Below are 121,896 nucleotides of genomic sequence, written 5' to 3'. Positions count from 1 at the left end.
GAGAACAGGTGTTTCACACAGAAAGGGATTTGATTTAGGGAGGAATTGCAGTGCTGGAGCAACTGGAATCAGGGGTTGCCACTAGAGTTTTGGCTTCACGGTCACACCAGAGCTGCAAAGCAGAGGTTAGGAGACTATTGCTGGCAACACTCACACCTCAGAGCCCACTTCACTCTCATAAGCACTGCAACCATCTGCCTCCTCTCTGTTTTGAAAATCTCACATTAGCGTGTATAATTAGCTAAACCTAATTTACATCCACAAATATAGATTCAAGACAATATTTAATGTCTTTTTTAGATTTCCCACCTCTCCAAATACAAGGATGGTGAAATGAAAATTGAGAGGGAAACTATTTTTTTTTTTTTTTGAGACAAGAGTTTCCCTTTGTTGCCCAGGCTAGAGTGAGTGCCATGGCGTCAGCCTAGCTCACAGCAACCTCAAACTCCTGGGCTCAAACAATCCTCCTGCCTCAGCCTCCTGAGTAGCTGGGACTACAGGCATGTGCCACCATGCCCGGCTAATTTTTTCTATATAATTAGTTGGCCAATTAATTTCTTTATATTTATAGTAGAGACGGAGTCTTGCTCAGGCTGGTTTCGAACTCCTGATCTTGAGCAATCCGCCCGCCTCGGCCTCCCAGAGTGCTAGGATTACAGGCATGAGCCACCCTGCCCAGCCAGAGAAGGAAACTATTACTACATATCCAGCACAGGACACCCTCTCCCGACCAGCTACTCAATATCCACACACTCCCTTGTACATAAAATAAACTTACTATAGCAACAATAACTTATTCACACTAAAACAATGCTATTATATTTTCTATAAACTGAAAAACACTCCCTAAAACAGGAGACCAAAGGTTCCATCAGGCACAGTAGCCATCTCTAAAGGATAATCAGCCAAGTGCCCAGTGGCTCACGCCTGTAAACTCTGGGAGGCCGAGGCGGGAGGATTGCTCAAGGTCAGGAGTTTGAAACCAGCCTGAGCAAGAGCGAGACCCCGTCTGTACTAAAAGTAGAAAGAAATTAATTGGCCAACTAAAAATATATATAAAAAAATTAGCTGGGCATGGTGGCACATGCCTGTAGTCCCAGCTACTCGGGAGGCTGAGGCAGGAGGATCCCTTGAGCCCAGGAGTTTGAGGTTGCTGTGAGCTAGGCTGACACCATGGCACTCTAGCCCGGGCAACAGAGTAAGACTTCTGTCTCAAAAAAAAAAAAAAAAAAAAAAAAAAAGGGATAATCATTCTTCTTCTAGTTCAGATACCATCCCATGTCAATATCCTGTAACCTAAATTAAAACATTACAAAGTTAATCTTATCAAGTGATGTCAATAAAACGTAAAAGGGAGATGAGAAAAGTTTACACACACACAGCTACTAAAATCTTCATTTCTATAATTGGTCATAACACTATAATTGGTGTTTATAACTTCTTTTTTCCACTACCTCCAACCCCCAGCCCTCCAGCCAGGACCTTGGCTGGTCAGAATTCTTTACCTGATGAGTGACCCAAACCGTTATTCCTAACTAGTCTGAATCTTCAGTGGTCGTACCTGGACATGGCATTACTAGGATATGCCCCAGATGATCCCTTGAATTCAAACACAGTACTCCCTAACCCTAGTGTTTAACAGCAATCCTATTTCCTCTTGAGACTCAATGTGAATCATGTGAGCCAGTTCAGTAAGACCCATGGTTTGCCTGTTGATTCAGTGGCCTAAAGAATTTCCAATGGCCAGGTGGCAGTTTTAGCCTGCAATTCAATGAAATCAATATTGCATCCCTTGTGGAAGCATTCCTCTCTTGGGAACAAACACCTCCCAACCAGTAGAAATCACAGTTGTGAGGATTAGAAAAAACACCTCACAGGTGGATTATTAGAAGTTGCTCTGCTGGGCGGGGTGGCTCATGCCTGTAATCCTAGCACTCTGGGAGGCCGAGGCAGGCGGATTGCTCGAGGTCAGGAGTTCGAAACCAGCCTGAGCAAGAGTGAGACCCCCATCTCTACTATAAATAGAAAGAAATTAATTGGCCAACTAATTATATAGAAAAAAATTAGCCGGGCATGGTGGCACATGCCTGTAGTCCCAGCTAGTCTGGAGGCTGGGGCAGGAGGATTGCTTGAGCCCAGGAGTTTGAGGTTGCTGTGAGCTAGGCTGACGCCAGGGCACTCACTCTAGCCTGGGGAACAAAGTGAGACTCAGTCTCAAAAAAAAAAAAAAAAGAAGTTGCTTCTCTCTTGATCCATGGGCCCATGGATTCTGGCTATGCAGAAACAGAACCATATAATGGTCACCTGGGTTTTTTTGTTTGTTTGTTTGTTTATTTTTGAGACAGAGCCTGGCTCTGTTGCCCAGGGGCTAGAGTGCCCTGCTGTCAGCCTAGCTCACAGCAACCTCAAACTCCTGGGCTCAAGCAATCCTTCTGCCTCAGCCTCCTGAGTAGCTGGGACTACAGGCATGCACCACCATTCCCGGCTATTTTTTTCTATATATTTTTAATTGGCCAATTAATTTTATTCTATTTTTAGTAGAGACGGGGGGGGGGGTGTCTCACTCCTGCTCAGGCTGGTTTCGAACTCCTGACCTTAAGGGATCAACCCGCCTCAGCCTCCCAGAGTGCTAGGATTACAGGCGTGAGCCACCATGCCAGGCCTGGTCACTTGTTTAAAATATTTACCTAATCCTGTAAGACAGCACCTCTGCCTTTCAACACATTTTCACCTCACTAGGTTAGTAACTGAGTCTTCAACAGATCCACCATCTTACCATCCTATAGAGACAGGTGCTTCTGAGATACATGGTAAGACTAGTGTAGCTCATAAGCGTAAGCACACTGCCATTTGTCTTTTGCCCTATAATGATTTCCATAGTCAGAAGTGCTGTTATGCTATTGTGAATGTGAATAAGTGGTCCAATAAGTCTGTGCGTGGGAGTGCTAGCAGACATGTAGGTTATAAAAAAGCAAATCCTAAGGGAGGCCAAGGTGGGCAGATTGCTTGAGGTCAGGAGTTCGAAACCAGTCTGAGCAAGAGCGAGACCCCATCTCTACTATAAATAGACAGAAATTAATTGGCCAACTAATATATATATATATAAAATTAGCCGGGCATGGTGGCGTATGCCTGTAGTCCCAGCTACTCGAGAGGCTGAGGCAGGAGGATCGCTTGAGTCCAGGAGTTTGAGGTTGCTGTGAGCTAGGCTGACGCCACCGCACTCACTCTAGCCTGGGCAACAAAGCGAGACTCTGTCTCAAAAAAAAAAAAAAAAAAGAAAGAAAGAAAGAAAAGCAAATCCCTGCCAGGCGCGTTGGCTCACCCCTGTAATCCTAGCACTCTGGGAGGCCGAGGTGGGTGGATTGCTCGAGGTCAAGAGTTCGAAACCAGCCTGAGCAAGAGTGAGACACCGTCTCTACTATAAATAGAAATAAATTAATTGGCCAACTAATATATATATAGAAAAAATAAGCCAGCCATGGTGGCGCATACCTATAGTCCCAGCTACCCGGGAGGCTGAGGCAGTAGGATTGCTTGAGCCTAGGAGATTGAGGTTGCTGTGAGCTAGGCTGACGCCATGGCACTCACTCTAGCCTGGACAACAAAGTGAGACTCTGTCTCAAAAAAAAACCAAATCCCTATACAAAATAAGCACCTATTTGAGTGAGATGGATGTGGTTCAATTTCATCAGTCTTCCACTGGGTAGCTGGCTGGTCCCCTGAGGGAATACTACCATACTGGGTCTCTGCTGTGGGCAGGTTGAGTACTCAGCAGTAGCTGTGGTCATATCAACTTTTTTTTTTTTTTTTTTTGAGACAGAAGTCTCACTTTGTTGCCCAGGCTAGAGTGAGTGCCATGGCGTCAACCTAGCTCACAGCAACCTCAAACTCCTGGGCTCAAGCAATCCTGCTGCCTCAGCCTCCCGAGTAGCTGGGACTACAGGCATGCACCACCCTGCCCAGCTAATTTTTTCTATATATATTAGTTGGCCAATTAATTTCTATTTTTTTTTTTTAGTAGAGATGGGGTCTCGCTCTTGCTCAGGCTAGTTTTGAACTCCTGACCTCAAGCAATCCACCTGCCTCGGCCTCCCAGAGTGCTAGGATTACAGGTGTGAGCCACCGCGCCCCGCCCATATCAACTTTTGCTGGTCTTTGGGAGTCTCACTCATTGTTACTTCTCTTAGCTGTGCTCACATCTCTGTTAAAAAAAAATCCCCTCATTATACTTTCCTTGTTTCATGCCATTGAGTCCACCATTTGCTTCTTTCTGAGACCTTGACCAATATACCTGGACACGGGGAACTCCCTATGACATTATAGATGTGAAATGAAAGTAAGGTTGTTATGTAGCACTAGGGGGCCACAGAGATATGAGACCCACCTGCTCAAGCAACTTTCCTATACCTTCCAGACTTACTCAAGTCTGGTCTCAAATATTCCACTTCCAGTGGATGATCAAGTAGCACCCAATTTATCAGGGACAACTGAAGTTCCTTGGTGCCCCATGGTCAGGCATTCAAATTGCCACAGCCCAGGAGCAAGCCTTCTGTTGATCAAAAGGAAAATACTTCTTTTCTGGTAGAGGGCACAGTTTGCTTCAAACCTCTAGGTGGCTGCTGTATGATTCTCCTATTGAGACTTGCCAGAGGTTCATGTAGTCTCTCGCTCGATATGTCAAAGGCTCTGTGCCTATTGGATCTGCAGGGTCATAAAAGTCAAGTGGCCTGGACTTGTTATAGAGCCTTTTCTTGCCCTAGGTCCCACTGAAAACCTGCAACCCTAGGGATTACTCACTGAATGCATTGGTGTGGCACTCTTAAATGTAGTGTGTGTTGCCTACAAAATCCAAAGAGCCACACCAAATGCTGTACCTCCTTCTGAGTGGTAGGTGTTATGAGGTGCAGCAACTGTTTGAAAGTCCAACATGATTCAGACAATCTAAATACTTCGGCTGGGAGCGGTGGCTCACACTTGTAATCCTAGCACTCAAGGAGACCAAGGTGGATGGATTGCTCGAGGTCAGGACTTTGAAACTAGCCTGAGCAAGAGAAAGACCCTGTCTCTACTATAAATAGAAAGAAATTAATTGGCCAACTAATATATATATAGAAAAAATTAGCCGGGCGTGGTGGTGGCACCTGTAGTCCCAGCTACTTGGGAGGCTGAGGCAGGAGGATTGCTTGAGCCCAGGAGTTTGAGGTTGCTGTGAGCTAGGCTGACACCATGGCACTCTAGACTGAGCAACAGATCTAGCCTGGGCAACAGAATGAGACTTTGTCTCAAAAAAAATAAAAAAATAGGCCGGGCGCGGTGGCTCACGCTTGTAATCCTAGCACTCTGGGAGGCCGAGGCGGGCGGATTGCTCAAGGTCAGGAGTTCAAAACCAGCCTGAGCGAGACCCCGTCTCTACTATAAAAATAGAAAGAAATTAATTGGCCAACTAATATATATATATATATGAAATTAGCCGGGCATGGTGGCTCGTGCCTGTAGTCCCAGCAACTCGGGAGGCTGAGGCAGTAGGATTGCTTGAGCCCAGGAGTTTGAGGTTGCTGTGAGCTAGGCTGACGCCACGGCACTCACTCTAGCCTAGGCAAGAAAGCAAGACTCTGTCTCAAAAAAAATAATAATAATAAAATAAAAAAAAAATAAAAAAATAAAACTTCACTGAGGTTCAGGCTTTTGAATTGGGATTTATCCCCCACCCTCTGGCACACTTATGTCTTAATAAAACATCTGGAAGAGCAGTCCCCAACTTTTTTGGCACCAGGGACTGGTTTCATGAAAGGCAATTTTTCCACAGATGGGAGTGACAAGAGGTGGAGCTCAGGCAGTGAGTAGAAGAAGCTTCTCTCTTTCTCTCTGTCTCTCTCTCCCTCTCCCAGCAAGCCGCTCACCTCCTGCTGTGCATCCCCTGCCTCCACTTTCCACGGACAGGGGTTGGGGGTGAGGGGAGAGGTGGTAGTTGCAGAGCTCTGTGGCCAGGTTCCTAACAGGCCACTGACCAGTATTAGTTTGCAGCCCCAGGGTTGGAGACCAAAGATATAGAATATTTGCTTCCTCTTCATCACCTGGTCCAGTAAGCATAATGTCAGCAGTGCAATGAACCAGCATGATGTTCATGACAAGCAAGTTTCATTCACCCTAGATTCTGACAGTGAGCCAGAGAATACACATAGCCCTGAGGTTGTACTTCTGTTCCTACCAGATGAAAGCAAGCTGCTTCTGATGTTCTCCGCTGACTGGGAAAAAAGAACATTTGTCAGGCTGGGAGCGGTGGCTCATGCCTGTAATCCTAACACTCTGGGAGGCCGAGGCAGGCGGATGGCTCAAGGTCAGGAGTTCGAAACCAGCCTGAGCAAGAGCGAGACCCTCATCTCTACTATAAATAGAAAGAAATTAACTGGCCAACTAATATATATAGAAAAAATTAGCCGGGCATGGTGGCGCATGCCTGTAGTCCCAGCTACTCAGGAGGCTGAGGCAGGAGGATCGCTCAAGCTCAGGAGTTTGAGGTTGCTGTGAGCTAGGCTGACGCCACGGCACTCACTCTAGCCTGGGCAACAAAGTGAGACTCTGTCTCAAAAAAAAAAGAACATTTGTCAGATAAGTAACTGCATACCAGGTGTCAGGGGGCTATGTTGATTTGCTATAGGAAAACAACATCATCTGGAATAGCAACTTAAATTCAAGTCACAACCTGATTAATTTTACAGTTACCCACTATTCATCTCCAGGCTAATCAGGTAGGTTAAATAAAGATGTGATATGAGTAAGCATTCCTGCATCTTTCAGGGTATACTGTTCTCCCTGCCAGATAAATCCAAATTATTCCTTTCAGGAAGACCCATCCTTGCTTCTTGGCACTCCAGCCTGGGGAAAGGAGAGAATTTGAATAACAAGTGGTTTTTGACACGTGGATTCCCTTGTGGCTTCCCCATGTATTATTTATTTAAAATAGGCTTAATTTGGCAGTTCATTAAGTACTATAAATCTTATAACTAGAAGGATTTTTGGAAATAAATTTCCACTATTACAGAAGAGTTTCTATTTCGATTATGTCATGATGAGCAAAGTAGCTATGCATCTAACTTATTTGCTATGAAAAGAAAATTTGAAAAGAAAATTATGGATTATGGACGCACACAGGGAGATATCTACACATATGTATGAAGGCCAATAATGAGGGAAAAGGGCTGCACCTTCCTATATCTCCCACCTCCCATCTACCTCTTGTTCTAATAAATCTATAAAGCATATGAATTAAAGGACTGGAGTGCCATGGTACTGTAAGGCTGGTGGCGGTCCCCCTCCCTTCCCTAGATCAATAAAGAAAAGGCTCAGGAGACCAGAGCCAACAAGGACCTGCCAAGGACGTATGCCCCGCTGAAAACTACCACACCCGGATAAGAAAGTTTTGGCTCCTGGATTTCAAATAATGCCAGGCACTCCTATTTCTCAATGACCACCAAAGGTTGCCCCAGCTCTTCCCACCAAAAGTCCCTAGCCCAGCCCAAACGGTATAAAAGGCCTCACCCCCTTCAAATGGAGGCGACTTCTGGGGCCCCCTCTCTTGGGATCCTAGAATCTCGTCCAGGAGTGCTAAAGCCACGTGGTTTGGCCTCTCTCTCTCTGTTTCTTTCGCTGCCGCCGATGAAAAACCTTACAGGTACCAGTTCAGATAGCTTCTTTTTCCTTATGTAGACATCTATAAAGTGCTTCTTTGAGAGAGAAAGCCATCTAATTTCCATCTGAAATAGGAATTTAACTTTATTATTATCAATAATAGTCTTTCTCACGTCTCATGAGAGAATCCTAACATCACATCCACTATTGTTGTATTTAACCACTTCGGGACTGTGCTCACTGGCTGCAAAGCCTTGCCCACAGCCGGCACTCATAGTCCGCACAATAGTTTGTACTATGCGTGGATGACGAATCTGTTTTACTTTTGTGTGATGAGGAAAGCTTTAAAGCACTGAAAGCTTGTTTTACTTTACAGCTTTACTTGTAATGTAAATCAGAATAGGTAACATATACATATATGTTTTCATTACGTTATTTTTAAATGTTCACAATTTTATTTAGATAAATGAAAAATTAGAAAAGTCATATCATGGCTGTCAGCTAAAGTCGCTGTGCGAGTTCATCTGTGGCTGTCGACTATAGTGACAGTGGTCCCGAAGTGGTTAAAATGGCACAAAATTGTTGTCACAAGTCCAAATCAAAGACTTCTCAAATCATTCTATGAAGCCAATATTACTCTGAAACCAAAACCAGAAAAAGTTAAAAAAAAACTATCAACCAATATACCTCTTGAGTATAGACATAAAAATCCTTAGCAAAATACTAGCAAATAGAATTCACAAATACATAAAAAGAATTACACAATGTGACCAAGTGAGGTTTATCCCAGAGATGCAAGGCTCATTCAATATTTGAAAACCAATCAATTTAAGCCGCTACATTAATAGACAAAAGAAGAAAAGTCACATGATTATATCCAGTTAATCCAGAACAAACATTTGACAGACTCCAAATCCAATTCTTAACAAAAACTCTCAGAAAATTAGGACAAGGATGACTTCCTCCACTTGTTAAAGAACATATACAGGCCGGGCGCGGTGGCTCATGCCCATAATCCTAGCACTCTGGGAGGCCAAGGCGGGCGGATTGCTCGAGGTTAGGAGTTTGAAATCAGCCTGAGCAAGAGTGAGACCCCGTCTCTACTAGAAATAGAAAGAAATTAATTGGCCAATTAATATATATATATAGAAAAAATTAGCCGGGCATAGTGGCGCATGCCTGTAGTCCCAGCTACTTGGGAGGCTGAGGCAGCAGGATTGCTTGAGCCCAGGAGTTTGAGGTTGCTGTGAGCCACGCTGACGCCATGGCACTAACTCCAGCCTGGGCAACAAAGCAAGACTCTGTCTCAAAAAAAATAATAATAAATAAATAAATAAATAAATAAAATAAAGAACATATACAGAATGGCATATACAGGCTCACGCCTGTAATCCTAGCACTCTAGGGGGCCGAGTCGGGCGGATTGCTTGAGGTCAGGAGTTCAAAACCAGCCTGAGCAAGAGTGAGACCCTGTCTCTACTATAAATAGAAATAAATTAATTGACCAACTAAAAATATATATACAAAAAATTATCCGGGCATGGTTAGCCGGGTATGGTGGTGCATGCCTGATGCCTGTAGTCCCAGCTAATCGGGAGGCTGAGGCAGTAGGATTGCTTGAGCCCAGGAGATTGAAGTTGTTGTGAGCTAGGCTGATGCCTCGGCACTCACTCTAGCCTGGGCAACAAAGTGAGACTCTGTCTCAAAAAAAAAAAAAAAAAAAAAAAAAAAGAAAGAAACATATACACAAGACCTGTGGCTGACATCATACTTAATGGTGAAAAACTGGATACTTCCCCCTTACGATTGGGAACAAGGCAAGGATATTCACTTTCACCAATCTAATTCAACATAGTACTAGAAGTTCTATCTAGTGCAATAAGGTGGTAAAAAAAGAGAAAGAAAAGAAACAAAGGCCATATAGATTGTGAAGAAATAGTCTTGATTTGCAGATGACATAATTGTCTTTTTTGTTATTGTTTTGAGACAGAGTCTCGCTCTTTGCACGGGTTAGAGTGCCATGGCATCAGCCTAGCTCACAGCAACATCAAACTCCTGGGCTCAAGCAATCCTTCTGCCTCAGCCTCCCAAGTAGCTGGGACTACAGGCATGCACCACCATGCCCAGCTAATTTTTTGTATGTACTTTTAGTTGGCCAATTAATTTCATTCTATTTTTAGTAGAGACGGGGTCTCACTCTTGCTCAGGCTGATTTCGAACCCCTGACTCCTGCCCTTGAGCAACCCGCCTGCCTCAGCCTCCCAGAGTGCTAGGATTACAGGTGTGAGCCACCATGCCTGGCCGACATAATTGTCTTTATAGAGAATTTCAAGGAATCTACAAAAACAACTCCTATAACTAATAAGTGAGTTTTGCAAGGTTGCTGGATGTAAGACCAACACGTAAATCTCTTTATACAATTTCAAGGTTAATTATAAAGCTACAGTATTCAAGATAGTGTGGTATTAGTGAAAGGACAGACATAGACAAATGGAATGGAATAGAGAGACTAGAAATAGACTCACATAAAACTGGTTTTTGACAAAGGTTCAAAAGCAATTCAGGCCGGGCACGGTGGCTCACGCCTGTAATCCTAGCACTCTGGGAGGCCGAGGCGGGTGGATTGCTCGAGGTCAGGAGTTCAAAACCAGCCTAAGCAAGAGTGAGACCCCGTCTCTACTAAAAATAGAAAGAAATTAATTGGATAACTAAAAATATATATACAAAAAATTAGTCGGGCATGGTGGCACATGCCTGTAGTTCCAGCTACTTGGGAGGCTGAGACAGGAGGATCTCCTGAGCCCAGGAGTTTGAGGTTGCTGTGAGCTAGGTTGACGCCATGGCACTCACTCTAGCCTGGGCAACAAAGTGAGACTCTGTCTCAAAAAAAAAAAAAAAAGCAATTCAGTGGAGGATAGTCTTTTCAACAACTGCAGCAATTGGATGTCCATAGGCAAAACAAAACAAAACATCCTCAACTCAAACCTCACACCTTATATAAAAATTAACTCTAAATAGATACTATATTTAAATGTAAAATGTGAAACTATAAAGCTTTATGAAGACAATATAGAAAACTTTTGGGACCTAGGACCTGGTGATGAGTTCTTAGACATGGCACCTAAAGTACAATCCATAAAAGAAAAAAATCAAGAAATTGGACTTCATCAAAATTAAAACTCTTGGCCGGGCGTGGTGGCTCACCCCTGTAATCCTAGCACTTTGGGAGGCCGAGGCGGGCGGATTGCTCAAGGTCAGGAGTTTGAAACCAGCCTGAGCGAGACCCCGTCTCTACCAAAAATAGAAATAAGCCAGGCCCGGTGGCTCTCGCCTGTAATCCTAGCACTCTGGGAGGCTGAGGCGGGCGGATCGCTCGAGGTCAGGAGTTTGAAACCAGCCTGAGCAAGAGCAAGACCCCGTCTCTACTATAAATAGAAAGAAATTAATTGGCCAACTAATATATATAGAAAATTAGCCGGGCATGGTGGCGCATGCCTGTAGTCCCAGCTACTCGGGAGGCTGAGGCAGCAGGATCGCTCAAGCTCAGGAGTTTGAGGTTGCTGTGAGCTAGGCTGACGCCATGGCACTCACTCTAGCCTGGTCAACAAGCGAGACTCTGTCTCAAAAAAAAAAAATAGAAATAAATTAATTGACCAGCTAAAAATATATATACAAAAAATTAGCCGGGCATGGTGGCGCATGCCTGTAGTCCCAGCTACTCGGGAGGCTGAGGCAGTAGGATCGCTGAGCCCTGGAGATTGAGGTTGCTGTGAGCTAGGCTGACGCCACGGCACTCACTCTAGCCTGGGCAACAAAGTGAGACTCTGTCTCAAAAAAAAAAAAAATTAAAACTCTTGCTCTGCAAAATACCTTGTTCAGAGCATAAAAACAAGCTACAGACTGGGAGAAAGTGTCTGCAAGCCATATACCTAACAAAGGACTCATATCAAGAATATATAAAGAGGCCAGGTATGGTGGCTCACACAACAGTCCTAGCACTGTTGGGGGGGCAAGGCAGATAGATTGTTTGAGCGCAGGAATTCGAGACCAGCCTGAGCAAGAATGAGACCTGTCTCTACTAAAAATAAAAGAGATTAGCTGAACACTAAAAATAAACATAGAAAAAATTAGCCAGGCAGGGTGGTGCATGCCTGTAGTCCTAGCTACTTGGGAGGCTGAGGCAAGAGGATTGCTTGAGCCCAGGAGTTTGAGGTTGCTGTGAGCTAGGCTGACGCCACGGCACTCTAGCCCAGGCAACAGAGTGAGACTCTTTCTCAAAAAAAAAACCAAAAAAAAAAAAAACCCTAATAATCCAATTAGGAAATAGACAAGGCCGGGCATGGTGGCTCGCCTGTAATCCTAGCACTCCGGAAGGCCAAGGCCGGCGGATTGCTCGAGGTCAGGAGTTCGAAACCAGCCTGAGCCAGAGCGAGACCCCATCTCTACTATAAATAGAAAGAAATTAATTGGCCAACTAATATATATAGAAAAAATTAGCCGGGCATGGTGGCGCATGCCTGTAGTCCCAGCTACTCGGGAGGCTGAGGCAGCAGGATTGCTTAAGCCCAGGAGTTTGAGGTTGCTGTGAGCTAGACTGACGCCACGGCACTCTAGCCTGGGCAACAAAGCAAGACTCTGTCTAAAAAAAAAAAAGAAGAAGAAAAGAAAAAGAAAATAGACAAAAGATGAAGAGGCATTTCATGAAGAGGATGTACAGAGGGCAGATAAGCACATCAAAAGATGTTCAACATCATTAGCTATTAGAGAAGTGTGTATTAAAATCACAAGGAGATACCACTACCTACTTATCAGAATGGCTAAAAAAAAAAAAAAATCAGCAGAATTCCCACATTGATTTACTGACCTATGGAATGAGGCCATCATGGTGGAAAGGCCCAAGTGGAAATCCCTAGAGCTTCCCCTTCTCACCAAAGTGTAAATCAAATGAAATGCCACATACTTAGGGGGCAATTTCAGAAATTAGTTCTATCATCACAGACTTGGAAAATACATGGAAGGAAATTCCTATCACACTCCCATTTAATTCATCAGTCTGGCCTGCACAACAGTTGGTTAGGTCTTGGTGAATGTAGCAGTTTTAAACCAGGGCTCCAAAATTCTTTGACACTTTTCCCATTGAAAGGTGGGGCCAATGTTACCTCCCATTGAACCTCAGCAAGCTTGTGACTACTTCAACCATAGAATACACCAGAAGTGATGCTATGAGATTCCAAGGCCAAGTCATAAAAGGGGATGTAGCTTTATGCCTTAGTCACTCTAACACTTGCTTTGGAGCCCTGAGCCACCAAGTATAGAGTCCAAATACTCTAAGGCTGCCATGCTGTAAGGAAGTCTAAACCACATGGAGAGGCCATGTGTAGTAGATGTGCCAGTTCTAGCAGAACCTGACCTTGCAGCCATCTCAATGCAAGCAACAGGAATGTTCATGAAGAGCTTCCCAGAAGATTATAGCTTCCAGCCATCTCATCACTGGTAGTCATCCACTCATCTGAGACAAGGCCTCAGACATTATGGAGCAAATAGAAACCATTCCCATTGTGTGCTGTCTGAATTCCTAATCTGAAGAACCTGTCAGAACAATGAAATGGTTGTTTAATGTCACTAACTTTGGGGATGGTTTGTTGTGCAGCAGTAAAAACAAAAACTTGTGGACATTAAATAATTATGGATTACTGTAAGCTTCATCAGGTGGTTATTTCAATTGCTGCTGCAGTTTCAGATGTGGTCTATTTGCTGTAACAATTTCATACGTTTTCCAACATTTTGCATACAGCTGTTGATCTGGCCAATGATAAAATGACCTGTTGAAAATTCTTCCATGTTGCTAGTTGGGACACAAAACCTTGTGAAGTTGGAGTGCTAGCCTACAGAATTTGGAATAAACTATGAGCCAGAGACTATTAAATAGTGAAGTTTTTCTCATAGGTAGAATATAAAGGGGTCTGGAAAGCAGAGTTGAGGTGGGGAATGACGTATCTCACAGGTGTGCTGAATGGTCTGCCTTTAGAATTTTTGCTTCTCAACCTCGTGATTTTGGACCTGGCCGGTTTAGACTCTAGTACTGAAAAAAAATACATTTCCACTTAGAGACATGAGAATTGCTCCACTAACTTGGAAACTGAGAGCCACTTGGCCATTTCTGGTTCCTTATGCCATTACCCACCCTTGCCTTCTCCAGCCAACTTCTAACTCATTGGCCAGAACTGTGTCACATGGCCACCATAATTGCAAGAGAGACCAGTAAAGGATGTAACAAAGGATCTGACAGGCTTAGAGCAACTATGACTCATCCCCTGTTGCTGGGCACAGTGCTATCCTGAAGAAAGCTGGGGCCTTATTACTAAAGAAGAGGAAAGAGATGGTTATTAGATAGCCAACTAAAAGTGTTTAGCACACATGACTATCAAAACATTTTAAAACCAGTCAAAACCCTATAGGACCCGAGGGCAGGAGAGCATCTATGAGAAGACATAACGTGAAGAGCTTATGATTTTTTTTTTCTTTTGAGACAGTATCACTGTGTTGCCCAGGCTAGAGTGCCGTGGCGTCAGCCTAGCTCACAGCAACCTCAAACTCCTGGGCTCAAGAGATCCTCCTGCCTCAGCCTCCCAAGTAGCTGGGACTACAGGCACGTGCCACCATGCCCAGCTAATTTTTTCTCTATATTTTTAGTTGGCCAATTAATTTCTTTCTATTTTTAGTAGAGACAGGGTCTCATTCTTGCTCAGACTGGTTTCAATCTCCTGACATTGAGTGATCCTACCACCTTGGCCTCCCAGAGTGCTAGGATTACAGGCATCAGCCACCATGCCCCGCCAAGAGCTTATGTTGTTAGGAGCTTTTCTCTTGGATTATAAGAAGACTGTAAGAGAATTTAATGGTGTAACTTTGTGTGGAGTGGTGCTGTGGAAGAGAGAGGTGAAAAAATTTTGAGGCCTATCCTTAATGTCAATGGAAAAAAAGCCAAAGTCTGCAAAATAATTTTAAAGATATTTATTCTGAGCCAAATTTGAGGACCATGACCCAGAGCCACTGCCAAGAGGCCTTGGGCAAGTGGACTCACTGTGGCTGGGTTACAGTTTGGTTTTTATACATTTTAGAGACAAGGGTTATGGGTAAAGCCATCAATCAATGTGTGGGAGGCAGACATTGGTTTGGCCCAAAAAGGAGGGCCATCTCCAAGGGGGGGCTTACAGATTATAGGTGGGTTTAAAGATTCTTTAGATTGTAATTGGCTAAAGACATGAAGCTTTGTCTAAAGACCTGGAATGTTTTAACATAAACTGTTTACCAGAGATAAGCCACCATTTGTTGCAAATTGTGGGCCTACAGGTTTGTCTTGCATACCCTTAGGCCTGTTAATGGGTTACAAAGGAAGTCTCCAAGAAAGGAGGGGGGCATGATAAGGCATGTCTGACCTCCCTCCTCCTGACAGGCAACTTTGCCCTTGAATATTCCTTTGGCCACGAGGGGGTCCATTCAGTCAGCTGGTGGGGAGGGGGTGAGCATTTTAGTTCACATTAATGTTCACTCATCCCGTGCACACATTTATTCTCATTTTTGCACATATTATATCCATTATTTAAACCTGTTCTTTATTGTGTCCAAGAGCCCATAATACCCTTCTAATAATAAGAATCAACTTCTTTTACTTGCAAACAAAGTATTAATATTTCTGCCTGGTATAAGATTTGATACCAGAAGCAAAGTCTTCCATGTAATAAATTCTCAGACAAATGTGAGAATTTTGTTTCTGTTATCTGGCCAGATGTGGTGAAAACAATGTGGTGAAAAATATTCTCGGATGGGAATCTAATAGCCTACAATATATATTAGCAAAATAGCTCCTTAAATTTTTGGCTGTTCTCACCTGAAATCCATTGTCCCTTGCAGCTACAGCTCTGGGATAAGCTTCAGTGTCCAGCCAGGCACCACCTTCACATGAACCTACATTCCAGCATCTATACCAATAACACATCCTGATTTAAAATTATCTTCTTCCCTGTTGGGCCAAGAACCTTCAAATATCATTTACATAAATATTGCCCGTTTACTGGGACATATTTGCAAACTCATACTATTGTTTTCACAAGCAAGCTTACTCCTGCTGCATTTGACTTTGTAAATTGTTCCCTCCAGGCAATGCAGAGGTTAACTGTAGCTAGAGGTTTGGAGGCAGGGTGAGACAGCTGAAGGGATGGGTGTGACTGAGGGGAAATGTGCTTTCTTTCCCCAGCTAATTCCCTCAGGAGAGTAATGGAATCTTCAATCAGACAAAGAATTTGGGGTTGTTAAACAATGGAGGCTAAGTAGGAGTTGGGGATTCTCCTGTTTATTCTGTGAACTAAAATGCTCACCCCCTCCCCACCAGCTGACTGAATGGACCCCCTTGTGGCCAAAGGAATATTCAAGGGCAAAGTTGCCTGTCAGGAGGAGGGAGGTCAGACATGCCTTATCATGCCCCCCTCCTTTCTTGGAGACTTCCTTTGTAACCCATTAACAGGCCTAAGGGTATGCAAGACAAACCTGTAGGCCCACAATTTGCAACAAATGGTGGCTTATCTCTGGTAAACAGTTTATGTTAAAACATTCCAGGTCTTTAGACAAAGCTTCATGTCTTTAGCCAATTACAATCTAAAGAATCTTTAAACCCACCTATAATCTGTAAGCCCCCCCCCCCCTTGGAGATGGCCCTCCTTTTTGGGCCAAACCAATGTCTGCCTCCCACACATTGATTGATGGCTTTACCCATAACCCTTGTCTCTAAAATGTATAAAAACCAAACTGTAGGCCAGGCGAGGTGGCTCGCGCCTGTAATCCTAGCTCTTGGGAGGCCGAGGCGGGCGGATTGCTCAAGGTCAGGAGTTCAAAACCAGCCTGAACAAGAGCGAGACCCCGTCTCTACTATAAATAGAAAGAAATTAATTGGCCAACTGATATATATAAAAAATTAGCCGGGCATGGTGGCTCATGCCTGTAGTCCCAGCTACTCGGGAGGCTGAGGCAGAAGGATCGCTGAAGCCCAGGAGTTTGAGGTTGCTGTGAGCTAGGCTGACGCCATGGCACTCACTCTAGCCTGGACAACAAAGTGAGACTCTGTCTCAAAAAAAAAAAAACAAAACAAAACAAAAAAAAAAAACCAAACTGTAACCCAGCCACAGTGAGTCCACTTGCCCAAGGCCTCTTGGCAGTGGCTCTGGGTCATGGTCCTCAAATTTAGCTCAGAATAAATATCTTTAAAATTATTTTCCAGATTTTGGCTTTTTTCCGTTGACAATTTCCATTTCAAATCTCAGAGTTCTATGCTTTTCTGATCATTGCTCAGGTCTATTGTACTAAGAGACCTGACAAGGCTGTGAATTCACTGACTTTTATAATTTGGGAAGGTGACAGATCAGAATATATATAAAAGTTTCGTTTTGGGTTATCTTATTCTTGTGGCTGTAAGAGATAAGTAATTCCTTAAGCATTGTTATAGAAATTCCCTAGGGTTCTGTACATGGCCTGAACCAAAAATTTAAGGAATCTGATTGTAATTTAAACTATCCAAAATAGCAAGGAGCATCCATCCTATGCCATAATTCTTGAAATCTTGTGCAACCATCACTACAATGTAATTTTAAAAGAAACCCTCTAACCATTAGCAGTCGTTCCCCATATTCATTCCCTTAAACCTCCTAGGAAAGGCAACCACTTACCTGCTTACTCTTTCTAGATTTACCTATTTTGCCTAGTTCATATAAATGGAATCATACAATATGTAGCCTTTTGTGTTTGACTTCTTTCATTTAGCACAATGCTTTCAAGGTTCATCCATGTTGTGCTATGTATCAGTACTTCATTCTTTTTTTATGGCCAAATAATAGTCTATTGTATTGATAGACTGTAGGGCAGAGGAATTTGTAGGACAGAGGAAGGGCAGAGGAATTCTTCTACTTGTCGGGAATTCACTTGGGTGGGGCAATGAGCTAACGGCAAACCTTTGCTTCTGGTCATTGCTTGCTTGCTACACCGCTGTAAGGGGAATTATGGGATGAGGCCATTGAAGCACGGGCAACTGGCCTATCAGGCAATAGAGGGCAACCAACCCACCAATTATTTCAAAAGGCAATAGTGGGCAACCAATCATTTTAAAGGTCAACGCATGATCCATGCGTAGTCGGATTGTGCGCAGCTTGTGCACCGTTGTTCCGGTCGGGGTCCTTGCCTGTGAGAGTGGCCACTGCGTTGGTGCTCTGGGGCTTGGACCCTGGCTAGCCAGAAAATAAACCTCCTCTTGTGTGATTGCATCCTCGATGTCTCTGCTTTTCTGTCCGGTGGGGCTGTGGAAGGTCGGTCCCTAACAAGACCACATTTTGTTTATCCATTCATCTTTTTTTTTTTTAACTTTCCCACTGAAACCTTTTATTCTATTTTTGTTGATGCTTAAGGAAAACAGCTTTGCCTATAACTCACTGTGGCCTGGACTTAAGATACCAACTTGTAGTAGGCCAATTAGGAAAGAGGCCAAACTGCATTCTTCTTAGGCATTCAGTTGATAAATGACACTTAACTGTTGATTTTTTTCATATAATCTTTAACAAGAACTCATAAGTTGCATTGATTATGCCCCAAGAGATGAGGGACGGATGGTAATTCAGATGGGCACCCCTGAAAAGATTTGTCAGTTTCCTGTCCCATTCTAGCCAGATTTTTTTACCTTGGGGAAAGACTGAAATTCCCCACCAATCTGAGACTGTATGTGAGTTTTTACAACATTAACTGGAAAAAACAAGAATCCCAACATGGCACCCAATAGACCTCCACAGATAAAATCGTTGATCAAATTAGCACTGTGAGACATTGCAGTAGGCAGATGCTCATTAATGGGACCTCGAAGGCCAAAAAAAAAAGACATTGCTGAGTCCATTGCGGAAAAGAATGGGCACCAACCCTCGATAATACTCTCTAACTCTAATTCCATGGCATTTTAGTGTCTTGAAAGCCTGATAAGTGTTTGTAAATTTGTCATGATGCTTGTGATCTTGAAGCAATGTCTGAATTATTTCTAATGGAGTGAAAATTGCTTCTGTTGTCCCTGCCAGTACTGCTGCCACGCTGCGGGTTGCAAACTCTGGAGCACTGACATGCTTGCGGAGAAGGCAGGATAAATCCTCATACAGACCAAACATAAGTGCCAGTGTGGTTGTTTTTTGCATTTACCTGGGAAGCATTCCGAGATATAAGTTTCGAAATCCATCCCTCCTCAACTGAAGTATCGCATCCTGGGTTTTGATGCCATATAGCTGTTGCCAAAAAAGGACCTTCTGAACAGGAAATGTGATTGGTACATTGTTGAAAGCTGCACAGCAGCCACACAACTAATGCTTCATTTCACCAACATTTGTAATGTGAGGTGATACATCTTGTTTTGAAGATTTTAGAATTGGTAGCCTCTTTTCATGAGCTTCTGAATCCATTATGTTGCTTAAGATTTTTAATCTTCATGAAGAATCTTTTTTTTTTTTTTTTTTTTTAGACAGAGTCTCGCTTTGTTGCCCAGGCTAGAGTGAGTGCCATGGCGTCAGCCTAGCTCACAGCAACCTCAAACTCCTGGGCTCAAGCAATCCTCCTGCCTCAGCCTCCCAAGTAGCTGGGACTACAGGCATTCGCCACCATGTCCCGCCTAATTTTTTGTATATATATATTAGTTGGCCAATTACTTTCTTTCTATTTATAGTAGAGATGGGGGTCTCGCTCTTGCTCAGGCTGGTTTCGAACTCCTGACCCCGAGCAATCCGCCCGCCTCGGCCTCCCAGAGAGCTAGGATTACAGGCGTGAGCCACCGCGCCCGGCCAAGAATCTTTTTTAACATGTAATACCATCTGGGCTTGGTGTTTTGCTGGATGACAGCTTTTTGATAATTTTCCCAATTTCTTCCATTGTTATTGGTCTGTTAGGTTCTTTCTTCTGGAATCAATATTGATAATTGCATTTCACATCTCACCGGGCATCTTGCAAGACCGGGAGCGAACCAGCCAGCAAGCCTGCACCCGCACAGGCCCAGACCATGACCGATCCCGGTCTTTTTTTTTTTTTTTTTTTTTTTGAGACAGAGTCTCCCTTTGTTGCCCAGGCTAGAGTGAGTGCCGTGGCATCAGCCTAGCTCACAGCAACCTCAAACTCCTGGGCTCAAGCAATCCTCCTGCCTCAGCCTCCTGATTAGCTGGGACTACAGGCATGCGCCACCATGCCCGGCTAATTTTTTCTATATATATTAGTTGGCCAATTAATTTCTATTTTTAGTAGAGATGGGTCTCGCTCAGGCTGGTTTCCAACTCCTGACCTCGAGCAATCTGCCCACCTGGAGCAATCCGCCCACCTCAGCCTCCCAGAGTGCTAGGATTACAGGAGTGAGCCACCGTGCACAGCCATATCCTTTTATCTTTTGATGAACATTTGGGTTATTTCCACTTTTTGGCTATTGTGAATAATACTTCTATGAACATATGTGCACAAGTATTTGTTTAAACACCTGTTTTCAATTCTTTTGAGTCTATACCTAGAGAATTGCTGAGTCATATGGTAACTCTGTTTCACCTTTTGGGGAATTGCCATAATTGTCCTCAGTCCTCAAGTCAGGAAGCACCTGTGGGAATTTCTACAGCTGCCAATTGTGTTTATTCCAATTATAAATTCAAGAACTGGGGAGAGAACCACAGGGTGGCCAACAGTGAGAGAGACGTGGGTTAAAACTTCACTCCTGACCAGTGCACCACAATGATATTCTGTGTCCCCAGGGATTAGCACAGGCTAGTGTAGGTCCCCAGTAAGCAGCCATGGGTCCCAGGGGAAAGTAGAAGGAAGGTTTAAAGTACACACTTGTGGTACCTGGCCTCAACCTTCACAGGTCATCTCACAGACTCTGGCGTGTGGACTGAGTAGGTCTGGGAATTAGATAAGGGATGGGGGTGAGACATGATTTTCTATTGTGGTGATTCAAGGCAGGATGCCCTTAGACCTAGAGTGTTTGCATTTGGGGTTATGCCGATAATGGTCTAGTATATGTGGTCTATTATAGGACACCATGATCAATTCGTCACCACCAGAGATCCTTGGGGAGAAATCAGTTTGGTTCCAGCTTCCAGATCGTTGCCTTTCATGACACCCAGGCCCATACTGTTTCTTTTTTTATTTATTATTTTTTGAGACAGAGTCTCACTTCTATTGCCTAGGCTAGAGTGCCGTGGCATCAGCTTAGCTCACAGCAACCTCAAACTCTTGGGCTCAAGTGATCCTTCTGCCTCAGCTTCCCAAGTAGCTGGGACTACAGGCACGCACCACCATGCTCGGCTAATTTTTTCTATATATTTTTAGTTGGCTAATTAATTTCTTTCTATTTTTAGTAGAGATGGGGTCTCCCTCTTGCTCAGGCTGGTTTCAAACTCCTGACCTTGAGCGATCCTCCCGTCTCAGCCTCCCAGAGTGCTAGGATTACAGGCATGAGTCACCACGCCCGGCCAGGCCCATACTGTTTCTATGAGATTTAGCGCTGCTACATCTTCATGTCTGCCGCTTGACATGAAGCCTGGTCATGGAGTTCAAATTGAGGTGTGGGGTAAGTGTAAAACACACTGGAAAGACTTCGTGCAAAAAATTAACGTAAAATATCCCATTCATAATGTGTTTTGCTCATAATGTTGAAATAACATTTTGGGTACGCTGGGTTAAACAAAAATTATTATTAAAATCAGTTTCACCTTTTTCTTTTCACTCTTCTTCCAGGTGGCTGCTGGAAAATTTAAAAGTCCACAAGTGGCTTGCACTCTAACTGGATAGGAACTCTAACTGCAAGCAACAAAGGCCTTTCAACCTCTGTGCCTCAACGTGTTCATATTTTCAATTGGGACTAATCCGACACCAACCAACCTGAAAGGGTCCGAGTGAGAAAGCAAACAGATACTATTCACGGAGTCCTCAACCCGGTGTTCAGGCGCCAGCACCGGAAGTAACCCCAGAGGTAACCAAGAGACGGCCGAGGCCAAGCCCACAGACCAAGGGGCGCGGGGGCGGGCACCGCTAGAGCTTACAGCTCTGTTCACGAGCTCCAGCTGGGTGAGGCTCGATGCGCACGCGCAGTCGCGCCACCGGCCGAGCCAGCCAATGGGATTGCACGGATAGGCCGGGCGTGCCTCGGGCCCTGCCCCCTACCTGGCCCCGCCCCTCACTGCCTAGGCGTGCCGCACGCACAGGACGGTGCGCGAGTGGGCGGGCTCTAGTGGCGCGGCCTGACTCGACCAGGGCGGCGGAACGCTGCGGTTGTTCCCCTGGTGGTGGCACGGGTGGCACGCACGCCTTGCAGAGTAACATGGCGGATGCGGAAGGTAAGGGCTGCTGGCCGCAGAGCTGTGCTCCTATGTCCAGAGCCTCCTCCAAGGTCTCAAGGAGTCAGGTTGGGGCTATGGGCTATGGCATCGGGGCCCGCCGTAGCCTCCGGTTCCCACTGGAGGGTCGGCCGCTTAGCCGCGGGGCTGTAAGCTGTGCTTGTTTCTCGGCCCTGGCTCCACCGGCGAGGGGACGAGAGTGAGAGGCCCTCGCAGTGACTTGGTTCTGCGGGTCCCGGGTCTCCCTCCAGAAGAGTGCCCCTAGAGCCCGGGTCGCCGTCGAAAGACGTCTGCCGTGCCACCTACCGTGGTGGCGGGAGACCTGGCGGCACCTGTGCTGCCAACAGCCCGGATGCTGCCGTTAGTTCCACGCTACTGAGGGGGACAAGGGTGTGGGAACGAGAAGGGAAGAAAAGGCACTACGGAGTCCAGGAGCGGGGATAGCTTAGAGTTGCAAGAAAGATCTAGAGGTCATAAGCCTGTGGGGACAGTGGAGTGGTCACTTATGGAACTTTCCAGCCCGCGGGCTAGCGCTTCTGTGGGGCGCTTAAGCTCTGCCACAGCCACGTGGTGAACCGGAAGGGAAGCTGACACGTGCAAGCGCCTTCAGTCAGTTACCCAGCCCTGCTACCATGTTTCCCCCAAAATATAGACCTACCCATAAAATAAGCCCTAGCAGGATTTCTAAGCATTTGTGCAATATAAGCCCTACCTCAAAAATAAGACCTAGTAGTGATGTGGTGCCTAGGCAGCATATCTGCACAATGTATGCATTTCGTAGCCAAGCGGCAGCCCCAGGAACAAGGTCAGCTCCCCCTGTCAGGTCCCGGCCATCCTGTGCATGCTGCAAGCTGAGGCTTTGAGGGGAAAATAACACATCCCCTGAAAATAAGCCCTAGGGTGTCTTCTTTTTTTTTGTTTTTTTTTTGAGACAGAGTCTCACTTTGTTGCCCAGGCTAGAGTGAGTGCCATAGCGTCAGCCTAGCTCACAGCAACCTCAGACTCCAGGGCTCAGGCGATCCTACTGCCTCAGCCTCCGGAGTAGCTGGGACTACAGGCATGTGCCACCATGCCCGGCTAGTTTTTCCTATATATATTAGTTGGCCAATTAATTTCCTTCTATTTATAGTAGAGACAGGGTCTTGCTCTTGTTCAGGCTGGTTTCGAACTCCTGACCTCGAGCAATCCGCCCACCTCGGCCTCCCAGAGTGCCAGGATTACAGGCGTGAGTCATCGCGCCCAGATGGTGTCTTGAGGAAAAATAAATATAAGACCCTGTCTTATTTTCAGGGAAACGGGGTACCTATGTGTTAGGCCTTACACATCTTGTTTTTTCCAGTACAGGCATGTGTCACTTAAAGACAGGGATACAGTGCTTCTAAGGCGATTTCTGTCATTGTGTGAAAATCCTAGAGTGTACTTATATAAACCTAGAAGGTATAGTCTATGACACACCTAGGCTATATGGTATAGCCTACTACTCCTAGCCTACAAACCTGTACGGCATGTGACTCTGCTGAATATTGTAGGCAGTTATAACACAGTGTTAAGTATTTGTGTGTCTAAACATAGAGAAGGTAAAGTAAAAATATGGCATAAAAAATTTTTAAAAGTACACCTGTGGGCTGGGCACAGTGGCTCACACCTGTAATCCTAGCACACTGGGAGGCCGAGGCGGGTGGATTGCTTGAGGTCAGGAGTTTGAAACCATCCTGAGCAAGAGCGAGACCCCGTCTCTACTATAAACAGAAATAAATTAATTTTTTTTTTTTTTTTGAGCCAGAGTCTCACTTTGTTGCCCAGGCTAGAGTGAGTGCCGTGGCATCAGCCTGGCTCACAGCAACCTCAATCTCCGGGGCTCAGTGATCCTACTGCCTCAGCCTCCCGAGTAGCTGGGACTACAGGCATGCGCCACCATGCCCAGCTAATTTTTTTTGTATATATATTTTTAGTTGGTCAATTAATTTATTTCTATTTTTGGTAGAGACGGGGTCTCGCTCAGGCTGGTTTCGAACTCCTGACCTTGAGCAATCCGCCCGCCTCGGCCTCCCAAAGTGCTAGGATTACAGGCGTGAGCCACCACGCCTGGCTCAGAAAGAAATTAATTGGCCAACTAATATATATAGAAAAAATTGGCTGGGCATGGTGGCACATGCCTGTAGTCCCAGCTACTTGGGAGGCTGAGGCAGGAAGATTGCTTGAGCCCAGGAGTTTGAGGTTGCTGTGAGCTAGGCTGATGCCAGGGCACTGTAGCCTAGGCAACAGAGTTAGACTGTGTCTCAAAAAAAAAAAAATGTAAACTAAGACACAAATACACATTAACCAAAGCACACACAGGGCCACAATCATCAAGACATCACTAGGCAATAGGAATATTTCAGCTATATTTTTTTTTTTTATTTTTTTATTTTTTTTTTTTTTGGCAGTTGAAAGAACAGGGAATCAGCTATATTTTAATCTTATGGGACTACCATGTTGACCAAAACATTAGGTGGTGAATGACTGTAATTCTAGACCTAAACTCCATTTCCTGCCTGTCCTGATTTCCGTCTTTATTTTAAATTTTGTTTTCATTTATTTTGGGGGAAAATTCCCAAAACCTGTGTGTGTTTTTTTAGTAGTTATTTTGCCAAAGAAGCATAAGAAGAAAAAGGACCGAAAGTCACTACCAGAAGAAGATGTCGCTGTGAGTATGAATGTATTTTAATTTGCTTTGACTAAAGAGAAAGATTACTCAAATAATAAAAGTGTTTTTAAAAGTTTCCAAGGAATGGGCTGGCATTGGGTGATCATCATATAGCACTGAAATGACACAAGCTCAGATGGCCTAATTCCTGTCAGGCATAGTCTACTAAAATGGTGTTGGCCACACAAGCTGCTCTCACCAATTTCTCTTCTTTATCTCACCCACAGATCCACAATCCCCCTTTCTCTTTAAATATTTGAACCCATCTTAGTAGCACTTGACTTCCTCTTCTGAGCCTCTGGCCTATATCTTCTCTCTTTCCCTTGGAGGTTCCAGTGAAGAGACATAGAATGCCTTGTTTTCTTTTTCTTTCTTTTTTTTTTTTTTTTTTTTTTTGAGACAGAGTCTCACTTTGTTGCCCAGGCTAGAGTGAGTGCCGTGGCGTCAGCCTAGCTCACAGCAACCTCAAACTCCTGGGCTCAAGCGATCCTTCTGCCTCAGCCTCCCAAGTAGGTGGGACTACAGGCATGTGCCACCATGCCTGGCTAATTTTTTCTATATATGTATTAGTTGGCCAATTAATTTATTTCTATTTTATAGTAGAGACGGGGTCTCGCTCTTGCTCAGGCTGGTTTCGAACTCCTGACCTCAAGCAATCCGCCCGCCTCGGCCTCCCAGAGTGCTAGGATTACAGGCGTGAGCCACCGCGCCCGGCCTGAATGCCTTGTTTTCTATTTAAAAGATATATACTTCTGGATGGTAATAGAATTGTTCAAAATCATGTGGGAATTTTAATACGTTGTGTTTCTGTCCTATTGAAGGAAATACAACATGCTGAAGAATTTCTTATCAAACCTGAATCCAAAGTTGCTCAGTTGGACACATCTCAGTGGCCCCTGTTGCTAAAGGTACGTGGTTAACATCATGTGTCAGGTGAATGCATGGCTTTTATGTTATTTCCAGGTGTTTAACAGTTGATTAAGAATGCTTACTGGCCGGGGCCGGGCGCGGTGGCTCACGCCTGTAATCCTAGCACTCTGGGAGGCCGAGGTGGGCGGATTGCTCGAGGTCAAGAGTTCGAAACCAGCCTGAGCAAGAGCGAGACCCCCGTCTCTACTATAAATAGAAAGACATTAATTGGCCAACTAATATATAGAGAAAAAATTAGCCGGGCATGGTGGCGCATGCCTGTAGTCCCAGCTACTCGGGAGGCTGAGGCAGGAGAATTGCTTGAGCCCAGGAGTTTGAGGTTGCTGTGAGCTAGGCTGACTCCAGGGCACTCACTCTAGCCTGGGTAACAAAGTGAGACTCTGTCTCAACAAAAAAAAAAAGAATGCTCACTGCTAGTATGAATCAGAATCTGCATATGTATACTGAAAAAGCAAAAAGAAAGAAAAAAAATTAAAAAGATGAAAAGATTTTAAAATTCAAAAAAATTGAAGCCGAGCGTGGTGGCTCACGCCTGTAGTCCTAGCTCTCTGGGAGGCCGAGGCGGGCGGATTGCTTGAGGTCATGAGTTCGAAACCAGCCTGAGCAAGAGCGAGACCCCGTCTCTATTATAAAAATGGAAAGAAATTAATTGGCCAACTAAACATATATACAAAAAATCAGCTGGGCATGGTGGCGCATGTCTGTAGTCCCAGCTACTTGGGAGGCTGAGACAGGAGGATCGCTTGAGCCCAGGAGTTTGAGGTTGCTGTGAGCTAGGCTGATGCCACGGCACTCACTCTAGCCTGGGCAAATCGAGACTCTGTCTCAAAAAAATTAAAATTAAAATTAAAAAAAAAATTTCAAAAAAATTGAAAAAAAAGAATGCTTACTGCTAGCATGCTTGACTATAGGGAATTCTTGATGATACAGTCTAAATAAAGCAGTCTTCCCTTAAGGTATCTGAGATGAAGGACCAGGTGGTTTTTTAAAAATTTCCAATGCACCCACCACTAGTAGAATATAGTGTAAATGTCACAATGTTAAATTGCTATCAAAGTTTGTAAACAATTTTCAGTTTCTGTACTTACTCCATCTTGAAGACCTGGACCAGTTTGAGGGTCACACTTGGAGTAGGACTGCTTTAGTGCTTAAGAGCATGAGCTTTGAAGTCAGACAGTTTGAGTTAGACTGTGTGTGACCTTTGGTCAGTCACTGAACCTCTCTGAGGCTGTTTACTCATGATCTCTTCTCTTAGATGTGCTGAGGGTTATAGGGGGCAATCTATGAAACATGTTTAGCCACAGTTCCTGGCATGTCCTTCAGAAATTATTGGCTAGATTGGGCATGGTGTGGCATGTGCCTGTAGTCCCAGCTACTAGAAGGCTGAGGTGGGAAGATTGCCTTAGCCCAGGAGTTTGAGACCAGTCTTGACAACATAGCAAGACCCTGTATCTATTTTAAGAAAAGAAAAGTTACTGGCTATTATTTTGGGGTTTATTTATTTATTTTTTATTATTTTTTTTCCTTTTTTTCTTTTTTGGGTACAAAGGTTAAGGTTATATTTTGGGGTTTATTTTTTTTTTTTTTTTTGTTTGTTTTTTGAGACAGAGTTTCACTTTCTTGCCTAGGCTAGAGTGAGTGCCGTGGCGTCAGCCTAGCTCACAGCAACCTCAAACTCCTGGGCTTAAGCAATCCTACTGCCTCAGCCTCCCGAGTCGCTGGGACTACAGGCACGAGCCACCATGCCCGGCTAATTTTTTATATATATATGTATTAGTTGGCCAATTAATTTATTTCTATTTTTATAGTAGAGACGGTGTCTCGCTCAGGCTGGTTTTGAACTCCTGACCTTGAGCAATCCGCCCGCCTCGGCCTCCCAGAGTGCTAGGATTACAAGCGTGAGCCACCGCGCCCGGCCGATATTTTGGGGTTTAAATAGAGTAGTTCAGTAGTGAGTTAATTACACTGTGTTTTCATAGATAAATGGGTACCTGCAGTGAAATTAGGAAAAAAAATTAGAGAGTAGAAGTTACTGAGACAACCTTTAAGAAAGAGGTTTTTTTTTTTTTTGAGACAGAGTCTCACTTTGTTGCCCAGGCTAGAGTGCTGTGGCATCAGCCTAGCTCACAGCAACCTCAAACTCCTGGGCTCAAGCAATCCTGCTGCCTCAGTCTCCCGAGTAGCTGGGACTACAGGCATGTGCCACCATGCCCGGCTAATTTTTTCTATATATATTAGTTAGCCAATTAATTTCTTTCTATTTATAGTAGAGGCGGGGGTCTCGTTCTTGCTCAGGCTAGTTTTGAACTCCTGACCTCGAGCAGCCATCCCGCCTCGGCCTTCCAGAGTGCTAGGATTACAGGCGTGAGCCACCGCGCCCGGCCAAGAAAGAGTTTTAATAAACCATTATATATGAGGTGGTAATAGAATGGGATTTGCTTATATAATTCAACACAGTTGGGTTTTTGTTTGGCCAGATATCTGTCATTTAGCATCTGCTTTTCTATCATAGGCCCTGGGGATATGCTAGTGAACAGGGTAGGCAAGGTCCCTACTGTCATGGAACTTAAAATCAAGGGATGTGAGATAGACAGTTAAAAAAGAATTGCTATTTGTAGTAAGTACCGTCATGAAACTAAACTGGTGATTAAAGGTGGGCTTTAGTTGGGGGAGCTCTTTCAGAGTGGTGGTCAAGCCTCAGAAAGGAGGAGACCCAAAAGAACATACATGTGGAGAACAGAGATCTCTCTGCTCTGATATCTGGGGCCATGTTGAAAAATGTTGCCAGTCATCCTCTATTTGGCTATCTTTTGTCCCTGAGAAAATCAAAACTATTTTGTGTTTTATTCATAATCCTACCCAGTGAATCCCAGTATGTTCTGTGCTACCCCCAAGAAATCTCCTCTTTTTAGATCAATGACGTAAACCTATAGGTGCTCAAATTTGTCTTGTTCTTACTAATATGGATAATTTTCCTGGTACGTAAGGAGGCTTAACAGTCTGTCACAGCAGGTAATAGAAATATAGGAGCAAAACATCCAGATTTATGAACCCAAAGGGTTACAATAGCATGGTCGATTGTGGTGCTGACTCTTGTTTTACATGTGTTAATGGTTGGTTATTTACCTGGCATGGGCTCACGCCTGTAATCCTACCACTCTGGGAGGCCGAGGCGGGAGGATCCCTCAAGGTCAGGAGTTCAAGACCAGCCTGAGCAAGAGCAAGACCCCATCTCTACTAAAAATAGAAAGAAATTATCTGGACAGCAAAAAACATATAGAAAAAATTAGCCGGGCATGGTGGTGCATGCCTGTAGTCCCAGCTACGTGGGAGGCTGAGGCAGAAGGAATGCTTGAGCCCAAGACTTTGAGGTTGCTGTGAGATAGGCTGAGGCCACAGCACTCTAGCCTGGGCAACAGAGTGAGACTATCTCAAAATAAATAAATAAATAAATGGTTTGTTATTTTATTTTGTGATTTTAGAATTTCGATAAGCTGAATGTGAGGACAGCGCACTATACACCTCTTCCTTCAGGTTCAAATCCTCTGAAGAGAGAGATTGGGGACTATATCAGGTAAATGTGTTGGAAGCAAGCACTGTTCAAACATCTGTTCTTTTGAAACGGATACTTTCACATCACCTGTTAAAGGAGGTAGTGGCATATTAAAATAGTTTTGCCATGAATATATAACCTGTAACCATGGTGAATTCTTTTTCCTTTTTAGCTCTTCATATTTGTTGTTTTATTAGAGCACAAGAACAGGTGATATTTTTTTTCTTCCATTCTAGGACAGGTTTCATTAATCTTGACAAACCCTCTAACCCCTCTTCCCATGAGGTGGTAGCCTGGATTCGACGAATACTTAGGGTGGAGAAGACAGGACACAGTGGTACTCTGGATCCCAAGGTGACTGGATGTTTAATTGTGTGCATAGAACGAGCCACTCGGTTGGTGAAATCACAACAGAGTGCAGGTATGTGTAAGATGGGGGAAAGGGCTGGCTACTGGCAGATTGGATAGCTTTCTGCATTTTTCTTTTACATTTTGGCTCTTAGAAACTGTTTCTTCATCAGGACAAAGAAAATCCTGAAGCAGAGAAATTCTTTTGATTTCTGGTTACCTTCTGTCCTCTGCCTGCCAGATCCTGGCGGGTCTGCTCTTCTTGGAGTTCCAGATAGTAGACATGTATATATTGAGCTGATGAGATCCACCCTAGCAGTGAGGCAGAACTCTGTCCAAGTCCAGCTCTCAGCTTGTCACTCCAGGCTCCTCTCTGCTGTTGTTTCTGCCTAAAGTGTCCTTCCCTCTTTTTTTTTTCCTTACTTCATTTTCATCTGAGAAAATTGTTATCTTGTAAGATGTTTTCCAGGCAGGCTCTACACTTGATACTGCCAACTGTTCTATCAGTACATTGGACTCCCAGGGAAAGTGTCTTCCTTTCTCACATCATCACCATGAAATCTGCCTTAATGCAGATTTTACAGAAACAGGTCAAATTTCCTGCTTTTCCTGTTATGCAAAATGGGAATGATTGAGGATATAAAAATATAGAAAACAGAAAACTCAGTGGCCACACCTGACTACTCTTTTGTCATTTTTCAGGCAAAGAGTATGTGGGAATTGTCCGGCTGCACAATGCTATTGAAGGGGGTACCCAGCTTTCTAGGGTAAGTCTGCAGTTGTAGGGAGGGCATCCTTTGGTAGCTTGGGTCTCTGGAGACAGGTCAGCTTTCTCGGCTGGCCTCTCCTGTGCCCTTTTCAGTAGGCTGCCCTAGCCCACCTGGTGGGTGACTGCAGATGGCAGGAGAACTTCTAGCCATGTCCCTTGTGATGAGAGGATTTTGGTTTGTGCTTGTTCTTAGGCCCTAGAAACTCTGACTGGTGCCCTGTTCCAGCGACCCCCACTTATTGCTGCAGTAAAGAGGCAGCTTCGAGTGAGAACAATCTACGAGAGCAAAATGATTGAATACGATCCTGAAAGAAGATTAGGTGGGTCATTAGGCCTGTGAGGAACTGAATTGACATAGACCACAAGTGGGTAGGAACACATTCTAGAGAATTCTATCCTGTTGTTAACCCTTTGCACTCGTATGTTGAGCCACACTCGACATGTGGTTTTCACCGTGGGGGGAAGGGAGATTTTTGTCTATTTTTCTAGTATTTTTTCTTCTTTTCATTAGCATGAAAGGACAAATAAAATGTAAATGCAGAGGCAGGGGGCGGTGGCTTATGCCTGTAATCCTAGCTCTCTGGGAGGCCAGGGCGGGCGGATCGCTCGAGGTCAGGAGTTCAAAACCAGCCTGAGCAAGAGCGAGACCCTATCTCTACTATAAATAGAAAGAAATTAATTGGCCAACTAATATATATAGAAAAAATTAGCCGGGCATGGTGGCGCATGCCTGTAGTCCCAGCTACTCGGGAGGCTGAGACAGAAGGATTGCTTGAGCCCAGGAGTTTGAGGTTGCTGTGAGTTAGGCTAACGCCACGGCACTCTCTAGCCTATGTAACACAGCGAGACTCTGTCTCAAAAAAAAAAAAATGTAAATGCAGAGATGGTACACTAACTTCCAGGGGTAGATTATTATCCACTAACTTAGAGCAACGTTTAGATGGAAAGCTCCATGTAATCACACCTCACCCTAACAAAAAACACAAAGATTGTGTTGTTTGTTCTAACAGAAAAGTCAAAGGAGGAAGAAGAGAGACGATTTATATTTGCGAAACATGTGAATGTAAACCAGGTCTTCATGTGAGTGAATGTTTCAAAAAATATCACACCATGAAAAATTATAGAGATTAAAATTACTCTTTGAATGTATCAATAATTTGAAATATAAAAACATCCAAATAAATAAGTTTGTATGAAAAGAAACTCCAGTTTTTTTTTCTACTGCCGGGCTTTGTAAAATCTGGGGTATTTAAAAAATTAAATCCCGAGTAGAATAAAGGAATCGAGAAAAAAAGCAAGCAAGTGCAAAGGTTTAAAAGTATATGCCCTTGAAGTTGATTGAAGCCTATGCGTAAAATGCTACTAATTGTCAAAAAGCAACAATAAACAGTCTGAGTTTCTTTTTTTTTTTTTTTTTTTTATTTTGAGACAGAATCTCACTTTGTTGCCCAGGCTAGAGTGAGTGCTGTGGCGTCAGCCTAGCTCACAGGAACCTCAAACTCCTGGGCCCAAGCAATCCTTCTGCCTCAGCCTCACAAGTAGCTGGGACTACAGGCATGTGCCACCATGCCTGGCTAATTTTTTCTATATATATTAGTTGGCCACTTAATTTCTTTCTATTTTTAGTAGAGACGGGGGTCTCGCTCTTGCTCAGGCTGGTTTCGAACTCCTGACCTTGAGCGATCCGCCCGCCTTAGCCTCCCAGAGTGTTAGGATTACAGGCGTGAGCCACCACGCCCGGCCTCAATTCTTATATTTTTTAAACAGTGGAGATACCCTTAGCATATTGTATAGTCATGGCCTATGTATTTCATTTCTAGTTTTGATGTCCCAGATGAAGAATAACTCTGGGTTTCTCAACTAGTGATGTGTTTACTCTGACAAATAGGTGCTGCTTTTGTTTTGTAGGAATCTTTTGGGTGAGTTGTGAGGCTGGCACCTACATTCGGACATTGTGTGTGCATCTTGGTTTATTATTGGGAGTTGGTGGTCAGATGCAGGAACTTCGGAGAGTTCGTTCTGGAGTCATGAGTGAGAAGGTATGCCATTATGGAGCTAGAAGTTTCAGAGCTAGTTATTAAAATCCCAGACCTTGGTGGAACACCACTTGCTTCACATCCTGGGAAAGGCACTTTCCAACATGTTGAGTTCAGTTCAGGGAAGCTTCCCTGTTGTATTTATTAAACTTTGGGACATTGACATGGGCTAGGGGAGATGACTGGATAGAAATCATTATCCATTTACCTCTTAGTCCTACAAAAATGGCTGCTTAGATCTAACATATCAGCAGTTAAAGATGTCCAGAAGAGAGGTGATTCTGAAGAGGCAGAAGACTCTTGATGAGCTTGTCTAATAACTAGTAGACAAATTACATTCCATTTTAGGAAGTTTGGAGTCTGTTGGGCTATTCGAGATATGAAGGCACTGAATTATTTTCATACATGGCTGTTTTTCAGGACCACATGGTGACGATGCATGACGTGCTTGATGCCCAGTGGCTATACGATAACCACAAGGATGAGAGTTACCTGCGGCGGGTTGTTTACCCTTTGGAAAAGCTGTTGACATCTCATAAAAGGCTGGTTATGAAAGACAGTGCAGTAAGTTCTGAGTCAGGAATCCAGGTTTGGACAGAATGTGAATCCAAAGATGAGACTTGGTCCTTGTTCTGAAAACTTTATTCTGTTTAAAGAAATGAAACATTGACATTGTGAACTTATATTTGGTATTTTCTTTGGGGTTTATTTATTTATTTTTTTTCCTGGCTTTTCATATGTTGGACGCTGGGTTCTTTATTGTTATGGCTAATTTTTTTTCTTAAATCAAAGCTAAGAATACTAATTTATAGTAAAAGTTTAACGGTAGGCCTATTCCCATTTCTAAATGAGGCAAATTAATTAAACATTGACCTTAAGAGGTCTCCAAAAGCAGCTTGTTCAAGTAATAGACTATCAGTGGTACATAAAATTTGCCCTCCTATAGTTCCGCATGAGCCTAAGAAACACTGATTTATTTAAATTACTGTTAGAAAAGGTTTTGATGGGAGAAAAACTTTGGGACTAGAGTGTTTTGGGGCTATAATAACAGTTAATTGTCCTGTAGGAACTTCAATAAAAGTTTTGTTCTATTTAAATCATAATTTGAAGCTATAAAACCCAGACTTCTTTGAGTTTATCAAGCCCTTTTCCTGGCATATTTACTAAATAGCTTTATAATTGACAGTAGTCCTCTTTTTATTTTTATTTTTATTTTTTTTTGAGTCAGAGTCTCACTCTGTTGCCCAGGCTAGAGTGCCGTGACATCAACCTAGCCTCAAACTCCTGGGCTCAAGCGATCCTCCTGCCTCAGTCTCCTGAGTAGCTGGGACTACAGGCACACGCCACCATGCCCGGCTAATTTTTTCTATATATTTTTAGTTGGCCAATTAATTTTTTTCTATTTTTAATAGAGACGGGGTCTCGCTCTTGCTCAGGCTGGTTTCAGAACTCCTGACCTTGAGCGATCCTCCCAACTCGGCCTCCCAGAGCATTAGGATTACAGGTATGAGCTACCACACCAGCCCAATTTTTGTTAAATACTATGTAGTCAAAAAAAATTTTTTTCTCTAATTTGAGGGATAAAAATTTCTGTATGTTTAGTAATTTGAGGTTGATAATTATTCATATTCAAATCTTAAATTGTATAATGTTTGATGCATTTTAATGTTATAGTCCATAATAAAACATAAAAAGAAAAAGTATATTAAAACATGGCATTATAATAATTGAAAAAACTTAATCACATAAAACAGCAAATAGCACAGTCAGCAAAAGAGATCTAGGTGAGTGGAGATGGCATGAGGCAGATGGTGCCATTGAACTCCTGGAGAGGTGTGCTGAACTTGTACCAATTTGGCCTATAAATTCTATACCAAACCTTTTGTGTGACTGGTTCAACAGACCTCTGTAATCTTGTTGGAAATTCTTTGGGAACCTGTTATTGCCTAAGTCTCTAGTAATTCTACTTTTTCCTGATAAGAAATAGAGAGGAGCAACTAAGGAAAGCTAAGGCTGTTCTTTTGTTTAAAATGAAAATGCCTGTAGATTCCATGGGAAAAAGGTAGAGCCTAAAAGCCTGATGGCATAATTTATTGAAGACATCATTGTTCTTTAGTAGCTGAAGTATTATAGACATAGGAGAAATAGATATTTTAGTACTTTTGGATCATGCATGTGAAGTCCTTAGAGGAATGCCTAGCACATAGTAGGTGGCCACTGCTATTCTGAGTCCCTTCATGGCCAGTGGGCTATCACTGTCATTACCCTTGTTTCCCCCCTTTGACCCTCCCCCTTGTTATCCTCCATTATTCTGATATGAAGGTGGGATGGAGGACAGTGGCTAAAACTCTCACACATGACTGCCATCTCTGCAGGTGAATGCTATTTGCTATGGGGCCAAGATCATGCTTCCAGGTGTTCTCCGATATGAGGATGGCATTGAGGTCAATCAGGAGATTGTGGTCATCACCACCAAAGGGGAAGCGATCTGCATGGGTAAGAGGGGATGTTGCCCTCATTACTTCTGAAGTTGGGGCTCCATTTACACATCCTGAGCAAAGGAAACCACCATTAAAGTAGTAGAGCTCAGAATTTTAAATGAGGTTTGTTTATTTATTTATTTTTTTGAGACAGTGTCTCACTGTGTTGCCTGGGCTAGAGTGCCATGGCATCAGCCTAGCTCACAGCAACCTCATATTCCTGGGCTCAAGTGATCCTCCTGCCTTAGCCTCCCAAGTAGCTGGGACTACAGGCATGTGCCACCATGCCTGGCTAATTTTTTCTTATTTCTTTTTTTTTTTTTTCGAGACAGAGTCTCACTTTGTTGCCCAGGCTAGAGTGAGTGCCATGGCGTCAGCCTAGCTCACAACAACCTCAAACTCCTGGACTCAAGCATTCCTGCTGCCTCAGTCTCCCGAGTAGCTGGGACTATAGACATGCGCCACCATGCCCGGCTAATTTTTCCTATATATATTAGTTGGCCAATTAATTTCTTTCTATTTTTAGTAGAGATGGGGTCTTGCCCTTGCTCAGGCTGGTTTCGAACTGCTGACCTCAAGCAATCCGCCCGCCTCAGCCTCCCAGAGTGCTAGGATTACAGGCGTGAGCCACCGCGCCCGGCCTAATTTTTTCTCTATATATTTTTAGATGGCCAATTAATTTCTTTCTATTTTTAGTAGAGATGGGGGTTTTGCTGTTGCTTGGAGTGGTTTCGAACTCCTGACCTTTGAGCGATCCGCCTGCCTCAGCCTCTCAGAGTGCTGGGATTACAGGCATGAGCCATCGCGCTCAGCCAAAATAAGGTTTAAAGTGGGATAAAATGGTGGTATGGGGCTCATCAGTTAGCTCTTTCCCCTTTAAGTCATTCTTTTCTCTCTTAAATGTCTGTAGCTATTGCATTAATGACCACGGCAGTGATCTCTACCTGTGACCATGGTATAGTAGCCAAGATCAAAAGAGTGATCATGGAGAGAGATACTTACCCTCGGAAGTGGGGATTGGGTCCAAAGGTAAGTGGGACTGGGTTGTGTGCCCTGCCAAGTTATTTTGTTTTACGTTGTTGAACACTCAGTCAGCTCTTGGCGTGTCCCCATTGCCAAAGCCTTGTATTGTGCTGGACTCTGGATTGTCAGTGGTGAGTGGAAATACAGGTCCTGACTTGGACCTTAGAAATTTCAGTCTAATAGAGGGAAACAATTGGGCATTACTTGAATAATCACACAGTGGAGTGGTGAATTCACCCATGTTAATGGCTTTCAAGGCATATGGAGAGGTGCCTGGCACCTGGAGAGTCCACAGTGAGGAGTTTGACATGGTCAGGGGGTCTGGGCAAGGTGTCTTCTCTTCTCTGTGTGATGTGTGGGTTAGATGTTAATGAGGTAAAGAGGGGAGGGAAGAGTTCAGGGCAGTGGGACAGCATGTGCAAAAGCGTTTGCACAGGAGTTTGAGGCCTGGCTGAGAATACACAAGGGAGGAAACTTGTGCCATTCTGTGCAATCATAATGTCTGCTTCCTGCGTTGATGCTGTTCTAACGTTAGACCAACATTCCACCAGGCAAGTCAGAAGAGGCTGATGATCAAGCAGGGCCTTCTGGACAAGCATGGCAAACCTACAGACAGCACACCTAACACCTGGAAGCAGGAGTATGTTGATTACAGGTGAGGGCAGGCTGTTACAGAGCCAGGGTGGGTAGAGATAGCATACTTGCTGTCTTAATGTGGGAGTACATCGACAACAGGTGAAGAGAGGAAGGTAGAGACAGCATACTTTCCATTTGGACACAGGAGCACATAGACAACAGGTGAGGATGGGAGATGTAGAGCCCAGGGGAGGGGGTAGCTTAGTTTGGGGCAGACTTGCTAAATGCAGGCCCATAGTAACCAATCAGTGTTGCAGCTCAGTTTTCCTTGTTGGGCTCCGTGAAACCTTGGCTGCCTGGGCCAATTAGGGCTTGGCCTGCACAGCAGTTATCCCTTTCTAGCCTGGCTCCTGGGACTCTAGAGGGAGTCAGTCTGCAACAGTAAGTGGTGAGTTCTGTCCAGCATCAATATTTTGTTTTATTTTTTTTATTTATTTTTTTTTTCTTTTCTTTAGGCCCATTCATGTACTTGTATAGCATCAATATTTTGATGGTGGCTTTAGACTTGCCAGGTGTCAGTGCACAACTGAGGATACATTAATGCTACCCTGGAAAGCCATTCAGTGAATTTGACCTATTGCTGTCTTTCCTCTTTCAGTGATTCTACCAAGAGAGAAGTGGTTGCTGAAGCAGTAAAAGCTCCAATGGTAGTTGCTGAAATGGTAAAAGTCCCACAGGTAGTTGCTGAAGTAGTAAAAGCCCCAAAGGTGAGTGGCATGCTGTGATCTGTTTGGAATGTGCTCCTGAGGATAATTCTAAGAAACACTGGTTTGGGGCTTATGTTGGTGACTGTCTGCAGTGTAATCATATATCCTGGCTTACCTTCATCAGAGCTGCAGCACACACATACATAATGTCATCTCATACTCCTGGGTATCTGTCTGTTGTGCTCTGCACACTCCTCTGATTCATATTCCTTGTCATGTCTACTAGAGGGAGTGTGGGCTGAGGAATCAGACTAGCCTTGGCTTCCCCTGTCAGCTACAGTAACAACACTGGGTATGGTATTCTGGTATTCAACAACACTGGGTATGGTATTCTAGCCCCTATCCTGGGTCAAGTGGTAGCACAGGTATGTTGAAATTAGAGACCATGGCAGGTTGTAGTTGACCCTTGGGGCTGTATAAAACTCAACAGGGAGCAAAATTTGCTCCAAGATAGGCAAAATTCTCTAGCTAGCACCAGCCCAGTGTTTAAAAAGGCAGCTTGGCTTCCCAGGGCTGGGAACCGCCGGCATTAGAGCACAGAATGACATGTCTGCACTCAGAATCATTGGGTGGTACCGAGCATCCTGCAATAAGCTATGTGGGAACAACTTCTGACTTGTCAAACATGAATTCCTGCTTTACCTGCTTTCTTTGAGGACTTAAGGGAGTACTCTTAGAGGTCCTTGTGGTCCACCTTTCATGAAACAGTCAGTTATTCAGGGCCTTTTAATCCCCAAGCCCAGTGCTGCTGCTTTCATGACCCACAGCTTCTTTGACTTTTGTGATGAGCCAAATCCATAGTAAACTATAGCCCTATAGGGGTTTTTAATCAGAAAACTTACTATTGGAGCCAATTGGGATCTTTCTTGGTGCCTCCCTGCCTTTAGATTTACTGAAATTTTCTTGTTTGTCATTGCCCAAGATCTATCTAACTTTTGACCAATTGCTCTCATCTCAGCGGAAGCGAGAAAGTGAGAGTGAAAGCGATGAGACTCCTCCAGCGGCTCCTCAATTGATCAAGAAGGAAAAGAAGAAGAATAAAAAGGACAAGAAGGCCAAAGCTACCCTAGAGAGTGGGGGCGAGCCTGGAGAGGGGGTGAGAATAAATATGTTCAGGCTCCTTGGGTTGGCTTAGTCCTTGGTTCGGGAAGAATTACCCAGGTGGTGCCAGCTTTGTTACCCCTAGAGAGGCTGTGGCCCAAAGGTGGGATGCTACCCTTGCCTCTTGCTAGTCAGTGCCTTTAGTGCTTCCTTATGTTCCTGGAGTACCCTTGCTGACCCCCATAGGATGGACAAATAGAGGCACCTGGCATCTTATAGTGACTGCTCAGAGTTAGAACTCTGTTGATGGTGGATGGGGAGGATGTGTACCTTGGTAATCTGAATGTTCCCAGTTGTAAAAGTAGACCACTTAGGATGTCACTGAAAATTTCACAGAACTTTGTGTTACATGCAAAATTCATTTAATCCAAAATATACTTACGAATCTTGAAAAGGCTGACTTGACTGTGGAACTTAGCAGATTTCCATAATTATTTTGTTAATGGATGCTAGCAGCTTTTTCTCTTTCTGTCTAGGACAGTGACACCATCAAAAAGAAGAAGAAGAAGAAGAAGAAAGCAAAAGGGGTAGAAGTGGTTTCTGAGTAGTGAGGGCCATGTTAAGCATTGTGTCCAACTGGGAGGAGAAATTAAAGCCTTATTGAGAAAACATTGTTCCTTTTGTTGTTGAGGGAATGGAACATAGGTCCTGGGCAGGGTGGAGAGTTCTGGCACATTTTAGCTGCTGTTTGAGACCTTGGTGTTGTGGTCATCCCATCTTGTCCTGTTTTAAGGATATGGGTAACAACAGAGGCATAAAATCTGCCGATGACTTCTCTGCCTGTTCGAGTTGGGAAGCCTCACCTTCAGACCCAGTAACTGTCCACAGCTAAAAACATCATAGTTCTCTCCTAGTTTGCTTTCCTTTTTTTGCCACATATTTTTTAAAAGTTTGTAAAAAATTAAGTCTGCTCAGTGAAATGGTATAGAACCTTCAATAAGTGAAAGAAGAGTATAACTGAATCACATTGTTCACTGGGGAAAATCTTGTCTCCTATGTGCTATGAAGACAGTGGTTTATTCTGGTGTCTGGGGTATAGGCCTGGCAGCCTGGTGGATTTTCATCTTGTTGCTGGCCTAGCAGTCAGTCTTTTATGCACTTCTTAAAAGCCTGTGTGTATGGCAATATTCACCTAAATCCATCTGGCTACTTGTATTTGTGACAGAAGCTAAACCGTTCCTATACCCTTTTGTTTTAGCCCTTTTTTACTTTTAAAATAGTTCATTGCTGGAAGAAGAATGTCATTTTTCCTTATTAAAGTTGACTCATTAAGTTTTTTAAAAGTGTTCCTTGGGTTTTCTAATTCTTAGTGACCTCAAGCTAACAGAGCAAAAAATATAAAATATTTTGATTAAAACTCTGGGGATCTTTATATCTTATTTGAAATTTGGTGCTTTTCCTTTATGCTTGGCTAGTGTTGCATTTCTTCGATTCTGTATCATAAAATATTTACCTTTGGGGCCTATCTGACATGGGAACAAATGTTCTGAGGGGGTGATCATCACAAATCCAGTGATATCTCCAGAGAAGAAAGGTTACATGTGTTATATGTAGTGGGCCTGGGAAGGGTACATAGCTGCAAACATGTCTAAATCAGACTTGGTGGTAGGAAAGTGCCCAAGGAAGCTATCAGTTCTGGTGCTGATGGCAGGATGAGTAGGGAGGAGGAATCTCAAGGCCTTCATGACATAGGTAGTTAGTGGAAGCAAGGTCCTAGGATTGCTTCGAATTTGGTATTACAAATCAAGAACAGAGGAGGAGGAAAAAAATGGTGGAGTAAAGGTAACCCCTCAGGTTCCTGCTCCCAGAGAAAGAGACATAGATCTTGGTCTCCTACACGCTAGTGGATCTCTCCCCCACAAGAACAGCATTGTGAATAAGCAGAGGTTCAGCGTGGGACTCTCAAAAATGGAAAAAACAAGGTGATAGGGAGATAAGATCACATTCTCTGGAGAGTACAAAACAAACAATAGGGCATAGAGCATGGGAGGGCGCTGGCCTGCTGGACCAGGGGGTGAAGTGGGATCAGACCCACTGGAGAACTTATTGCTTCCCATTGACCTTCATACCCACCCAGCCTGGGACCTGCCTGAAGGTGGTGCAAAATCATCGCAGCAGGAGTAGTGGGTGCTGTGGACCCAACCCCCAGCTCCGTGCTAGGATGGCACCAAGTTGGGAGGAACCTGGACTGAGCTGGTAGGGGGTGCAGTTAGACATCTTCCCTCTGGTAACCAGTGGGGCCAGGCCTACAGAGTTGTTCACTAAGTTGGGGACTCTAAGCTGGAACCGAGTCTGGTAAATAGGCCCACCTAGTGTGGGTCAGTAGGAGCGAGAGCTATGGCTGTTCAGCAACGGGGAGGAAGCAAAGGGGTGTCCTGATGACCCAGATCCCTAATCTGGCACCTGCCACCTTCTAAACAGTTGTCCTCAGTGCTGGTGCCCTGCGAGTGGGCAAGTGGTCGCCATTGAGGGGGTCCACAGCCCAGCCACTGTGATGTGATATGGTGTGGCAGGCAGATATCCCCTCCCCCAGCCTGGAGACTCCTGACAAATTCTGCCCTTATACAATCTGCAATTGGCTGGCCAGGCCTGGCTCGATCAATGAACTCTGAACTCTAGTACTGAGGAGGCTAACGCCAAGGGGAGTTACAACCACTGGGGTGCTGGGGGTGCAGGGCAGACTGGGGTCCTACCTCCTCCGCCTAGCCTGCATCTTTAGCACCAAAAGTGGTAGGCTCCACCCCTGGAGGTAGGGTGAGACAAGAAAAGCCACTATCCCCCTGAGCCAGGGTGAGTCTGCTGGGTCTGTGCACAGATCAATAGCTGACAGCCAAATGACTGCTATCCAGACCAGTTTAGGTCACCCAGTTGATCAAAATGCTGGGGCTGGATCTCCTCCCCCAGTCAGCGGCAAGCAGCCAGGGCCGTGGTCAATGAACAAATCCCCAGAAAATGGCCACAATAGGCTCTACAAGTAACCCCTCCCATCAGGGGTAGCCTCCCAAGTGTGGTGGAAGAGCTCCCACCAGTGGGAGATCAAGAAACCATAGAAGAGGACGCCCAGGTTGCCTCCTTTATATACCACCCACAGAAATAGTGCATACACAGAGACTGTTACGTATCATAAAAAAAAAAAACAAAAAACAGCTGATCCAGATGGGGAGGGCTCAGCAAAAGAATTCTGAAACTATGAAGAATCAAACCGAAAACACTCCCCCAAAGAGATACACCAGCTCTCAAGAATGGATATTAACCAAACCCAAAACACTAAAATGACTCCCCCAAAGAGATACACCAGCTGTCAAGAATGGATATTAACCAAACCCAAAACACTAAAATGACAGAAGAATTATTCCAGAATTGAATTGTAAGAAAGCTCAATGATATGCAAGAAAAAATGGATAACCAACACAAACCACACACAAAAAAATCCAGGACTTGGAACAAAAATTCACTAAGGAAATCAAGATCTTAAAGAAAAATCAATCCAATCTCCTGGAAATGAAGAATTTATTCAGGGAAATACAAAACACAGTGGAAAGCCTCAAAAATAGGGTTGACCAAACAGAAGAAAGAATCTTAGAGACTGAAGATAACACCTTTAAATCAAATAAGTTAATCACAGAGATAGAGCAGAAAAATAAGAGACATGAGCAAAGCTTACAAGAATTGTGGGATTATATGAAGAAATATAACCTGAGGCTCTTCTGGATTCCGGAACATGAGGAAGAAAAAACACAAGGGTTGGATAAGCTATTTGAAGATATTATTGAGGAAAATTTCCAAGGTCTCACCAATAAACTAGACATTTAAGTCCAAGAAGCCCAAAGGACCCCTCGGAGATACAATGCAAACAGGAAAACCCCACGAAACGTAGACATCAGACTGACCAAAATATCAACAAAAAAGACCCTTCCACAAGCTATAAGCTGAAAGAAGCAAGTTACATACAAAGGAAAGCCGATTTGAATACTGCCAGACTTCTCAACTGAAACATTACAAGCAAGGAGAGACTGGGGCCCCATTCTCACTCTTCTGAAACAGAATAATGCCCAGCCTAGAATCTTGTACCCTGCAAAACTAAGTTTTATATATGAAGGAGAAATAAAGACATTCTCAGATAAGCAAAAACTGATTGAGGGGATTCACCAAGACAAGACCAGCCCTACAAGAACTACTCAAAACAGTGTTACACACAGATCAGCATAATAAATACTCATAAATGTAAAAACACCCAAAAGCTAAAAATTAAAGGCCAGATATCACAATGGCTCAAGAGAGAAAACAAAGCAACAACGTCCAACTCAACAGAATGAACAGTAATCTGCTCCACCTATCAGTTCTCTCAATAAATGTAAACGGCTTAGACTCCACACTCAAGAGACATAGGCTGGCTGAATGGATAAAAAAATACAAGCTAAGTATCTGCTATCTTCAGGAAACACACCTCACCTGCAAGGATGCATATAGACTAAAAGTCAAGGGGGAGGGGAGGTCAGTATTTCAAGCAAATGGAAGCCAAAAGAAGTCTGGCGTGGCAGTTCTGATTTCAGATAATTTAGTTTTTAAACCAACAAAAGTAGTGAAAGACAAAGAGGGTCATTATATAATGGTGAAGGGTACAGTTCAATAAAAAGACATAATAATTTTAAATATATATTTACCCAACTTAGGTGCACCCAGATTCATAAAACAAACCTTACTGGATCCAAGCAAATTGATTAACAGCAACCCCATAATAACCAGAGATTTCAACATCCCACTGACTGAACAGGACAGATTCTCCAAACAGAAAATTAATAAAGAAATAATAGACTTAAAACTCTAGAATAATTGGGCCTGACTGACATTTACAGGACATTCTACTCCCAATCCACTGAATATATGTTCTCTTTTTTCTTTTTTTTTTCATATGTCACACTTGGGAATGAGCATATGTTCTTATCAGCTCAAGGGACATTCTCTAAGATTGACCATATCCTAGGTGATACAAAGCAAGTCTCAAAAAATTTTTAAAAATTAGAAATCATACCATGTATCTTCTCACATCACAGTGGAATAAAAGTAGAAATCAACCCTAACAGAAACCCACATTTCAGCTGGGCGCGGTGGCTCAGACCTGTAATCCTAGCACTTTGGAAGGCTGAGGCGGGCGGATTACTTGAGGTCAGGAGTTCGAAACCAGCCTGAGCAAGAGCGAGACCCCGTCTCTACTATAAATAGAAAGAAATTAAGTGGCCAACTAATATATATAGAAAAAATTAGCCGGACATGGTGGCGCATGCCTGTAGTCCCAGCTAGTCAGGAGGCTGAGGCAGAAGGATTGCTTGAGCCCAGGAGTTTGAGGTTGCTGTGAGCTAGGCTGACGCCACGGCATTCACTCTAGCCAGGGCAACAAAGTGAGACTCTGTCTCAAAAAAAGAAAAACCCACATTTCTACAAAAAATGTGGAAATTAAACAACCTTCTACTAAATGATCACTTCATAAATGAGGAAATCAAGATGGAAATCAAAAAATTCTTTGAACTTAATGACAATGGAGAGACCAAGTTATCAAATCCTCTGGAACACAGCTAAAGCAGTACTGAGAAGAAAGTTTATTTCCATAAATGCCTATATCCAAAAGTCAAAAAGATCATAAATAGACAATCTAATGAATCAACTCAAAGAGCTGGAAAAAGAACAGACCAACCCCAAACCCAGCAGAAGAAGTGAAATTAAGATTAAATCAGAACTAAATGAAATTGACAACAGGGAAACCCTACGGAAGATTATTAAAACAAAAAGTTGGTTCCTCAAAAAAATAAACAAAATTGACATGCCTTTGGCTAGACTAATGAAAAGCAGAAAAGAGAAATCTCTAATAAGCTCTATCAGGAACAAAAAAGGAGATATCACAACCGATTCCACGGAGATATAAGATATAATCTACGAGTACTACAAAAACCTTTATGCAAACTGGAAAATGAGGAAATGGATAAATTTTTAGAAACACACAGCCTCCCTGGGCTCAACCAGGAAGAAATAGAATTCCTGAACAGATCAATATCAAGAGCTGAAATAGGCTGGGTGCGGTGGCTCATGCCTATAATCCTAGCACTCTGGGAGGCCAAGGCAGGAGGATCGCTCAAGGTCAGGAGTTTGAGACCAGCCTGAGCAAGAGCGAGACCCCGTCTCTACTAAAAATAGAAAGAAATTAATTGGCCAACTAAAAATATATATAGAAAAAATTAACCGGGCATGGTGGTGCATGCCTGTAGTCCCAGCTACTCGGGAGGCTGAGGCAGGAGGATCACTTGAGCCCAGGAGTCTGAGGTTGCTGTGAGCTAGGCTGACACCATGGCACTCTAGCCTGGGACACAGAGTGAGAATCTGTCTCAAAAAAAAAAAAAAAGAGCTGAAACAGAAACAGCAATTAAAAATCTTCCTGAAAAGCCCCGGCCCAGACAGTTTCACATCCAAATTTTACCAAACTTACAAAGAAAAACTGGTGCCTATCTTTCAGAAATTATTCCTCAACATTGAGAAGACTGAGATCCTTCCAGAGTCACTTTACCAAGCCAACATCACCTTGATTCCAAAATCAGGAAAGGATGCAACAAAGAAAGAAAACTACAGACCAATATCACTTATGAATATAGATGCAAAAATTTTCAACAAAAGCCTAGCTAACCGAATGCAGATGCTTATCGAGAAAATAATCCATCACAACCAAGTTGGCTTCATCCCACGGATGCAGGGTTGGTTCAACATACGCAAATCTATAAATGTAACTCACGTCATAAACAGATACAAAAACAAAGACCATATGATCCTTTCAATAGATGCAGAAAAAGTATTTGACAAAAGTCAACACCCGCTCTTTGGTCTCGGCCACAGAAGCGAGATGACGAAGGGGACGTCATCATTTGGTAAGCATCGCAATAAGACGCATACGTTGTGCTGCCGTTGAGGCTCTAAGGCCTACTACCTTCAAAAGTCGACCTGTGGCAAATGTGGCTACCCTGCCAAGCGCAAGAGAAAGTATAATTGGAGTGCCAAGGCTAAAAGAAGAAATACCACCGGGACCGGTTGGATGAGGCACCTAAAAATTGTATACCGCAGATTCAGGCATGGATTCCGTGAAGGAACAACACCTAAACCCAAGAGGGCAGCTGTTGCAGCATCCGGTTCATCTTAAGAATTTCAACAATTAGTCATATAATAAATGTTTCGGTTTTTAAAAATCTAAAAAAAAAAAAAAAAGTCAACACTTAATAAAATAGGCATAGAAGGGGCATGCCTAAAAATGATACATGCCATATATGACAGACCCACAGCCAATATCATACTGAATGGGGAAAAATTGAAAGCATTCCCACTTATTACTGGTACCAGGCAAGGTTGCCCACTATCTCCACTTCCATTCAACATAGTGCTGGAAGTCCTGGCTGTAGAAATCAGGCATGAAAGTCAAATTAAGGCCGGGCGCGGTGGCTCACGCCTCTAATCCTAGCACTCTGGGAGGCCGAGGCGGGTGGATTGCTCAAGGTCAGGAGTTCGAAACCAGCCTGAGCAAGAGCGAGACCCCGTCTCTACTATAAATAGAAAGAAATTAATTGGCCAACTAATATATATAGAAAAAATTAGCCGGGCATGGTGGTGCATGCCTGTAGTCCCAGCTACTTGGGAAGCTGAGGCAGGAGGATTGCTTGAGCACAGGAGTTTGAGGTTGCTTTGAGCTAGGCTGACGCCATGGCACTCACTCTAGCCTGGGCAACAAAGCGAGACTCTGTCTCAAAAAAAAGAAAGTCAAATTAAAGGTATCCAAATGGGGGCAGAGGAGATGAAACTTTCACTATTTGCTGATGATATGATATTATATTTAGAAAATCCCAAGGACTCAACCAAGAGACTTTTGGAATTGATAAATGAATTTAGTAAAGTCTCAGGATACAAAATCAATACACACAAATCAGAGGCATTCATATACGCCAACAACAGTCAAATTGAGAACCAAATGCAAGACTCAATACCCTTCACAATAGCAACAAAGAAAATAAAGTACCTAGGAATATACTTAACTGAGAAGGTAAAAGACCTCTACAGGGAGAACTATGAAACGCTGAGGAAGGAAATAGCAGAGGATGTAAACAGATGGAAATCCATACCATGCTTGTGGGTCGGCAGACTCAACATCATTAAAATGTCTATACTACCCAAACTGATCTACAGATTCAATGCAATACCTATTAAAATCCCAACATCATTTTTCACAGATATAGAAAAAATAATTTTACACTTCTTTTGGAACCAGAGAAGACCCTGTATATCAAAAGCAATTCTAGGCAATAAAAACAAAATGGGAGGTATCAATATGCCAGATATCAAACTATACTACAAAGCTGTAGTAATTAAATCAATTTGGTATTGGCACAAAAATAGGAATATTGACCAGTACTGTGAACCCTGATATAAAACCATCCTCATATAGCCATCTAATCTTTGACAAAGCAGACAAAAACATACATTGGGGAAAAGAATCCCTATTCAATAAATGGTGCTGGGAAAACTGGCTAGCCACTTGTAGAAGACTGAAGCAGGATCCACACCTTTCACCTCTCACAAAATCAACTCATGCTGGATAACAGACTTAAACCTAAGGTATGAAACTATTAGAATTCTAGAGGAAAATGTTGGAAACACTCTCCTAGACATTGGCCTAGGCAAAGAGTTTATGAAGAAGACCCCAAAGGCAATCACAGCAGTGACAAAAATAAATAAATGGGACATGATCAAACTAAAAAGCTTCTGCACAGCCAAAGAAATAGTCATGAAAGAAAACAGACAACCTACAGAATGGGAGAGAATTTTCGCATTCTACACATCTGATAAGGGGCTGATAACTAGAATCTACTTAGAACTTACGAAAATCAAGAAAAAAAATCAAGCAACCCTATCAAAAAGTGGGCAAAAGACATGAACAGAAACTTTTCTAAAGAAGACAGAAGAATGGCTAACAAACATATGAACAAATGCTCAACATCTCTAATCATCAGGGAAATGCAAATCAAAACTGCAATGAGATAACACTTCTCCAGTGAGAATGGCCTTTATCAAAAAGTCCCAAAACAATAGAGAGATAGGAACACTCCTACTCTGTTGGTGGGCCTGCAAACTAGTTCAACCTCTGTGGAAAGCAACATAGAGATACCTTAAAGTGATACAAGTAGATCTACCATTTGATTCAGCAATCCCACTACTGGGCATCTGCCCAAAAGATCAAATGACACTCTACAAAAAAAAACCCTGCACTCGAATGTTTACGGCAGCACAATTCACAATTGCAAAGTTGTGGAAATAACCCAAGAGCCCATCAATACATCAGTGGATTATATAAAATGTGGTATATGTATACTATGGAGTACTATTCAGCTCTAAGAAACAATGGTGATATAGCACATCTTGTATTTTCCTGGATAGAGCTGAAACCCATTCTATTAAGTGAAGTATCCCAAGAATGGAAAAACAAGCACCACATATACTCACCAGCAAATTGGTATTAACTGATCAGCACCTAAGTGGACACATAGGAACTACATTAATGGGGTATCGGACAGGTGGGAGGGGGCGGGTATATACAAACATAATGAGTGAGATGTGCACTGTCTGGGGGATGGTCACGCTTGAAGCTCAGACTTGTAGGGGGAGGGCGGCAAGGGCATTATTTGAAACCTTAAAATATGTACCCCCATAATATGCTGAAATAAAAAGAAAGTATGGCACTAGATTAAAAAAAATAAAAATCAAGAACAAGGAGCAGTGTGTGGGGGTCTTTGCATGCTGTGAAGAGAGGCTCTGAGCTGTAGCTGTGTGATGAGCCTGGTATGCAGAGTTGACCCTGGCGCTGGCTCATCCCAGCACTAATCTGTCGCACCACTAGGTCCCAGGCCAGGTTTTTCTCCTTCTAAATGTGAGTTTTAGCAGGAAGATTAAATGTGCGCCCACAATGGGCTCCCACCCAGATAATACAAACTTAAGGTCCTTTTCTACATGGGTATCAGCTGCTAGAGACCTGTAGTGGGGATATGAAGAATGGGAGTTCTTCAAGGGTAGGAGTGTTTATAATCTTAGTCCCATCTGAACCCAGGAAAGGCATCTTGTGTTGATGCCCTTGTCCAGGAGCTTAATGAAGTCAGCAACATTTCCCTCTCAGAGGTTTGTGGTGCTCATGGAAACGCAGTTACAAGGTCATTGGTATTTTGACACAGCAATATTTTTATTGCTTTTCAGGGACTCCCTAGAGCAAACATCATTCTATTGCGCAGATGTCTCATTTTGGCATTTTAGAAAGTTGAAGGACAGGCTTTAGAGGGACAAGGGCCCATTGCATTTTTGTGCATCATCTTTGATTAGCAGTTATATTTTATTTTTTTATTTTTTTTCTATTTTTAGTTGGCCAATTAACTTTTTTTATTATTATTATTTTTAGTAGAGACAGGGTCTCGCTCTTGCTCAGGCTGGTCTCGAACTCCTGAGCTCAAACGATCTACCCGCCTCGGCCTCCCAGAGTGCTAGGATTACAGGCGTGAGCCACCGCACCTGGCCAGCAGTTATATTTTGATAGTACATTTTACCCCCGATTTCCAGAGATCCTTTTGAAATCCAGATCAATTGGGCCCCATCTATTGGAAAAATCAAATCCCAGCCCTCAAGAAGCCTGAACAAGAAGTCTAAATCCTATTAGCTTAATAAGGATAGTTGCAGAGATCTGGAAGCTGACACAAAACTAGTTGGAGCGGCCCTGCTTGTCTTAAAGCAAGGAGAATGGAGATATAAATGCTGGAAAGGAGCATGTGGGTCCCCCCATTCCGTAAACTTAGTAAACCCAGGAGACAGGCACCCACTGTGGAGAACTGCATGCCTGGTCAAAGGCTTCTTGCAATTTCTTAAGGGTTTCATCAACACCATTATTGACCAGTGAGAGGTCAAAGTAGTGAGCATACTGGCTGCGGATGGCTTCCGAATCCTTCTGCAGTTGCTGCAGGGCTTCTGTCTGCAAAAAAGAAAAAGCCACGTATGAAGCAGGCCACAGTACATCAGCCCAGAGAGGCTAGCAACAGGGTTTTGTTTTGTTTTGTTTTGTTTTTTTTTAAGACAGTCTATCACTCTGTTGCCCAGGCTAGAGTGCCGTGGCGTCAGCCTAGCTCACAGCAACCTCAAACTCCTGGGCTCAAGTGATCCTCCTGCTTCAGCCTCCCATGTAGCTGGGACTACAGGTATGTGCTACCACGCCTGGCTAATTTTTTCTATTTTTGGTTGTCTGGCTAGTTTATTTTCTTTTAGGAGAGACGGAGGTCTCTTGCTGAGGCTGGTCTTGAACTCCTGACCTCAAGCAATCCTTCTGCCTTGGCCTCCCAGAGTGCTAGGATTATAGGCTTGAGCCACCACACCCGGCCCAGAAACTCAGCTCCATATCATTTACTTAAAAACGCAAACTCTGAAGTTGTTGCTTGAGATTGTTAACAGAGTACAGGGAGGCAATCAATGAAGAACATTGTGATTCTCACCCTCTGGGTGACCAATTGCTACCAATAGCATGGATTTCACCATCTCCCAGTTCATGCCCTTTGAACATGGAAGAGCCATTTCAGCAACCACTAGAGCTGGAATCCCAGAACAAATATAAAGGTGATTTATAATCCCACACCTTTCTTTTCTTTTTCTTTCTTTTTTTTGAGACAGAGTCTCACTTCTGTTGCCCTGGCTAGAGTGAGTGCCGTGGCGTCAGCCTAGCTCACAGTAACCTCAAACTCCCGGGCTCAAGCAATCCTCCTGCCTCAGCCTCCCAAGTAGCTGTGACTACAGGCATGCACCACCATGCCCGGCTAACTTTTTGTATATATATATTTTTAGTTGGTCAATTAATTTCTTTCTATTTTTAGTAGAGACAGGGTCTCACTCAGGATGGTTTTGAACTCCCAACCTTGAGCAATTCGCACGCCTCGGCCTCCCAGAGTGCTAGGATTACAGGCGTGAGCCACCGCGCCCGGCCTTTTTTTTTTTTTTTTTGAGACAGAGTCTCACTGTTTGCCTGGTGTAGAGTGCCGTGGCATCAGCCTAGCTCACAGCAACCTCAAACTCCTGGGCTCAAGCAATCCTACTGCCTCAGCCTCCCAAGTAGCTGGGTCTACAGGCATGTGCCACCATGCTCGGCTGATTTTTTATATATATATTAGTTGGCCAATTAATTTCTTTCTATTTATAGTAGAGATGGGGTCTCGCTCTTGCTCAGGCTGGTTTTGAACTCCTGACCTTGAGTGATCCACCCGCCTGGGCCTCCCAGAGTGCTAGGATCACAGGCGTGAGCCACCACACCCAGCCCCTGGGCCTCTTTCTTTGACCCCAAATCAAACAGCAATGAAAAGAATGATCATTTAACTGCATAAAAGTAAAAATGTATGCAAAGCAAAAAAAAAAACAAACAAAAAAAAACCAGCAAAAGACATGCCAAATTAGGGAAAAAATATTTGCAAATGGTATCACAAAGAGCTAATTACCCTAATACAGAGCTCCTAGAAATGTGATAAAGGCTAATAACCCAACAGAAAAATGAGCTAAAGACATGACCAGATAATTTGCACAAAATGCAATATAAATGGCTCATAATGGTATGAAAAGATAGTTTCTTACAGTAAAAGATAAAGCATGAGATACCATTTTTCCCTCTACTAGATTCACAAAAATTGGAAATTTCAACAACATGCAAGCAAAGGGAATGAAGCACTCTCACAGGTAGTTGGAGGGACTGTAAATCAGTGCTAAAGAAACTTAATTTGGGAATCCGTATCCAAATGCCAAGTATACACACTCATGGACCTAGTGATCCTTCTTGGAGTTTCTCTTCTGGATGTGTCTGTATACATGTGACACGCCATATGTACAGGACTATTGGTTGCAGTATTTATAATAGTCAATATATTTTTTTTTTTTTGAGACAGAGTCTCCCTTTGTTGCTCAGGCTAGAGTGAAAATGCCGTGGCGTCAGCCTAGCTCACAGCAACCTCAAACTCCTAGGCTCAAGTAATCCTTCTGCCTCAGCCTCCCGAGTAGCTGGGGCTACAGGCATGCGCCACCATGCCCGGCTAATTTTTATATATATATATTAGCTGGCCAAATTAATTTCTTTGTATTTATAGTAGAGATGGGGTCTCGCTCTTGCTCAGGCTGGTTTCGAACTCCTGACCTTGAGCAATCCGCCAGCCTCGGCCTCCCAGTGTGCTAGGATTATAGGCCTGAGCCACCGCGCCGGGCCTAGTCAGTATTTTAAAACAACCTAAGTGGCCATCAACAAGCAAATGGTTAAATAATTATGATACATACATGCAATAGAAGACCGTGCAGCTATTAAGGAAAAAGGAAGTTCTTTTTTTTTTTTTTTTGAGACAGAGTCTCGCTTTGTTGCCCAGGCTAGAGTGAGTGCCGTGGCATCCTAGCTCACAGCAACCTCAAACTCCTGGGCTCGAGTGATCCTTCTGCCTCAGCCTCCCGGGTAGCTGGGACTACAGGCATGCGCCACCATGCCCGGCTAATTTTTTATATATATATCAGTTGGCCAATTAATTTCTTTCTATTTATAGTAGAGACGGGGTCTCGCTCTTGCTCAGGCTGGTTTTGAACTCCTGGCCTTGAGCAATCCGCCCGCCTCGGCCTCCCAAGAGCTAGGATTACAGGCGTGAGCCACAGCGCCCGGCCAAAAAGGAAGTTCTTTACATGCAAATAGGGAAAGATCTCCATTGTTAAATGAAAAAGCAAGGTACAACAATGTATATGGGTAGGGGTAGGACTGGGTGGAGCAGGTAGGAACTGGGTGGGGGTGCAGGGGAGGCTTTTCAATATATTCCTGGCCTCCTCTCCCCACAGCCATACCACACCCCAGGGTGGGTTCAGCACTGCCGCTATTCATCACAGCTCTCCCAGCTTGCCCTGACTGAGCCTGCAACAAACCAGAGTGTCAGGATTTGCTCAGCTGTCAAACTCTGCCACTGGACCCATGTGCTTCTGGGACAATGACTAGGTCTGGTTTGTTTTGTCCTCCTGTTACCTAGCATGGGCGCTGGCCTAGCTAGTGGTTTAATAACTGTTGAGTGAATAAAATGTGTGTGCCTTTGGCTTCTTGGCCTTGGAGGAAGAAGCCCAGCTGGAGCTGAGCTTCAGCCAGCACTCTGGCTAATGACTGGGACTGATGTCCTAGTTTGGGTAGGCCCAGGGAAAGTGAACTCCCACCCACCCTACACAACCTCCTCCTTCCCACCTGAGTGCCCTGGTCAGTAGGTGCAATGAACACAATGAAAGGTGAAAGTTCTGCTGTCCGAATAATCTTCAGGGTCTAGAAAAGGGAAAGGGAAGAAGGAAGAGAAGGAAAGATAAAAAACATAGCTGTCAACAATGGATTTTTTCTAATAAAAGGCTTTGAGCTTTATCCCAATACTATTTGCCATCCTTCCCAGTACTGCTATTCTTATTCCAGGCTGATCCCATTAAAAGTACTGAAGCAACCCTGAGCCCCCAGAAGATTCCCAGTAACACTGCTTCTCAGCACCTGCTTCTATATCCCTTGTGTGACTTAGCCTGTAACTCTTACCTTTCCATGCCTACCCACCTGGGGCTCGATGTCAAGGATGGCAATCTTGTCCTGCTTATGAATCTGGTGCACTGTTTCAAATTTGGTGCCAAACATGTTGCCCTGGTAGCTGCCAAACTCTAAGAACTCATTGGCAGAGATGTTCCTTGTCATCTCCTCTGTTGATATGAAGTGGTACTCCTTCCCATCTTCCTCGCTTTTCCTTGGCGGCCGTGTTGTATCTGTGTATAAGAACCCAAGTCCCTGATGAACTCTGGGTCCTCACCCTTGCACAAGAGCTTGGACCATGGTCTCTGTATTGAAACCCTAGCTGCATTTGGTGAAGTGTTTCATAGAGGGGTTCCTCCCATGGGCTCCTGAAAGGCTGATGCTAGCTGATGCAGACCAAGAAATCCCCTCATCTGCCCAGAACACATTTAATTTTTAAGGGGCAAAGACAATGTAGAAAATTCCATCATCATTTTTGCTATGTGAAGTTACATCTCTTACCTCTCTCAAACCACCAAATCTAGGAATACTGAAGCTCAGAAATAAACAGATGACAGCTGAAAGTATTTTAAAAACATCTATGGGCTGTAGTCAGGATTTCTTGGAAATGTATTTAAAGTTTCCTTTTCATGACTTGGAAAGAAGAGTACTTTCATTTTGTTTAAACTCATATTGTTAAAAGTTGGAATGTTCTTAAAAATCACATTTTCTATTACTCATATAAATTGTCTAATTAGTAAAATATTCTCCAGATATTGGAGGTTGAAACACAATCCTTCCAACCTCTCTCCTTCTTTCCATCTTCTATTGGACATCTCCTTTGCCTTCTGTATCATCCACTTGTGTCTCAACTGGCTCCTTCCCCTTAATCTATAACCACATATGAATATCTTTCTTTCCATATTATAAAACAACCACTCCCCTTTGATCTGACATTATCTTCATCTATCATCCTTTCTCTAACTCCCTTCACATTCAAATTTACTGAATGAGGAGCCCATACTGGTTATTTCTATTTCCAGACTTCTCCTACTCCTCAAATCAGAGCCATCTGCTTTCTGCTCTCAATGTGCCACTGAAATGACTCTCTCTCTGTCCCTCTTGACAAGGAGACAACTCTCAATGATTGATGTGTAAAAAAGCAAAACAGAGAAACAAAGAATAAAAAAAATACCAATATCAGGTTTTGAATCTGTTTTTTTATTCTGCTTAGCAGAACAGTAATTCCTCACTTAACATGTTAATATGTTCTTCGAAACTGTGACTTTAAGTGTAATAACGTACAACAAAACCAGTTTTTTTCTCATCGATGTTATAATCAAGTTGAATAAAATGATGTCATTCAAGGATCTGCCATCTGTCGTTTTGTTTAAAGTTGCAATTCCCATGAACCTATTGACAATGTTAAGTGAGGACTTACTGTATCTTTCTGGGAATATGCACAACTATTGTATGTGGATTCACTTCCGTGAATGGAAAGGTTATCTAATTCCCCAAATGATCACTATTGCTACTCTTCTCCCTATGGAGGACTGCTACCAAGATTATTTGCACCTTTCTTTTTTTTTTTTTTTTTTTTGAGACAGAGTCTCGCTTTGTTGCCCAGGCTAGAGTGAGTGCCATGGCGTCAGTCTAGCTCACAGCAACCTCAAACTCCTGGGCTCAGGCAATCCTTCTGCCTCAGCCTCCCGAGTAGCTGGGACTACAGGCATGCGCCACCATGCCCGGCTAATTTTTTCCATATATATTAGTTGGCCAATTAATTTCTTTCTATTTATAGTAGACACGGGGTCTCGCTCTTGCTCAGGCTGGTTTTGAACTCCTGACCTTGAGCAATCCGCCCGCCCTGGCCTCCCAGAGTGCTAGGATTACAGGCGTGAGCCACCGCACCTGGCCTATTTGCACCCTTCCTAAGCACTGCTTTATTTAGAAGACATTTCCTGAAAATAAGAGGTAGCCTAAGAGTCAAACAAGATTGGAATAGCTAAGGAAATTACAGTACATCTATTCAATGGACTATAAAATAGTTCTCAAAGTGAATTAGGCAGATAGTATAGGACATAGGAAAATGTTTATAAGGTAAAATGAAAAAAGAAATATGCATAAATTTTAATACTAGCTTAGTAATTTATTAAAGCAAGATAAAAATGTTTACTATAGCTTCTGTTATATAGACAAACAGCATAGAGGAGAACAATGAGAAAACAACATAGTTATTTTGTTAGGTGGAAGAATCGTGGGTACAAATTTTTATCTTTCCATATTTTGTGATAAAATGTGCTACTGATGTTCTATCCTTCAGGCTGCTACTTCCCCTCCAAGAGCTACTTACATGGGGCAGGGTACACAAACTTCTCTGGATTCTGGCTGAGCAGGGCATTCTTAATGTGGCTGCGACCTACCCCACTGGCTCCTGTGTGGAGAGAGAAGAAAGGCTTCCATATTTTTCCCACAAAGACAGAGGAGGGGCTGTGAGTGGGGATAGGATATGGATTTCATCTCTCAGCACTTGAAATTGCCAAAAGGTAAAAATGAGTTGGTGTTGGCCGGGCGTGGTGCCTCACGCCTGTAATCCTAGCACTCTGGGAGGCCGAGGCAGGCAGATTGCTCGAGGTCAGGAGTTCAAAACCAGCCTGAGCAAGAGCGAAACCCCATCTCTACTATAAATAGAAAGAAATTAATTGGACACTAATATATATATAAAAAATTAGCCGAGCATGGTGGCATATGCCTGTAGACCCAGCTACTTGGGAGGCTGAGGCAGTAGGATCGCTTGAGCTCAGGAGTTTGAGGTTGCTGTGAGCCAGGCTGATGCCGTGGTACTCACTCTAGCCTGGGCAACAAAGCAAGACTCTGTCTCAAAAAAAAAAAAAAAAAAGAGTTGGTGTCACATCTGGGCTGGGGTCAGGGCCTTTAAGCCATCAGAAGATTTGGGGCCACCGAGTGGCTTTAGGTCCTTTTGTTCCATTTGGTGAAGAAGGCTCTTTCTAAGGACTAAGGCTTGGGACTCAGAATAAAATTGTCATTTCTACAGAGGAGCTAGCTAATAATGTGAGGTTTTCTGTTTGTTTCCTAAGGCTATGCACTTTTCTGAGCTTTCCAAAATTAATGGAATTGAATCTAAGCCAGTGTTTTTACTGGAAATTTCACCAGAGCCCTAATACACTTCCTCTAAGCAACTAATATTTCAACTCCAAGGACAAGAAGGTGAGCTGCCCACCAGAGCCAAGGCTCATATACCTGGGTTTGGAGCAAGGACTCATTCTGCTTCAGGTCAGAGTGACTGCTTGGGGGAAGGGAGCTTCCAAGGCTAATGTGTGTGACTGAACAGCTCAGGACCCCACTAACAAAGTGCTAACAAAAGCACTCTAACGTGTACTTAAACAAAAAAGCATATATCACTACCAGCCACTTGGATGAACAAAGAGCAAAACCCAGTTTAGGACCTGCCAGCATAAAGCCCAACCTAAAAGAATAGTTTGTAAGGTTTAGTTTCACTTGTGAGGTAAACCCAGATCAGTACTCGAAAGGACCTAGAAAATTCTTTATACCTGTTCCATTTGGAGAACTAAGAGACCACACTCCATTTCTTCCTCACTGCCTTTTTCTGGGGTGGGTTACATAATGAAGGCAGAAAAGTGAGGACAGAAATGTACTCTTTAACTATCACAGTGGCACGGGGGCAATGAGAAGATACCGATCAGCACCAGGGTCTTCCTCTTGAATGCAGGCAGCCGAACAACTTCCTCATAGGAAACAACATCCAGCTGGTCAAAAACTAGAGACAAAGAAAACCAAGCGGTATTCATTCCCAGAGCTGGGAAACAGGGGTTCAGGCCCTGAGGTGGGAAATAGCCTGGTCACATAGTAACAAACAGGGAGGGAGTGACTGGAGATGAGGTCAATGGGAGAAAGGACCTTGGATTGTATTTATTTTTAGTGTTATAAGGGAGTTTTGAGCAAGGGAGTTTAAGTTTTTGGACTTTTCTTCTTCTGTCACTTTGAGCCAACCTTTTTGGTCCCCTATACTTTTTCTCTATAATTTCAGTAACCTGATGGCTATTTCCAATATAGATGCTACCCTCAGCTCCAAGTCCCCTAGACGTACCAGTTGGCTGTCTCATGGGCACTTAGAACTCAACAATGCCAACCTGATCTCTGTACTATGTAAAATAGGCATCCTCAAACTACAGCCCGAGGGCCACATGCCACCCGCCTAGGACATTTATCCGGCCAGCCGGGTGTTTTTGCCGCAGCTGCCTGTCCTGCTTAGCAGCCGACTCGCCCCGGGCCCACAGTGCGCACTTTCCAACGGTCTGAGGGACAGTGAACTGGCCCCCTGTTTAAAAAGTTTGAGGACCCCTGGTGTAAAATGTCCCTTATTTCAGGGAATGGTGCTATCAACCCAGCTACTCAAGACAGAACCTGGGTCTCATCCTGTCTCTCCATCCATCCCACCCCCTGCAACTCCCTGGACTGCCACAATTATTTCCTGCCCTCTTCTGGGGTTCTTCTTTCACTGCTACCAGAAAGACAGAAGCAAATAAAAAGCTGATCACATTAATCCTCTGCTCAAAACCCTTCGCTAGCTCCACAGAGACTATGATACAAAATGTAAAACCGTAGAGAAGGTGGACAAAGCTCCCTGTGACCTGGCTCTGGCCTCTCCCTCTGGCCCACTTCCCTTCTCCCTGGACACACACTCCAGTGACGTCTACTTCTGTGTAGGCCCCTGACATACATTTAATAAATGGTAGTTGAATGGTAGATTATTCATTTGTTATCTGTAACCTGCTTGAACCCATTTATAATTTTAGTAGATTATATGTTCTATCATGGCAGGTAAAAAAACCAGAATTAATTTTCTGGAAAATATATTACTCTCTAGGGTTGCAGTCAGGACGTGCTGAAGGCGTTGACACACTAAGCAAGGTGTGAGCATGGAGAACAGTCTGGAAGGCTGTTCAGTTGGTTACCTGGGGGGTGAGGCAATGAGATGTGGGCAGACCACGAGCCTTCCTTTACATCTACTGACATTGTCTCCCTGACTGCAGTTAGTTTGTGAAGATGAATTTAATAAGTGAAAACCAGAAATGACATGCTTTCTGTATAATGTATGTTCCACTGTACAGTGCGCCACCTCCTCTTCTCTGCTGGTTAAGGAAACTGGAGGGAGAAGGCTCAGAAAGCTTACTTGAGCTGTGCTTGGCCAGGTACTTGTCTTTGTACTTCTTCTTCTTCCCAAAGGGACTACAGCTTGGGGCCTCGCTCGGAGCTGACTGAGCCACACTTGCCACACGCCTGTTAGGAAAAGACAACCCCAGAGTCAGCAGATCCTCAGTCAAGAAGCCTCAGGCTCATTTGCCTATCCTGTGGCAGGACCAGGTGACCCCGTCCTTTCTCCACTAAACCTCGAAACCAATTCACTTCCTTCCCTTTGCACTAGCCACAAAACTTCATGTTGTCCTTGACCCTCCTAGCCACTCATTCTCTAACAGCGCCCCCTGCACTCTCTCTCATCCTCTCCTCTCTCTCAGCCTCTTTGTCTCTATGTTTTTCTTTTGTCTCATAGTCTCTTGGTGTCTCTCTATGCCTTCCCCTACACCTCCGCTTTTCACCTGGGAAGAAAGATGGGCAGCAGGCAGAGGAACTACCTCTTGGAGTCTGTGCCCACCACCTCTCAGAAGATTTCAAATACAACCCACAAACAAATCACTTTCTCTGGTCCTGCGCTTCCCAGACCTTTATGACCCTACCTCACTGTATGAAATAGATTATACATTCAACCCTATATTACACATACATGCATCTATAAAGAAACACACACCGACATACACACCACACATACAACTAAAACAATGGCTTCATTAAAAAAAATTCTACTATTACTATGTGTAATATATTCTAATGTTTCTATTCGCCATCATTTTTTTTTTTTTTTAAAGGAGACAGGTCTTGCTTTGTTGCCCAGGCATGATCATAGCTCACTGTAACCTCAAACTCCCGGGCTCAGGCCATCCTCCTGCCTCAGCCTCCCAAGTAGTTGGGACTACAGGAGCATACCACCACACCCAGCTAACTTTTTAAAATTTTTTTGTAGAGATGGGATCTAACTATGTTGCCCAGTCTGGTCTCAAACTCCTGGCCTCAAGTGATTTTGCTGTCTCGGCCTCCCAAAGTTAAAAAAATGTCATCTTTTAAAAGAAATTCTTAGCCGGGCGCGGTGGCTCACGCCTGTAATCCTAGCACTCTGGGAGGCTGAGGCGGGCGGATTGCTCGAGGTCAGGAGTTCGAAACCAGCCTGAGCAAGAGCGAGACCCCGTCTCTACTATAAATAGAAAGAAATTAATTGGCCAACTAATATATATATAAAATTAGCCGGGCATGGTGGCGCATGCCTGTAGTCCCAGCTACTCGGGAGGCTGAGGCAGCAGGATTGCTTGAGCCCAGGAGTTTGAGGTTGCTGTGAGCTAGGCTGACGCCACGGCACTCACTCTAGCCTGGGCAACAAGTGAGACTCTGTCTCAAAAAAAAAAAAAAAAAAGAAAAAAAAAAAGAAATTCTTGTTGCAACCCCCTAAATAGATTTAATGCCTCATTAATAAATTATGATCCACAGTTTGATCTTGTATTCTGTGGGTCTTCCTCAGCCATCTGCTGCTCCCAATCCTGCAATGTTCTCCATGAGGTGTTAGCTCTGAAAATGGCCTAGAAGCCACAGCCAATACGCTCAGGGCTTTTACCAATATCATCCAGGGTCTGTATTGTATTTCCTTTGTTGCTCTAATGCTAAAAGTTTATTTCTATAAAGCACATCCTGTGGTTTAGTGCCATGTTCGTATCATCACTGGAGACAAGATCAACCAGAATTCTGACTTAAAACTAATAGACTGGTATGTAAAAAAATATGCCGTGAGGTTGTAATCTTTACAGTGGGGTTATTTTGCAGAGGCAGAGGGAGGGTCAGTGTTGGATGTGAAATCAGAACTGTTGTATGTGGATTTTTCTACCACTCCTATGGTATAACCTGGAACTAAGTGAGCAATGTGACTTCAGGACAGGAATTGTTTCTTCTATGGACTAGGAATTTGTAAAAAGGACACATACTTATATGTGACTGTTTTTTGTAGGACTCAGAAGAAATCTGAGAAACAGCATGGGTACTAGCTTAAGAGGCAGGAGACCAAGGAGGGCTCTAGTCCCAGCATTGTCTGTCACTTGCTTAGTAACCATGGGGAAAACCGTGGAGGAAACAAGAAACCCACAAAGGAATGAAGAGCTATTCAGGCTCCCTTGCCTGTAGCAGCTCGTAGTCAACTTACCAACTCAAGGTTGACTCTCCCTTTTGCATTATGCCAGGGAAGCTAGGAGGTCTGTTTGATCAAGAAATAGAAACTATATACCAGATGACAGATTTCTGAAGCTAAGCAATTATTTGTGGCAGGCATGTGGCCCTTCCACCTGCAGATTTCACCTGCATAAAAGCAGCTCACCATTCCTGTAGCTCGGGGGAAGGGATCAATCCTGCTGACTCCTTGGAGGAGCCTTCCACCCGCCCCTGCCACCAATTGCTGTCATCCTTGTTGATGATCTGGATTATGTCCCCAGTAACAAACTTCAGTCCAGCCTCCTTGCAAGGGATCAGATTGTCCTTTTTGGGATCATAATCAAACTGCGCTCTCATGAACATCTGAAAAAGAAGGCAAAGGGAACTGCAGGTGGCAGCTTCAAAAGAAACACCAACATCAGAGCATGTAAGTAGAATAAATAGGGTCAGAAGGAATGAACAACAAGGAGCACCCAAGAGAGAGAAATCAGAACCCTGAAGTAATTGGAGTTGCTTACTGTTGTGTTTGCAGAGGGATCAGAACTAATCCCTTTAACAAGAAGGCATGAAATGCCTTTCTAGGTCAACATGTTTGTAGTTATTGGATCTGATTATCTCAAATATATGTATTTCCTTGAAAAAACTATTTTTACAAGTACGTTAAATAAACTTGGTAGACCTTTTCTAGAAGACAATCTAACAATATGAATGTGCCAAAAGTCTTTTAATACCCCTTGGTCCCACGTTTTACTTCTATGGATTTATCTGATACAAAACAGAACTGTCAGTAACGATGTGTAGATAAGTATGTTTATCACAACAGTATTCATAAGAGTGAAGTATTAGAAACAACGTAATTTTCCAAGAATGGGGAATTAGTTAAGTATGGTCATCTACTGAATATAAATGATAAAAGTCCATTTGTAGAAGGATATGTAATGCCTTTGGAAAATGGTACTGATATGACATTAAATGAGAATATCAAAACAAAAACAATAACTAGTATACTGGAAATAAAAAAATAAATATTTATTATGCATAAAAAAAGACCGGAAGACACTACATGAGAATTTAATATTGGTTATGTATGGTAGTAAGATTGGGGTACAACTCAAAGAAAGAAGGAAATAAATAATAAAGAGAAGAAAGAAACAGAAAATAAACAGAGTTGAGAAGATCAACAGAGACAAAATTAGTTCTTTGAAAAGTTTAAGAAAATAGAAAAGACACAATTTACTAGTAGAAATCAGTAGGGAACTTAGAGATAAAAAAGGTTATATGAGGATATGAACAGTTTCATAGGAATACATTTGACAAATTCCTTGAAAAACACAAGTGACCAAAAGTGACAAAATAAGAAACTGAAAATATAAACACTCATATTTCTATTAAAGAACTTGAATTTATTATTGAAAAATTTCCTCTACCCCTAAAGACACACACACACACACACACACACACACACACACACATCTGATGACTTCTTTGGTAAATTTTCCAAACATCGTTTGAAGAAAGAGGGCTAATCTCAACAAACACAAATTATAGAAAATGATGGCACTTCCCAACTCATAAGTCTAGCATAACCACGACACCAAAATCTGACAAGAATCTTACAATCTCTCTCAGCAACAGTGATGTAAAAATCCTAAACAAAATATTAAGCAAATCAAATAGTTATAAATAAAAAGGATAATAAATCACAGCTGAACAGAATCTATTAATAGTTCAGCAACACAAGAAGGCTTACCACCTGAAGGCAATAAATTCACCACATTAAAAGAAAAATAGAGGCCGGGCGCAGTGGCTCACGCCTGTAATCCTAGCACTTTGGGAGGCCGAGGCGGGCGGATTGCTCAAGGTCAGGAGTTCGAAACCAGCCTGAGCGAGACCCCGTCTCTACCAAAAATAGAAATAAATTAATTGACCAACTAAAACACATATATACAAAAAATTAGCTGGGCATGGTGGCGCATGCCTGTAGTCCCAGCTACTCGGGAGGCTGAGGCAGTAGGATCGCTGAGCCCCAGAGATTGAGGTTGCTGTGAGCCAGGCTGACGTCACGGTACTCACTCTAGCCTGGGCAACAAAGTGAGACTCTGTCTCAAAAAAAAAAAAAAGAAAAAGAAAAATAGAGAAAAATCATATGATCTTCTCAACAGATATACAAAAAACCCTTGATAACGTTTAAAACCCATTCAAGGATTAAAATTCTGGCCAGGCATGGTGGTCCACGCCTGTAATCCTAGCACTCTGGGAGGCCAAGGCAGGAGGAACGCTCAAGGTCAGGAGTTTGAAACCAGCCTGAGCAAGAGCAAGACCCTGTCTCTACTAAAAATAGAAAGAAAGTAATTGGCCAACTAAAAATATATAGAAAAAATTAGCCGGGCATGGTGGCGAATGCCTGTAGCTGCAGTTACTCGGGTCCAGGAGTTTGAGGTTGCTGTGAGCTAGGCTGATGCCACAGCACTCTAGCCCGGGCAACAGAGTGAGACTCTGTCTCAAAAAAAAAAAAAAAAAATTAAAATTCTGAGCAAATTTGGAATAGAAAGGTGCTTCTTTACCTAACCTTAACCTAGCAAAATCCTACAGCCAATATCATACTTTACAGTGAAATATTAAAAGCTTTCCCTTTAACATTGAGAAATTGACAAGGATGTCTGCTATCACTACTTCTATTGGGATATTATGAAGATGTCTATTCTCCCCAAATTGACATGTAGGTTTAACACAGGGGTAAACAAATAGTCCAATGGGAAAGAAGAAAGAGTTATAAAATAGACCTACGCATATTACTTATGACAAAAGTGATGGTGCAGTACAATAGGAATAGGATGCTTATTTCAATAAATGATGCCAGATCAATTGATACCCAAATGGAAAAACTGGACTTGTGATCTTACAATATATACAAAAATCAATTCCAGATGGGTTGAGATCCACATGTGAAAAAGAAAACAAGTAAAGTTTTAGAAGAAAACATAGAGAGAATATCATCTTGACTCTGCAGTAAGCAAAAAACTTTTAAACAGGACATAAAAAGCACTAATCATAAAAGGAAAAAGGTGGTAGATGGTATTTCATTAAAATTAAGAGTTTCTGGCCAGGCACGGTGGCTCATGCCTGTAATCCTTGCACTCTGGGAGGCCGAGGCGGGCGGACTGCTTGAAGTCGGGAATTCGAAACCAGCCTGAGCAAGAGTGAGACCTCATCTCTACTATAAATAGAAAGAAATTAATTGGCCAACTAATATATATAGAAAAAAAAAATTAGCCGGGCATGGTGGCACATGCCTGTAGTCCCGGCTACTTGGGAGGCTGAGGCAGGAGGACTGCTTGAGCCCAGGAGATTGAGGTTGCTGTGAGCTAGGCTGATGCCACGGCACTCACTCTAGCCTGGGCAACAAAGTGAGACTCTGTCTCAAAAAAAAAAAAATTACGAGTTTCTATTTATTAACTGCACCATGAAGAAAATGAGAAGGCATGCCACAGAAGAAGAGAACATACTTGGGATACATATGACAGAGTACTCTTGCCAGAAAATATTTGAACTGATATTTTATAAAAGAGGATATCCAAGTGGGAAAAACATATATAAAAAGGAGTTTGCTCTCATTAGTCATCAGAGAAGTACAAATTAAAATCACAATGTGATACCACCACCAGAATGGTTAAAATGAAAGAAAAAAAAAAGCCAGATGATTCTAAGTGTTGGTGAGGACTTTCTTTAAACTTCTTCCATATGCACTTGTCCAATCTATTGCTCCACCAGCTGAGAACTGGGAATATAGCATTTCTCTTTGTATTACTTCCATGTTCTAGCACAGTAATTTATACATGGTGGACCCTCAATAAATTTTGAATAAGTGCTCAAAAGACTCTACCTTTTCTTTCTTTACTTTGGCACTATAAATCACTGGGCTTTATGATTACTATTTTTTAAAAATATCTGCCAATTTCCTTGGTGAAAATTAGCATCTCATGCATATTTTAATTTGTATTTCCTTAATGACACGTAAGATTGGATGTGTTTTCATTAAGTTCAATGATGATTTGCAGTTTTTCTTCTGTGAATGATCTTTTCATTCTCTTTGTCCGTTCTCCTCTTGGAGTTGTACTGATTCTTTGCCATGTGCAGAATAAGATTACCCTTTCCTCTCTGACCACTCACAAAGGATCACTGTTTTCTGCCTCAATAAAAGGGGAATGAGTGCCTATATTTTAGTTCAGAGAGCAACAGGCAGGGTATAATGGGACCTTGAGCCAAGTAATTACACACTTATGAGATATTTAGAACTTACAGTTAGACTCACATCACTTACAATGGAATCTCTAAGAATACAAGACAACATGGCCTGAATCCTGGCATCATCACAACAGAGAAAATGGCACCACCCACCTGTAGTGCAGGAAGACGACTTTGCTGGTTGGGAATTACTTTTAATGAGATTATTCCTTTTGTTTCTTTCTATTAAAAAAGAAAGGGGAAATAAAATTGTAAGGAAAACTGACTTGGATGATTTGAGGTTTCATAAAATTATTTCCCCCTCAAAGCCCCAGGTTTTTTTTCCCAACAGCCATCTTTACATTTTGAGATTTTATAGAGCAATTTTTCCTTTAATATAAAAGTATATAGCACCCTGGGAGGCCGAGGCAGGCGGATCGCTCAGGGTCAGGAGTCTGAAACCAGCCAGAGCAAGAGCAAGACCCGTCTCTACTAAAAAGAGAAACAAATTAATTGGCCAACTAAAAATATATAGAAAAAATTAGCCGGGCATGGTGGCGCATGCCTGTAGTCCCAGCTACTCGGGAGGCTGAGGCAGGAGGATCGCTTGAGCCCAGGAGATTGAGGTTGCAGTGAGCTAGGCTGATGCCACGGCACTCACTCTAGCCTGGGCAACAGAGCCAGATTCTGTCTCAAAAAAAAAAAAAAAAAGTATACGTGCTGGCCGGGCATGGTGGTTCATGCCTGGAATCCTAGCACTCTGGGAGGCCGAGGCAGGAAGATCCCTTAAGGTCAGGAGTTCGAAACCAGCCTGAGCAAGAACGAGACCCCATCTCTACTAAAAATAGAAAGAAATTTCTGGACAACTAAAAATATATAGAAAAAATTAGCCGAGCATAATAGTGCATGCCTGTAGTCCCAGCTGCTTGGGAGGCTGAGGCAGAAGGATCATTTGAAACCAGGAGTTTGAGGTTGCTGTGAGCTAGGCTCATGCCACAGCACTGTAGCCGGGGCTACAGAGTAAGACTAAAAAAACTCCTTTGCCTTTCATATTCATCCAGATTCCTGTCCAATCTATTTGTATTGTTTATTTCCTTTCTTCTTCTTACTCTGGGTTTCATTTGTTCTTTTTCTAGTTTCTTAAGGTGGAAGCTGAGGACACTGATTTGAGACCTTTCGTATTTTCTAATACAGACATTAAGTGCTGTGAATTCCTCCCTTGGAACTGCTTTAGTGGCATTCCACAAATTCTGAATGTGTTTACATTTATATTCACCTTAAGATGCTTTCTAATTTTCCTTGTAATTTCTTCTGTGACCTGTGGATTATTTAGACATGTTCTCTTTAATTTCCAAATATTTAGGGATTTTCCAGGTATCTTTCTGTTTTTTCCCATCCAAGTACTAACCAGGCCCGACCCTGCTTAGCTTCCGAGATCAGACAAGATCGGGCGCGTTCAGGGTGGTATGGCCGTAGACATATCTTTCTGGTTTTTCTTTCTTTTTTTTTTCTTTTTTTTTTTTTTGAGACAGAGTCTCGCTTTGTTGCCCAGACTAGAGTGAGTGCCGTGGTGTCAGCCTAGCTCACAGCAACCTCAAACTCCTGGGCTCAAGCGATCCTCCTGCCTCAGCCTCCCAAGTAGCTGGGACTACATGCATGTGCCACCATGCCCGGCTAATTTTTTCTATATATATATTAGTTGGCCAATTAATTTCTTTCTATTTATAGTAGAGACGGGGTCTCGCTCTTGCTCAGGCTGGTTTTGATCTCCTGACCTCGAGCAATCCGCCCGCCTCGGCCTCCCAGAGTGCTAGGATTACAGGAGTGATCCCCCGCACCCAGCCTTCTTTTTTGAGACAGTCTCACTCTGTTGCCCGGGCTAGTGTGCCGTGATGTCAGCCTAGCTCACAGCAACCTCAAACTCCTGGGCTCAAGCAATCCTACTGCCTCAGCCTACCGAGTAGCTGGGACTACAGGCATGCGCCACCATGCCCGGCTAATTTTTTCTATATATTTTTAGTTGGCCAATTAATTTGTTTCTATTTTTAGTAGATACGGGGTCTCACTCTTACTCAGGCTGGTCTTGAACTCCTGAGCTCAAAGGATCTGCCCACCTTGGCCTCCCAGAGTGCTAGGATTACAGGCATTTGCCACCAGCCTGGCCTCTGGTTTCGATTTCTAATTTAATTTCATTGTGGTCAGACAACACATTTTGTATGATCTGAATCCTTTTAAATCTGTTGAGACTTGTTCTGTGACCTAGCATGTGGTTTCTCCTGGAGGATATTCCTTGTGTACTCTAGAACCGTGGTCCCCAACCTCTGGTACTGGTCCACGGACTGTTAGGGACTGGCCACAGAGCTCTGTTGCCCTCTCCCCCGCCCCCCCGGAGTCTGTGGAAAAATTGTCTTCCATGAAAATAGGAAAGGGGGCACACATGCCAGGGGAGGACACACAGCAGGAGGTGCTGGCAGGCCAGCAAGGGTATTTACAGCTGTTCCCCATAACTCACATCACCTCCTGAGCCCCTCCTCCCACTGCACACCCCTCCACGGGAAACCAGTCCCTGGTGCCAAAAAGGTTGGGGACTGCTGCTCTAGAAGAATATGTTTTCTGCTGTTGCTGGGTTAAGTGTTCTCAATATGTCTGTTAGGTCAAGTTGGCTGATAGTGTCATTTGAGTCTTGTACATCCTCACTGATGTTCTGGGCGACTTATTCTGCCAATTATTAAGAGAGGGATACTGAAATCTAGAACTTTAATTGTGGATTTTGCTTCTCCTTAAAGTTCTACCAGTTTTTCTTTCAAGTATTTTGTCATTAAGTGCATGAACATTTAGCATTTGGGTTGTTTTAAGAGGCAGGGCAAATCTGGTCCCTGTTATTATATCTTGGTCAGAAGCAGAAGTCTAAATGTGGACTTTTGATTAAAGCAAATCCCAGTTCTATCCTTCAATGGCCATGTGACTGTGGGCAAGTTTCAAAACTCTCCAAGGTTCAGTTTCCTCATCTCTATCTCAAGTAAAAAACCACCTTCTGGTTCAATTAGAGAGTGATGAGTAGATTGTACATAATAGACCTACTTCAATATCCCTTGAATCTTTGAACTACTTCCTCTATTGTATTTCTCAAATTTTAACATTCATACAAATCATCTGAAACTCCTGTTAAAATGCAGATTCTGGGCTGGGCGCGGTGGCTCACGCCTGTAATCCTAGCACTCTGGGATGCCAAGGCGGGCGGATTGCTCGAGGTCAGGAGTTCGAAACCAACCTGAGCAAGAGCGAGACCCCGTCTCTACTATAAATAGAAATAAATTAATTGGCCAACTAATATATATAGAAAAAATTAGCCAGGCATGGTGGCGCATGCCTGAGTCCCAGCTACTCAGGAGGCTGAGGCAGGAGGATTGCTTGAGCCCAGGAGTTGGAGGTTGCTGTGGGCTAGGCTGATTCCACCACACTCACTCTAGCCTGGGCAACAAAGTGAGACTCTGTCTCAAAAAAAAAAAAAAAAATGCAGATTCTGATTCAGGAGATCTAGGGCATAGATCTAAGATTTTTGCATCTCTAACAAACCCTAGGCAATGCTGATGCTGCTGGTCCAGGGATAATATTTTTGTGTAGCAAGACTCAAGCAGTGATTCTCAAAGTGTGGTCCCTGGACCAGCAGCATCAGCACCATCTGGGACTTGTTAAAGATGCAAATTCTTGAGCCCACTAGACTAGATGAATCATACACTCTGGGTGGGAGTGGGAGGCAGGCAGCTGTGGTTTAACAAGCCCTCCAGGTGATTCTTATTCACACTAAAGTTTTTTTGTTTTTGTTTTTTTTTTTTTTTTTTTGAGACAGAGTCTCGCTTTGTTGCCCAGGCTAGAGTGAGTGCCGTGGCGTCAGCCTAGCTCACAGCAACCTCAAACTCCTGGGCTCAAGCAATCCTCCTCTCCTGCCTCAGCCTCCCAAGTAGCTGGGACTACAGGCATGTGCCACCATGCCCGGCTAATTTTTTCTGTATATGTATTAGTTGGCCAATTAATTTCTTTCTATTTATAGTAGAGACAGGGTCTCGCTCTTGCTCAGGCTGGTTTCGAACTCCTGACCTCGAGCAATCCGCCCGCCTCGGCCTCCCAGAGTGCTAGGATTACAGGCGTGAGCCACAGCGCCCGGCCAGTTTTTTGTTTTTTTTGAGACAGAGTCTCACTCTGTTGCCTGGGCTAGAGTGCCGTGGCATCAGCCTAGCTCACAGCAACCTCAAACTCCTGGGCTCAAGCAATCCTACTGCCTCAGCCTCCCGAGTAGCTGGGACTACAGGCATACACCTCTATGCCTGGCTAATTTTTTCTATATATATTTTTAGTTGGCCAATTATTTCCTTTCTATTTTTAGTAGACATGGGGTCTCGCTCTTGCTCAGGCTGGTTTTGAATTCCTGACTTTGAGCCATCCTCCCGCCTTGGCCTCCCAGAGTGCTAGGATTACAGGCGTGAGCCACTGCACCTGGCCCACATTAAAGTTTTGAGAACCACTGCTTTATAGCCTGCTCTGAAATTTCCTAAATCACAACCTCATTTATTGTAGGCCCTCACTGAGTTCTCTGGGGGTAAGAGTGCTGCTTCCACCAGAAAGGAATGTGTCTCCTCAATTGCTATGACCTGACCCTAAAGGACCTGGTAGAATTGCAGATCCAAGTGGTATTAAACCCTATAGCCAGGCCCTGGTGTTGCTCATTAGTCACATCTGCCTGATGTCTATAGGAGATAGATAAAGAATGCCCTTAATGCTGTCCAGAGGCTTTCTGGTTTCTAACCTTGCTCTGAGTTGGGTAGTTAATGCCTCCAATTTGTCCTTTCCTCTCTATTGCTCTATAGGGTCATCAAAAGCAGCTGGCTGGCTGGGTGTGGTGGCTCACAACACAAGATACCATAGAAGAGAACCCAGTGTTTTGAGCATGTTATAAAACAGATTCAGCCAGGCGTGGTGGTTCACACCTATAATCCTACTCTGAGAGGCCGAGGCAGGAGGATCACTCAAGGTCAGGAGTTCAAAACCAGCCTGAGCAAGAGCGAGACCCCATGTCTACTAAAAATAGAAAGGAAATAATTGGCCAACTAAAAATATATAGAAAAAAATTAGCCAGGCATGGTGGCGCGTGCCTGTAGTTCCAGCTACTTGGGAGGCTGAAGCAGGGGGATCACCTGAGCCCAGGAGTTTGAGGTTGTAAGCTAAGCTGATGCCACAACACTCTAGCCTGGGCAAAAGAGTGAGACTCTGTCTCAAAAAAAAAAAAAAAAAGCAGCTGGCCTATACTATAATCATTGTATGCCTCACTGCTGCCATAGTAACCAAGGGCAATAACCACTTGATCTCCCGTCACTTTATCCTCCACTTGTCCTACATCCCATGACACCACAAGTAATAACCCAAGTGGCCACTGCATGCTGTGGCTTACCAGTGTACCATCTCCTCCAGCAAGAAGGTTATTTTCATATGCTCATCTATAAACAGACCAATCTTAGAATACCATTTTTAGGGTCTGTTTTCTGAGGGCATTCCTGGTACTAATTACTCAGGATCCCAGTAAGATATAGATGGCATGTTCAAAAAATGTGTTTGAAGAGAGTTTAATGAAGGAACTAGTCACAACAAGGGATCCAGCAAGGAAGGGTTTGAAACACTCCAGGATCTGCAGCTGGGAGAAGCTATTACCACTACTAGGCCTGAATGGGTGGCCACCAGAACCCACTGAAAACTGTACCTGTAATAGGAGAGGGCCTGGCCTTCAGCAAATAGCTATAATATATATTATTTATCACAATGCCTGGCACCTAATAATAAGTACTTGACAAAATATCAACTGGATCTAAGGAGCACTCCCAACTTTTCATTTATAATATTCCATTCACTCTTAATAAGTCTCTGAGGAAATGAAGACTTAGAGAAGTTAATTTACCTGCTTGAAATCACAGAGTTAAAATAAAGTAAAGCCAGGATTCAGAGCTGCCATTAAAGACCAAGGCCTTCTGACTCCCAGTCCAATGTTCTTTACATCCCACCAGACTGATGTTCTGGGTTATTTGCCCTGCTTTGGAATTTTACTAAATTAAAGCAGAGAATTATCATTTCTTACACAGATAAAAATTAGCAGTGATCAGAGCCGCCTCAATAGGTTACAAATACTTTGACAGATAAATGTGTATTAACACTTCATGGACACAATGGAAGATCTTCAGCTAGCATAGAAAATACCTACCATTGCCTTCTGCAGCTGATCTACTGAATGATTAGTCACATTTGTGCCATTGATCTCTAGGATCTCATCCCCCACGTGAAGTGAGCCTGCCATGAAATGAAAAATCAATCCACAAAAGAATAAAAGTTTACACAAGAGCTGTCAAAGATACCATAGAAGAGAACCCAGTGTTTTGAGCATGTTATAAAACAGATTTATAAATCTGGTCAGGCGTGGTGGCTCACCCCTATAATCCTAGCACTCTGGGAGGCCAAGGCAGGAGGATTGCTTGAGCTCAGGAGTTCGAGACCAGCCTGAGCAGGAGCGAGACCCTGTCTCTACTAAAAAAATAGAAAGAAATTAGCCAAACAACTAAAAATAGAAAAAATTAGCCGGGCATGGTGGCGCGTGCCTGTAGTCCCAACTACTTGGGAGACTGAGGCAGGAGGATCACTTTAGCCCAGGAGTTTGAGGTTGCTGTGAGCTAGGCTGATGCCACGGCACTCTAGCCCTGGGTGACAGAGTGAGACTCTGTCTCAAAAAACAAAAACAAAACAAAAAAAACCAACAGATTGTATAAAGTACGCAGGGTTGAAAACATTCAACCATGAGAGATGGGAATGTCCTTTTGAATCCCTTGATTCAGTTCAAGACTATCTCATCCTCCTTGACCTCCAACAGCACAATAAAAGTGACTCACCCTCAAAGTCCCGGAACTAGAGTGGCTACTGAGTCCAGGAGACTATGACACACATGCACATACTAAAAAGAATAACCAAAGCAAGGCAAAGAACTCAGTACTCCTCATTCACCAGAAAGTGCAATATTTCTTTGTTGTTTAGCTAAAACCTCAACATACTAACACATGGTAAAGTTAATCAATGTTTAGATTCTATGTAAAGAGCGGCTACCAATGTTTGTGTCACCTTGGATAAAAAAAAGTCTTAAACATAAAAAGGGAGGAGTTAATGGAGTAGGAAAATTACTTTCTTTTGAGTAGCCATAACCCCAACACTTGGAAATGTCTCAGGCAGGGTTCAAAGTGTGTGTGAATCAGGTGGCCAAATACAGGCTACCATCACCTGCTAAGAACATGCTGTATTTTAGTGTATTATTCTGTTCTCTCATCACTCTCCAAAGTACGTTTTACTAAATGATGCATCTGAAAATATATGGCAGTTTAACATTAAGGAAATACAATAAATCATAATTATTTGTTTAATGTCTGTTTTCTCAGTTAAACTGTTGGCTCCAGGAGGGTAGATATGGTCTGTTCTCTTCACTGCTGTATATGCAGAGTCTTAACTGGTGGCGTGTAGTAATTGCTCACAGATTAACTAACTAGAATAATGCCAGTATAAATACGTGCAAAAAAGGCTCAGAGGGAGAGAGGGTGGTAGTGGCCAATTTCTATGGAGATCTTATCATGCACAGGGAATAAATACCTGAATATCTAAATTCAGGGAATTAATACCTGAATAAAACATGACCTAGGACCTCCCCCCAGAGTACCTTGTCTATGAATCATGCCACCATGAAGAATTCTGGCCACTGTACAGGACTGTTTTTCATTCAGCTTCAGAGTGATTCCCTGAAATAAAGGCAATGGCACAATAAGTTTTATATTAAGCTCTTTCTGGGGTTACTTTTTAAACACAATTTAAGGTGATTTCTCAGGAAAAAATATTTTTGATCCATACCCACATAGTCCTCAACTAGAACAGGCATGAAGCCTGCTCTGAGGAAGAACTTGAGCAGGGGACACCCACTGACTCTCTGGATAGACAGTAAGTGGTGGGTAACAATATGACAAGGAATTACCATGGGCTCCTCTGTGACCTTCTCAAATTGTATGAGTCGCACTTTCTGCACTTCCTGCCCCTTGGCCTGAGCAGGGCTACCTGGGGCAGCAGAACCATTGGTGTACATGTCCTCAGTTACAGCATTCAACTGGTGTGACACAGCCTGGCAAGTACAAACAAGAGAGCAACATGTGAAATAAGGACCAAAGACCCACAGCCAGTCCATAATCTGTAACTGTAAATTCCAAAAGGCTCCGACAACTTATTTCATAAATTTGGCTTCCAATCTCTTATGAATGGATGTGAAGCGTTTCTAAGCTTTATTCATCCAACATAGACATGCTTATCTAGATTGCTGCAGAAATGTTATGACACAATTTGAAAAATTCTGAATCCTAAAGTATCTCAGGCCCCAAGGGTTTCTGGTAAGTGGTTGTATACCTGTATGGTGCACACACACTACAACAAAGATCCAGGGTGTGTCTAAATTAATTCATGATGAGAGGAGGCATAAGGGGACAACTAACTACAAAGGGAGAAGAAAGCACAGATGACAACAGCCATTCATGTTACAAACAATGAGCACCTCTCTGGTGACAGGCACATTGGTGAGCACAAGACCTCTTCTCCTCTTTACTTCCTCAGGTAATCTGATGCTCTAGGACACATAGCAGTAAAAGTAATTCAGGTTAGCATTAGTTTCTCACAGATTATAAGATGAGCTTGTATCTGGAGAATTAGGCACTTAATACTAGGCCTTGGACCATGATGATAACAATAATATTGGCTGGAACCAAGTGGCCACCTCCAGATGAGATCACTGCTACCCCTCCCACCATCCCAAGACAGCAATGCCACTGTGGCCCCTTCCCCTTATCTCAAACACAGCAAAACTGGATGACTTAAACAATACTAGAGAGCAAGACCTCTTTATGATAAATCTGAAGTAATTTAAGGCACTGTGGCAGTGTAACAGAAAGACCAATATAACAGAACAGAAACTGCAGAAACAGACCCATACATATATGCTCAGCTGATTTATGTTAAAGGTGACCCTGCAGTGCAGTGGGGAAGGTCTGTATAATGAACAGCGCTGGACTGATCAGATAAGCACATGGAAAAAATGAATCTTGACTTCATTTTATATACAAAAACCAATTCCAGATGAATTATAGACCCAAATGTGAAAGGTCTCATAACACAGGGTGTGTTCTTCATAAAATCATACAAAATAACATTTTAACTTTAATTTATTGCATCCTTTCTAAGGGGTCAGTAGAAATTCTGATAAAATGGTGACGCTTGAAGTAGTATTAGTTATTGGATGACCTCAAATGAAGGAAGTAGTGAGAAAGAGAAACTGTCTCATCTAGCAACTAGAACTTCAAAAAAACTCACATGACATCAAGTCACATGGCATTGCTATTATAACAAAATTGTCTAAGATAGGGTTATATTTAGAAAATTGGCTGTTTGTTTTTACCTATGCATATATTATCAGCAAAATGTAGAGAATGAGGAATTCAAGGACCACTGATTAAATGATTGCTATGAAAAAATGATGAACTTGAATCCCAAATTTTGGGCCTCAAGTGTGAGATGAAACTCAGGTGCTGGGCATAGTGGCTCATGCCTATAATCCTAGCACTCTGAGGCTGAGGCAGGAGGATTGCTTGAGCCCAGGAGTTTGAGGTTGCTGTGAGCTAGGCTGATGCCACGGCACTCTAGTCTGGGCAACAGAGTGAGACTCTGTCTCAAAAAAAAAAAAAAAAAGAAACTTGGGACTTCCCTTCACTCTGACTTACAAATCTCTTATTACTAGTAATTGTGGGGTTGAGAAAACTGAAGACCAAACTCAGAAATGAATTCTGTGAGTTTATCAGCATTTATGTGTCTTGGTAACTATAGTAATATAATATGTGGTTATAAAGTCTATAAACATGGATCATATTATTTTATCTTTTGCTGTAATGTACCATCAATGAACCATTTATGATGATTCATCTGTGTTTCCAGGCTTGGTGGACCCCTGCATGTTCTAAAGAATGACAATTAAAGTCATTCCACTGAATACAAAATGACCTTTGAAAGGAAGGGGAAATCTACATGCAATATCATCAAGTGTTCATAGTGTACCTAAAAGAGGAAGATAAACTGGCACATTTACGTCATGTTCTTCTTATTCAGCTTTATTACAATGATTGCTTTTTAACATGTCAGCCTTTATTTTTTTTTATTTTATTTATTTATTTTTTTTTTTTGAGACAGAGTCTCGCTTTGTTGTCCAGGCTAGAGTGAGTGCTGTGGCGTCAGCCTAGCTCACAGCAACCTCAAACTCCTGGGTTCAAGCTATCCTTCTGCCTCAGCCTCCCGAGTAGCTGGGACTACAGGCATGTGCCACCATGCCCGGCTAATTTTTTTTTTATATATATATCAGTTGGCCAATTAATTTGTTTCTATTTATAGTAGAGACGGGGTCTCGCTCTTGCTCAGGCTGGTTTTGAACTCCTGACCTTGAGCAATCCGCCCGCCTCAGCCTCCCAGAGAGCTAGGATTACAGGCGTGAGCCACCGCGCCCGGCCAACATGTCAGCCTTTAAATTAAAGACTCAGCAAAGCTTACTAGAGGCAAAACACATTCCAGCCAGAAAAGTTCAAGAGTTGCTATCCAAAAGATTGGTCGTTCAAATGTGCTTATCCGGCCGGGCGCGGTGGCTCAAGCCTGTAATCCTAGCACTCTGGGAGGCCGAGGCGGGCGGTCAGGAGTTCGAAACCAGCCTGAGCAAGAGCAAGACCCCGTCTCTACTATAAATAGAAAGAAATTAATTGGCCAACTAATATATATATATATAAAATTAGCCGGGCATGGTGGCGCATGCCTGTAGTCCCAGCTACTCGGGAGGCTGAGGCAGCAGGATCGCTTGAGCCCAGGAGTTTGAGGTTGCTGTGAGCTAGGCTGACTCCACGGCACTCACTCTAGCCTGTGCAACAAAGTGAGACTCTGTCTCAAAAAAAAAAAAATGTGCTTATCCATCAAGACTTTCCCCTTTGCAATGACTATGACTAAGAGTCACTATCACACTTATCCAGAAGTTGTAAATGATGACTAAGAAAAACGGAAACCTCCAACGTGGTAACTAAAGAACCAGCTCTCAATAGCAAGGCTTCTAAAAGCAAAGCACAATTTTCTCCACCATGAACTTGTCCCTGAGTCACCCTATCTTCCTGAGATTCTCAGAATGGGAGGGCCAGCTTCTCTGCAACTTCACCTTATAGAAACTCCCTCACTTAGCCCCCGTATCTCCTCATTACAGATATACCATAGGAGCAAGGATATGCAGACATACACTTGTACTTAAGGACACCATGTGACATAAGTAGTGTTGAACAAGTAATGAAGGTCAAAGACACTAGATTCCATTTCACAGAGGTCACTTTACAACGTCCACACTATCCCCTCATCTCCAGTGGACACAGGAGGCCATAGGGCTATGGTGGACATACCCCTTACCAATGACAAGGCAGGGTGGAAGTGTCCTGGTTAAAGATGACCGTAAACACCCACCCACAATTCCATGTCTGGCCTTTGTTCTCCAGACTCTGGCCTTTAATCACACAAAGAGTTGGAGTGGCAATGCCTGCTGCTCTGAAACCCCTTTTGGAGGAAACATCTGCTGCAGGATTCAAAGGGCAGAGGCAGTTACTTGCTCAAAGGAAGTTGGAATTAAAAAAGAGATAAAAAAGAAACTTGGTAGGGGGAGGGTGGTGGTGGAGAATAGAGCAGGGGCAACTAAACAATTAGATTAAGAGTAAGTGACAGTGAATGTGGGAAATAACAAACATTTGTTCAGTCTTCTGTTAGGCTCTTTGCCAAATGCTCCCACACAGAGACTTAGGAAAGGCCCAGTCCAAGAAGGCAAGCTGACACCAAAGACCCAACTGCCCAACAACACTTGCCAGACTGCCCCTGGACCTAGGGGCCCACAAATACTCTTCACATGGGCAATATCCTATTCTACTCTGGGATAGAAACTGTGAGAAAGACAAGAGTATTCCAAGGTATTAGAAAGAGATTAACGCTGTTTAACTACAAATGACAAGAACAAGGGAAAAAGGAAGGCCTAAGAGCCAGGATTTTCAGGCAGATACTGTCTTAAAATCATACATTAACTAGGTGCTTTGTTTCTCAGGCAGTAAATCCCTCTGAGGACACATATATCGATCCAAAGGCCAAGTCTCTAAAGATCCTTTTCTAACATGCTTTATCTACCCAATGCACTCTGGACACACACACAAAGCTTTCTCCTTCCATTGAGGAAAAACAGGAAATGCAAGTAGTACCATTCTACATAGAAGAAACACAGGATTGCAAATCTAGGTACCTGGTGCCGAATCCCTGCACTACCATTAAACCAGTGCCGGGACAGTATGTAAATAATACCAATCATTAAATTAAATTCTTATCCCCATTTTGTGATCAATATTTCAAGGTACAAAATGGTTTAGAGGCTGGGCATGGTGGCTCACATCTGTCATCCTAGCACTTTAGGAGGCCGAGGTGGAAGTGTAGGAGTTTGAGATCAGCCTGGGCAACATAGTGAGACCCCGTCTCTTAAAAAAAAAAAAAGAAAAATTAGCTGGGCATGGTGGTGCACACCTTTAGCCCCAGCTACTTAGGAGGCCGAGGCGGGAGGATCCCTTGAGCTCAAGAGTTTGAGACCAGCCAGAGCAAGGGCGAGACCTCGTCTCTACTAAAAATAGAAAAATTAGCCAGGCTGGTGGCACATGCCTGTAGTCCCAGCTGCTCAGGAGGCTGAGGCAGGAGGATTGCTTGAGCCCAGGAGTTTGAGGTTGCAGTGAGCTATGATGACGTCGCTGTACTTTAGCCTGGGCCATAGAGCGAGACCTTGTCTAAAAAAAAAAAAAAAGAAAGAAAAAAGAAATGGTTTAGAAACCTAGAAACCTATCTGAGCTTAAACGACTAGTAAGTCTCAGATTTCAGAAGTTAAACTATAGTATGGACTTCAGAATTTGTGAGGGTTCAAGGAGAGAATGCAGGTGCAGTGCTTCCCAAAGTGCACAGTACAGAGGTGGCCTTAATGTTAGGATAAAAAGGAGTATCTGGGGATGCAGAGATGTTAACCCAAATTAACTCCATCAACGAAATATGGGAGAAGTGATACCAGTTGAGGGGTGGGCCTGTCGTTAAGTACAGGGCAGTTCTCTACTCCCAAGTTATATCCACACCAAGGGGCCCCCTGCTCACCTTGCACAGGACAGGACCCCCACTGTCCCCACTCTCTACCCCCTTCTTCTGCTTCACTTTACCTCAGAAACTTATCACCCCAACTTTACAGTAAGTAATGACTCATTTATTCTGTCTCCTCCTCTGGAATGTAAATGTCAGGAGAGCTTTTGTTTTGTATTCAGAAAGGTGAAAGTCAGCTGATTCCACAACTTGGACCATCTGAGCTTCCTACCCAAGGTAGAGCTTGACTACCCAAGAGAGCTAGTATTCAACTAATGAAGATTTATGGAGGTGCTTGGGATATAGCAAAGCTGGCACTGTAGTGACAGATACAGCTACTAAACAATACCCATTGGTTAGAATATTCAAAGATGACAATAGGTACTATGGAGGAAAATAAAGCAGAAAAAAAGCCTTGCAAGGGAAGGTAACTTTTGAGCAAAAACCTATTAAGTGTTTTGCTCATAGATACTTCTTTATACAAAGGAAAAAAAATGAAAAATCAGAAAAGAAAACTGCATGTTACTAAAGTTGTATACTGGTTCCCTAATTCAGGGTTTTATTTCTTCTTCTTCATCTCTGGCATCACTTCTCATCCTCCCAGCCAACTTTGGAAATACCGGTATTTATTCTTGCCTTTTTGCCCTCCACACCCAGAGTCCTTTTTTAGCTACACTGAAAAGTTAGAGCAATTCACTGCTTAGGGGAAAAAAAATCTCTGGATCAGTTAAATGTCAACTGATTTCATCTCCCCTCCTGGCAATGTCTCGAGGCATTTGTGATTGTCATAACTGGTGAAAGGACAGTACTTTTCACAACAAACAACTATCATTCCCAAAATGTCCATAGTGCCCTGGAAGAGACACCCTGACTTAAAGTAACTGATCTTTACCTGAAGTATCTGTTCCTGACATTCTACTTTGGTGTCTTGTCTAGAGAGAACAATTAGTTAAAAAGAATAGAACTTACATGACAAAATTCTAATCTATTTAGCTCCCAGTGACCCACAATAAAACCAGATTCCTATCTGCAAAGTATATGAAGTTCTCCTAGTTTTTAAAAAAGGCATGAATTGCCTGGAAGTGAAGGACAGGGGAGGTAGACTGGCTGAGACTACACCACACACTGGAAAAATTGGGGAGAAGACTAAGTAATTTGAAAGTTACACTTTATTTTCGAGTACAGGTTCTGTGAAAAGAAAAGCCTTGAACAGAAGCATTTCCTCCTTAAATGAAACAACCAGATCTAAGTCTGGAGCAAAAGTTCTTCCTTAGGCAAAATCATAAATAATCAGGACTCAACACAGACTCAACACATCCCAGAATGTGCCACATTCAGCACGAACCTTGGTATCTTTGCACAGGCTTTTCCCTCTGCCCGGAGTGCTATTTGTCAATTACACCCCAGACACTGCAAAATGCAGGATACAACAGTACGAGGTGCCCCTCACTGCTTCACAACACTGTCTGTCTGCCTCTATCATAACACCACACAACCAGTGCATGTGTTTATGCCTTTGTGTCCTTCCTGATTTGCTTCTTAGCCCCAGCAGCAGGCCCACAATAGGAGTGACAGTAAATGATCAGCAGTGTAGGGTGATGCTGCATCTAATGGCCTAAGAATCAAAAGTTTTCTTAGTGGAAACTCACGTGGAGCCTGACTGAATTGTTAAGTTATTTTCTGATGTGGGATAGGCCAAGTGAATTTTCAGGGACTCTCAACCTATTGCTTCCGGTCATGAAAAAGTACTGCTTCAAATAGGCCTGAAGAGAGAAGCCATATAAGGAATTTCACAACCAATTTTATGTACGTTAATGGACACTACTGTAAAGAAGAAAGGGCTTATAAAATTAGTTTCTCCAAGGAAGGAGATATACTTAAATATCAGAGACAGGCTACATTTGAACTTATTACAAAATTATCTTTGGATAATACTTTTTCTTTTATTTTTACATTTTTTTTTTGGTTTGAAAGGATAGTATGTTCTCAAAGTTGGTAGAGAGTGGACTGCTCCAATAAATAACAGCCTGGACAATACTTTTTCAATATTAAATGTGGGCCAGGCATGGTGGCTCAGGGCTGTAATCCTAGCTCTGCAGGGGGCCAAGGCAGGAGGGTCCCTTGAGCTCAGGAGTTTGACAGAGGCAGCAGAGTGAGACTCTGTCTCAAAATAAATAAATAAATAAATAAATAAATACATGTAGACTAGGATTTGAAGTGAAATTTTGTGTTTTCAATCTTTAGTACCTTTTCATAAAGTAATACCTTTAAATGAAGTTTTTAGCAAAATAATTTTATGACTTCCATTGAGGCCAATAACTTCCTCACAGGTTTCCTTGCTTCTAATCTTGCCACTATATGAAAACTTTTTAACCGCTACTACTGGGCAGACAGCTCTTAGGGAGATGTTGGGCCATTTCCCTGCATGTCCTAGTGTGATTTGAGGTACTTGTCAAACACTAACTCATGTAAACATCACTACAACCCTCTGAACATGCCAATTTTATAGAGACAAGAAACCTAAAGCACACAGAGCTTCAGCAGCTTGCCCAAGGCCAAACAACACGTGAAAGGCACAGCCTAGTGTTGCAGCAAAGACTGGTGAGAGCCCCAAAGGGAAGGCAAACCTTGAGAAATAAGAATCTGCAGGCTAGTGGGGTCCAGCCACCCTTATCATGTGAAGATTCTCTGTCAGACATTCCGCTCAACAGATCTGAATGCTATTTCATTTAGGGATTTAGCAAGTTTTCTTATTCTATCTTCTTCAAATCCTTTAATAAAACCAAAACAAATTATAATAGCTAACTGATAGATTGTATCCAATATTATGGTATAAACTCACAGCCCCACAAAAACTGCTATTTACTCAGAGGGTGTGCCCACAATATAACTCTGGTAGTGACAGGGCCTCTTTTCAAGTAGGCACATAGTCTTTCCAGCATGCCCATAAGGGAGCAGACAGGTTTACACAAAATCAGGTTGTGCTGAATGAAAGAAACCAGTCACAAAATATTACATACCCTATGGTTCTACGTATATAAAATTCTAGAAAAGGCAAATCTACAGTGATAGATGAGTGGCTGCCAGAACTTCAGGTGTAGGAAAGAGATTCACTGCAAAGGGCCAGGAGGGAATTTTCTGGAATGTTGCAAATGTTTGCTGTTTATCACAACTGTGGTGACATTACATGACTGTATACATTTGTCAAATCTTATCAAACTGCACAATTAAAATTCATGATTCTATGATATGCCAATCATATCTCAATAAAACTGCCAAAAATAAGTTCAAATAAAGAGTTTTTTTTTTTTTAATAGTTAAGGTTCAGCCATGTAAGTGCTGATTGTGGGGAAGAAAAAAAAACCACACACGTCCAAGCTCATGGGCAATCAGGTAGCTTTAGACCTTGTTTCTCTCCTAGTGCCCATTCCAATTTTGTCTTATCATTTTTTTTTTTTGAGACAGAGTCTCACTTTGTTGCCCGGGCTAGAGTGCTATGGCATCAGCCTAGCTCACAGCAACCTCAATCTCCTGGGCTGAAGTGATCCTCCTGCCTCAGCCTCCCAGGCAGCTGGGACTACAGGCATGTGCCACTATGCCCGGCTAATTTTTTCTATATATTTTTAGTTGGCCAATTAATTTGTTTCTATTTTTAGTAGAGACAGGGTCTCGCTCTTTGTCAGGCTGGTCTCAAACTCCTGAGCTCAAATGATCCACCAGCCTCTGCCTCCCAGAGTGCTAGGATTACAGGCGTGAGCCACCACGGCCTGTCTTGTCATTTGTATAACAATAGCACCTTCCATGCCTGTTCATTTCTGAACTCATTTAAGCCCAGGCTGTTGAAGTCATGATTTGAAACAACAGGTGTGATTACCTCACTCTGAGTGGCATACAAAGGAGAGGCAATGTGGTGAAGCAGAAAGTACACTGATCTTTGACTCTGCAGATACAAAATCTAGCTTAGTTCTGATGCCCATCAATTGTTTCCATGAGCTAAGCTCTCCTGTTTGCTTTACCTTGCAGATCTTCAGTTTCCTCATCTGTGAAATTAGAGGATTATTCTAAATCCTTAATGTCAATTTCTTTAGTCATTTATTAATTCAGAAAACATTTCTGAGGACCCCCTTATTGGGTACTTAAAGGAGTATGAAACAGCCCTGCCCTGGAAGACCTTACAGTCTAGGAAAGAGATTCCTGCTGTCACTTCTGAGCCTGGGTCTTCTAAGGCAGCACAGCTTCTGCCTGGTTCTCTCTCCTCTCCTCTCCCCTTCTCTTCTTTCTGTCTCTTTCTTTCTCTCGACATTTACTGCTTGGTACCTGGCCACCATGTTGTGAGGAAGACTAAGCCACATGGAGAGGCTGCTGGTTGATCTTCTGGGTAATGGCTCTGAATGAGAGCCAGCATCAACCTCCACATGAGTGAGCATCCCTGTGGTGTGACCCTGAGTGAGAAACCCTGAGTGACAACCACCTTGCTAGGCTCAGTCCACAATGATAAGTATAAGAAATAACATGAAGATGCTCAGTGTTGTAAACTACTGAGATTGGGAGAGAGTTGCTAGGCATCGACAGATAACCATAACCTACCCTCAGGTCATCTTTGAGAACAGAGGTTAATAGCTGTTTACTGGCCATCACTGGAATCTGGAGGGCAGAATTACCTCCAAAATCCCCGGATTTCTTTCTCCACCAACAAATACACACAGGCCACCCCATCTGTACCACAGCACAAGGGGATCTTCCTAAACGCAGAGGGACAGTGAGGAGCTCTTTAGAACCTGAAGTTGGCTTTTACAACCACGTCTGCTGACCCAAACATAAGTACTTCAACAACAACCAGGCAGACCTACTCCTGGATGTTTGTTCCTTAAAGTGTTTCTGTTATCCCGACTTCCGTCTATGAGGAAGTTTTCTTTGACCTTACTTAAGGTCCGGGCCGCGGCCTCTCATGATTTCTACTTAGAAGGGTTGCTCGGGGCAACAATTCACGGCACCAGGAGCCCGGCACGAATCAGGCTGCGAGCACACCCGGTCCCCACCCCACTGGTTGCAGCGGCCTCCACCCTTTGGCCAGGACTCCAAAGGACAGAGCCCCAGGAGACAGACCCCCCCCCCAGGGGTTAGGGCCGCGGACCGGGAAAGTTCAGGGGTGGATGGAGGGGCCTGGAGCCGAGCCCCGGCCCAGCACCCTGGGGACCTACTAGGCCCGCTCACCTCTGGCCGGCTACGCTTCTGCAGCAAGTGTTCCAGGTAGAGGTCAGAAAGCGCCGTGCGCATGCTACCCCCACCCTCGCCCTCGCTCGCCTTGAGCGTCATCTCGCAGCAGCTGGGAAACCAGGACTCAGGACCCGGCAGCTCTGGGAACGCGAGAGCCCGGGGCCTGCGGGTCGGCGGATAAGCGAAGCTGCTGAGCCAGTCACCGCCCCGCAGGCAGCGCGCGGGGCGGGCATGGGTGAAGCTCCGCCCGTGCCTCCGCCCATGGGCTCGCCCACACCCACTCCCTGCGGCGCCCAGCGCTGGGGAAGCGGCCCTTCAGGGCCAGAAGGAGGCGCTGGTCTAGTGTAGCCCCTGTGGGCCCAAGGTGGTAGAGTGGACTGAATCCCGGAAGGACAAGAACTGGGAGGAGGCCAAATTCGTGGGGGCGACAAGGAGTCGCCCAGCGGCTGCAGTGGCCACCCTGGGCTGTGCTAGCTTCTAGCTGATGCGACCCCTTAAGCAGTTTAAGTACTCCGGAAAACGGGAAGTCGGAATTACCCGGCTTAACCGGTTTAACCAGAGCTTGAAAAATGTTGCAGATTCCAGGCTCTACCTATAAATCAATGGGGACACAGTAGAGCCAGTGTACCCTTTGAGATTTGGACATTGCGAAAATGCCATTAAGGCTCCTGTGCTGCTAGTACCCTGTCATTTCCATTACTGCATGTTGTTCAACGATGAGGGTCCTTACTGCCTTCAAGAGCAAACTGTTTTTACTTAGGCCAAATCTCATGCTGTTAATGCCACAAAATATTTAGGGATCAGTGAAAGCAGACATTCCTTGCAAATCATAGAGGAAGATTTCTTAGTATCCTAATGTCTTAGGAGCGATAAAATAGCAGGTACAGTGATGGAAGTCTTTCTGAGGCAAACAAACATTTACCGTGCTTACAGAGCTCCTGGCTCCTCTACCGCAAGCTAGTAGCCTTACAGTATTAGAAGCAATTCATTACTCCATGTAATATTTTTATTTTTTTATTTTTATTTTATTTTATTTTATTTTTTTTTTTTGAGACAGAGTCTCGCTTTGTTGTCCAGGCTAGAGTGAGTGCCGTGGCGTCAGCCTAGCTCACAGCAACCTCAAACTCCTGGGCTGGAGCGATCCTTCTGCCTCAGCCTCCCGAGTAGCTGGGACTACAGGCATGCGCCACCATGCCCGGCTAATTTTTTATATATATATATCAGTTGGCCAATTAATTTCTTTCTATTTATAGTAGAGACTGGGTCTCGCTCTTGCTCAGGCTGGTTTTGAACTCCTGACCTCGAGCAATCCGCCCGCCTCAGCCTCCCAGAGAGCTAGGATTACAGGCGTGAGCCACCGCGCCCGGCCTTTATTTTTTTTTTGAGACAGAGTCTTGCTTTGTTGCCCAGGCTAGAGTGAGTGCCGTGGAGTCAGCCTAGCTCACAGCAACCTCAAACTCCTGGGCTTAAGCAATCCTCCTGCCTCAGCCTCCCGAGTAGCTGGGACTACAGGCATGCGCCACCATGCCCAGCTAATTTTTTCTATATATATAGTTGGCCAATTAATTTCTTTCTATTTATAGTAGAGACGGGGTCTCTCTTGCTCAGGCTGGTTTCAAACTCCTGACCTTGAGCAATCCGCCCGCCTCGGCCTCCCAGAGAGCTGGGATTACAGGCATGAGCCATTGCGCCAGGCCTACTCCATGTAATCTTATTCTGGCCTTCCTCAAGGCTCTCTGGAAGGAGCTCATAACTAAGGGGAAAATCCAAGGGCAGGAGTTTAGAACTGCATGGCCCAGTTTCCTCTGCTAAAACGCTGAGCTCACACGATTGGTCATTTCCTTCCCCAAGATCACTCTAAAGCAGGCATCCTCAAACTACAGCCTGCCGGCCACATGTGGCCACTGAGGACATTTATCGGCCAACTGGGTGTTTTTGCTGCTGCTGCCTGTACTACTTAGCGGCCAACTCGTCCTGGGCCCACAGTGCGCATGTGTGGAATGTGCCCCCACACTCTCCAACGACCCTCCAAGGTCTGAGGGACAGTGAACTGGCCCCCTGTTTAAAAAGTGTGAGGATCCCTGCAGGAATAAGGTGGGGGAAGGGTGAGAGAAAGAGAGGGAGAGAGAGAGAGATTAAGAGAGTGTGATATTGGTTCAGGGATGGACTAATTGAGCAATGGCATAGAATAGAGAACCCAGAAACACACCTGTGCATGTGGTATATGATACAAGTGGCAGAAGTGACAGGTAAGTAAAGAGGGATTTTTCATTAACTGATGCTGGAGAATGATTATTTTTATGGGAAAAGTTGAAACTGGAGCCCTCCTTCATGCGATATTGAAGAGAATAAAAATCTATTCCAGAGGGATTAAAGACTTAAATGTCAAAAACACACCTTTAAAGCTCTCGACAGAAAACACAGGCAAATAACTTTTAGATTAGGATAAAGATTTCTTAAACAATCCAGACAAACCATTGACTATAAAATAGAAGGCCTGGCATCCTGGCTCACGCCTGTAATCCTAGCACTCTGGGAGGCCTAGGCGGGAAATAGAAAGAAATTAATTGGCCAACTAATATATATAGAAAAAATTAGCCAGGCATGGTGGCGCATGCCTGTAGTCCCAGCTGCTACTCATGAGGCTGAGGCAGAAGGATCGCTTGAGCCCAGGAGTTTGAGGTTGCTGTGAGCTAGGCTGACGCCACGGCACTCTAGCCTGGGCAACACAGTGAGACTCTGTCTCAAAATAAATAAATAAAATAGAATAACGATAAATGTGATTTTATTAAGAACTTTTATTTATCAAAAGACACAGTAAATGGCAAAAAAGACAAGCTGTCTCAATAAATAAATAAATAAATAAATAGACATTTCACAGATGGAGAAACACATACGGCCAATGAACATATGAAGAGATATTTGACCTCATTAGTGATGAAGGAACTGCAAATCAAGACTACAATGAAATATCAGTGTGCACCCATACAATTGTCAAAAATTAAAAAGTCTAACAGTATCAGGTGTTGGAGAAGATGTAAATCCATGTAATTTCTTGAATCTTGCCAGTGGGAGTCTAAGCTGGTACTACTAGTTAGGAAAGCAGTTTTCCATTATCTCTTAAAGTTGAACATACATCTACACTCTGAGCCAGCAATTCTACTCCTAGAGGGAATAACTATCCCCAGTTTGGTCTGTAACCTTCCAATCCTTTGTCTATGCATCTTCAAAATAGTCATGACTAGAATTGCTTTGTTTGTCTGGGTAGAGGAACCATAGTATGTATGGCCTTGCTCCAATTTATACCACTCCCATATTTTCTCAGACTTATTTACTTACCTGGCCCTCAGTCATGTGATCAATGGAAATCACCCAACTACCATTGCCATTGTCACATCTTCTAACACTTCTGACTCCTTCAAACTCTTCCAAAAGTGAGGGCCAGATTCTGGAATGATCTCTGTCATGCCCACTGCAGCAGGAGCTTCTGTACTCAAGCTCATTCTGACTGGATCTCTGGTGTGATTGGTCTGCCAGCAGGTTTTTGTCTCATTCCTCTCATTGCTGTGGTTCCATACAGCCTGTCTGGAAGCATGCAGGAAGACTGATAAACAAGCCGTATTTTCTTGAGTAGCAGTTGTAAGCTCAGGAGCACACAAAATTATATTTTCTTTTCAGCATTCTCTGCCTCACTCTTACACTCATGAGATTACATTTTTCTTTAAAGATTTAGAACATATGTTTTGCTTCAGGCTATGTTTTCTAGTGAACCTCAGCTAAGAAAACAGTTGTCAGAAATGGGGTCACCTTAGAAAATAGACCTTTGGATAGGACTTGGGGATGAGAGAAGCAGTTCTACTAGGGACACAATAAAGTTTCCACTAAACTGGAAGTTGTGTCCACTACTTGGCTATTTTGTGTTCCTTATGCTAATGGCCAGCAAATCAATGCTGAATACCATGAGGACCTAGGGTTGCTACTACACAGTGGGGTCAGGGATAAGTATGTCTGGAACTTGGGATCACTTGGGTGTACCATTAGTATTTCCATGCCCAGTGAAAACTATAAATGGGATAATGCAGTAACCACAGCCCAACATGGGTGAGGCAACTAAGAGATCAGACTTATCAAAGATGAAGACTGGAATCACCCTAGTGGACAGGCAACCTAGTCCATCAAAGGGCTGGCTTTAGAAGAGGGAGATGTATAACACATGATAAAACAGAGAGATAATGAATATCAATTACAATCCTGAGACAAGCTTCAGCAGTCTCTACCAACCCTCTTTAAGTCCTTTTAGGAGATTGCCACCATATTGAAGGATTGGACTTGCAACTCTTTTCCTCAGTGGACTATTCCAAGATGTAGTGGTTTTGTTACTATCTGTATGAGAGCTTCTAGGGCTTCAAACAGTCAGCAGTGTTCTTTAAAGCTGTGGCTATCTACCATTACCTCGTATTTGCTTTTCCTCATTCCTTGCCCCACTTCCCTTTCTCCCCTTACTCTTGGCATAGTATTGTGCCCCATAATAAAGTATTAGCATGTAAGTTTTCCCTCATGTTCAGTTTTCCAAGGGATATAGACCAAGACTCTAACACACTAAAACTAAATAATATGCTCAGCTACATGCTATGGGACAGGTTGGGGAGAGGATGGATGGAAAATTAATCATATAAACATACATGTTGCTTTATTCACTGAAAAAATACCACTTGATCTCTTTGTGGTTTAAAGATTTTATCATAAATAAAATTATAGGGCATAAGACAAACTTGAGAAATTATTTGAATATATGATATATAAAGGGTTAATATATTTAACTGGCCAGGTGTGATGGCTCACATCTGTAATCCTAGCATTCTGGGAGGCCGAGGCTGGTGGATCGTTTGAGCTCAGGAGTTCAAGACCAGCTTGAGCAAGGCGAGACCCCCGTCTCTACTAAAAATAGAAAGGAATTAATTGGCCAACTAAAAATATATAGAAAAAAAATTAGCCGGGCATGATGGCGCATGCCTGTAGTCCCAGCTACTCAGGAGGCTGAGGCAGTAGGATTGCTTGAGCCCAGGAGTTTGAGGTTGCTGTGAGCTAGGCTGACACCACAGTTCTCTAGCCTGGGCAACAACGTGAGACTCACTCTCTCTCTCTCTCTCTCTCTCTCTCTCTATATATATATATATATATATATACATATATATATATATTTAGCTTACAAAGAATTCTTTAAAATAATGAAGAAAAGCACCAAAGGGGTAGAGATATGAGCAGACAATATAAAAATGAGAAATCGAAAGGAATACACGTACAATAAAGTTATGCAAAGATATTAAGCCACACTGCTAATTTGGAATACAACTTAACTGATGCCAAAAATGTCAATTTCTGGCACCATGGCAGACCAGGTACCTGAATTACTCTCTTGCTCAAACAACTAAAAATGCTTGATAAAAAGTATTAAACATATTCTTGAACACATTCATGGCCAAAGAAAGTCACATGACTAAGCCCATAGTCAAGGAGTGGGAAAGCATGCTCTACCCACTATGAGGCCATGGCAAGGATGTTCATTTATAATTCTATTACAGTAGTGAAGATTTAGACCACTATTTTTTTTTCAAGAATTACTGTTTATTGAATATAGGCACTGTGCATTTTACATACTTTCTTTCATTTAGCCTTATGACAATCCTATGAAACAAGTACTTTAAAAAAAATTGAGATAACAATTATATACTATAAAATTCATCCATTTAAAGTGAAAACTTCAGCGGTTTTTAGTATATTCACAGAGTTGTTCAACCATCACTACTACCATGTTTCCCCCAAAATAAGACAGGGTCTTATGTTTATTTTTCCTCTAGAAGACACCCTAGGGCTTATTTTCAGGGGATGTGTTATTTTCCCCTTAAAGCCTCAGTTTGCAGCACGCACAGGATGGCCTGGACCTGACAGGGGGAGCCAACCTTGGTGGGGCTGCCCACACCTTTCCGGTCACCTCTGGGATAGTAGCTGTCACGACAGGGCAGATGAGAAGAGCTGCTTGTCTTCTTTACTGCTCTGCAATGAAATGCATGGGTTGTGCAGATATGCTGCGTAGCCACATCCATCACTAGGTCTTATTTTCGGGGTAGGGCGTATATTGCACAAATGCTTAGAAATCCTGTTAGGGCTTATTTTATGGGTAGGTCTTATTTTCGGGGAAACACGGTATCTAATTTGTTTTAGTCCATTTAGATTGCTATAACAAAATACCACAAACTGGGCAGCTTATAAATAACAAACATTTATTGCTAACGGTTCTGGAGGCTGGAAGTCCAAGATCAAGGCACTGGGCAGATTCTGATGAGGGCCCTTTTCTCATAGCACCTTTTTGCTGAGTTCTCACATGGTGGAAGGGAAAAACAAGCTCCTTTAGGCCTCTTTTATAAGGGCACTAATCCCAAAGGCCCCACCTCTCAAAGGCCCTGCTTAATACCATTACATTGGGAATTAAGTTTCAGCATATGAATTTGGGAGGGGGGGCATAAATATTCACAGCATAGCACAATTCCAGAACATATGTATTACCCCTAAAGGAAATCCCATACCCATTAGCAGTCACTCTCCATTCCCAGCCCCTGGCAACCATTAATCTACTTTCTGCAGGACCACTAACTGAATCTACCATAAAGGGCTAAAACAATTTTCCCCTAAATACAAGTTGGTCCTTGCTCTGGTTGGCAGCCCAAAGTCACACTACCTGAGTGATCTGATAAACCTTAAGTGGCTAATTTACAAGGTGCCTAGCAGAGCAAAACACAAGTCTTTTCTAGGAGTCTTCATTGAGACCAGGCCTTTCCACACATACTTGCTAAGAAAATATGCAGCTCACAGTAAAAACAAATAAATAAATCACTACACAAACAAGGAAACCAGGTCCCATGAGTAAAATACAACAGAAACTACAGATAACCAAATCGGACCAACAACTTCAGATATTAGAATTCAAGATTAGCTTAACATTAGAAAATGTATTAATGTTGATAGGAAAACTCATACTATCTCAGTAGATAAAAAATATTCAATGTAATCCAACATCTATTCATGATAAAAAAAAAAAAAAACTTTTAACAAACGCAGTATAGAAGGAGCCATCCTTAACCTGAATTTAAAAAGTTACTTGTAGGCCGGGCGCTGTGGCTCACGCCTGTAATCCTAGCTCTTGGGAGGCCGAGGCGGGCGGATTGCTCAAGGTCAGGAGTTCAAAACCAGCCTGAGCAAGAGCGAGACCCCGTCTCTACTATAAATAGAAAGAAATTAATTGGCCAACTGATATATACATAAAAAAAAAATTAGCCGGGCATGGTGGCGCATGCCTGTAGTCCCAGCTACTCGGGAGGCTGAGGCAGAAGGATCGCTCGAGCCCAGGAGTTTGAGGTTGCTGTGAGCTAGGCTGACGCCATGGCACTCACTCTAGCCTGGACAACAAAGCGAGACTCTGTCTCAAAAAAAAAAAAAAAAAGTTACTTGTAAAACATCTACAACAAATATAATTAGTGTTGAAAAGCTAAATGCATTTCCCTTAAAAATTTGAACACTGACCACCTTGAACTGGAGCTGGCTGACCATAAAAAGGCAAAGATGCCTCTATAGCCACTTTTCCCCTATATTGTATTATAAGTTCTATCCAGCACAGTAAGGCAAAAATAAATGTATAACAGTATAAAGACTGTGAAGGAAGAAACAAAATTGTTGTTATCTATAGATATATTATTGTCTATGTAGAATATTAAAAAAATCTACAGATAAATTATTAAAATTAATAAACACTAAATCATCAAGGTTGTTGGCTACACTCATTATGAAGAAATCAATTACATTCCTATACACCAACAACATGTAGGAAATATAATTTTAAAAGATACCATTTCATCATGACATCTAAAACTATCAAATACCTAAATAAATTGAATCATATATAGGCACTCTATAGAGGTAATTATGAAACTCTATTGTAATACATTAAATAGGAATTAAAAAATGGAGAGAGAAATCATGTTCATGGTTTAGAAGATTCAATTTTATCAAGATGTCAGTTCTCCTGAAATTGGCCTATAGATTCAATGCAATCTTTTATTATTATTATTATTATTATTATTATTATTATTTTTGAGACAGAGTCTCGCTTTGTTGCCCAGGCTAGAGTGAGTGCTATGGCGTCAGCCTAGCTCACAGCAACCTCAAAAGCTCCTGGGCTCAAGCAATCCTCCTGCCTCAGCCTCCACAGTAGCTGGGACTACAGGCATGCACCACCATGCCCGGCTAGTTTTTTCTATATATATTAGTTGGCCAATTAATTTCTTTCTATTTATAGTAGAGACAGGAGTCTCACTCTTGCTCAGGCTGGTTTCGAATGCCTGACCTCGAGCAATCCGCCCACCTCGGCCTACCAGATAATGCAATCTTGATATAATAAAAATCTCAACAGATATGTTTTGTGAAATTGAACAATCTAATTTTAAAATATGCATGGAGTTGTAAAGACCAAGAATAGCCAGAGAATTATAGAAGACAAAAGTGGGGGACTGTAATATTGTGTAATTAAGAGAGTGTGGTATTGGCACAAAAATAGAACAATAAAATAGAAGAGAGGCTAGAAACAGATTTATGCATATTTAGACACTTGATAATATAACAGAGTGGCACTGCAGATCAATAGGGAAAGGACAGGCTTTCACTAAGTGGTACTGGGCACGTTGGGTATTCATATTGTCAAAACAGAAACTGACACTAGATAGAAGTGAAGGTAAGCGCTTCATCCAAACTACTTTAGTAGGAAAAACTGTAGAAAGAATGACTCTTTGAGCAAAATTTCGTTAGTTTTTATGAAGGCAAAGCTCAGAGTGGAAAAGTACTGGGAAAGCAAGGTGGCTGACTCAGGCTGGGTGGGCACACAGCTTGTCTTTTTTCAACATTCTCATGCCTTTTTATGGTCTACAGCTCCAGTTTAAGGTGGTCAGTGTTGAGAATCTGGTTTTGCTCCTCGGAATTTATTGCTTCTTGGAATTTATTGCAACTATCTGCTCTCTCAGTTCCCAGAACTGCCTTTAGGTACAGAAGTTCAGTTCAAAGTTCATGAGTGGAAAATTATAACTTCTCACAATATGAAGAAAAAAAGAAATTGGACTCTACCTCACACCATACAAAAAATAAATTCCAAATAGCTTAAGGACTCAAACATAACAGGTAAAACTATAAACATTTTTTGAAGACAGTATAGAATAATTACTTTATGACTTTGAGATAGACAAAGATTTCTTAAACAGACACTATAAATACTAACATAGAGGAAATGATTTCCAAATTTGACTGCATTAAAATAAGTACTTCTATTCATCAAAATACATCATACGAAGAGTGAAAATACAATCTTCAAACTGGGAGAAAGTATTTTCCACATATGTAGCCTAAAAAAGATTAGCATATGAAATATATGAAGAATTTCTGTTGATCAATAAGGAATAAGCAAAACTACTAATTAGAAAAATGGGCAAAATCCATTAACAGGAATTTCATAGAAGAGAAAGATACATGATCTATAAACCCAGGGAAAGGCCTTCAATCTCATCAGTTATCAGGGAAATATAAATTAAGAAAACAATGGGACATAATTTCTTATTTAACAGATTAACAAAAATTAAAAGGCTGATGATATTGTATATTATCAAGGAAATGGGATAATGGGAACATTCATAACTGCTGGCTTTGGGAAGCTGGCATTGTATCATAAAGTAGAACATTTGCTTACCCTTTGATCCAGCTATTTAATCACAGGGTATGTGCTTTACAGAAACTTGCACATGCACACTATGATACACGTACAAGAATATTTATGAAAGATTTATTTAGAATAGAAAAAAACAGAAACAATACAAATGCCCTTCAATAGTTAACAGTCTAAATTAGTAGAGCTTTCTTCATACAATGGGACATGCACAATTTTCACTATAAGCATCAACATGAATGAATCTCAAAACATAATGCAAGCAAAAGAAGAAAATCACAGAAGAATACATACGTACGGCTTGGTTTTTATAAAGTTTAAAAACATGCAAGGTTATGGTGTTCGAAGACAGGACAGGGGTTACTTTGGGGGTGAGAAGGGGCTGGTAATATGGACAGAAAGGGAGGAAGAATTTGTTCACTTTGAGCTGTAAACTTATGCAGGAAAGAGCACAGATCATTTTCTAAAACACAGGCAAAACTAAATAATATATTGCCAAACATAACTGGCAAAATATAAAGAAAACCAAGGAAATAACACATTGTTAAGGACAGAGGAGGGAAGGCTGTGAGCCCAGAGTGTAAACTGGTACTACCATTATGTGGAACAATATCAAAAACCTTAATATAGTCATACCTTATAACCCAACAATTCCACATTAAGCAATTGATATCAAGGAACAACTTGCACATGAATATAAAAACTATAAAGCTGTGTGTAAGGATGCTGTTTGAGTAGCAGGGTCCCAAATACTACTAACACCAAAACTCAGATGTTCACAGTTTTTCTTCTGTTTTATTATAATGTACTGACTTCCCTCCCAAGCTCCTACCTGCTGGTTAGTGAAAAAAACTTAAGTAAATATCAATCTGATTTAAAGCTTAGTGTAAACTGATAAACAGTCACTGCAGGTAATCTCTGATAAGGATGACAATCTCTTCCTAACATCTGGGTGTATGGGACAAAGGATGTGTGGCTAATACAATGCTATGGGGGGAAATTGGCCCCCTCACTTCAGTTTGCAAGTGTGAGCTGGCACCTACTGGTGTCACAGGAATGTCTCTTGTCACCCTGGTCTTGTTCCCTGTTAGTCTCTAATGCAGCCCATCACCTTTTGATTTGAGCAACGCTCTCAGTAGCTCCCAATTGGCAGTAGTACCTTAAGCCTCTGGCCTAGCTGACCACTCCCAGTCTTCTTAAGCTTCCTCCCCCGAGTTTTATTGAGGTATAATTGACAAATAAAATTGTATATATTTAACATATACAACATGATGACTGATATACAATGTATACTGTGAGATAATTACCACAATCAAGTTAGTTAGTGCATGCATCACCTCATAGTTACTTTTTTTTTTTTTGGTGGTAAAAACACTTAATATTTACTCTCACTGTATGCCATGCAAATGGTAACCAGAAAGAGCAAGGGTGACTATACTTAGACAAAGTAGGCTTTCATTCTGAATCATCAATTAACAGGATGAAATAAATAAATAAATAATAAAAAATTTTAGAAGATAACAAAAATAGACTTTCAGTCAAAATCTGTCACAAGAGACAAAGAAGGTCTTTATATATTAATATAATGATAAAAGGGTCAATCCATCAAGAAGACATAACAATTATAAATATATATGTACCCAATATTGGAGCACTTAGCTATATAAAGCAAATATTAATATAATTTAAGGGAGACATTGACAAGCAATACAATAATATTTGGGGATGTTAAGACCCACTCTCAACAATGGATAGATCATCCAGACAGAAAATCAATAAGGAAACAGAAGATTTGTACAACATACCTCCTCTTTACTGACTTCGCCTTGCCTTGCCACAGCAGGCCACACAACAGGCCATGTGGCAGCCTGCTGTATCTCACCTCTGTCCCTTGCTTACTCTGGTTTCTTTGCTACCCCTCAAACATAACAGGAATGCTCTTGTTTCAGCACCTTGTTGCTGTTGCAAGGATCTGAATCTTCCCATTAGCATGGTGGCTCCACAAAAGCTGGGATTAGGGTCTGTTTTGTTACCTGCCCAGAACAATGTCTGGCTCACAGAAGGTATTCAACGTGTCTGTTGAATGATTTCAAACTCAGAACAGCAAAAGAGAAAAACAAATTAATAAATGTAATACTATTACCTGTATTACATTTATAATAGTGAATACATAGAAACACCTTAAATAATTATTATATGGGGAGGTGGTTAAACCACTTGTGTCATATCCACTATATAAAAAAAAAAGTGTTTAAGTTAGTTTGGGAAATGCTGCATATTATACTCCCTTGTGGAGATTCATATTATTAATAGCCTTACAAGTCCTGGAGCAAATAAACATGTTAAAATTTGTTTAATCCAGCATCTCCCAAACATAACTGACCACAAAAATCCTACTGTTTTTTTTTTTTTTTGAGATAGAGTCTCACTGTGTTGCCTGAGGTAGAGTGCCATGGTGTCAGCCTAGCTCACAGCAACCTCGAACTCCCGGACTCAAGCGATCCTCCTGCCTCAGCCTCCTGAATAGCTGAGACTACGGGCATGCACCACCATGACCAGCTAATTTTTTCTATATATACATTTTTAGTTGTCCATATAATTCCTTTCTATTTTTAGTAGAGATGGGGTCTCACTCTTGCCCAGGCTGGTCTTGAACTCCTGACCTTAAGCGATCCACCTGCCTTGGCCTGCCGGAGTGCTAGGATTACAGGTGTGAGCCACCACACCCAGCCAGGATCCTACTGTTTTATGACATTTATTAAAACAGAACTATTGTTTCACAGAACAGACTTTCAGAAACTGGTAATATATACATGGAAAAAGATTTGAAAGGAGATACATAAAGATATATACCATATTTATTTTGGGGTGCTAGGATTATGAGTACTTTTTCTTTTATTTGTATTTCTTATTTTATTTATTTATTTATTTTTTTGAGACAGAGTCTTGCTTTGTTGCCCAGGCTAGAGTGAGTGCCATGGCGTCAGCCTAGCTCACAGCAACCTCAAACTCCTGGGCTCAAGCAATCCTCCTGCCTCAGCCTCCCGAGTAGCTGGGACTACAGGCATGTGCCACCATGCCCGGCTAATTTTTCTATATATGTTAGCTGGCCAATTAATTTGTTTCTATTTATAGTAGAGACGGGGTCTTGCTCTTGCTCAGGCTGGTTTCGAACTCCTGACATTGAGCAATCCACCCGCCTCGGCCACCCAGAGTGCTAGGAATACAGGCGTGAGCCACCACACCCGGCCTATTTATTTTTTTTGAGACAGAGTCTTGCTCTGTTGCCTGGGCCAGAGTGTCATGGTGTCAGCTTAGCTTACAACAACCTCAGACTCCTGGGCTCAAGGGATCCTCCTGTCTCAGCCTCCTGAGTAGTTGGGACTACAGGTATGTGCCACCATGCTTGGCTAATTTTTTCTATTTTCAGTAGTTACCGGCTAATTATTTCTATTTTTAGTAGAGACGAGGTCTCGCTCTTGCTTAGGCTGGTCTTGAACTCCTGACCCCAAGTGATCCTCCTGCCTCGGCCTCCCAGAGTGCTAGGAGTATAGGTGTGAGCCACTGCACTTGGCCTATTTCCTGAAAATATTTTGCAATAAATGTGTATTACTTTATAATCAGAACAGAAATAAGGTTATTCACATTTTTCAATTGTATCTTTTGAAGGAGAAAACGAAGGCAAATATAATTTAAGATGGAAGACAATTTAATTTTAACCAATAGATAACTTCCTTATTTTGAGCACATAGCACACTCTGCACTCTCTTGAAATTCAGCAAGCCAGATACCACACTTGTACCGTTGAATCTTCTAATTCTTCACTGGACTGGTTCACCTACAAGAATGCTGGGAAAGGAAGATAAAATGATGAGTGCCGAGCTAAGTTTAAGTTTTTATACACTCTCCTTATACCACTTTTTCCCAGATTGGGTTTTAGACAGCTTTTTTCTTAATATGAACCAAATGATTTCATACAGACAAAATGTTTTGATGACTTAAGAAGAGTAAGAATGGGCCGGGTGCGGTGGCTTACACCTGTAATCCTAGCACTCTGGGAGGCCGAGGCGGGTGGATTGCTCAAGGTCAGGAGTTCGAGACCAGCCTGAGCAAGAGTAAGACCCCGTCTCTACCAAAAATAGAAAAAATTAGCCGGGCATGGTGGCGCATGCCTGTAGTCCCAGCTACTCATGAGGCTGAGGCAGAAGGATTGCTTGAGCCCAGGAGTTTGAGGTTGCTGTGAGCTAAGCTGATGCCATGGCACTCTAGCCTGGGCAACACAGTGAGACCCTGTCTCGAAAAAAAAAAAAAAAAAAGAAGAGTAAGAATATATTTCTAGTATAGTTGGGATTGGAGGTAGTGGTAGAAATATGGTCAGATAGTTTTTCTTCTTTTGTTTGTAAGTATCTTTTTAAAAATGTACTAATCAAATAATACAGTTCATTGCAGAAAGATTGGAAAGTGCAGACAAGAATAAAAATGAAAATATAAAACAACAATGACAATGACAATAATCAAAACAACCCATTCTCTAGCACAAGGATATAACCAATGTCTAATACTTTGCTTAGGACTTTAGAGTCTTTTTCCCTGTATAAAAAATTGGATTAAACTATATATTTTCTGTTATAATCTGCTTTTTCCAGGGAATAGTATTTCATTAATATGTTTCCACAATATTATTTTTCTACATCAAGGTTTTGGTAACTATCTAGCACTCAGCCCCAGATTGACGGACATTTAAGTTGTTCCCATTTTTTCTCTATTTTAAACCATGCTAAACATTCCTAGTACATATATCTTGTAAGTGCCAGTAGGTCCTCCTGACTGTCACCTCTGTTTCCAGAAAGATGGGAGATCAACCAGGCTTCCATGTTCATTTTCTCAGGCAATGAGCAGGTAGCTAGTGGCATATAGGTGAGTATACAGGATAAAAAAGGAGGCAGAGAGAGGCCATTTGCAGTCCTCACTGTGAAATGTATTAATTAAAAATCACCAGCCTGAGCAACAGTGAGACCCCGTCTCTACTAAAAATAGAAAGAAATTAATTGGCCAACTAAAAATATATAGAAAAAATTAGCCGGACATGGTGGCGCGTGCCTGTAGTCCCAGCTACTCTACTCGGGAGGCTGAGGCAGGAGGATCGCTTGAACCCAGGAGTCGGAGGTTGCTGTGAGCTAGGTCGATGCCACGGCACTCTAGGCTGGGCAACAGAGTGAGACTCTGTCTCAAAAAAAAAAAAAAAATCAATAAGTATTACTATGTGCCCAGCACCAACTGACAATTTTTCCTGGGACTTGATGTGCCCTTTATGACTATAGACTCAAATCTTCCTTATTTCTGCAGCATTTAAAAAATTATAACTTTCTTGGATTATCTTGGTTCTCTTCATCAAAGAAACCATTATGTGCCTCCTGCATCTATCATTTTTTCTCTAATCAATCTTACTTCCACTAAACTCTTTTTTTTTTTTTTGAGACAGAGTCTCACTCTGTTGCCAGGGCTAGAGTGCTGTGGTGTCAGCCTAGCTCACAGCAACCTCAGACTCTTGGGCTCAAACAATCCTACTGCCTCAGCCTTCCGAGTAGCTGGGACTATAGGCATGCGCCACCATGCCCGGCTAATTTTTTCTGTATATATTTTTAGTTGGCCAATTACTTTCTTTCTATTTTAGTAGATACAGGGGTCTTGCTCTTGCTCAGGCTGGTTTTGAACTCCTGACCTTGAGCGATCCACCCGCCTCAGCCTCCTAGAGTGCTAGGATTCCAGGTGTGAGCCACCGTGCCCGGCCACTAAACTCTTTATTTAATAATGCTTGCTTTTTAAATTTGTTTTCCATATTTTCTTTCATATTTCTTCATTGATGTGTCTTTTCCTTTGTGCTTTTCATTTCTGTAATAGTTTACTTTTTGTATTTCATATTTTTCTTAGATTTTTCTGTCTAATTTTCATTTTCTTCTTTGGCTTTGCTGTTTCATACCTGCCCTCTTATGTTAATATTTCTGCTTAAAACTATTATTTTATAGACGTGATTTTTTTCTATATCCCAAGTCATCAAGTAGAAATGTGATTTTTTTCCATGTCCTTCCAATGAAGGATATGATTTTATATCAAGTTTTTTAATTTAAGACGATACATTAGTGCACAATTTTTATCTGTTCTGAGACTTTTTTTTTCTGGTGACTATTTCTGATCTGCCATTTTTTGCTTACACATTTCTTATCTTTTCCATATAGTAAGTTTGTATAAATCTGGTGCTGGTTCCTGTTGAATGTAATCAACTCTTACTGGACCAGTTATTTACAGGAAATTTGCATGGGGAGGGACCAGTGCTATATTTGAGGCTAATAAATTCTTTTCGTGATACTGAGATGTATGTATTATTAGTGAGTTCTTAAGCCTTTACTTCTTTTCAGCCAATTGAAAGCAGCAGCTACAGGTCTGGGCACAATGAAATTTCATGCTTTACCTTCTTGCTTCGCCAACAGACTGCTTCTTGAAAATATGGCTTGCCTGTATGTTTATTCATTCAAATCTATCTCTTAGGCTTCTATTTGGTGCCCAATTGGGTCCAGAGATGTTTCTTTCACTAGTTAGGATGCTTGTTCCCAGCAAGGCATATTGGTTTCTCTCCTCAGGTTAAGCCATCTACTTAAAAGAAGGAATTAATTTCTCTTGGCATATTATGTGCTTTATCTTCACAGAAGTCCCTCTGAATGTGTATGTTTAACCAATACTTCTGATGCAGCTGGCCTGCTGGCCAGAGTTTGAGTAACAATGACTTAAAAGGTGTAGAATCAGACATGTTTTGATTTGACTCCTGGCATCCTTAGACCAGGAGTTGGTTACAAAGAACAATCCTGAGACCTTAGTAACTTAACACAATAAAAGTTTATCCCTCACTCCTGCCTCATTCTGATGTAGGTCAAATTCTCCTCAATGAGATGATTCAGGGATCTCCATTCCTTCCACCATGTTGTTCCATCACTTTAAGCCATGCGTATGTGAGAGAGAGAGAGACAGCATGGACAATTGTGCAGGACATTTTATGGCTAGGCTTGGAAGTGTCATAGATTACTTTTGCTCATATTTTATTGACCAAATCTCAGTTCCATGGTCCTAGCCTAACTTCAAAGAAGGTTGGGAAATGTAATCTTATTCTATGCTTGGATAGAGGAACATATAACCAGTCTCTATCACAGTCTATCTTTCTGATCACCCAATTATCTGTTTCACTTTTCCTTTTATACATGGAAGACAGCTACTCAATTTCCCCCTGAGAAAGGCCTTGTTTCCCTAGCTGCTGAAAATGTTGTCAGCAGACAGCCTCTAGCTGTTAGCTCTTTTTGAGTTGGCATCAGCTGCAGAAAGGTGCTTCATACCTCCTGGGGCAGCCCACATCCAATCATTGATTGAGGTGGAGTTATAGAGGTCCAGCCATTTTAGGCTAATGTATAACAACTATGATGGGGTCAACTGAGGCTTTGTTAGGCTTGCAAGGCAGTTCTACTTCTCCCGTCCCTTACCTTCCACAGGTGTTGATCCCTAATAATACTTTGAACACCGAACACCTGTCTCCCCATCTGCTTCCAGAACACCTGACCTGTGGCAAACCCTTTCCTCAGGACTAAAATATCACTGTGTGAGGCTCAAAGTCCAGGGTATCTAGGTGATGCTTGGTTCTTTGAAGTCTAGGTGTGGCTCTGCTTGGTTAAGTGACCTATGAACTTAAACCAGGTTATCTGCCCTTGATCTCTGCACCCCATAACAATGATGGAGCAGGAAGAGGATAACAACCATAAACATTCTCATTTGGAAACAGGAAGAATGGGAGACACACTGCAGTCACTGTTCTGCAGTAATCCCAGAATCCTGCTGGCAGATGTTGATTAGTCCCAGATCCTTCTTTCTAAGGGGATCTCCCTGGCCTGTTGTTTATCTTCTGGAAGGGTTTTCTGGTCCTAGCAGCCTTCAAAACTGGGGCCTTCTCTTGGAAGGTCAGAGGCTTAAATATTGTTTACAACTGATGGCTCATTTAGTTCTTGCTTACAATGTCTTCGGCAATAAGCTTCTCTCAAAAGCTTAGCTGACTTCTCATCTATTTGCCACCAACCAGTTAGTTCTATGTACCTAGGGTTGTTTCCTAGACACAGTCTTGATTCTGTGGTCATTTTGAGGTTATCAGGAGCCATCAGCAATGCCACACCTTTAATCTGATTTTTGCCCTTAGCCACTTTATTACATGTGAGGTTTGGATAGTCCCATCACACACTGGGAATTCAGATGAAGTTTGGCTTTTTGAACCCTATAGGACCTCACATTTCTACTCTCTATTCCCTTTTTTTTTTTGAGACAGAGTCTTGCTTTGTTGCCCAGGATAGAGTGAGTGCCATGGCATCAGCCTAGCTCACAGCAACCTCAAACTCCTGGGCTCAAGCAATCCTGCTGCCTCAGCCTCCCGAGTAGCTGGGACTACAGGCATGCGCCACCATGCCCAGCTAATTTTTTCTATATATATTAGTTGGCCAATTAATTTCTTTCTATTTTTAGTAGAGACAGAGTCTCACTCTGTCTTACTCAGGCTGGTTTCGAACTCCTGACCTCAAGCAATCTACCTGCCTCGGCCTCCCAGAGTGCTAGGATTACAGGTGTGAGCCACCACGCCTGGCCTCTATTCCCTTTTATTTCTTCTTGCAAACTGGCCAACTATTCCTTGACTTCACATCTTTTTTTCTGAGACAGTGTCTCCCTCTGTTGCCCTGGCCACAGTGCCTGGCGTCAGCCTAACTCACAGCAACCTCAAACTCCTGGGCACAAGCAATCCTCCTGCCTCGGCCTCCCGAGTAGCTGGGACTACAGGCATTCGCCACCATGCCCGGCTAATTTTTTCTATATATATTAGTTGGCCAATTAATTTCTTTCTCTTTATAGTAGAGACGGGGTCTCGCTCTTGGGTATCGAACTCCTGAGCTCAAACAATCCACCCTCCTCAGCCTCCCAGAGTGCTAGGACTACAGGCGTGAGCCACTGCACCTGGCCCTCACCTCTTTTAATACCTTTGTTGATCACTTTCATAGGTGCCCGCCACTTGGACTCCATCTTCCACCACAGCACTGACTTACTAATTTGTAATTTTTTTTTTTGAGGTTTTACTTTATTTTTATTCTTTGATTACAATGAATAAAGTTCAAGACAAAACATTCCAATGTTAATAAAAATAGTATCAAATGTCAGATTTAGCTTTTAAATAAAACTTGAGGTGCTGCATTGAAGGTGGCTCTGTAGTGTTTACAATTCAAACCTGCCAAGATAGACCCCAGATCTACGCAGGTGGGTGTCATTTCAAACATCCTCAGATCCTGGCCACAGATACATTCATCTGTGAATAAGGTATTGAAACACTAATTTTGAAATAATTCTACATTTAAAAGGTCAATATTAAGCCATTTAAATTTACTTTGTTATTTTCTAGAATCTGAACTACTTTCAAGAGACTCAAATGAGATTAACACAGAGTTAATCTTCAATATTAATTATCAATTAGTTCTCCCAGTGGAAAGAGTAAGGCTGTGTCAATATACAGTATTTCTGCTGTAACCTAAAAAATCTCATATTATCACTTCTCCTGAGATAGACTTTATGTCAGGTCCCAAGAGAGGAATTGTTTCCAATGAATTATACTATATTCTCAGGACTGATTCTAGAACAACTGGTTTCATGAGGCAGATGTCACAGACATAAACAGGTAAAAAAAAAAAAAAATTCAAGTGACTTATGATGTTTTACACGGATTTTAAGAAAAAAATTAAGAGGCACATTTAAGTTTTAAATATAGAATGATTATATAAATTTCAACTGAAAGGACAATTTAGCAATTCAGATTAAGCTCCTAGAAATATAATGAAGACAAAGCTATACATTTAATAAAATATGGAATCTGAGAAACATTCATTTATCCTCTAGCCATAGTTTCAATGATTAATATTTTCTGAACTAAGAAGTGAAACATGGTTTGCGTCAAAGGGTGTTATTTCTGTGTGTAAGGTGACCTAAGTGACATTTTCTGAATGCCAAATACTGTAACCTCCAAGTATTTTAATGCCAAGATGACAAATATTTGAAATCTGGATTGTCCCAGAAAATCTAGTTAATATCATTCCTACAGTTACAGCAGTACCATAGCTGAGAGCTCTCCCTACATTTGTTCTATTAAGAAGGAACTGTGATTTTTCTCCCTCTTTTCTTTAGTATCTCTTCCAGGAAAGTGTGTGTGGGGGGTGTCAAATAGCACTGATTGAGGTCCCAGCAGTTGCCAAAAGTCCTATGTAGATAACTTTGCTACCTATTCCTTCCCAAGAAGCTGGAGACAAAGGGAGTTGTAGTGCTACTAGAGCAACAATTTCAGGATCCTTCAAATGAAATATTAATTCATAATTACAGGAGACAGTGGTTCTGCAGTAGGTCTTTGCTGAAAAAGTCCAGTTGTTGGAAAAATGCTACTATGAATAGTTAGAAGATAGAAGCAATCCATCAGCAAAGGAAGACAAGCAGCAGAAGCTCTAACACAAACTCACTCACATTAAGTTTTCTGGTTAGTTTTTTTTCCTTCGAATCCCTTTTCTTCAGTCCTGTTGTTCAGCCAGCCCCCACAGTAGGAATGGTAGAACATTTAGCATGAAAGCTTTGAAGGGTTCTATCCTACTTCAAAAATACTTTTGCTTAAAAACACTTATATAGCCAATGATTAGCAATTAAAATGTGAAAATAATTAACTACTTAGTAGTTAAACTCTGCTAATTATCAAAAGTTATGGCCTACTGGGATTAGCAGCATTACAAATGCAAGTCATACTGCATTTCTTAAGCTTTTTCTGAATGCTTAACAGATCTCTTTCAGTGTTAATTGCACTTAAAAACACATCTGGTTTTTTCATTTAATCTCTGAAATCTGTTCATTTTTTCCCTTCATTTATAAAAAGAGGAAAGGGGTCAATTTATCATTTACTATATAGCTATTTGAATTTGATGAAGATTTCACACAGATTTGTGCATCAGGTATAAATGGAGTTGCATACAGCTGCTTTCTGGAGCAGATTAAACTTGTCCTTGTGACAGTTCAGAGCTTGGACTGCAGTGGCTTCAGGTGCTTATAGTAAGATTCATGGACCTCTGCTTTGTTCAGTGGGGATTTCTTGGCCCACTCAAACAAGTTCTCATACACATTCCCATCATAGCGGCCAAGCACAGAGCCAAGGGTCACATCCTGGAAATCAAAGGCATCAACCAAAGCAACAGCATTGGGGCGAATGAGAGTGAGTAACTCCTTTATACGCTGGTTTACTTGGGTAATTTGAGACTCTGTCATGATGTTCCCCTGAAGAAAATCCCCTGCCTTCTGACTGATTCCATATAGAGAATACAAGAGACATAAATTCCTTAAGACAGCTTGAATGGATTTATCTTGAATTTTCAGGAGTTTTTCTGAAAAGAGCTTAACTACCACATAGTGGCAATGTGCCTCACTTGCTTGAACGAGGTCAACAGAAGTTAGGTTCCATGCTACCTCCTTGCTTTTTCTGTGAATCACTTCAGTTTGAAGGTTTTTCGCAGCAATTTCTACTAATCTGGCGGCACGAAGTTTATATGCTTCAGTTAGGCTGTCAGGGCTGTTGATATCCACCACAGTAGGCCAGACTGCTACCTGTTGTGGCTGGATGCGCTGACTGGGCAGGTCATTCAAGTACGACACCATGCCACACACCAACTTTCCTGAGTGTACCTGGTCATAACTTTTCATCAAGAACCTAGCTGTCTGTAGCATCATGACAGTGTTTTCTCCCTCAAAGGTACAGGTTGGGGTAAAAGTGACATAAATATTTGGGAGACCACTGCAATGAGAATAGCCATGCCCACCACAAGCCATCCGACATGCTTCGATAGCGGCATTTGTGGTCCAAGAAGTGAAGGCCTTAAGCCCGGCTGTGAGTGCGTGAAGCTCAGGCAGTTCACTCAGGTCCCCCTGGCCAATGCCTTCATTAATCCGATGATAGGTCTCCTTCATGTACGCTCCTACAAACTGGAAGGCATAGGCAGTAGCCAGTAGTGGAAAGAGTTTATACTGCTGGGTTTGAAAATCCAAAATCTGTGGTTCTGGTTCACCTGGCTTGATTTCAGACTGGCGCCTCACAGCACTATATCGGATGGCAATGGTGCAGGCTTTAGACAAAGACCGAGCGGCTTCTCCCACAAGGAAGGACCTGACAAACACCATGGTCCCGTAAGTCAGCTTGTTACTCAGGGGTTTCACATACGTGCCATCAGGCCTCACCTGGGCATACTTCATCAGCATGTTTTCTCTGGGAATACGGTAGTTGTCCATCTTGAGGTAGCCATTATCCATCTCATCATAACCAAATTTGGGGCCGATGTCTCCGACAGTAATACCTGGCAAAGGCTTATGGGTTCCCATTTCACGAATAGGTACAATGAAGGCATGTAATCCATAGCATTTCCCCTTCGTGATGAGTTGGGCAAGAACTATTGCATGATTTGAAGTCTTTCCAAGCCCACCAGGCCACCACTTAATAGAAGTCACAGTAGGACTGTTGAGAATAAATTCTTGGGCTTCAGGGTCATAGGTAGCTGTGGTTTCCAAGCCTCGAAGATGAGTTCCGTGGCCTATTTCCGTCTGGGCGTAGGTGCCAATTATCTGGAGTCCTTTGGATGAAAGCAGCCATTTCTCTTGCTGAGCAGTGGTGCCCTGATTCAGCAAGGTGGGAATAAACATGGAGTAATTGAGGCCCACAGGTTCCACAAAATTGACCAAATGTAGTTTTTTAAACCACATGATTTCATCAGGGTCTGCGATGCCAAACTCCCTCATCTTCTTCACCATGTTGGCACTCTTCCGAACTGCCACCTCGTAACGCTGGCTGCGAGAGAGGAAGTTCAAGTCCTCATGCTGGAAGTCTGGGTCGTTCAGAATCAGGTTCTCGATTTCCCGGCGGCGCCGGGTGTTCTCGGGGCTGCCATCCAGGATGTGTGTAAGCAGCTCCGGATTGAAGCTGGCGGAGTCCCGCTCCCTGCGCAAGTCTGGGTTCATGGTGACTGCCAGCGGCAGCAAAGGAGACAGCGACGGCAGCAGCAAAGACAACCAGCGTCCGCACCTCCACCGCCCGCCCGACCCTCTTGTAATTTTTTTAATTGTCTTATTTCTCTGTCTCTCTAGCAACCAGGACAGAAACAGGCAACTAGTCACTTTTTGGTAAATGCCAATTGCATTAACAAAATTTAGTTTGACTATTTTGTTTTCCTTAGGAATCTCTTTGGCTTCATATGATTTATTTAGATAAATATTTTGGTAAATTTTCAGGCAATTGAGAACACAGTTAATTATATATTTTCCAAGTATAGTTCCTGAGCCAAAGGGAAGCAAAATTAGTAGTTAATGAACTTAATAAAAGAAATGATCAGTTCTAAATACTGGTTATTAAATGTTACCTGTCAGTCATTGGTAATGAGTGGGGCAAGTTGGAGGGAAAAAAAGAAAAAGTAGAGAAGTTTTAAAAGTGAGTTGTATGGCCTTTCAGAGTTTGCTCCCAGAATTGCCTTACGTAAAACTTTCCCTTAATTACAGATGTGCAGATCAGTGAGGAGCCTGAGTGTTTCTGTGCCCCCTTCATGTTTCCTCTCTCCTCCCTTCCTAAGTTACCACCGAAGCTTACGTGAGGCAGCAGAGGGTCCCCATTAGTGCTGTGGTGATAAGAAAAGCAAAAATGGCTGCTGGAGGTATAGAGCTCTTGATGAGATCCCACAAGTAATCCCTGAAGTTGCTCAGCCAGGCCCTATAGTTGTCTGCAGAGAAAGCATAGACATTCACTGAGGAGAGGTCAAGTAAATGATGAAGTAAAGGCTAGACATGTTGGGTCTTTTCTTTAGGAAGTAGGGGAAGAAGTGATTTGACACCAAGGAAAGAGGAAAACAAAAATTTCTGTAGCATGGAGTTGAGAGGGTTCACCACTCACCAGCAAGACACTTGAGCAGCATGTGAGTGCATGTAGGAAGCAGGGGTTTGGGAGCCTCTAAGCTGTGGGTCAGTGGACCATCAGGTTTATTTCAAATTTCACCTTTTTTATCAAATCTTTTCTGACTCCTTCCCCCGAACAATTTTAATTATTGCCTTGTCTTCTGGGAACATTAATCATACTCCCTGGAAGGTTGCCTGCTATGGCTTTGTTGGCCCATCTATGAGCTCCATTTTTTTTTTTTTTTTTTTTTTTTGAGACAGAGTCTCACTCTGTTGCCCGGGCTAGAGTGCCGTGGTGTCAGCCTAGCTCATAGCAACCTCAGACTCCTGGACTCAAACAATCCTCCTGCCTCAGCCTCCCGAGTAGCTTGGACTACAGACATGTGCCACCATGCCTGGCCAATTTTTTCTATATATTTTTAGTTGGCCAAAAAATTTCTTTCTATTTGTTTTTTTTTTTTTTTCAGTAGAGATAGGGTCTCGCTCTTGCTCAGACAGGTTTCGAACTCCTGACCTTGAGTGATCCTCCCGCCTTGGCCTCCCAGAGTGCTGAATTCCAGGCGTGAGCCACCATGCCAGGCCCATGAGCTCCTTGATAACAGGGGCTGTTCAACTCCTAATCTATGTAGTCCAGCAAAGGTCTTGGCACACAGTGGGTAGGTTAATGATTGTTTAAACTAAGTTGAACTAAACAGGAAGAGTTTGCTTTCCTGTGAACATTATTTTTAAACATGAAATCAGTGTTTCCTGACCTGAGACAGGAATCTTATGTCTTATGAAGATAGGAACATTCATCCTAACAGCAAACACACCCCTTGAGCGTGGCTTCGATCCTGCTTTCTCTTGTATTCTCAAAGCAGATAAAGGTGAAGGAGAGGAAGCTACCAACTCCAACAAGAGGCAAGTCAGAGAGCACAGCAGAAATCCAAGGCTCAGCAGCTTCTGGGGTTCCATGGATTCCACCTTTAGCTGCGGCTGGTGCTCCTAGATCACTCTGTCAAGGGGCGATTTCTTTGTCCCTAGCTCTTTCCCACAGCAGCTTTGTCTGGAAAGTTAGAAGTGGTGGTTTAGTTGTTATTGCAAAAACCTTCCCACCTGTTATGAACACAAGGCTAATTCACTGACTTACACAGGTGAATCCTGAACACGGTCAGTTTCCAAAACAAAATGTATGTCCCCCCTCCAAAAAACAAAATAAAATAAAACCTTACTATGCTCTATCAGTTCGGATATTAATACCTGACATTACCTTCTTCACTTGATCCCTTTTCAGTCTTACCCAACTCAGTTAGTAGAAACTCTTTCAACTGTTCAGGCCAAAACATATGGCAACATCTTTGACTCTCCTTTTCCCTTCTACATCATTATCCATCAGAAAAATCTACAAATTGTATCCAGAATCTTGCCACTTCACACCACCTCCCGTGCTACCCATTATCATCTCTGACTCCATCAGACTCTTCCGCACTGAGTCAGCCACCAAAGAGATCTTGTTAAATTGTAGGTCAGATTATGTCCTGGTTACTTCTCTGGCCTCACAGCCTATTAGCCTTCTGTTGATCATTCTGACTCAGCCTTGTTTCCTCTTGAACAAGCTAGGCATGTTCCTACCTTGGGGATTTTATCACTTGCTATCCCCTCTCCAAGGAATGCTTTTCTCTTCCATAGTCTCAGGATTTATGCCCTCATCTTCTTCAGATGCTCAAATATCACCTTCTCAATGCAAATTTTCTTGAGATCCCTTTATTAAAATTGTACCATTCTCCCACAAACTTCCTCATTGCCTTACCTGCTTGAGTTTTGTCCAAAAACCTTATCAGAATCTAACATAATATATTTTACTTGTTCATTTTATTTTATGCCTCTCCTAATTATAATACTACATGAGTACAGAGATTTTTGTCTGTATTGTTCACTGCTGAACAGTAACCTAGCACATGTAGGATATTCAGGTACTCAATAATTATTTTTTGAGTGAATGATGAATTTTGGCAGATATACTGTTCATTGCATGGCCCAAACATAATAAAAATCTGATAGGTAACTTTTGGGAAGGCTTTTTGCTGTCTTGATAAAAGAGATGGTGCTACCATTTTCCCTTTGTGCTGCTTTGAACATTATCTGAAGAAAATGACATATGTTCTGGCTCAGACATTTCCAAGCCACTAAACTGACACCTGTATCTGTTTACCTCTGGACTGCTTGATTTGAGAAAAATAAACTTCTATTTGAGCCATTATAATTTGGGCTTTCTATTACTTAAGACATTTACGACTGATAAACTCATTTACTGTTTGAGATCCACTTCCAGTGGGAAGCCACTTACCTGAAAATTGGCTTAGCACCAAAGAATCCAAAGAAGCCAATGAATTAGGCCTCAGGCTTCAGAGTGTAGGTATCTTCAGAAGAATCTGGCCAGAGTCTTCCTCTTAGGTTTCTGAAGTTCCAAATAGAATTCCACCCCTCCTTATGATATCATCTACTGCATTTGACCCTCCCCCAGGCTCTATTTGACTGCTAAGCACACAGATGTCTTTTTGTGTCTACACATGAACATCTGTGTTGATACTGAAACTCATCATCACAGTATCTGTGCCCTCTTAGGCTTGAAGAATTCTAAGATATTTTATTCACCACACAGCATCTACTACACCTTATAACAGTGTGTATATGAAACTTTAATGGATGATAAAGTTAGCATTTCACATCAGTTGGGGAAAAGAGATTATTTAATATGATGTTGGGATGATTTCCTATTCATTTGGATGCACCAAAATGAGAGCCCTTTGCCACAATATGTGAAAAATAAATTCTAGATGGATCAACAAGGACTAAACAAAAATAAAACTATATATTAAATATGAGTGGATATTTTTATAATCTTAATGTGGAAAAAGCTTCTTTAAGCATGTCATAAAACCCAGAGCCATAAATGAAAATGTTGGTAAATTTATGACATAAAACTGTACAGCTTTCATATAACAAAACATTGTTAAAAAAGTAAAAGATTAATGACAAATTAAGTAATAAAATTCACAGCATATATGACAGATATTAGATTAGTATTGTTAACATACAAATAACTCTCACAAACTACCTTTTTTTTTCCATAAGCATATTTTAATTTTTTGAATTTTGACAATTCAAGTAAAAGTCAGCTAGTTAACATAAATAGAGTAAATGCACATAATTTATAGCCATATACATAAATGCAAAAATAGCAGACCTCACATGAATCGTCAAGAGTTACTAACTCTTTTGAAGTTGACTATTTAGCTATGACTGATAAGTCATAATTTAATTGTTCACATATACACAAGGGTACACATTCAAAGTCTATTAACACAAAAACTAAGGAAAACTACAATATTTAGTTTCTAAAAGGAGTAGCATATAAATCAGTATATAGACTAATGGGAAATATAAGGGCATGATGGAAAAGAGATTTGAATGGGCAGAGTTTGTACACTGTATTTTATATATTAAAATTCCTTTCAATTTAAGAGACACATGCTCCGACAGCTAGCCAGGCCGCTCAACGTTTCCGTTCAATTTAAATCATTCAGAAATATCTATATTCTTAAGGAATGTTGAAGTCATGATCAAATATTAGAGAAAAGGGCTGAACTGTACTTAGACCAAAAGGAGTCCCTATAGTACTAACAGCCCGGGCAGAAGAGCACATAAACAACAAAAGACAGGCATGAATAATTCTGGAATAGTAAGGAATAGATTATTTCTAGCACTTAAATCCTTCAAATTCAAATCAGTTTTAGTGATTTAAAACATATCAAAAAATGCTGAAATGTTTATATTCCAGTAAAAGAATAAACGTTTGCTTTTAACAACCCAAACTGCTGGTCCTAATATAATGTTGCTGCTCCCCACTGGGCATTAAATTTTAGGAGACAAAAGGCTGGATTAAATAATCTAATACTCTTGTCATGGTTTCAAAGTTATAAACCCATTGTGGGACCAGGTGTGGTAACTCATGCCTGTAATCCTCGTACTTTGGGAGGCTGAAGTGGGAGGACTGCTTGAGGTCAGGGGGTCCCAGACCAGCCTGGTCAACACAGCATAGCCCCATCTCTATTAAAAAAAAAAAAAAAAGACAAAACCCATTGTAGGGGGCCCATTTAGTAAGGTTGATTCTACAAAGTAACATAATGAGAATTAAGACAAAGCTTTGGTGATACAGCTTTTTCCCTGGCATTAAAAGCACTGTATGGTATCCTACAATCACAGGGTTGGCAATTCTCAGATTTGTACTCTGAAATTTAGAAAACCATTTCCATAAGTTACAGGTAAATTCAATTCAACTTTCTGTGAAGATTCTATAATAATGGTACATATCAAATCTGAAGAATGTTTACCTCTATACCAGAAATAAAAGTTATCTGATAGACAACATATGAAAACAGTTAAAAAAAAAAAGCCTAATGCTTTAAATGTGCATTTCTTTTAAAATATTTCAATCAATTAAAAAACTCCTGAAAGAAATATTTCAGAGTTAAACTTTACATACAACTTTTACAGTTTTCTTTTTTTGAATTATCTCTGTTGTACATAAACTATGGCATATTGTGTTGGGGGAAAAAAAAAACCTCATTGCTTTTTTTCCAGTTGTTGCACAAATAAAGTCTAACTAAGATCTCTTTTCCTTCCAGTACATATGTAATACTCACTTTTAAAAGCTTAATTATAATGCACTAAAGGTCAACATAAACTTTACTTGCTAAATACAAATAGAAAGAATACATTTTCATCCTTGAAGGACACTTATTATGAATTTGCTACAACTAAATAATAAGATGTTTCTTAGCTGCTGGTTTTCATATCATTCTTAATCATTTGTGGGGTACTGAGATCAGTAAGACTAGGGAGAGTCTTTGCCTTACATTCAACACAACAAATGTTTATGGATCTTCACAAGGCAAATGGCACTATACTAGGCAGTATAAATGGCACCTGAAAAGGCAAACACTATAGATTGAGATTTTCTCTACAGATTTTAAGTTAGAAACCCCATGGGGGGTGGGGGGTCAAGGTGTTGGTTATGTTCCTCACAATAAATGTCAAAGCTGAAATTCACCAGAAAAGGCATTAATAATTCCAAAGGTAAGAAAACTGAGTTTTGCCTTTGGTCTCCAAATAGATTGGAATATTTTAAATCCCAATTGAGCACCTCAAAAACATCCAGTTATTGTTGACTACAAGGAAGTTAAGGTAAGGGAATTTAAGAGGGAACTATGTTTCATTGCCTACAGCAGAGAAAGCTTGCAATGACATGCTGCAATTTTCTATAATGTTGGGGACACCACAGGGTACATGGAATACTTAAAACATTCAAATTGACTATCTCCAAAACAACATACCTAAAACCCAGAAAAACGTTATGAACACTGTTTCTGCCTAATATATGACCAGAGTTTAAAAAAGAAAATCTTAACAGAATTCTCTCCTACTCTTTCACCCCCAAAAAGGCCACAAAGTGCATTCACAAAGAGTCATTCTTTAAGATAAAGCCATTGCACAAAATGTACAGTTCAGGTATATTGAAATGAGTACCACACTGGAGTGTAACTGTGGAAATTTTATACACCAGTATAGCAACATCCATAGGCAAAATCTCTAAACAGAATTATAGCAAACATTTCTATAAGGACCATACATATAATACATTTAAAGTATTAAAAGTTACAGTTAACTTAATTGCAAAATTTAAAAGCTATATCCTATTAGCACATTTAACCCAAATTAGCTTTTATCTATGATTTACCATTCAGGAAACTAGAACACAATAAATTTCTTGTCAAAACAGTTTGCTCATTTATAAAACTGTAAGTCAATTAAGATCACTACCTGCTGGATCAGATAGCAGAGGCTTCTCTTCTGTAGTAATTCTACTATTCCAAATATTAATATTAATGTTACCTTAAAAAAACTTGTAAGGGCAAAACTGAAATTACCATTTTCTCTACAAAATAAATGTAATCTATAAAGACCTGGAAATAAAAGTTCAAATTCTTTTTTTTTTTTCACGTCAGACGGGTAATGTGCCGATGTTGTAACAAGGTTTGAGGGAGGCACATCTCACGCATGCGCGTGAAGACCCAATCATCACGCTTATGAACTACAAAAGGATCTAAAAGTTCAAATTCTTAATGTGAAAGTAAGTAGAAAAAGATTCAAAAGTGGTAAATTTTTTCCACTTTAAGTAAATGATACCTAGGTATGATGAACAGGTAATAATTCAAGTTTATCACTAGTAAGTCACTGAAGAGATAATTACATTCATTCATGTGCCATCAAATTAGAGAAGGTATGAGGACATGCTCAAGTCAGTGAGATGGCCAAGGATCAACATTTTACTAGTTTATTTTGTCTCAAACTACTATTATGTGAGTTTGATATGTTAACAAACAACTTAAATGTCCATATTAGGCTAAACATCAAGCACCTTTTAGCAGGGGAAACCAAAACATTTTAATGCTAAAAATACACAAGATACTTAGGTACTATTTCATTGGCTGTCAAAAACAATGACTATTAATAGTATATAATTTAAAATATTGTTCCAGGTCCTCTCAGGAAAATGTGAAAATAATACTGAGGTTCTCACTGTTATTGTTATTTTACAATTTCACAGGAATTAAAAGCCAGAAGTTATAAATTTATGACTGCCAATACTATCTTTGGATAGTTACAGTACAGTATATAATTAGGGATGGTTTTGTTTAGAAGACTGGAAAAGTGCTCATGGAATAAACAACACTATAATCTCACTGATATAAATCAACTAAACACGACTGTGTCTAGCAGACATGGTAGAGAAAATGGCAATTTTGAGAAAGGAGTGCTTCTAAAGGCATTTCCTTGGAGGCTCCGAGGTTTTATTCACATTACTGAAAGACCAAGTAATGTGGTATGATTACTTTAATTCCTATAACCAAACTTCCACTTAAGCACAGCTATGTGTTCCCAAACTACTTTTCTTCTGTCCATCAGGCTGGCTTCAATATTCCATGGTCCACTGTAATCTTTTGGTCTTCCCTCTTTGTAGTACAGCAGCCCTATGCGATACTATCCATTGAGTAGGTAGACCACCAATTCATAGGTGGCCATCATGATGACTGTGTTTGGAATCTGTCTCACCAGATGAGTTGTTAGACCACGGTAAAGAGATCCATAACCTTCTTCTTGAACAACCAAAGACAGTGTCTGAAAGAAAGATCTATATTTTGTTCCCTCTTCACGTAGTCTTGTTCTTATAACTTCATGTGGATATGCTATAGTTGTGGCACAAGTTTTTGACGTGGCAGCTGCTAGCATCATTCCCACAAAATCTGATGCTTCTTTCACAGACTCTTCTTCATTTTCCATTGTAGAAGCAATTTTATATTCCAGTAGTTTTTGCTTTATACTTTCATATATAACAAAATGGATTACAGTCTCTGATATGCCAGCATATGAAGCAGACATGCCCCTATAAAATCCTCTAAGTCCATCTGTCTGATACACTTTACGAACACATTCAAAAGCACCCATTCGCTTTTCCCCACGGTTCCTTGCATCAAGCTGTAACCGAGTCTTTATAAGCCAAATGAGGTTGGTTGCCGTGATTGTGGTAAAACCTTTCACCTTTTGCACTATGGCCAGTAATATTGCACATCCATATTTATGAAATATTTTGGATTATTTTCTATTTAATTTCTTGTCTTCTGCCATTGCAGCTGAAATCATGTGTACCTGGGTGGAATCAGGATCAAATACACCATTCAACTTTTCCTTGCAGTTTGAATAAGCAGCAAAGTATATTGCTCTGGATGGGGCCACCCCCACTAAATTGGGGCCCAATCCTCTACACAAGGAACGAGGCCCTCCTTTTTCCAAGATCACCTTTAGGCAATGGAGAGGTCCAGGAGACACTACTCGGTTGACACTGGCTCCAGCCATTGTGTTCAAATGAACTTCAGAGATATAAAGCGTCATAGAAGATGACTGCAGTCGTGTTTTTACAACTTCCAGTGGACATGTCAGAATAGCTCCCACTGTACCACCACATCCCCCGGCAAACAGATGCACCAGCGTGTCTCTCTGGCTCATTCTCTCTCCAGCATGTCCTCCGGGCGCTGAGGCGGGACGCGGATCCGGCCGGCCGCTGTGGCCGGCGGCTTGGATCCCGGACTGGAGACGCACAACGCCCCGGGGACGGCGAGGGGAGCAGGCGGAGACGAGGCTGCAGAAAGCAACCGACGCAGCCCTCCCCGCGGCGCTCCAGCCGCGCAGCCGCCTGCTCTACCGCGGCGCCCCAGACCCGAGCCCGAGAGCGCCCAGACTAACATTTTTATAAAAGAAGTTCTGGCAAGAACTGGCAATAGTGATGTATCAGTTAAGGTTTCATGAGAAAACAAAGCCACTAGGAAATATATAAAATAAGGGACTTTGTAGAGGCCCCCAGTATCCCCACATTCTTTTTATGTCCTGACTGAAAATCAGAATGCCTTGACTGCTCTGTGATCCAAGCCAGCTGTGGGTTTTTCCCAGCAGGCTTGAACCCAAACTGGGGCTTTGAACATTGCAAGGCACTGATAAAGGTATCAAGCTTGTTGTCCAAAGTACTGAAAGAAACTGGACCAGGCCCTGAGCCAAATTCCTTAAACCCTCATAAAAACTCCATACTCTGAACCTCTGGCTGTGGACATACCTAGGTAGGATATCCCTTTCTCTTGCTGTCTGCCAAGGAAACACTGCAGCCCACTCTGTAAATTCCCCTAATAAATGCTTTGGACTGATCACCCTGGTGTTTAGTGGTTCTTTCTTTGCAATCCCAACCGGCCCCATCTCAGGAGGGTTTGGGGCACTCCCTTACGGGAATTCTCGTGCCACTGCTTTTGAGGTGACTCTAGCCATGGGCATGGCAGAACAAAGCAGATTTATTATAAGAATTTGACCTTATGCTATTGTGAGAACTGTTTAAAGAATCTATGGGAAGCTTGAACCCTAAAGACTAAAACCTGCATCACTTTCATAATACCTCCAAGCTTCCAACTTTGATGCTGAAGTAATCTGTGTGAGAAGGTGATATCCTTCATCAAAGAGCTAAACATGACTTTCCTAGGATTTGGATGAGCTAAAAGATCCAGCAGGAGTTGAAGGACCTGCAAAGTTGGTTGCTGCCCTGTACCCACAAGATAAGCCAACGGATAGTGACAATGTGAGTAAGCCGCAAATTATCATCTTGTTCCTGCTCTGACTTTTCCAGTCAGAAAAGACTGACTTTTCCAGTCAGAAAAGCCATATTAAAGACAATATGGCTACTGCATAAGTTATCTGTTGCTGCATGAAAAATTACCACCAACTTAGCAGCTGCAAACAAAAAACATTCATTATCTTATAGTTTCTGCAGGTCAGGAATTCTAAAGTGATTTACCTGAGTGGTTCTGGCTTGGGGTCTCTGATGAGGTTGGAATCACATGCCAGCTGGGGCTACAGTCATCTGAAGGCTTTACTGTGCTGGAGGAGCACACTGGAAGTGGTTCCAAGTGATGCACTCAGATGGGTGTTGCCAGGATGAACAAAAGTCCCAGCTTGTTTGGTATTCAGGGTTGGCTTCATGGGAATTCAATATGTGCAGTTACACAGGGCTTGATTTAATGCGCTAATGTAATTTTCTTGAAATTCTTAATAATTTTATGTTTGAACTTGTGGTTTTTTTTTTTGAGACAGAGTCTCACTCTGTTGCCCAGGCTAGAGTGCCGTGGCATCAGCCTAGCTCACAGCAACCTCAAACTCCTGGGCTTAAGCGATCCTTCTGCCTCAGCCTCCCGAGTAGCTGGGACTACAGGCATGCGCCACCATGCCCGGTTAAGTTTTACTATATATATTTTTAGTTGGCCAATTAATTTCTTTCTATTTTTAGTAGAGACTGGGTCTTGCTCTTGCTCAGGCTGGTTTTGAACTCCTGACCTTGAGCGATCCTCCCGCCTTGGCCTGCCAGAGTGCTAGGATTACAGGTGTGAGCCATCGCGCCTGGCCTGAACTTGTGTTTTGTAAGTGAAGATTGCTGGAACAATGGAGAATGCACATGAACAGAGTAAATAAATGCAACCTAGGGCCCCCCTCCATCCTTTGTCATTCTATTTGTACGTGGTGTTTGCAATGCCCATGAGTATAAAATTCCAACAGCCCTATAATGCATGGAATTTCAGTGAGACCCAAAGGGAGTATAACAATGTTAAATCTGTGACAGAGTAAATGGGGGGCAGCCCCAAGCGGCCATTTTCTCTTTGAACCAGAAAGAAGGTATTCTGAGAAACACAAATAACCAAAGAACCTTATCATTTCCTTTCTTATTCCTATTATTTCCCTGTATTAGCCATCGTGCCTTGCCTCCCTGTGGCCTGTTTTGCAGAAATAGAAAAGTCATTCTTAAAATCCATATGGTATAGGGCCAGGCATGGTGGCTCATGCCTGTAATCCCAGCACTCTGGGAGGCTGAGACGGGAGGATCCCTTGAGGTCAGGAGCTTGAGACCAGCCTGAGCAAGAGCGAGACCCCCGACTCTACTAAAAATAGAAAAAATTAGCCAGGTGTGGTGGCACATGCCTGTAGTCCCAGCTACTAGGGAGGCTGAGGCAGGAGGATTTCCTGAGCCCAGGAGTTTGAGGTTGCTGTGAGCTAGGCTGATGCCATAGCACTCTAGCCTGGGCAACAGAGCGAGACTCTGTCTCAAAAAAAAAAAAAAATCCAAATGGTATTACAAGGCATCCCAAATAGTCAAAACAGTCTTGAGAAAGAAGAACAAAGTTGGAGGACTCCCACTTTCGGATTTCAAAACTTGTTATAAAGCTACATCAATTAAAATAGTGTGGCGCTGACATAACGGTAAACATATAGATCAACGAAATAGGATTGAGAGTCCAGAACTAAACTTATACATTTATGGTCAATTGATTTTTGACAAGACCATTCAATAAAGAACCATCTCTTCAGCTGGGCGTGGTGGCTCACACATGTAATCCTAGCACTTTGGAAGGCCAAGGCAGGAAGATTGCTCAAGGTCAGGAGTTCGAAACCAGCCTGAGACAGAGCGAGACCCCCGTCTCTAAAAATAGAAAGAAATTAATTGGCCAACTAAAAATATATAGTAAAAATTAGCCGGTCATGGTGGCACATGCCTGTAGTCCTAGCTACTCAGAAGGCTGAAGCAGAAGGATCGCTGGAGCCAAGGAGTTTGAGGTTGCTGTGAGCTAGGTGGAAGCACTGTGGCCTGGGCAACAGAGTGAGATTCTGTCAAAAACCCCCCAAAAAAACAACAACAACAAAAACATCTCTTCAACAAATCATGCTAGACAACTGGATAGATATCTACATGCAAATGTACAAAATTGGACCCCTAGCTGACATCATATACAAAAACTTACTCAAAATAATTCATAGACTTACATGTAACTGCTAAAATTATAAAACTCTCAGCAGAAAATATAAGGGCAAATCTTCATGACATTGAATTTGGAAATGGTTTCTTAAATATGATACCAAAAGTACAAACAACAAAAGAAAAAATAAATTAAACTTCATAAAAATTATAAACTTTTGTGCATCAAAGGACACTATCAAGAGATGAAAAGACAGCCCATGGAATAGGATAAAATATTTGCAAATCACATGTTTGATAAAGAGTCTAGTATAAAGAATATATAAATAACACAAAACAACAACAAAAAGACAAAGAATTCAATTAAAAAATCGGCAAAGGATTTGAACAGTCATGTCCCCAAAGAAGATATACAAATGACCAAAAAGCACATAAAAATTGCTCAATGTCGGTGGGGGCGGCTCGGCGAAACCAGCCCCGGCTGGGGAGTAGCGGCGACTCCGGGCCGGGGCCAGGCTTTCCGGGCTTCGGTGAGGCCGCGGTGGGCCCCATCTTCCGGCGGTCACCGGAGTTTGTGGTGATTGTTGCTGCCGCCGCCACCGCCCCGGCTGCCATCTCCTCCTCCTCTTGGGCCGCCGCCTCCTCCTCTTCCTCCTCCTCTTGGGCCCGGCCGATCCTCTCCCCGCTGCCGCCTCCTCCTGGGCTGGGCCCGCGGTGTCTCGTACACTCGCGGAGCCGCTCCTGCCGCCGCTGCCGCCGCCGCCTCCTCATTCATCCTCGAGCACCATAGGCGGCACAGGCACCAAGATGTCCAACCGAGTGGTCTGCCGGGAAGCCAGTCACGCCGGGAGCTGGTACACAGCCTCAGGACCGCAGCTGAATGCACAGCTAGAAGGTTGGCTTTCACAAGTACAGTCTACAAAAAGACCTGCTAGAGCCATTATTGCACCCCATGCAGAATATACGTACTGTGGGTCTTGTGCTGCCCATGCTTACAAACAAGTGGATCCATCTATTACCCGGAGAATTTTCATCCTTGGGCCTTCTCATCATGTGCCCCTCTCTCGATGTGCACTTTCCAGTGTGGTCATATATAGGACACCTCTCTATGACCTTCGTATTGACCAAAAGATTTACGGAGAACTATGGAAGACAGGAATGTTTGAACGCATGTCTCTGCAGACAGATGAAGATGAACACAGTATTGAAATGCATTTGCCTTATACAGCTAAAGCCATGGAAAGCCATAAGGATGAGTTTACCATTATTCCTGTACTGGTTGGAGCTCTGAGTGAGTCAAAAGAACAGGAATTCAGAAAACTCTTCAGTAAATATCTAGCGGATCCTAGTAATCTCTTTGTGGTTTCTTCTGATTTCTGCCATTGGGGTCAAAGGTTCCGTTACAGTTACTATGATGAATCCCAGGGGGAGATTTATAGATCCATTGAACATCTAGATAAAATGGGTGTGAGTATTATAGAACAATTAGACCCTGTATCTTTTAGCAATTACTTGAAGAAATACCATAATACTATATGTGGAAGACATCCCATTGGGGTGTTATTAAATGCTATCACAGAGCTCCGGAAGAATGGAATATGAGCTTTTCCTTTTTGAATTATGCCCAGTCAAGCCAGTGTAGAAACTGGCAAGACAGTTCAGTGAGTTATGCAGCTGGAGCACTCACGGTCCACTGAAGCTCTGAATCCTCAGGGATGCCACCTGCACATTCTCATACTCTGTCCGGGGTCCCAGCCTAGCCTCTACCAAGATACTGGTCCTGGTTTGGGGGGATTCTGAAACCTCAAACTAATAGAACTTTCTTCTCTTCTTTTCTAGTAGGTGTAGTCCTTCCTTAATTTCAACTCATTAAAAAATGCTTTATAGTTTAGGGCAGTGGAAGGAAGGCTGGCATCAAAATATTTTGATAAAAAAAAATGACAATGTAAAGGCCCAGTTGTGGCAGACAGTTTTTTGAAAGTAACTTGTAAAGCATTTACCATATCCTAAATTTGCACTCTTTGCAGACTTGTGCACATATATTCCGCTTTCAGAATAGTTTTGCAAATTGTACACAAACAAAAAAAGGTGGAAGCTTTTTAATAAAGAAATTGCATTTATAAATGATCTGTATTAGAATATAATGAATCTCCAGTTATAGTCAATTACTACCCGTGTTGTACAACAGATACCTTCTATTTTAGTTGCTAATAAAGGGCTACACAACTCAAAAACAAAAACAAAAACAAAAAAATTGCTCAATGTCATGAGTCACCAGGGAAATGCAAATCAAAATTATAGTGAGATACCACTTCACTCCCACTAGAATGGCCATTAAAAAAAATGGAAAATAACAAATATTGGCAAGAATGTGGAGAATTTGGAACCCTCATATATTGCTAGTGAGAATATAAAATGGTGTGACCACTGTGGAAAACAGTTTGGTGGTTTCTCAATAAGTTAAACATAAAATTATCATATGACCACACAATTCCACTCCTAGGCATATACCTGAAAGAGCTAAAAGCAGGTGCTCAAACAAAGACCTGTTCATAAATGTTTACAGAAGCACTATTCCCAGTAGCTAAAAGGTGGAGATAACCCAAATGTCCACCAACAGATGAATGGATAAACAAAATGTAGTATATCCACAATGAAATATTATTCACCATAAAAAGGAATGAAGCGGGCCGGGCACAGTGGCTCACCCTTGTAACCCTGGCACTCTGGGAGGCCGAGGTGGGAGGGTGGCTCAAGGTCAGGAGTTCGAAACCAGCCTGAGCAAGAGCGAGACCCCTCTCTACTAAAAATAGAGAAAATTAGCTGGGCGTGGTGGTGGCACCTGTAGTCACAGGTACTTGGGAGACTGAGGCAGGAGGATTGCTTGAGCCCAGGAGTTTGAGGTTGCTGTGAGCTAGGTTGACATCATGGCACTCTAGCCTGGGCAACAGACTGAGACTGTCCCCCCCCAAAAAGAGGAAGTATTGACAAATACTACAACAGGGGTGAAACTTGAAAACATTATGCCAAGTGAAGGAAGTCAGATGCAAAAGGCCACATATTGTATGATTCTATTTATATGAAACGTCCAGAATAGGCAAATCCATAGAGACTGTAAAACATAACAATAGTTGCCAGGGGTTGAAGGGAGGGAAAATAGGGAGTGACTGCTTAATAGGTATGGGGTTTCTTTTAAAGGTGATGAAAATATTATGGAACTAGATAGAGGTGATGACTGCACAACATTGTGAATGCACTAAAAGCCACTGAATTACACACTTTAAAATTGTTAAAATGGAAAAATGTCTAAAGCAATTAAGTATTTTTACCTTCTCTTCCCAACCACAGGACCTTAACACTTTAATGCTGATCATCACCTCCTGGCTTTTATGTTGTTTTTGTATACACTCAGGCTTTATTTTTATTACCACAAGACATTACAGAAATATTGAGAAAAAGAAGTTGTTGACATATATTTCTGGGAGTGTTTTGTTAGTCATTACCCTTTGATAAAATAGCTAAGGAAGAGGTTAGAAAATATTTATAGCCAGTTAGTAAACATTAAAGTTGAATTTATAATAGTCTGTATCTTGTCATTATAAAGTTGGGTTTCTATATAGTATGTTTACTAAAAAAGTACAAAGCTGGCCGGGCGCTGTGGCTCACGCCTGTAATCCTAGCTCTTGGGAGGCCGAGGCGGGCGGATTGCTCAAGGTCAGGAGTTCAAAACCAGCCTGAGCAAGAGCGAGACCCCGTCTCTACTACAAATAGAAAGAAATTAATTGGCCAACTG

General features: G+C 42.4%; 5 protein-coding genes, 3 non-coding genes and 3 pseudogenes across 10 annotated transcripts; 5 read left to right on the top strand and 6 right to left on the bottom strand.

Moving 5' to 3' along the window:
* Positions 1 to 18,218: 18,218 nt before the first annotated feature.
* Positions 18,219 to 19,704, bottom strand: LOC105858873 (mitochondrial nicotinamide adenine dinucleotide transporter SLC25A51-like; annotated as a pseudogene).
* Positions 19,705 to 21,867: 2,163 nt separating this feature from the next.
* On the top strand, positions 21,868 to 39,569 carry DKC1 (dyskerin pseudouridine synthase 1). 2 transcript variants are annotated; one of them, XM_075999769.1, is made up of 15 exons: positions 21,868 to 22,016; positions 24,638 to 24,702; positions 25,524 to 25,610; positions 29,115 to 29,206; positions 29,422 to 29,606; positions 30,236 to 30,300; positions 30,496 to 30,622; positions 32,211 to 32,341; positions 32,759 to 32,902; positions 34,714 to 34,834; positions 35,729 to 35,847; positions 36,393 to 36,496; positions 37,076 to 37,184; positions 38,143 to 38,280; positions 38,762 to 39,569. In XM_075999769.1, exons 1-15 carry the CDS (start codon positions 22,001 to 22,003, stop codon positions 38,831 to 38,833), a joined length of 1,575 nt encoding a protein of 524 aa, XP_075855884.1. In that variant the 5' UTR covers positions 21,868 to 22,000; the 3' UTR covers positions 38,834 to 39,569. The 2 variants fall into 2 exon arrangements, with proteins under 2 accessions (XP_075855884.1, XP_075855883.1); XM_075999768.1 differs by having other exon boundaries at positions 24,635 to 24,702.
* On the top strand, positions 32,436 to 32,563 carry LOC142866410 (small nucleolar RNA SNORA36 family). Its single transcript, XR_012916389.1, has one exon. It is a non-coding gene; the product is annotated as a small nucleolar RNA SNORA36 family (small nucleolar RNA).
* Positions 36,795 to 36,995, top strand: LOC142866411 (small nucleolar RNA SNORA56). Its single transcript, XR_012916390.1, has one exon. It is a non-coding gene; the product is annotated as a small nucleolar RNA SNORA56 (small nucleolar RNA).
* Positions 39,570 to 45,152: 5,583 nt separating the features above from the next.
* LOC109730214 (large ribosomal subunit protein eL37-like) lies at positions 45,153 to 45,518 on the top strand (annotated as a pseudogene).
* Positions 45,519 to 48,518: 3,000 nt separating this feature from the next.
* Positions 48,519 to 83,168, bottom strand: MPP1 (MAGUK p55 scaffold protein 1). 2 transcript variants are annotated; one of them, XM_012742289.3, is made up of 12 exons: positions 82,936 to 83,166; positions 72,494 to 72,637; positions 72,185 to 72,263; positions 70,694 to 70,779; positions 64,621 to 64,689; positions 60,389 to 60,585; positions 58,091 to 58,197; positions 56,594 to 56,674; positions 55,229 to 55,309; positions 52,927 to 53,129; positions 52,579 to 52,653; positions 48,519 to 49,320 (listed from the first exon to the last, which is right to left on the bottom strand). In XM_012742289.3, the coding sequence occupies exons 1-12, from the start codon at positions 83,035 to 83,037 to the stop codon at positions 49,144 to 49,146; spliced, it is 1,401 nt and encodes a 466-aa protein (XP_012597743.1). In that variant the 5' UTR covers positions 83,038 to 83,166; the 3' UTR covers positions 48,519 to 49,143. The 2 variants fall into 2 exon arrangements, with proteins under 2 accessions (XP_012597743.1, XP_075855885.1); XM_075999770.1 differs by lacking the exon at positions 55,229 to 55,309 and having other exon boundaries at positions 82,936 to 83,168.
* A 20,146-nt stretch (positions 83,169 to 103,314) lies between these two features.
* Positions 103,315 to 105,879, bottom strand: LOC105858882 (peroxisomal acyl-coenzyme A oxidase 1). Its single transcript, XM_020284858.2, has one exon. It carries the CDS (start codon positions 105,797 to 105,799, stop codon positions 103,814 to 103,816), a length of 1,986 nt encoding a protein of 661 aa, XP_020140447.2. The 5' UTR covers positions 105,800 to 105,879; the 3' UTR covers positions 103,315 to 103,813.
* A 538-nt stretch (positions 105,880 to 106,417) lies between these two features.
* SMIM9 (small integral membrane protein 9) lies at positions 106,418 to 107,677 on the bottom strand. Its single transcript, XM_012742282.3, has 2 exons — positions 107,536 to 107,677; positions 106,418 to 106,551 (listed from the first exon to the last, which is right to left on the bottom strand). Exons 1-2 carry the CDS (start codon positions 107,675 to 107,677, stop codon positions 106,418 to 106,420), a joined length of 276 nt encoding a protein of 91 aa, XP_012597736.2.
* A 5,087-nt stretch (positions 107,678 to 112,764) lies between these two features.
* Positions 112,765 to 112,868, bottom strand: LOC142866412 (small nucleolar RNA U13). Its single transcript, XR_012916391.1, has one exon. It is a non-coding gene; the product is annotated as a small nucleolar RNA U13 (small nucleolar RNA).
* Positions 112,869 to 112,914: 46 nt separating this feature from the next.
* LOC105858881 (solute carrier family 25 member 36-like) lies at positions 112,915 to 115,052 on the bottom strand. Its single transcript, XM_012742281.2, has 2 exons — positions 114,447 to 115,052; positions 112,915 to 114,359 (listed from the first exon to the last, which is right to left on the bottom strand). Exons 1-2 carry the CDS (start codon positions 114,827 to 114,829, stop codon positions 113,807 to 113,809), a joined length of 936 nt encoding a protein of 311 aa, XP_012597735.1. The 5' UTR covers positions 114,830 to 115,052; the 3' UTR covers positions 112,915 to 113,806.
* Positions 115,053 to 118,811: 3,759 nt separating this feature from the next.
* Positions 118,812 to 119,801, top strand: LOC105858880 (protein MEMO1 pseudogene; annotated as a pseudogene).
* The last annotated feature ends 2,095 nt before the right edge of the window (positions 119,802 to 121,896 follow it).

The sequence above is a fragment of the Microcebus murinus genome, unplaced genomic scaffold (assembly GCF_040939455.1).
Source record: "Microcebus murinus isolate Inina unplaced genomic scaffold, M.murinus_Inina_mat1.0 scaf005_hap2_Mmur4.0, whole genome shotgun sequence".
In the NCBI taxonomy this organism is placed as follows: Eukaryota; Metazoa; Chordata; class Mammalia; order Primates; family Cheirogaleidae; genus Microcebus; species Microcebus murinus.
Note: the sequence above shows the minus strand (reverse complement) of the source record. Positions and strands in the feature narration are given on the sequence as shown.

What these genes read in the sequence shown, in the direction of transcription:
- DKC1 (XM_075999768.1), top strand. An exon ending in CGATCCTGAAAGAAGATTAG is followed by an intron (nt 30,623 to 32,210) that starts GTGGGTCATTAG and finishes TTTGTTTTGTAG; the next exon opens with GAATCTTTTGGGTGAGTTGT. An exon ending in AGTGGGGATTGGGTCCAAAG is followed by an intron (nt 35,848 to 36,392) that starts GTAAGTGGGACT and finishes ACATTCCACCAG; the next exon opens with GCAAGTCAGAAGAGGCTGAT.
- SMIM9 (XM_012742282.3), bottom strand. Translation starts at nt 107,677, where the DNA reads ATGGAACCCCAGAAGCTGCTGAGCCTTGGATTTCTGCTGTGCTCTCTG. An exon ending in ATCGAAGCCACGCTCAAGGG is followed by an intron (nt 106,552 to 107,535) that starts GTGTGTTTGCTG and finishes CTTTCTCTGCAG; the next exon opens with ACAACTATAGGGCCTGGCTG.
- MPP1 (XM_012742289.3), bottom strand. Translation starts at nt 83,037, where the DNA reads ATGACGCTCAAGGCGAGCGAGGGCGAGGGTGGGGGTAGCATGCGCACG. An exon ending in ATCAGCTGCAGAAGGCAATG is followed by an intron (nt 64,690 to 70,693) that starts GTAGGTATTTTC and finishes CTTTTTTAATAG; the next exon opens with AAAGAAACAAAAGGAATAAT. An exon ending in GTTTGTGTACCCTGCCCCAT is followed by an intron (nt 53,130 to 55,228) that starts GTAAGTAGCTCT and finishes TCTTATACACAG; the next exon opens with ATACAACACGGCCGCCAAGG.
- LOC105858881 (XM_012742281.2), bottom strand. Translation starts at nt 114,829, where the DNA reads ATGAGCCAGAGAGACACGCTGGTGCATCTGTTTGCCGGGGGATGTGGT. An exon ending in ATGATTTCAGCTGCAATGGC is followed by an intron (nt 114,360 to 114,446) that starts AGAAGACAAGAA and finishes GCAAAAGGTGAA; the next exon opens with AGGTTTTACCACAATCACGG.
- LOC105858882 (XM_020284858.2), bottom strand. Translation starts at nt 105,799, where the DNA reads ATGAACCCAGACTTGCGCAGGGAGCGGGACTCCGCCAGCTTCAATCCG.